This window comes from Centruroides vittatus, unplaced genomic scaffold (assembly GCF_030686945.1).
Source record: "Centruroides vittatus isolate TY-2023 unplaced genomic scaffold, ASM3068694v2 contig_2054, whole genome shotgun sequence".
Classification (NCBI taxonomy): Eukaryota; Metazoa; Arthropoda; class Arachnida; order Scorpiones; family Buthidae; genus Centruroides; species Centruroides vittatus.
Window position 1 is genome coordinate 191,315 of NW_027121272.1, and position 144,179 is coordinate 335,493.

The 144,179-nt window shown below is 26.6% G+C and overlaps 1 protein-coding gene across 2 annotated transcripts; it reads right to left on the reverse strand.

Annotated features, from left to right (window-relative positions):
- Positions 1-22,865: 22,865 nt before the first annotated feature.
- On the reverse strand, positions 22,866-120,136 carry LOC136970597 (uncharacterized). 2 transcript variants are annotated; one of them, XM_067265043.1, is made up of 4 exons: positions 120,043-120,136; positions 30,206-30,456; positions 26,742-26,922; positions 22,866-26,043 (listed from the first exon to the last, which is right to left on the reverse strand). In XM_067265043.1, exons 2-4 carry the CDS (start codon positions 30,384-30,386, stop codon positions 23,544-23,546), a joined length of 2,862 nt encoding a protein of 953 aa, XP_067121144.1. In that variant the 5' UTR covers positions 30,387-30,456; positions 120,043-120,136; the 3' UTR covers positions 22,866-23,543. The 2 variants fall into 2 exon arrangements, with proteins under 2 accessions (XP_067121144.1, XP_067121145.1); XM_067265044.1 differs by lacking the exon at positions 120,043-120,136 and adding an exon at positions 63,971-64,284.
- Between the last annotated feature and the right edge of the window lie 24,043 nt (positions 120,137-144,179).

Genomic DNA, 144,179 nt, shown 5'->3' on the forward strand with positions numbered 1-144,179 from the left:
CTTAGGGATTTTGTTATATTAGGGATTTTAAATGAATTTTTCCCTGGTTAATTCAGGGAAAATTTATTATATTTTTGAGAAAGAAATTTTTTATTTAAAAAAAACTTATGAAAGTTTGTATTAAATTTATGCCAAAATTTAGTTTTGTATATTATATAAAATTTATTTTTTGTGTAAATTATTTCTATCATATTTTACTTTCTTCAGGGAAAAGTATTCTGAAAAAATTTGCCGTGAAATTTACGGAAGAATGGCAAATTTTTCGTTAACTTTAAAAAAATTTAATATCAAAAATAACATGTTAGGGATTTTAGATGATTTTTCCTTAACTTAGGGATAATAACTAAAGGAAATTTAACTTAGGAAATTTTATATAAATTTTGTTATTTCGGAAAATTTATTCGATTTTGCATATGTAGGGAAATTTATATGATTTTTTCCTGTTTAGGAAAAATTAGAATTTTTTTAGGAAAAAATAATTAATGATTCCGTTTCAACATCTATTTGATAAAAATCAAAATATTGAAAAAATCATTAACGTATTTACGAACTAAACTCCCTTTTTAACTGCTTAAATTAATCACAGACTGTGACATAATAAATTAAGAAAATAGCATTTTAAGTTAATAAAACAAAATTTTATAGTTTTCTATCGAGTTAATTTACAATTTTATGATCCAGTTTAACTATAAAAAGAAAGTTTTAATTCATAAAAACCATAAAATTCTTTAAAAATAAAACGTCTGGCTAAAGTATAACTTTGTGTATTTCTCTCAATATATGTATATAAGTACAGTAAAACCTGTCTAAAACGGAAATCTGCCTATACGAAAACAATTTTTCGAATCGGGGAAATTTTCTCTTATTTTATTTTCTTTGTTATTTTTCTATGTTATTAGAAAAATGATAATTTTCCTAAATAGGGAAATTCCCTAGTTTGCGCGATTTTTCCCTAACTGGAAAATTAGATAAATTTCTCTAATTTGAAATGATTTTTCCTAAGTTACGGAAAAATAGCGTATAATCCCATGTTATTTTTTGATATTAAAATTTCCCTTAAAGTTTCCCATTTTCCCTTAATTTTACGCTCATTTGTTTCGTAATACTTCTCCCGAAAAACAGTAAAATATTATCAAAATAATTTTTTAAAAGACAAGTTTAAAAAAATCTCTTTAGAACGGAAACCTGCCAAACCAGGGAATATTGGTTACCGTATGATTCCGGTTTACACAGGTTTGACCGTACAGCAGGTTTATTAATCTCTTCTATCAAAAAGTTCTTTTTAAAATCGATTAGGCCCCATATTTTCTATTTACACGAATATAAAAAGCCCAAAAAACCGCCCCATAGATGCAATAACCGGAATTTTGTTCCTATAGTATCGAATAACTTTATAGTAAATTCAATTTAGACTTAACAACACACAGGCAACACATACGACTAGAGCAAATCCTTCAAAAGATATGAATAAGAAAATCGATAAATCATACCCCCCTTGGAAAAAAGGGAGAAAAAAATACTTTTAAAAGATGCAAACTATAAAGTAGAATCGAACTTTTTCATATCTGAATATATTGCTGCACTACTGCTGTGTGTTGTTGGTGCAGCTGTGCCAATACACATATAATTTATCACTTCCCCACCACATTATAACAGATATATGAAGGTAGAAGCAAGGGATTTTCTCAGTTCTTGATAATCCATGTCTACTGCTTGACAGGTAATTTTGACCAGGGGGGAAGGTAAATGATAAGCAAAGTCTATCTGTATATTTTATGGAATAACACGTTTCTAGTAAAGTTTCTCTAACCTTCTCTTACTTGTTTACTGTGTTCTAATCTACAAAAGCATTAATTAATTTGTTGTGCAAATGATTTTAAATGAAAATTAATTCTCTTTTCCCAACTTTTATTTCGGATTAATCTTGTTCCTCTGTTGATTTTTCACAATTCTAACTCATTTAAATTCGCTTCAATTCTACTTTTATCCATCTAAACTTGTACGTTTTCTTTAAATTATCTTTGTTTGTTTGTTTTTAACACATGTAAACTTAGATTATGTGCAAATTTTATGATGTTTTTCTTATGTAAAATCTTACTTTTTGTTTAAATTTGTAAAGTGTGTATGAAAAAATTGTTTACAGGACTTTAACTTGCCTTATTTCTCCATTAAATTTCGTGCTTAGCCCTATTCCAGCGTAAACTAAATTTCAAATTTTGTATATGCTACCTCCCAACAACGGACACCGCTAAACAGCGGCCACCATTTTAGAAACATTTCTTTTTTGAAACGGATATAAAATAACCTCCGAACGACGTCCATTTTACGTTCCTGTCGGTGTCCGTTGTTCACAGGTTTAATTCTATTTGATTTTTTAGTTATTAAAAATTAATTTTATTAATTATTTATACGCTTACCAATAAGAAAATATATTTAAAAATCAATAATTTCAATTCAAGATGATTAAAAATTTATTAATTAATATACTTTAAAACGAATTTTACCAAACTTCATATTAAATAAAATATGCTGTTAAAGCAAGTAAATAATAATAAATTTACTGCAATTTAATTAATTAACTAAAATTCAACTGAATTATAATTTTATAAGGAATATGCACTGTATATATTATTAGGGGTAGAGTCTATTCAAGGATCTGCGCTGAACAAAGGAAGAGTGAGGGGTGAGGAAAAGGATAAGAAACAGAAAAGAATATCCCAAATAGCACATAGATTATCGAATTACGAACATACTTTCTCCATAAACATGTATTTTTATGGATTTTAATATAAATATTGAGCCCCTACTCAAAGGTCTAGAATGAATAAAGCGAGTGAGAGTGTGAGGTCTCAGTTTGTATATAAGCTAAACAAGCTGCAGGTTAGGACCTCGAATGATAAGTTTACGTTTGAGTTATGTGTGAGGTCCTAAGCTCAGTTTAGGGCCTCACATATTTTACATATATCATTATTTGTTGGAGAGAAAGAGTCTATAGTATGTTATAGCTTAAAGCCTCACAGTTTTACTTGTATCATTATTTGGGAGAAGAGAGGGCCTCTGATATGTTATATCATAGTCTCATATTTTTACGTGTATCATTATTTGGTGAAGGGAGAGGACCTGTTATATGTTATAGCTTAGGTTATAAGTCTGTCCAAGCAGATAGGGTAAAAGAGAAAGTATAAAAAAACGAAGCTTTTTCGGAAACATTTAATAACTTTTACGAAAAAAACAAGTCAAATCCTTTACAATTACAAAGATAACCTCAATTATTTTAAGTTAAAATAAAATAAAATAAAACCTTTACATATTACATAAATTTATACTAAATTCTTTCTAAAATCCTGTACATTCTGAATTAAAAAACTGTGAAAGAACGAATGTACAAAATTCTATTTTATACATTCGATAAAATTAAAAAGAGAAATACTTTTAATATAATTTCAAATTTAATTCAAATAAATATTTTAGAGAAAGAACAAACAAACGAACGTACTCATTTATATTCGAAAGGAAAAAAAATATATCACATCAATAAAGGAAGAAATTATACTGTAATTTACTAGAAAGAATGTAAAAAAGAGCAAATTAATTTACAAAAACTTTGTATCCAAAATAATATAATTTCTTTGATATATCTTAATAGAATATATAAAAGTTTTTATTTATTTTTTTAAAATAATATAAAGTTATACCTTCAATAAATTTTACTGTAATATAAATTGTTTTAAAGAATGCACGTATTTACATTTACAGATCGTTGTAATAAAAAGTGGCTTAAACGTCACTTAATCGTTGTAAATATTAAACCGTTAATTACATTATTATTTTATTGCAAAACCATTGCTAAATTTAATTATTACCTTAATAGTTCTTACTCATTACTTTATTACAGGGGAGTCCTAAAGTCCGTTGTAAAGAATAAATCGATGGTCCTGTTCAAGAGTGCCCCCGAAGCACACGAAACAAAATTCGTTAACGGACGTTTGAGCCATCTTACATGTATAAAACAAAGCCTTTTAAGTAAATTAATTTCATGTATTTATTAATAAATTCCGTTATTAAATTTATTTAATTATATTCTAATAATAAAGTTGTAATTTTAAATTTTAATAATAAAGCGTTTAACCTTTAATAAACTTGTTAATTATATTTATTTCACGATTATATACATATTAACAATACAAATGCTATTTAGAAATTAAATATATTCCATTTATGAATTATAAGAGGTAATAATGTAATTTTGCATTTATTATTAAATAACATTACGCATTTATTATAAACTATAAACGCATTTAGTTATAATAAATGGGCTATAAATAATATTAACTCGTATCAAGATTGCTTTTCTTTATGGTAAATGTTATTGTAAATCTGTGAAATAATATACTTTAAATTTATTATTTACTTTTCTCTTATATCTTTACATCTTTCTATAAGCAGGGCATCTTCATTTTTATTATATTTCTATAAAAATATACATATAAGCCTATATAGTGTACATTTCTATAATACGTCTATAGACTGTACTGTACTGTACATTTCTATTGTACGTTTTTATGATATTTTTATAAAAGTGACTGTAAATTTTTATACTGTACAATACAGTACATTTCAATAATATTTTTATAAAACGCACATTCCTATTGTGTACATTTCTATTCAATATAAAAATGTACATTTCTGATATTTCTGTAAAAACACAATACATTTCTATAAGCAGGATATGTAAAAATGTAAAATAAAAAAGTAAATAAGTCAATCAATTTTAACATCCAAATTTATTTCTTAAATGAAGAAATAAACAGAAATGTAATTACTTACATATTTAAATTTTAATTAATATAACTAATTTCTTGACACTTTATAAAATTTTTATGATTTCATTTCATGTGAATTAAATATATTAATTTAAACAATTACAATTAAATTAGTAATAAGATTAAAATATGAAAATAACCGAAATTTAATTTTATTTTAAAAATATTATTTTTAAAAAATAAAACTTTGAAAGTATTTTAATACTACTTAAAATAAAAATAAATAAAAAAATAGTTTTTTTAAATCAAACTTTTTGGATATATTTTTTTAATATTTTGGTTTTATTTATGCTCGAAGAAACTCGCGGAAATTTTTCTTAAAACTTATTCTAAAACGCATTAAAAGCTCATAATATAAAATTTACAGCCTTCATTATCTTAATTACAGTAAATTATTTTAACAAAAAGGAATAAATGACTTAAAAATATCAGTTTATAAATATTAATAACCTGAAGTTATCAAGTTCATTAGATTATGACAACAACATGTGTCCAGTTAAATCTTGAATCTGTTGGGATGAACTTGAACACTTTTGAAGATAAAATGCACTGAACCGTGTACATTATTGATGCAGACAAACTTTAAGGTGTTTCTGCTTGGTTTGCTTTTCATCCAGTTAGCTTTCCAGCACTCAAGGATGAAGTTATCATGTTTATCAACCCGATGAATTTAGGCATATCTCAGCTATTACGTGCTGTTTATTTATTATTTACATTAATAATGTTTCTAGTATATTTACTAAATTTATAACTATATTAATATTTGTAATATAAAATAAAATAAATGTTTATTTTGTATGTATCAATGTAAACAATAATGTAATTTCTATGTTTGTATATAATGTGAATAACTTAATTAATTTGTATAATATAAATATTAATAATAAATAGTATATATAATACACTAATAATTATATACAAATATAAAACTGATTTTTTAAAATTTTTAAGTATATTTTAATGAGTTAATTAGTGATTTAGTAATGGAATTATGCTGATTAAAGATGCACTCTCTCTCATCTCTAGCGCATCTTTCCAACAATTAAACATAAGTTAAAAAATAATAATTCTATATATATATATAACATTTTAAAGTAAAAAGCATATATAAAATTATAATAAATATTAACGATAGAAACTAAAATTTACATCTCGACTTCTATCGACGTTATGCCTTTGCATCGCTCCCATTCCGCTTGACCTAAATTTGTTATAGTTTATGTTCAAAATATATTTATATATAAATTTTCAACATGAATAAATAAATAATTTTTCAGACGAAAAATATTCGGACAGAATTTATTTTTAAATTTTCAAAAAACGTAAACCATTAGAAAGAAAAATAATAAAAATCAATTGACGAATTAAAATTTCCCAAATTTATTTAAAATATTTTGCCATTTATTCGACAATATATTTTATTATTTATTAGTATATTACGGACTGTAAGTTCGTATTTTTATGATATAAAAGAGTATAATATTTTGGGACTCGTCCAATGTACATAATTATCAAAATAAAAGTGTACATCCAACAGTGGTTTCTGGAAATTTTCCAAAATACCTTGAAAGAAGTTTTGAATACTTCTTCGAAAATGTCAACAATGCCACCAAAATATATTACTATTTTTGTGAAGTGAACAAAACAACTTTCATATTTTTCAACAAAGTTATAACTTTTCTACTAGTTTTTAAAATAAATTTAAAAGTTTTGACAAGTTCAAGGAGCTTCTTTTAAGTCTTCACTATATCTTTACTATATTTTGAATAATTTAATATATATATTATATATATATATATATATTTCTATATTCTAAAAATTTACTAAGTCTATATGCCTTCAAATATGTGATAAAAATATCGATAAAGTTTCATATATATTTTTGTAATTAATTTGCTGAAAATTTATCAATTTGATTATCAGAATTTTATTTTATTTAGACATATTTTGAACATATTTTTCTTGTAAAAACGTTCGAATTTGTTGTCTAATTGAACATAAAAAAATTCTAATTACACCCTTGAAAACACTACAAATTTTAATATTATATTCGAAATTTCAATTTAAAAATTCATATTCATGCAACTGCCAAGAATTTTTCTTGTTATAATGCTTTAGTCAGCAACTAGAACTACTTGTTAACAAGATAAAAGAAAAAAGAAATAAATTGTTAAAATTGAAGTAATCTATTTACTAAATTAAAAACTTTAAGTGCCAGTCTATAAAATAAATTTTTATAAATTTATATCCTTGTTAAATAACCAATTTATTTTACAAAACTTTAATGGCTTTACAGGAAATATAATAAAATGCTAAAACGTAATCAGTGAGGATTTTTTCTTTATTCGGTTTACATCATTGCTAACTTATCATTTAGATGAAAAAGTATATATCGATGGCAATAATTGATATGCTGTCAACGAGTTAATATGGTGGCATTATCGAATTTGTAAAAAAAATGAAAAAAAAATGTCAATGCTTGCCTGTACAGTACATAAAACAAAAATCCATAAACTACTAACAGATGCTGCTCCTGAATAATTTTATTATATAAAAATTCCATTTACGAAGTAACGAAAGTTCTTCATAACATTTGCATCCTTTACCGTATCCATTATCTTCAAATAAGATGATAATTGTCTACTGAATTTAAAATTTTAATCAATTAAATTATGTATAATACTAACGCTATTAAGTTATAAAATTATGATAATGTTTCGATAAGAGAATGCGATAATATCTTAGAAAGTATAATGATATCTCAGGAAATATCATTATCCTCTATCTAAAAATGGCATAAAATATATCATAATTAACGTCTAGAATGATAAATTTTATTCCAAATGAAACGGAAAATTTGTTAAATTTAATTATTAAAAAAAAAGTAAAACGTTATTTAAATATAGGCGGCCCTTCTCGTAATAAGTAAGATACATTTCAAAACTGCTTAATGATGATTGGGCGGAAACGTACAAATAAACGGATACGCCCATTTTTTGCCTATTAATCACGTCTTTTATCGTGTATTTAAAGCATTTTAATGACGATTAACGATTTTTAAGCCTTTTATATTATTTATATATGTGATTGAGAACAGTCTCGATTTATAATTAATTTTTTCATATTGAAATTTGACCCGTTTATGTTAATTCAAGGCTGTTAAATACGCTTAAACGCCCTAAAAATTGTTCTTTTAAATAGTAAATTATAAAATATTAAGTAATATACCTTACTTTTACGTGCGTTCTTAGCAAAAGTATTATTTATATGAAATTATAATGAATTTAACAGCTTGTTATATTATTCAAGTCATTTTTTCCTTGGTAATGTAAGAAGAAATTCTATATATTTAAGGTAGTAAGCTTTTGGGAGGTTTAACAGATACAGAATTAAATGAAAAGTTTGTCGGTTGTATATAAAATAGGAACTCTTAAGCAATTTTCCTGCATATATTGAAGTTTTTTAAAGTGATTGGGAATTGCATAGAAATGCATTTATTCAATAAAACGAAAAATTGTACTCTTACTAGACGAAAAAATACAGTACAAAAAATAAAAGTGTGTGTGTGTGTGTGTGTGAGAGAGAGAGAGAGAGAGAGAGAGAGGGAGAGGGAGAGAGAGACTGAGTTTCATTCTTCTCCCAAAGGCTGTTTAAGAAAGAAAACAATTTTTGAATATAATTCAATAGGAGAGACGTTGAAAATAAAATGTGTGTGATTACTTTAGTTGAAATCTAACCTTTAAAAAAAGCAAGGTTTGAGGAGAACAAGATACAGCACCATCTGTTACCTTGATGGATTATATACTGTTCAATCTGAGTAATGCAAAGAAACTCCATCAACAACTTACTCCAACAGAAAGAGAATCATTCTTGTAAAATGCCTATCTCGAGGGAGATCTGGTTCGATTGCGCACGGGTTGGGGCGCATGACGTAATGATGGATGGTCACGTGTTTTGGATAGCGAATTAAAAAGTTCTAGCTTTAGATGAAGCATAAATGATCTCCGTTGTAATATAATCGAGGGTATATGTTGCTCTCTCTTTATCCATTCCTCAAGTGTTTGAAAAATTCTGATTTTTATCATATCCGCTACGAGTTGTAATCTATCTGAATTACTTTCTCTCTACAAAGCCAATTTTCAAATGGAGTTAAATTCCCTTTTCTAAAAAATTAAGTATGAAAATTTTTAAGTTTCATGCAAAATCTGTATGCAAGATAATATATACATGAATCTAAACAAATGTTAGAATGAAATGGTAAAAAATAATAAATAATTTTGATAGCTGTTTGCCTGTTACAAGTGAAGCGAAATAAGCAAAAAGTTTCTTATATTTTCAAAAACATTTTGTGCATGAAGAAATTGAAGTAAACGATATCTTCAATTAGATTATTTTATGCTATAAACAACCTTATAAATTTTTAACAGTTTGTTTAGTAGTATCACTTATGTACAGTGAGTGGGGAAGAATTTCTGGCATGTTTATACAATAAATAGACATCATTAATAATGAAAACGAAACCAGAATTAATGGATAACAGAGATCGATCTGAGTACAACCGTCCAGAAACAATGATCGATTGTTGATTGAAGTGGGAAAAATAACTTCGCTAACTCAGTCGACGTCTTAATAAATAAATAAAGCTGTTAGAAATGATTTCCTCCAGCGATAAATCGAGAAATTTTATTTTAGTTTTTTCAAATTATGGCGCCTCTTACGACTGTAATTCACAAAAGTTTCCATGTTGTAATAAACAGAGTGAAGGATTGTACAGCAGGGAAACCGTAAAAATTGGGTTTATAAAAATCTTCGCTTGCATATCGTTCAAAAACAGGCTGAAGAAAAAGGGAACAAAAAATAAAAAAAATAAGAAGAAAGGAAGTAGAAAACTGGCGAGTATCCCTAACAGAAAGCAGAGCACCCATGTGGAAAATTGTTCGTATTTTGAACGAACCTTTACTTCGCCACCTGCATCTAACCCGGATTCGCTAAGTACCAAGGACCAAGTTGGAGAAATGCCAGATGAGATATTGGCTTCTTCTCTTCTGTACCTCTTTTGCAGCTGTAAAAGTAAAGGCACTGACCTCACTAAGTTAACATCCCCCCACGTCTTCCTTCCCTTTTTTTTCCTTTCCTACTTCATTATTTCCACCTTCGTGTCAACCCCTAAGGTTTTTGATTATTTATAAGATTTTACCTCGTTTCACTCTGGCTAATCGATTAAATGTCAAAATCCATTAACACGTGACTGGGCTTCACCCGAAATTATTATAACTTCCTGCCTTTAAGCTGACAAGTCCTTTGGCTGAAAGCATTATTGTGGTTATATTCGGTTTGGGTTTAGATTTCGGCAAAATGTAATTGCCTGACTGACTGCTTGGACAATTTTCTTCGATTGCTGGCTAAATCTTGTGCTACTTTCGATCGAAGTTGCTGTTACAGCTATTTTAAAATCGTGAATTGAACATTCTTCTTGCTTAAAACGCGTGTAATACGAAAGAATTTTCCTTATTTTTTTTATAACTTTTTACTCACTTTAACAGTTCTTTCCACTCTGTAACACGTGTTTAAAGCAAAAATTAGTTTTAAAATAGTTTTATTTCATAAAAATCCAAAAGAAAAATTTGTTTTATTATAAATCAAACTTATTTTTTCTCTGTGATTTTTTTCTTTCGGATTCATTTGCAATATTTACAAATAATTTTGATTTAATTAAATAAAAATAAAAAACATTTCCTATGAATTGTATGCATTTTTTTTAAATTAAAATTATTTTTTTGCAAATTGATTGGACTTAACCATAAAAATTAAGTTAATATTCAAATTATTCCCTGAATATTCTGAATATTTATTTACAGTTTTAAAATATAAGATCCAATATATTAATTAGTTTTTTAATTTAATTACAATTTTATCATTAATAAATAATTGCATTTAAACTATTGAATTATCTTATTTTTAACAGTAATGAAATTTTTATTAGCCAAAAACGAATGAAAATTGCCGAAATAATTTTTTAAAAAAATAATAATTTTTTGGCATTTTATCAGTTTTAAAAATAATCTTTCTACAGTTTACTAAATCAAAATTCCATCAGTAAGACACTAAAATATTGATTAAACTTCGAAGTCAACACGTAGCTTAATATATGTTTATATATATATCATGCTCTACACAACATATATTTATATTATATAGGCCCTACATATATATTACATATAGATATAAATATATGTCTGCATTAAGCGAAGATAATCCAGAACATCTTCAAATCTTTGTAGAAAGATACGAACCAGTGAACAACTCCATTTATTAAATAGACGTTAGTTGCTTCTGCCGTACAACTTCATTTATTAAATTGATGTCTGATCCCGAACACGTTGTTAACATCAGATTCAGGTGTTCCATCAGAGCTTAACACTTAACGAGATAAATGCCCAGTTTAGAATTCACTCTTCGCTGTTAAAAGAAGATTACAGTTTACTAACTACCCACAATTCACCCTGTTAATCTTTTAAATTCCCTTTTAGTCTATAAGAAAATATGATAAACGATATTTAATCCATTAAAAAAACACGTGCCTCATTTCTTCTTTTGTTTCGCCTCCTCGTTCCTCACTCGCTTTCTTACCTGCACTTTCTGTTATAGAACGAGTCATTAATCGATCCATTTGATTATTCTAGTACCTTGCAAGTCTCTAGGATCTGGTGTGTAAACTGGGCATGCGTAATGTGGATCGTTACAGGATTCTGTGAAGCGGGAGATGACTTCACGTCATTGCTTTTCCTTCCACTTCCATCCTTCTACTGTGGAAGAGGTGTGATTGACAATCTTCGCAAAACAATAGGTGTAATCGACTGGTTGCACCCATTCGATGCTATTTTGGTAAAATGTATGGAAATGAACAGCTTTTCTCGAATTGCTTTCCCTTTTTTTCAATTTAGTCAGCATCAGTAAAGTGCTCCAACTGGTAGAATGTAGGATTAACTTCATCTTTTAGAATCCAAAGTTCTCCCAGAGAAAATGTCTAAATTTCCTAAAATTTTATCTCTCTTCCTACTAATTTCCTTACTAAATATTCGAAAAGATATTGGAAACAAAACATTATCATAAGTAATAAAAATATTCTACATAATTTAATTATTTAAGAAATATTTTCGGATGGTGATAAGGATAAGTAATTAATAAAAATAATTCTCTCGGTTAGTTTACCGAATTATTAAAATAAACTTTATTATATATACATATATATATTATTCGTGAATATTTACATAATGAAAATAAAACTATTTATTTATCTTATTGAATTGAGGGGAGAACCTATTCAAGAATGCAGGATGAAGAAAATGGAAAAGATTAAAGGGATGAGGAAGAGGATAAGAAACAATAGAAAAGGTCCCAGCAGGATAATGAAAAGATGAGGTAAATTAGAAGAATTTTATACACTTTAACACATTAAAGTCATATAAAATAATTGTTAATATTAAACTTACTTAGCTTTAAATATTAATGAGTTAGTGACAGATGTAAAGTAGCTACAGGCATTAAACATCAGTGAGTGTGCATCACCTTACTTTTTATACGAAATTTATTTTTATGAGCTTAATTCCTTAAAATTTTATATATTTTATAAGCTTCATAGATTATAATTTGTTTATTTTTTTAATAAAAGATTATTAGTTAAATACTAGAAATAAATATAACGTACAGTACATACATCTCGTGAAAAGATTCAAAATGGAATATCATTACGAGTTTTCTAGTTTAAAACAAAAATAATAATAATAATATTTAAATACTGTAATTTATATTAAACTTAAGCTAAAAATGTATTTTAACTATTTAAATTTAATTTAAATAAAATATAATTGGTGAATATTCATTATATTTTAGAGTTACTAAACAATTTTTTAATCTTTTTCTTTGAAAATGCTGTTTAATTGTATTCTCTATTTGTTTGTTAAAGCGTACAGTATATTAGTTTTATATTACCGGTATTATTTTATCATATCCCTTAATTTTATTTTATTATTTATATTGTTTTTACTCTTACATGCGCTCTAATTCTTCATCTATAAGTTTTTAAATTAATGTAAATAGAATAAAACGATAAAGAAGACAAAAACAAATTAAATTTTAATCGATAAGTAAACCGAATAAGAATAAATTAACCTAAACTACAGTTAAATTTCAATTGAGAACAATCTAGAAGGGCAAGAAGATAAGTAAATAACACTTATTTCCGAAAATACTTTACTTAATCTTATAGTGCATACAATAAGTGATGCATATCCCGAGTAATTAGGACATACATTAATGACACTATAGAGACAACTATTGCCAATGATAATTGCCAAATAATAAAATTAGTACGTGATTGTCCGAACTGTTGACAGTTGAAGACTTGTCTTCTCTACCAATTTCCACCAAATGGACATTCGGTCTTCATTATCCTTCTACTTTCATCAATCGCAGTCCAACAGCCACTAATGAAAAGACCTGTAACTGTATACTATTCAATTGCTATCTTTATTTCCTCTAATCGCAGTCCTGTGGTCTTATCTCGATCGATCTCTAATCCACTGTAGTTTGTAAACATTCATTAACTTTATACGACTCTTTATCATCTCTTATATTTCATTTTATATATTTCCAGGTTGGTGTAATGGAGTGCAGATAATGGATTCTCATCTATACTACTCTAACTCGTAATTCTTCTTCGTTGTTTATATTATTATTATATGTTATTCTATTGTTTCTCTTCTAGTCTTTCCTCCATTTCCGTAACCTAAGAATTGAACCTGTTATAAATCTTTCAATTCACCTAAACCGTATGACAACAGAATTAATATGAAACTGTGTATATCTAGATGCTAATTTGAAGGACAATTCAACCTTTACAATAGTAATATGAAAGATATAAAAGTTAATAATTTGAAGGACAATTCAACCATTACAATAGTAATATGAGAGATGTAAAGTCATTAATTTGAAGGACAATTCAGTCTTTGTCGGATATGAAAGTTACTGATTTGAAGGGCAATCCAACCTTTACAGTACTAGTATAATAAACATGAAAGTCACTAATATAAAAGAGTAATTTCAAGGACAATTCAGCCTTTACAGTATAAAATTGAGTGATATAAAGGAGGTAAACACAATCTCATAAATATTGATAAAATACTAGAACACTTCTAGATGCGTGAATTCGATAATAAATAGTGAAAAAAAGGGTTTTGATATGAATTAATGAGGCAATTCTAAAGGAATGGATTTTTTAAAATAATTTTTAATATTTTAGAATCATTCTAAACAAAATTATTCTTTTGATAAATAAAAAATAATATTTTATTCATTAAAATTTTCTTTGCAATGAAGACATTAGAAACAATTTTAACGGAATTCAATTTTACAAATATATTTTTATCTTCCATGATAATTTAACGTAAATTTTTAAATATTTATATCTATTATATAGATCCATATTTAATTAATTATATTCAAATTTCTGGTAAACTTGATGTCGTTTAAAGAATGAATTAAATTCCTTAAGTTTTGCTGTTTTTAATGATATTAGTTGCGTTAATCTCATTTAATATAAGTATTTATATTTGCTTAATTACAATTCATTAATTAAATGTAATAAAATTGTAAAATATTAATTATCGCTATAATTTCAACTGCAGTTATGTGAGTAAATTTATTAAATTTTACATAAATGTTTTGTAATTAAAAAAATAAAAATAATTTATTAATAAAAGTGTCTTAAACTTAACGAGCAAAAATTTTTAATCACATTTTAAATTTTATTTCATTTAAAATATACGCTCCCGATTTTAGTAATGTCTTGCTCCTGTACATCATACTTTTCCTGATAACAATAGAGCCATGCTGGTCATCTACCTAACTCCGTTCAGGTAAAAGTTTTTTGACTTGAAATCACGTGACTTCCAGTCCAAACTGGACGTTCGTATGTAGAAAGCGAAGCATTCCATATCTGGACTCGACTTTCGTCTAGTTTTTTTTAATCGTTAATTTTATATACATTTTCCATGTTACAGATGAAATGATTCATTTTCTGTCATTTTATGATAAATGTATGATATTATTTCATAATTGCACACGAAAAGAATTAAAATTAATCTAATAAAAAATCAATTAATTGAAAATACATAAGATTAGAAAGAGATTTTATCTCATAATACCTCATCATTTCTCTATGCGACTCCCACATTTAAAAAAAAAGATAAAGAAGATGAGCTTAAAAATAACAAAGAGAAAAACAAATATTAAATAATAATTAGGAAGATTATACTATTTCAAATAAAAAAGATGATAAAAATAAAGAAAACTGTACTAATTTTTTTTATTTATTTTATATTTATTTAATGGTTTAAAAATCCTCTTCTGAAATATTTTACATGAAAGACATTTCAGGTGAGGGAAGTTTATATAAAAGTTAATCCAAACAAATATAAATTATGGTACTTACAGTGCCCTGTGAGAATTTTTAATAAAAGAAATAATTTGTTCAATTTTAATTAGTTCAATAAGACAGAAAATATTCTTCAGAAGAATTTTTCAACCTCAATTTATTTTACAATAGGCAACAAAATATATATATGTTATTTATTCAGTTAATTAATTGTATATTCACAATGACTTTACATTATTCACATCAAATTTAGCATAATTATTTCTTCTTCTTATCAATTTTGTTTCTATCTTCGTGACTTTTGAGTGTTTTTTTTCTATTATTTCTTTACACATCCCTATTGTCCTTCTATTCTTACATACAGTATATATATATATATATATATATTCTTTCTCTACCAATATTCTCACATGTTTCTTCTTCTATTCTTCTTCATGTCTTTTATTATCTTCCCTATCTTATTTCTTGGCTAATGTAATATTTTTTCTTTACTTATTTTTCCTTTTACTTATATTACATATTATATTTAATTACAATAAACTATAAATGATAATGGCTGCTTTTATTCAGTATTGTTTACTCAATGTTAGTGATTATTATTTTTATCATACGAAGATTTTGTTTTATTCCAATTTTAAAGGGGGGGGAAGCGCGTGAGGTGTAGAACTTTTTCCATTAAGGTATAAATTTAAATTGCTTAAATATTGTTTTTTAAAGTAAATGGACTGCAATTTGAGAAAAAATGTAGACCTATAAATTTACAGTCGTCTGTCTTTCTGTCAGTCCTTCCTTAATCTCGAGAATCGTGTTAGATAGAGTAATGTCGAGACTAGAGGTAAAACACATAAGAGAAGTAGGCCCCGATTACAATATAGGAACTTTGGATTATGACCGAAAATCACGTGATTTCAGTTCAAAAATTGTCCCCAGAGTTACATAGATGGCCAGCATGACTCTGATGTTGTCAGGAAAAGTATGATTTACAGGGACTCTAGTAAAGTATGTAAAATATATGCTCTCGATCTCAAACTAGTACTGTTTGATATCGAGAGCATATATTTTACATAAATAAATTAAGAATGAGATAAAAATTGCAGCCCGATATTGTGACAATATTATAATAATTTTTTCTAGTTTTCTTCTTATATTTTAAAATAGCTTTACTGTATCGAAAACACTTTGAATTACTTCTTTATTACAGAATAAACCTGTGTAAACCGGAATAGCACGTCAGGTGTTCGTTTTGAACAGGTTTATTTAACACGTAAAGTGTTTCGTTCCGAAGGTTTTTTCTGTTTAGGCAGGTTTCCGCTTAATTCCGGTTCCGTTTTGAACAGGTTTTACTGTAATATATATATATATATATATATATATATACATTACAGTATATATATATATATATATATATGTATGTATATATATATATATTACAGTAAAACCTGTAATATATATACACACTTTCGAAAGTATAAATATTAACAACGTTAAAAAATGAATTTTTAAACAATTTTTAAGTACAGAATCTGAAAAAATAGCGCAGAATACATTCGTTAAGTGACAATGGTGGATAATGAAGAATACAGAATTAATGTCTTATCTGACAGCATTGAAAACACTTGCAGCCCTCAGGGATATGAAATCGTGTTAGAAAGAAATCTTCAGTAATTAAAACTATTCTCTTCCTATTATAGGAAGAGAAATCATCAAACCAGTTAATAGCTTTGAAAACTTCAATAGTTGCAACATCCCCCTTTAATTCATAATTACAATGGAAACTACACAACTGAAACTGTACTTACCGTTTCAGAATTGGTTAAAATAATTAAAAACTCAATAATTTTTAATGAAATACGAATAAAAAGTTTTATTTAATGATAGGAAATTCGTTAAGAAAATATTAATTTTTTTCCTTTGTGATCAGAAAGAGGAGATGCACGGAAAAAAGAACCATTGGCTAAAAACATAACACGAAACGAAGTTTGATTCACTAATTAATTATTTAGTTAATGATAAGAAAAATGCCTGTCGGAATTTTCGTGTATATAAAAAAAATCTGTATGGAGGATCAATATATTTTGTTAACGATGAGTTGTTCTAATCAAAAGATAAGAAGATTTGTTCACTGTTTTCCTTATTGTTATTTGAATAATTAACTCGTTTTAGTTTACTTGGCGACCGTTTTCTTGATATATTTTATGTATATTATCCGTTCTGTGCTTAATTTTCTTTTCTATTAGTGGAAAAGTGGATAAAATCACTGTACACTGATAATTCATCGTGGCCACGTGCAGTTTTCTGGTTTTTTTTTCACGTTAGTAACACCTAAATAGGGGTCAGTTTCCCATAAAAGTGGTCATGGGTTCGCGCCTCACCAACGAGTTTGCCACGTGGAGTTTACCTGGCCTAATACCTAAATATGCTCCAGTTTACCGTATATATAATCTATAAATATGCAGTGCTTTTCAAGTTAACCGAGGTGTAATTCGTTGATTTAGTCGTTCGGTTTTAATCGTTCTTAAAACATATCTCGGTTAACAAACTATTGGGCTACTTTATATTTTGATCACGAATGCTGATACTGATTCTAAACAGAACAATATATAATTAAGTTCGTTAATGAGTTATTAACACGCTATACAATGCTATTGCTGATGCCTGATTCCATGTCAGATGCAGATTGCTGAGTATGAAATCTTAATATATTTTTTTTAATCTATGGGTTCTGTTTGAGTGTTTTTACGGTGTTTCTCTATAATAACTGAGGGATAAATTTGTAATATGAAAGAACCTGTATTATTTGTAAATATTTAATCGTCAAGGAATAATTTGTTCAAAGTGTTTGTCTGTCGTGTAGATTCTTTATATAACTGAAGATCTTCGAGATCTTTCCCTTCTTATAGGGAATATAATATTTCTGCAGTATCATTCTAAATCCTTTATTGATAAATGAAATATTTAGAATTACGCTATTATATTTACCGTACTTCCTACTAGAAATTCTCTAGAACTCTCTGTTTTCATTGTACGCTTTACAAAATAATTAAGAACGAATGATATAAATTCTTAATACTTTAATTTAAAAATTCTTTTTTATTTATATACAGAGACGTCGTTAGCTTGCTATGAGGCCCGGAAGCAGAAAGGGCCTCTTTTCTCTTAACGGGCTCCTCTTGAACATACGAACTATATAAAGAATGTTCTTTTATTAATAAATAGTAGTTTTAAATATTTTATTCTTTGTTAGTGAAAATAACATGAATTTACAGAAATAGGAAGCACTATAGGCCTTAACTATAGTGGTCTATAGGGGTTAATCTCTTTGTAAATGAATAGAACCATCAAGAACCAATATTAAAGGGCCTCAATTGTGTATAAGTGCGTTTGTCACATTTTGTCACATTCAAATCTTTATCTTGTACTTGAACTTTTTAAACTTATTTATATAGAAATGTAAGGGCCTGAGGTCCCTCTAATGCTACTAAAAGCTTGTGAATTTTATATTCATTCGTTAGATGTTTTACAAGTTTTACACGTATAGTGAGGCACATACGTTGTTGCTACCAAACATATGTTACCGAAAATATGTTAATTTATATTATATTTTAATGAAACTTCCTCACGTGATACGATGGCCAAGATAAGGTGGATTGGATGTCTGAATTTTAGTTTGGGGCCTCTAAGCAGGTGCTTAGCGAGTCCCGAATTAGAATACGCAAATCTGAAGGATTAGAGTTAGAAAGTCTTCTATACCTTTCTGCAGGATGCAAATGTGCAGGACGAAGAATAAGGTGCAGCTTAATTTCTAGATAAATAATTAAGTACAATATTTCTTTGACGTTCACTTTTCTACTGGAATCTAGAAAACTTTTGGGGGCAAGAATATAAATTTCATCCCTTTTCCATCGTTTACATTCTTTAATATAATAATTTAATTTAATATAGGGCCCCAAAAAGTATTTTGACCCAAGCCTTTTTCACCCCCGTTCATTAGAAGACTAACCTCACGTTACACCGTTATTGAAACGGTCCTGAATTAAATGTCAGTGTGTACAAACAACGAATATGTTGTACAGTACCGAATTAAGATACGTCATAATATCCTTGCAGGTTGCTGGAATATTTTGGAAGAATATTTTTAGAATAATATATTTTTATTTAGTATCATTATGTTAGAATTACGATAATGTTATATTAGATTTATGTACTGATTCCGAAGGTTTTGTAGTTATTATCTGTTTATTACTCCATATTGTGATGATTAAGATTAGGATCATTGGAAACATCAGATGCTTTCTCAATATAATTTATTATCAGCGCATTATCTGGTACTTGCAGATTGTTCTGTGTTACTTCTTTCTAAATTCCTGTTATGCAGTGAATTATGTACAGTAGAATCTGCGTAAACTGGATTGCTGATTGCTGACGATGGGAGGGAGAACGAATCTTTAATGACGGAAGAGTGAACTCTTCCTCTATATTCTGCCCCAGTCACCACTAAAATTGCCTAAAAGTAATTCCTGTACGTATATTTACGAATGGTTTAAACTTCTGATCTGATAACTTAATTATGCGGAAAGGGTATCTCGATGAATGGAGATGATAAGGACAAGGATCAAATATTACATCAGCAGCAGCAGCAGCATCCCTCATGCAGGGATATGTCTCGGAGATGCAGGGATATACACTAATGCTAAGATATATTCGGGAATAGAGAGATTAAAAAGGGAACTTCACAATCCCATTTGTGATCTCATTGTTTTAATTATTATGTAGATTTGTACTGTAATCATTAACTAATGAACAGTAATTTATTATTATTATTATATATTATAGTTATTACAATGAATTAATAATTATAATTATCGCTATTAATTTTATTTAGCAAGTTTATTATTATTAACAGTAATAATAGTTAACTTTTCCGTAACGTAATTATAGTTTAAAACAATTCAATTTGTAATAACAGTTGAACATCCAATAACGGCCACCTGCCAAGGACGATCACCTCTAAACGGTGGCAATTTTTTCAGGAAATTTTTGAAACATATATACATAAATACATATAAAATAACCTCCAAATAACAGCCAGTTTTTTTTATGTTTCCGTGAAAGGCCGTTATTCAGGAATTTGACTGTATTTTTATTCTGAATAAGCCATTAATTTACTATAATTATTATAAATTCTATACATAAATTTCAGTTTCATTATAGACATTTCTGTAATATTTTAAACGGGATTGATCCGTTAAAGATCCATCGTTAAGTAACCTATTGGCGCTGTACGGGGGTAGCGCTATATCGAGTATCACTGAATATTATTAAGTGAATTTTGAGAAAAAATAAAGAAATTCGCATTATAAAGCACATTTCTATAATATTTTAAACAGAATTGATAGATTCAGAACCGGATTTTGTTGTACTAAATTGAAGTATATAAATATGTAAACTCATGCTAAAACTAATTAAAATTCTTTCATTAGACGGTATTATTAAAGTAATACTTTCTGCAAAATTAAAGGAAAGAAAAGAAAGGGGAAAAAATTCCTTAATTTTCTTTGTTATTCACATAACTTCTTAAACCAAAGTAAAAGCTTTACATAATTTAGTTATCAAGAAAACAAACATCACATAAGAAAAGTCTTTTACTTAAAAAAAAAAAAAAAAAAAAAAAAAGGAAAATTTAAAGTAAAACTTATATTTATTCACTTGTGAAAATCATTTTTAAACAAATTTATTAATTTATTCTTTAACATGAATAATATATTTTATTAGTTTTTTAAAATAAATAATTTTTAATAATAAACGGAATTTGATTTTGTTTCAAACCAGAATGTTTGCTTTATTTTAAGCCAAGTCTTCTTTAATTTTGAGCTAAAATTTTTGTTTTATTTTGAGCCAGAATTTTTTTATTTTTTTATTATTATTTTTATTTTATTTTAATCCAGAATTTTTGTTTTATTTTATTTTATACCAAGCCAGAATTTTTATTTTCTCCGTCGAAAAATATTATTTCTAATGTCTTCGAGACAATTTCCATTTATAATTTAATTTAAACATTTTTCAATTTTTATATTTTATTCCTTCTCACACGAAATTTATTTTATAAAATTTCATAATATGAATAAAATTCCACGAATTTTTTTAAAAGTAATTTAATTATAAATTATACTTTCGTTAAAATTATTATAAAGTTTTTATTATTATTTTAAAAAGTGATTAGAAAATAATGTCAACTTTTTAAGCGTATAATATTTTAAATTAAATTAATTTTAAGAAAAATGTTTTTAAATATTTTTTTAATTAAATTTGCTTTAAAAATAAGCAAATTTAAGTACAGTCGAATCCGTCAACAACTACTGTCCGTTTTTCGCAGGTCGTTACTGAAAATCCGTTCGCCGTTCGCAGGTGTCCGTCGTTAAGAGGTGGCCAGAAAAATTGCTTGAATATCTTCATTTTTAATTCGGCAAATTACACTTTTTACTGTCTTTACGGTTATTTAAATGGCTGAAGAAACAATTTATCTTTCATAAATAACAAATCTCAACCAAAATAAGAAGAGGAAGAGCCGTGTATGGATTTACTATTATCAACATTAAAACCAAAATCAATTACTCTTGTGTAGACAAGTGCTTCAAAAACTTGACAACGATATTTCGATCTGAAGTTAGTTTTTTTCTTTTTATTTTTCTATAGAAAACAGAGGCGATCGTAACTCGAAAACAGACGATATGTAAGCTCTAATGTTCTGACAGAACAAAAAAGGAGAGGGGGGAAATAAAAAAAAATAAAAAAAATGGAAGCCAAAATCGATCTCTCAAGTCAAATATTTTGTGTCGTTGGAATCAATATCCGTTGTCAATACTTCTTACAAATTCACTTCTTTTCGAATGCTCATTCGTCCTCCATTTATATAGATTTTGTTAGGGATAAATTTTAAAAATTTTCTTTCATTTTTCTCTAAATTACTATTGATTTTGTAACTTAATTACATTATAATGAATCCTAACATAATATGGAGACTTCTTGTTAAAGTGTTTGCTGATGATGTTTCTTAAGAAAAAGGGCCTGATTTATACACAATTCTTAAGCTTAAGGCCTCATATTTTTACATTATTTCATGGAAGGAAAGGTTATTTAAAGCCTCACATTTTTACAGGGTGGAGGGAAAGGTTAATTAGAGCCTCACATATTCGGATTATTGGCGGAGGAAAAAGTTACTTAGGGCCTTAAATTTTTACATTATTTGGTGGGGAGGAAGCTTACTTGGAGCCTCACATGTTTACATTATTTGACAGAGGAAAAATTAGTTTAGGGTCTCAATAATTTTCCTTTTAGAACCTTCGAGAAACTATTCTAAATTAGGACACAAAAATTTAACGATTTTATACGCCTCTTACTTTTTGACAATTATTTTTTTTCTTATTTTCTTTAAATTAAATTAATTTTATTAATTTTTGTTAAATTAATTTATATAAAAGCTATATAAAAAATCCCCAAATTATTTTAAAATAATTTTAAAATTATATTCTTTATAATATACGAAGTGTGATACAATTTTCGAGAAATTAAATAAGAAAAAAGTGACCTTCTTAAAACATTTTAAATGATTTATTACCTTTCGAGACATCTGTACAAATATATATAGTATATATTTTTATATATGTATGTATATAGATATACTTTATCCTTGTAAAAATTTACAAAAAAAAAGAACTTTCATAAATTTGTGATGAGACAAAAGATCACATGGAGAAAGAAGAGTTAAGCACTGTACAGATCACGGTAATGATTAAGAACTTATTTGTAATGAGCAAAGATCGTTTATTTTTTTATTTTTTTTCTTTATTTTTTTTCTTTGTATTCTTTGTATTAAAAATCCTCTTCGATTAGCACCTGTCGTGTGTTTTCTGACTATAATGGAAAGAATCGTGGCCAAAATACTTTACACTGCCCTTCTTCCTTAGTGTTTTTCTGTACTGTTACGGTATCGAGTCCCTAGGGCAGTCTACACAACGGTGAGCAAAAACTGACAGTTCTATGGATCAATAGCCAGAGGCACTTAGAGAATTTCTCGTCCTCGAAACTTTTCCCTTCAGGAACCTTAACAGCACCATCATCTGAGCATATATATATTTATAGTATATACAAGCCTATATAATTTGTTTGTTTGTTTGTTTGTTTGTTCTTTGGCACACCTCAATGCTTCGTCGTTTGATTAGTGTTTAATTGTTTTTTTTATATTCAGTATTTTTACTACATTGAGCTTTATCACAGTGGTGGACAATTCAGGAACTTGGACTCTCCAGTTGAAATTCCTCTGTTGGTAGCCGCCTCGTGTGTTTTGACTTGGATCTTCTTCTTAAACAATGAGCAATTGTGATGAAGACGATTACCAAGAGAAAAAGTCCACCACTACCTCCCACTGCTGCGTAAAGTACTGGAAACCTATCACAATGTTCGGGAGTCTCGTCGTAACCTGTTGGGCAATGCATGTTACCATCACACCATAGTTCTGGTGCTATGCACATATTTAGTTCTGGACATTCATATAGGCAATTGACGTTTCTTAAAGTCTGACCCGAATGAGTTCGAAGAGAAGATTTTGTAACCTCTAACCACTTTAGAATTAGGGATCCTACTTTTCTAAAGATGACTTCAACGTAGACGTGATCTCTCTGAGGGTTCATCCCTCCCGCATGAGTTTCATTATACCAAGAAAAGGAAAATGCATCCACGATCTCGTTGGGGTTTTCAGTCAGACAGACGACACCAGTTGGCTCCAATTCTAAACCACTATAAATAATTAAACGGTTGCTATCTGTTCTACATCCATGTGTGCCATCTCTCCCTTGAATCTTCAAGTATAAGTATTTATGGGGTGCCGCTTCTATGAACCATCTACATCTTATAGGTGCGGGATTATCTTCGACTTCTTTAGTTGCTAAAAACTCTAAATTACCTTCGCTACTTTTGTTATTCCTCACCAAACCACGTTGACAAAATGCAGACTTGACAAATTCGTAATAACCTTCGAACGAGTAATCCTCATAATCCTCGAAGGGCGACATCCCCAATATTTTAAACTGTATAGTGACGTTGCTACTTATAGATTCTAGTACAATTGGAGGTTTGGGGGTCCAATCAGAGATGGCACAGATGCAACCGATAACGGACGAAACCCTATCCCATTCTTCAGTTGCAGTTAACGTGGCACCCTGCGGGATACGTCTATCAGACATCTTGCATCTGTGCTTCTGATAAACATCATCGTAATGGTAAACACAGGAATCAGATTTCAATTTCATTTTGGTCAGCGTGATTCTCACCCTTTCACCTTCCACCCCCTTAAACCTGTAGCTGCAAGTTAAGTTGGTGTTGCCACCACGACCGAAAAAGAAGAGGTTAGCAGGTGAAGAAAACTTTCCTCTTGAAGAGGTAGAGCTGTCGAAAAACGATCCGCATCTTGTCCAGTTGTTGGTGTTGCCCTCCTGATATGTGTCCACGAACTCGAATCTGGCTACAAATAGACTCGACATTGTGGACACTTCGGAAGGGCTGTATAACGTATACCTAAGCAGCATTTCAGGTCCATCCGACAAGTAACTCTCTTCAGGTAGGGCGCAAGGACGGAGAGGGATATTGTTCATATAATCTGCAGCTCTTGCACACATGTTAGGAGTGGTCTTTTCGCAAAAACGATAATCCGGTTCTCCGAGTGTTAAACCATTGTGCACGGTCCTCTTTCTCTTTGACAGCACGTTGTAAATTTCTAGCGTGCTTACGTCACACAGTTCGGTACCTGTCCAATGCTGCTTATCCCTGACAAAATAGGATAAAAAGTATAACCATATCCGATCGTAATCAGAAGCACCCATTAAGTGCACTACACAGGTTGTGTTTTTAGGCATGGTGTTGCGTGGACTGTAAATGAGTCCGTGTCTTTGTTTAGATCCATCAACCAGGAAAGTGCAACGCCCATTTTCCAGTCGAAATTCGGTAACTCTCACGAACTTCACTTCCACATCGAGCTCCACTCGCGAATTGTGCATCACTTGATAAGGTGAACTGTGTAATTGCACGAGAACTTCCGGTCCGCTAGTGACGATTTCTGGTAGACTTCCGGTGCCACAGAACTCCATTAGCAAAGACGACGAGGGCGAAGGGCCGTCGTAGACCCTTACCGTGTCACTAAAACAATCCTTTGTAAGTGTTGTGCGTCTCGATGCACCAGAACTCGTGCTGCCTGTGCACAGAGATATCTTGTATTCATTACTTTGCGATAGAGCCAATTGGGCGTGATATCCCGCAGGTATCAAGTCCTGCTTAATTCTATAATTACATGTGAAATTTCTCAGGTAGAAACCTGGAAAATTCGGCGAACGAATTTTACACTTCTTCCTGTCGCAGTCTGAAAAATACACGTCACAATAACTCCCTGGTACTCTGGCACCCAAATAATATGGGCTCTCTCTAGGTCCGTATCTTGTAAAAGATGGAATACTAGGCAGAAATTTGTATGTCATATATAAGCTGAAAGTGAAGGAGTTAATGGAAGCTCTGTTTGGTACAACCACTATTAAGGTAACATTACTTTCTTCGGAATAAAAGGTTGTCCTTTCTGCCATGTTACCGCAGAATAATCCAAAAGATGGAGAAGATGGGTAAAGTTTATTATCTGAGCTGTGCCACGATTCGTGTCTAGTCGACTTGACTGGTCTATTATCAGAATTGGAGAACGTTTCGATGATTTGTAGATGGCCCTTCGGACATATCTGAGTCTGGTTTCTGAAAGAAAAGGAATCGATCAGTTACACTTACTGTAGCATTAAAGTTTTGTATGGTCCTGTATCTACAAAGAATTAAAGTTTTGTATGGTCCTACAAAGAAATAAAGTTTTGTATAGTTCTGTGCCTACAAAGAATTAGTTGTGTGTATGCTTCTGTCTCTATAAAGAATTTAAGTTTCTGTACGCTTGATTTTACTCGAATATATATCTTTGAATCTCTCACAGTTAGCATTTGGGGTATTAAGTTTTGATAACGATCTGTCAAAAACTTTCTTCAAGATTATGTATTTACTTACATGTGTATGTTATAACTGTTATAAACAGTTATAACAAACACATGCAAGTAAATATAACGCACCTTTAATTATAAGAAATAACGGAATCGAAAGTATTTTATAATTAAAATACTTTCTTTTTTTACAAATTTATAGTTAATTTATAAGTTTATTGCCGCAAATATGCTGGAAAACGAAATCGGTAGAGAATAATTGAAGAGGAAAATTTCGTTTTTCAAGTAATTCATCGAACCACTTAGACTTTAACATTGGTTAAAATTTAAATAAAGGTGCGCTAGAAATACTTTTCTTTAAATGCGAATAACATTAAGAGAGAAGAGGATAATTGAAGTTGTATATTGGTATGCAGATTGATGAAGACAGATGACGTTGCACACAATGTGCTCTGCCTCAACACTCACCTCCCGAACTCTAACGTTCCGATGTGAAAAGAAAGGAATGTTAATTCGATGATGTCTCCATATTCTCCTCCTTCCGCCTTAAAGGTAATTTTACATACAAATGGTAAATAACGTTGAAATGGTTCAGTTATCCTCAATGGGTACTTGGTGTTGACGTCACCGTATAACGTCTTGTTGCAACCTAAAAATAAACATAAAAATTACACCGGAATAAAGTAATGACGTAAAAATACATCGCGTTACCTAGAAATTACTGACGTAATCTACTATAAAAACGTAGTTACGCTCCTGGAAAAAAAACTAAGAGCCAGCGATTAAAGATGTTACCATTACAGTTATTAAGAAGGAACTTACAAGAGAGGCATATCGACAATAATAATTATTATTATTACTAAGTTGGCACGGCCATTACCTGGTAATTGTTAACTATTTGTACACATTTTCCTTCGAGTTTTCAAACCGTGTTATTGAAAAAAGAAAAGAATTCTTCTTCGTTTTCTTTCTTTCTTCTGACTCCTTCAGTTTTCTTCTACTTCTAATAGCCCTTCTTCACTACCTTCAATACAAAAAACAGAGGGAAAAAGAAGTAATTTCTGTTTTTTCTCCTCTTCTCTTTCCTTTAAATATCCGGACACAGTGTATAAAAGGAAACTAAATTTTGTTTTTAGTATATCCATCTGCTCCTCTTACTCTCTTGCTTCTCCATCTTTACTCATCGACCCAATGAGATATGTTTCTCAATAAAAGGGGGAAGAAGTTCGGCACATTATTCACCTAGTTGCACAATGTGGATGAATGTGCTTCACCTTAACCCATTGATTTTTTTCTTATTTTTTTGTTTTTTCGCCTCCTTCTTCCCTTTGATTGCTTTTTGTTCTCGCAGAAGCATCGAGGTGATGTCATTAAGTATTATACTCTATTAAGGTACCACCTACTTTTCATCAATTACTTTGGCAGTTTTAAAGTGTTTTACTTAAAAATCCATTGTTGTTTCTTTAGTAGTAAAAGTGCTAATTTTGCATTTCGTACCTTTAAAAGTCGAAGTTACTTTTGTGTAAATAATTTAAGCGCTACTCTTGTTATAACACCAAAATCTGAATACGTCCTTCTCTATAGTAACTGCATTAACAACTTTAAAATGTTACAATGCCACTGATCCTATTCTGACAATAGACCCATCTGTAAACATTTCATATGGAAATTTTAAAGATCCACAAACTTGTAAATGGCAGTTTCTTATTCTGTTCTTATTATTGGGCCTCCGAACGATTTAGAAGGGCTATAAAACAGCAAATGTTGATTCCAAATGGTAGCAATCTCTGCTACTTCTAAGAGGGTTTAAAGATGTTATAAATGCTATTCAGAGGCCTCCTAAATTTGTATATGATAGTCTCGTATAAGGAGCTTATTTCGCTCTTAGAAAAACGATTTAGAAGGCCTATATAATGATAGATATTGAACTTAAACAGTAGCAATCTCTGCCACTTCTGAGAGAGTCTAACGATGCAATAATTGATAATTATAGGCTACCTACAAATTAGAGGTCCCTCCAATTAGAGGAGTTTCATAGGAGGCCTCTTGCATACTTACAATCGAATTAATTACATTGTTAAAATAGTAATTCGCGTTAAAACCCTTCAAAAATGTAGTTACACTATCGAAAGACCGTTTAATTTTTCTTGACTCTTGTAGTATTAAGTAATACTTTACTACTACAGGAGTACTGTAACAACTCAATCAATTATTCTTTGTTGCGCTATCTTCTTTTATTATTAAAGAAGTTGTTATGTGCTACTTTTCAGTAAAGATACTTTCCTAATTGCACGGTGCTTTCATATAGTTTACTTCTTCAGCAACATTACAACCTTAATAATGCTTCCTCCTCTTTTTCTCCTCCTCCTCCTTTTTTTTCTTATTTTACTTCTGGCTTTGGCCCTAATTGCGCTATTTTTTAAAATGTCATAACGCCTTTTCTTGCATCCCTGCTTCTTTAGCAATAAAAATTTTCTTCTTTTATAAATCTCTCCCTTCTCTCAGACTTAGTTGAAGTGCATACTGTGTTTACTTTATCCTCTTCTCCTCCTTTTCTTCTACTTATTGCATCGCATCTAACAACTTTTCCTGCTTTTTTTTCTCTACTTTTTTCTTGAGAAATTGCACTCTTTTTACATTTTACTACCTCTCCTTTATAACAATTTCGCTTGTAAATTGTAATTCTTTGCTTCACCTACTTAAGTAACATAGTAATTGTTATTATACCTAAAGTAGCATCGTTCTTCAGATTTATCTTCGTTATGCTTTTGGCAATAGACATACGAACGTACGCTTCGTGCTTAAAATTTATTTCTATACTAGATAATGAAGAAAAATATTTATTCTTGTAGAGCTAACTCCCACCTCATTCTCTATTGTTTTATTAACAATGTTTCGTTGTTCGAACGTAACAGAATTTAATTTTTGAGTTGTGTTTATAATCAGGTTTTATTACTTTGTTTAAAAGACATAATTCAAACAACATGCCTTTCTCCCGAAATTTATTAAGCTCTAAATTCGTTCTAGACTTTATTTTTTTTTCTATAAAAGGCGCCATATTGTTATCCAGCATCAAAACAAACCTGTCTTTTGCTCCAGACAGCCTCATCTCACGCTCTTTCTGCTGACGTTTTAATATTTTTATCTTAATTTTTTGTATTTTTTTAAACTTAAATATACAAATCTTGATGTTCTTAACTTTAATAACAAGCATTTTAAAATTTTTAAACTGTTTATTCTTTAAAAATTTTGTGTTTTAATGTTCTTTAAGGCTATAGAGAGTTTTATTGTTGTTCTCGTATATAAAAGCAATTTTTAATTACTTGTTTTTGCTGTTGTTAATGATGTTTAAGTCAACATTTATTTTTTTAATATTTATTTTTCTTTGTTTAGAAAATAATTTTAATGTTGTACTTTGTTTATCGAATCTTTTTAATGTTAAAAACTCCGATTTTCTTATATACTTTTAGCACTCCTAAAGTTATAATGCGGGCTTAATATTAAATTTTCTTTGTTTCTCAGCATTAAATAAATTATTTTTTTTCGATTTTTCTAACTTAAAATACTCGAAATTCCTCCATAATGCATTGTAACCTCCCTTATCTTATTACATATTTAACCCAAATACAATTAAATTAACTCACCTAGCATCACCTTTACATCATCATAATGAGTCTTCCGAGGATAGAATGGAATGATTTAAACGTTAATCCTTTACCATTATAAGAATGAGAGCTGTCCTGCCTAAGGACAAGGGTAATCAGTGACTAAATAACTCACCATTTATCCAGAACAAACTATGATTTATCCAACCGCATCCCTAAGTTATCCTGATTTATCCAGCCGCATCCCTAAGTCATCCCGAGTTATCGTAGCCTGGAGAAGCGTGTAAATCTACACTAAAACGTGATTATAAAGTTTACTATACTTACTGGAGCATCCTAGACTTTCATCACTAGCATCAGAACAATCATCCGTTCCGTCACAGTATTTACTAAGGCTGATACATCGTCCATTATCGCAAGCAAATTCGGATAACCTGCATCCAAAGTTGGTATCAAGATAGAATATGAGATGCGTAGAAATAATTAAAGATAGAAGATTCCATCCCATTCTGGATGAAGTTGAACAGTTTTCCACTGACACTAACTAACTTGCGTGTCGATACTTCTCCTTTTCCATGCTAGAGGAGGGGAAAGAGGGGAGAAAAAAGAAGAAGAAGAAGAAGGATGAACAAGTCAATCGCATTATAGCAATTATGCAAATAAGCAGAACGTATATCTTTGGTATTCTAAAGTAGTGATGCCGATGCTGATGTTGGGGATGGGGATGCAGTTCTTATTACTTTAAAATGATTGTTTTTCAAATTTAATTTCGTGTTATCTCTTCGTCTCCTCATTTTTTATGGAGGGGGCTCGTAATAATATTTATTCGTAGTTTATTACCCGAAATTTCGGACCCACGTGACCGGAATTCCATACTTTCGTTTAAATTTTTAACGTAATTTTATTCTATAATCGTCTAAGTTGTGATTTATTAGCTCCTGAGTGATAACTTTATGTATGTATGTATGTAACACCGGATACTGATAAAATAACTAAGTTAATTTATGTTAATACTGCGATAATCAGCATACTAATGTAGTAATAATAACCTAGAGCTGTTAAAGATTTAATCTGATACTATTATAGTAATAAAACTGACGTTAAAATCCCATAATACACACTTATAAATTGTGCCATAGTTTTCTACTTTTATGGTATATCCTAGTGTTATAGTACCTTTAAAATACATTTATTGTAGTTGTAGAAAACGTGAGGATAGTTTTTCACATCACTAAAAATAAACCATCATCAATCAATAATTAATACTTTAACAGTTGGAGATTTATTGACGTCAGTGTAGAGTAAAAGTATTGTTTTCTACTGAAGTAGGCAGTAAAATTGAATTTAATAATTTCTGGTGATAGATACAGTAAATATACAATTATAATTAATTTAAAAATACAGTAATAGTGATGCTACATTAATAAATTCATAACAGTATATAGTGAAACCTGTATAAACCGGACCCACACGGTTTGGAAGGTTTGCGTTTGAAACAGGGGTTGTTTTAACACACAAAATCTCTCCGTTTCAAAGAATTTTTTCGTTTAGACAGGTTTTCGTTTCATTCAGGTTCCGTTTTTGACAGGTTTTCGTTTCATTCAGGTTCCGTTTTTGACAGGTTTTACTGTAATATAATTAATTATCAGCTGTATAAATAATGAAGTTATGTGTTTAACTTATTATTTGAAATGAAAATAATTTTAAAATCCGAATAAAGTAATTACGTTTTACTTTTTCTGCATTAAAATTGTTATTTTATACATATTTTAACACGATTTTTACTAAAAAACAGTCAAAATGAATGTTTTATGCAATAAAACTGTCGAATTGCATTTAAAACATTAATTTTATTACTGTAAAAGCGTATATTAACTTTTTTTAAGGAAAATACTTTTTTTACAAACAGAATTTTCCAATTACTTAAGCAGATATCAGACTTATTCGCTATTATATATAATATTTAACTCGTGTTCACGTAGATGTAGACAGACAGAAGCTTTATTGACATTAACGCTGTAATTGAAAAGTCGTTTTACATGCGAAATCTTTGCAAGAAACACATTTAATCATTCGGAAAATATTTAAAATAAACAAAATCGTTACACTAATGCTGCTAAAGTAAGAATGCAGAGAGAGGAAGAGCAAGAGCAAGAGCAGAGAGAGAGAGAGAGAGAGAGAGCAAGAGCAGAGAGAAAGTTATTGCTAAAAATTTAAATAGAAGAAGAAAGGGAAAAAAGGGAAAAAATGCAAATTAACAAAAAAGTAATTTAGTAAGATTGTAAATTTTTATTATAGACGAGAGAGAAACCACCAAATGGTTTACAGGATGATAACTTTTTACCCTTTGGGAAATCACAAGATTGATGCACGCTCAAGTAATATTTGATTGAGCATTTACACACGGGATTTATAAATAGTCTGCGAATTTTTCCGGTTTGTTTCGAATATTTATATATATAAAATTCACCGGAAATAACATAAAAAGTATAGTAATTTCAAATATAAAACATAAGCCATGTGAAATTTATGACGTCATATATGAGCTGAAGAACATAAACCTCGCTTCTCTCCCCCTAATATACTTTTCCTAATTTAAGAATAAAATGTGTTTAGAATAATAAAACCGATTTAAATTTGTTTTTTATGTAAACAATTTATTTTTAGTTATTTTTTAATTTTTAATATTTTGTCCTTTACTAGATGCACATTTTTCCAAGTTAAAAATTCACTTGTAAATACCCCAATAATCGTATTTAAATATAAAATAAGTTTAATAATTGTTTATTAAATCTATAAATTCCAGTTGTCTTCCATTTGTCTATCTGTCTGTTTTTCCTTAATCTCAATTCAAAAATTTTCTGACCGGCATGACTCTGCTGTTATCAGGAAAAGTCTGATGTACTGGGGCAAGAAACCGATTTGAGATCGAGAGCATATATTTTAAATTAAATAAATTAAAAATATTAGCAAGACTGTAGTTAACAAAAACAATTTTATCAAAATTAAATTCTAAATTTTATACATGATTTTTATCTTTAACAATTCTTAAATTGTAAATTAATTTAATTATGACTTTATGCATTGAAAATCATCCAAGTGATCGTATTAATGATCGATCTTCGCAGTTAATTTTCAAGTTTTGTGATTAATCATTCAAGAGGCAAGCGTGTAACAAGCGAAAGTAATCAATTTTCTACAAATTTACATTTGAACAAGTCTTTTAAATCATTGCAAAAGTACTAAAATACTTGCTTCTTCCGATACCTCTCATAGATAATTAAATATTAATTGTACCCAGAGAAGTTATGGCAAACAATATACCACATTTCAAACAATTACATCTGGACAATTTGGCAGTCGATAATCATCAGGAGGCATTTAACTGATTTCCAACTTTACAGAATTAATTTATTATATTCAACAACGTTTCTAGAATTTATTTATCTAATATTATTGTAGAATTTTATACTATTTTCTGGAGTGAATTCGCAGAGAATATTCCATATCCGGTGCTATCCTATGATTAATTGAAGCGAAAATTAAACATACCTAGAATTTTTGGAGGTTTTTCTTATAAGAAAAAAATGGAAAATTGTAAATAAAGGAGAGGAGAGAGATCGTGATAAATGAAATATATAAAAATCATTGGTTAAATTTTTAAAAAATCGTGGAATATCTGCCAAAGTCTTACGATAATTACACAGTAAAACCTATCTAAAGCGGAAACCTGTTAACCTGGAAAAAAGGAGCCTTGAATTTCCGGTTTACACAGGTTTTACTACATTTTGATTCATACTTTGGATCATTTTTCTAGAATTTTTTGAATCTAGAAAGATGAAGAGTTAATTATAATTTCACATATAAAATTGTTCATTCTTATACTATAATTTACACATTAATTCCATTGTTATTTAGGTAAATATTTGTTAAATGTGATACATAATTCTATGAAAATTACATTATGATTCAGCCATTCATATTTAAAATATTGTAAATTATGCAACAGTGTCATTGTTATATACCCATTAAATAGTGTTATTCGGCGGTTCCACTTTTCAAAAGTGAAAATTTACAGCGATTTTAGAACGTTGCTTAACTCACATAAATATATCTACACAAAATAAAAAGCAAACATTTAACCTTCTACCCATAAATTAAGCTTATTGTTATTCACAACGTGATAAATTGAGTCGAAAATCAATTTTACACCTCAAACCATCTTATACCAAAAACTGGCTAATTTTGCCAGCTAAATTAGCCCCTAATTCCTTCATGACTCTTCCAAAAATCATTCTTCCTGTCTCTTTCAGCGCATCACTCCATAATTAACCCACAATTAAATAACCTGCTTCTATCATCCTCATCTGTTCTCCATCCTCCAGGATAGAGAGCAGAGAGGGAAGAAAAAAAAAGAAAGAAAGCATTGTTTTCAATATGGCTGGCTTCTGGCCACCTCAAGAAAAAACCCTCCATTAAATATTAAGCATTGGGCACAAGTAAGAGAAGCTGGCCCGTGCCAAACTGTTCCATCTGTACGAATCCGGTGTTAATCACCCAGACGACATCCTACCATCTCTGGCACTCTAGTGAATTGAATTTAATGGCTGTACTCCGTTACGTCTGAGAAGGGAAAATAGCAATTACTCCGCAGAAAATGTCTCCCTCCGGTTACCTAGCAACCGTTGCAGGATATCTTATGGCTAATGGATGAGTTTCTCGCTCGGTTAGTTTCTCTGTAGTCTTGGAAGTTGCTCCTTAACCTGAAGTTGTTTTTATATATATAATTACTTAAAACGGGCTTCCTGACTGAGAATGCATGGATAGCCTGCCACTCAGTTGTCTAATCAGTTGATACAAGCGAAAATTTTCGCACCAATTAGCAAAACATGTGTACTACTTTATCGCGCATCTTCCCATAGCATTTAATAATTTACATCCCTCTCAGCTTAAACATCCAGAATCCATTCAACTAATGAGCTAATTTATCTATAAAACTCTTCGTTTCCTGCTATTTTATGGCCATTTCCCCTAAATTTAAGTCTTCTATAACGGTAAATTTATGGAAAACAACTAGGTAAACCCTACCAAAAAAATAATGGAAGGTGTTTTCTCCGGGTTAAATAGAAAGGAAATTGACTTTTCTTCCTTTCCTTATATAGAAGGATTAATTCTACTCTCATGATGCTGCAGCATCGCTAATGCTGCTATGATATTAATGAAGTTTACCGTAATAGATAATAAACAATATAGAGTAAATACTAAATTTATTTATATCGTGTTAGAGTTTAGATTATTTAATTATTGTTAATTATTAATCCCTGCTAAAGGAGTGGAAATAATTTATAATAATTTGTATTTCTCTTTGTTCTGTTTAAAGAAGTGTTAAAATATTTAACGTACAATTACTTTATTTATGTACTTTTCTAACACGATATTGTAATAATTAGAATAGAGAAACCCCTAATAACGGCCACCCTTAAATGCCGGCCATTTTCTCAGGAAAATTTGTTAAATGCAAGCAAAATAACCTTCTAACAACGGCCATTTTATGTTCTTGTCGGTGGACGTTGTTCTCACGTTTGACCGCGTAATATATATATAAATTAAGCTAAAATTTAACTATTACGTTTTAAATAATTATGATAATTAATTAAAGAAGCATTTTATGTATTATATATTTAAAATACTCATATTCTTTCGCTAAACAAGTATATTTAAATAATTTATTGTGTAAAATTTGAATAGCATTGATAAGACTAGACTTGTTTTTGGGCTTGAGTTGTGGTATACAAAAGGCCCTTCCCGTCCACTAAATAATAATACATATAAAAATATAATGCCCCAAGCTATACTCCAGACCCTAAAATAAGGCCTAAAAACAGTCTACCATACATTAAAATTAATTTACAGTAAAACTTGTGTAAACGGAAATCGTACGATTATTTTTTTCAGGAAAAACTCCTGAATGGTGGGAAACTCCGGAGTTTACACAGAAAACCTGTGTAAACCGGAGTTTACACAGGTTTTCTGTAGCATTTCTTTTCATGTGTTTATAAAGAAATTTATTTAAAAAATTATTCTTAAAGGTGCAATACAACCTGTCCAAAACGGAATCTGAATAAAACCTTGCCTAAACGGAAAAAATTTTTTGAAAGAAAAGGATTTTGTATGTTTAAAACGAAAATCTTCCAAACCGAAAAATACAATAAAACCTGTGTAAATCATAATCGCACGGTACCAAATATTTATTCCGGTTTACAGATTTCCGTTTTGAACAGGTTCAGTTTTAAACAGGTTTTACTGCATTCTGCTCTTTATGATTCCGGTTTACACAGATTACTGTATAATCAAAGTTTAAAGTATAACATAAACAAAAGTTGTATTTAAAATTAATAGTTTTTATATTAATATAATTTTAATAAGTTTTTTTGTGTAAATTTTTATAAAATTTGATTTAATTTTATTGACACTAAAGATTTGAATGCTGTTACATTAATAAAATTAATTAAAATAAATTACCGATCCTAAAATAAAATCTCTCACCTTCATTTTCTTTTAATTAATCAATCAAATATCAAATGAAAATTGTTGAAATTTCAATTTTTATAATAAAATTATTCGCCATTTAAATCATTTTAATCATTTATAAATAAGGAATTCATAGAAGAAGTTCATCAACGAGTTGCGTAACTTTCCCAGCAAAAAAACTGAAGATTGTGCGTGGCGCCATCTGTTATGGAGATTTTACTAAAATCGTCTTTTATATTATTAAGTATTATAAAACAGTAAAAAAAATTAATTTTGAAGGTAGAGGTGAGTTTTATAATAAATTATAAATGATAATAAAGAGTAAAACCTTTAAGTCTACCCCACTTCGAGATTGACAAGTGACGGCCTGTATCTACCCACTCCCTCGACCTTTAACCTCCGAAATTTAACTGTATCAATGGCCCTAATACGCGGACCTTTCTACAAAATTTCAGAAAATTTGGATAAAGAACACAGGAGTTATTAAGCTTCAAATTGGGTGAACTAAATTTTATCCCACACACATAGACAATAATGTCGAAAAATTTAGTGGATTTTTTCTGAAAATACCCCAAACTTTTGAATTTTTCCATGCTTTAAAGCCCACTGAGTCCAAAAGTATGAAAAGTTAGGGGTCAGATGCTACACTTCTCCTATTTTACGTATAACAGAGGGGAAAGTAGAAATTTAATATACCTCTATCATATAATCAAATTACCGTTAAGTCACTTAGATTATTTACAAATTGATACCTTGCACTTAGAGGTGCTGTTAAAGTAATGCCCAACACTAAATCCAGTAAAAAACACCGTAAAAAATAATAAAATATAATAATTATATTAAAGGTAGAAGCATTTTATTAAACTGAACACGTTAAAGTACTAAAAATAAATTGTAAGGAGCAATTTTGCTACTATAGCAATAAGCGAATTCCTTCTTTATGTGCTATTTTTCACCAATATAAAATTTACTAACGTCGCCAGCTTTTAATGCCTACCTTAAAGAAAAACTTCTAGTAACTAAAAACAAAATAACACAATCCAACCTGTAATAACGGCCACTCAACCTGTAAAAAACGGCAGCCACTTTTCAGGAGATTTCTTCTCAAAACGCGTGAAAATCAAGCTCAAAATGACTTTCATTTCTTAATGTCACAGTCGGTGTCCGTTGTCGACAGGTTCTACTACGACATTATATTAAATTTTAGAATATTAAAAAAAAAAAAAAAAGCAATTTTCCTACTATAGCAATAAGCGAATTTTCCCTTCATGAGCAATAGAAAATTTACTCACGTCGTTACATTAAAGAAAAACTTGAAGTCCAATTAAAGCAGTTCAACTTCCAATAACCTGTAAACGGCGGCCTCTTATCTTTCAAAATGCGTACAAAATACCTTTAAAATAGGCATCATTTTTAAAATTTTCTATTCGGTGTCCGTTGCTAACAGGTTATACTATAATATTATATTAAATTTTATGATATTTAATGATGTTACTGTGATAGTATCGTTATTAAAACCACCGTTATAGAGAGGTTATTGCTCTTTTCTCTAGCTTAAAAGAAAAGTAAATTTGATTAATTTATTAATTACAAAATCAATTATCGATAAGATTATTTTTTTAGTTATTTAAGTTGTAAACAAAATAAATCTTACTTCTTATAACGGTATTAAAACCAAAGAAGTATTACCAACAAAGTTAAATTTTAGATTAAAACAAACCCATTTAAAGTTGCAGCAAACTTATTTGAATATCAAGAATTTTTTCAAACTTTGAATTAAATTTTAAAGTTTAAGTTAAATTTAAGATGTAAATTTTAAAATTTATAAAATTCTCCTATATAATTGGGTTCCGCCCAATTTAATAAACGTTCACAAAACTTCTTTAATACAATTACTTCGAATTGTTTAATGGTAATTCAGAATTATCTAATGAAGATTAGAGTAAGATACGATATTTTCTAAACTTTCTCTCCAATATTCTCTTTAAGATTAAATGGAGAATTTAGATATTTTAATGATAAAATTTTAACAAGTAAATTTAAATCCCGATTGCAAGTTAATTTCCATTAAAATTCACGTGTTGTAAAGTTACTCTTTATCTATCCTTGATACACTTTGGAGTTACTTAGAATTTTTTATTAAATAATAACATAACCAACTCTAATCATATAAATTATATATCAAAATTAAAACATCTATACATAGATTTTTACTAAAAAAATTTTTTTTAAATATTCGTAAAAAATTATCTAAAAATTTTAAAAATCTAAAATAACTTTAAAAAATTTATAATATTTATTAAATTTTATTAACTTTTTCTTATTTATTTATTTTTATTTTATTAAATTTGTGATGAGTAATGTTATTTTGCTTGAAAAAACATGTTATACCAATCTAAAGCGATTGTAATGTAGCTTAATATTTTTACTATAGTAATTTCCGCTACTATTAATAAAATTATGATAAATAATGAAATAAATATTGAACAATTTTAATATAAAACAAACAAATGAGTACTCTTCGGCTTTCCCGCATGACTTTCAGACTTCAAGGATAAGCACGTTTTACAGGGGCTGGAATCCAGAAAAATTTCTTTTTGTCTTAAAAAAAATAACAAAATAATTATACTTTAATTATTTTTGTGACTTTTATAAGTTGTTTTAGCTTTATCGATATATTTTGTTATCCATCAAGCAGAATGAAGAGTTATAAGGCTGAGTTGATAACGAAAGACAATCATATGAGGGCAAAAAGGATCGTTTCAGATCATCCAAGTAGAAGGGGCGATCAAGCGTATTGATGTAATCGTTGTGTTACAATTAAGTCTTTTCCAAAGACTCGATCTATTGATTTACAGCCAAAATCGATCAGTGAGTTAGTCTAAACTTATCTTAAAATAATTATAGTGTTAAAAATCAAAATATATTTTAAAATTTTTTGACAAAATATTTATTTGTCAAAATATAAAAATGTAAAATGAAATTATTTTGGAGACATTAAAGTTTAATTCCTCAAATTAGTGTAAATTACACGCTAAACCATTAAAATAATTACTTTAATTGTTTTTATGTTCGAATTAATTAATGAGAATTGATGAATGTTTCAGCTCCTTTATCTCTTGTAATTATTTTAGAATTTTCCACACTATATTGTAGCATAATGAATAATTATTATCATTTTAACATAATAATTATAGTATAAAATTCTTTAAAAAAATAAATAATAGATAATTTACGTCTGATGCTATTAAATATAATTATCATCAATTATTACATAAATTTATGTTTAATTATAATAAAAATTTATTAAAATTGTAAATAAATTTATGAATTAATATTTCCTAAGTTTATTTTTATCATAAATTTAAAAAATTATAATTTTTCACAATTATCACTATTAAAAATATATTTTATAAAAAATATAACATAATTATTTTATTAATTTTTATAAATTTCATATGTATTAATTAAAATTAAATATTTATAAATAAATATTCACTTCATCCAGTTTATAAGGATTTATTTTTCTACTTTCCTAAATTAAAAAATATATATAAACGATAAATTATATAACATTTTTAAATAAAATCTGACATCTTAATTTCGTAATATGAATAATTCCTTTCGAAAAAAAAATTATAAAATATATTTTACTAATAAAAAATTTTTAATTTATTCAAAATCTGATTTAGTAAATTCCATTATCTTTGAAATATAAAAGGAACGAAAGACAAAATTACACTATTTTGGAAGAGAAGGAAGGAGCGAGAAAGAGACACACACACACAATTTAATCGATTGGTGATGTTAGTACCAATGTAATTTTCCTAAGAAAATACTAAGATGATACGTGCAGAGAATTTTATACTGTTGCAGATAAATTAGATTTCTCTTCATCCAGAAGAAGAACAAAAAAAAAAAAACCTATTAAAGTCCTATTTTCTGAATAAAAATCTTACTTATCCTTTAATAAAAAAAACTATATATATTTTTACATAAATAAAATAACAAATACGAATTATAATCTTGCTTATTAAAACAATAAATTTATTTATATTTTAAAGATTTAAAAGAGATTTGTTTACCTCTTAATTTACTTCTTTTTATGAACTCTTTATCAGTTACTCATGAATTATATATGATACTAAATAAATGCCCAAATTGAATTAATTTTGTCTCCAACTGTTTAGGTTGGAGGGGCCAAAAAAAATAAGAATTTTTTTTGTGGTTAGCAACATAAAAAGTTGATTGAAGTATAATGTTTTTCTTGTTTTTTATATATGTTTTTTCTTTACTTTCCTTGCTGAGAATTCTCTCCAAAAAGTCTGCTTTCGTTTATTAAAGGTGGAAAATATTGAAGTTTATCTCATAAAATCCAGAAAAAATAATAATTTCGATAAGTTTATTATAAGAAATCTAGGGGAAAAAAAATACACAAGTTTTCTTAATTTAAAATTATATATATTCTGTATTATTTTATATACTAATATAAACTTTAAATATTAAAGTGTGAAATATAAGATTAATATATACTATAACACAAAAATCTATAAATTTTATTACATTTTTAATTAAAAATTATAAGAATAATTTCAAAAATAAAAATTTTCTTCAGAAAATTGTATTAAAAACCAAATACATTTTAATTACTAATTAAATTAACTTCTCTGTTTTATAAAATGAATTAAATATTAATTGGTTTAAGTCTTTTAATTATAATAAACTTTAGTGAACATAATTTTTTTTGTGTGTGTGTGGCTTTGCTTGATTAGTGCAAAATTTATTAGAAGAGTTTGTAAAAGGTTTTAAAAGTTCAAAGATTTGTAGTGCAACACTTAAACATCTTCCTTCTTTTGTAAGTTCCTGATCTTTTGTTACAATTGCAAAATCAATCGAAATAATTAATTTAAATGATTAAAATAAATCCTCATGAATAAGAGGTTCGTTCGTCAGTCAATTAATGAAAAATCAGACAAAAATAATCCTATTTTGGTTCTTTTCATTTCCTTTAATTAATTTTATACGAAATTTATTCCAAGCAATTAACATTTAATTTATTAAATTAATATATATAAATTTTTATATTTATTCGTTATTTTAAAATAGATATTTTTGACAAATTTTATTAAATTATAAAATAAAAAATTTTACGTGTAATAATTTTATATATTATTTACAAGTTCGCGGGATGGCGTGTAGTTGTCAGGATGAGTTGTCCGTTTTGAAACAAATGATTTCTGAGATTTCTCATCACAGAAAACACAGAAAAATAATTTTATATATTATTGTGATGAATGAGCAGTTAAACTAATTAATAATGTTATTTACTAATTAAAATTAATAAATTTTAATTGTCAGGCATTTTTTTGTATAATTCAACATTTTATAGAGAATTTTTAAAGTTTTATTACTAAAACGAGCAATTATTTATGGTGATATCGTCACAATGCCCAGCTGCAATTGTTAATCAGCTTTTAATTTAATAAAATTATGTGACTTCCGATCCAGACCGGAATTTTCTATATAATTAATCGGACTCCCAAACCCCTAAGCTTTTCATATTTGATCTGGATTTTAGGGGCGCCCCTTTACATAATACTTTTCTTGATAATAATCGAGTAAAATGTACAGATCTAAAATTTAAAAATTGCTGTGATTAAGATTTGTTATATAATTTAAATTCTCTAATAATCGATTTAGATACGATATACGTACAAATCATTAATCGTATAATTTATACATATATATAAATATTTAACTAAATTATAGATAAATTATTTACTTAATTGCATTTACAGATCTCTGAACAAGAACACCCTCACTTAATTAGTTATTAAATGAAATTTGATAAAAAATTTACACAAGGAATGGATTTAAAAATCTAAAAAAGAAAATCTAAATACATAAAAATCCTCTCAAATTATTAAATTTACTTATAAAGATTTCATATAAAAATCTAAACAAAGACCTAACAACAATTCTAGATAATATTATAAAATCAAAGTAAATCCAATAAAAGTAATTTATTTTCTATTCTTTAACGAAACGCGTTGAAGGAGGAGAAGGAGGAAGAAGAAGAAGAAGAAGAAGAATAAAGAATAACAAAATCCTTATTTAATGAGCTCTTGTTTTCGTTTCGGTTTTAACCAAGTGAACAGAAAATGCAGAAAGCTTTTACTTATTCCTTTATCTTACTTATTCCTTTTCTATCTTAACTATTCCGGTATTGGATTGTTTAAAATTTATGATATCTTTTAAAATTTAGTCTTCAAAAAGTAATCAGTCAAGCAGCAAAGAAGAAAGAGGGGAGGGGCAGAGCGAAGGGGGAAGAGAAAAAAGAGTTATTGATAAAATGTACAGTCTTTTGGTCGATCTTTTCCTTGTTCTAATCTCGTTTTCCAGCATAACACAAAGTTGTATTATGTGGACGAAGGAAAACCCTGAAACCAATTTCCGAGTTTCCACGGAAATCAATCGTTCCGGATTGGAGAAAGAGTTAGTTCTATACGTTCCGATCTCGTTCTTCTTAACAAGGTAACGAAACGGAGCGTACAACTATTCTGTAAAGAAAATTCGATGATCCATAAGAATGACTTTTCTTTGATTCATAATTTATTCGTCTCTCTGATGTCTTTCGACGTTTAAATTTGCTTTTCGGTAGGAGATTTGCACGTTTATTTAACTTACTCTTAACCCGATTCGCCCGTTTGAATTGCCGATTGACTATTCAAAGAAAGTGGGCGTGGTTCAATGTTGTTTAATAAAGTTATATTAACGAATTTAACTAAAGTTTTTAAAAAAATTTATTTAATAATTGTGAAATAAGTAAAATGTTTATTTTATGCAAAGTTTATTTAAATTTTTGATTAATAAAGACGTTATGGCGAAAATTAAAATGTCTTATTGCGTAAATTTTTCCTATTGGTCCATTTGAATTAAAGAAAGTGGGTGTGGTTTGATGTTTAACAAAGTTATATGAACGAATTTGATCTTTAAGTATTCGTCAAATTTTTTAAAAGAAATATTTAATAGTTATAAAACAAATAAAATATTTATTTAATACGAAGTTTAATTAGGTTCGGATTTTAATGATAATTTGTTTTTAATTTGGACGTTTTAGCAAGAATTAAAATGTTATGCTTCCTATTGGTTATTTTTTAGTATAAAATGACCAATAAAATAAAGGCAAATTTAAAATTATTTAAATAGCGAAAAAAATAAATATTTATATCATAAAATTTAAAATTAATTAATTTATAATTTACTCTAACTTTAAATTTCATTAATTCAACAATTAATATATAATTAAATGATTATTCAGTTTTATAAATCCAACATAAATTATATTTGTTATGAAAATACAAAAAGAAAATGATAAAAATAGTGTTCTACGTAAGAATTTATGTGTTTTAAACATTATTTTTCCAGGCATTTGATATTATTTTCCATTATCGAAAAAATCGTTTTGAGATTCAGTTTAAGGTTTATATCATTGTCCTGCGCTGTTTACTTAGAAGATATTCTTTCATCTTAAAAGATATCCAAGAATGAAGTAGCTTTTACAGCAGAGATGTTTATATATATATTTTTGTTTCTGCTTGTACAGTACATTACAAAATGCCCTGTACCAAGCGAAGTGAATGAAGCATATCCATAACTTAGACTAAAGGAAGGGAAGGAGAAAAATTGGGAAAGTAAAGGAATATGCAAAGGATGTAAAATTTAAATAATTTTATTTAAGTTATTAATATCCATCTAGTAAAAAGAATTTTTTTTTAAATTTAAGCTACTACTGCTACTAGACAGAATTTTGTAAATGTAAGCCATAATTCAGGTTTTTTAATAGTAGTTTTTGCAAAATTTTTCTATTATAGAACTATATTTTACTGAAAATTTATTTTAAGAGTAATTTAAATTTTTGGATTTACTCTCAAAAAATTACTTCTTTATCAATATTTTTGAGTGATTTTTAAAACGATGCCTGCTCTTGAATAACAGTTTCAATAAATAGGATAAAGAGTAAAAAATTTTGATTTTGGAAGGATTATTTTTAAAAATGTTGTGAAGAAGCAGTTATTTACTGTTTACTTTTTCATAAATCATTACTTTAATCGAGCTAAATCTGCTGGAGGAGTGGAGGAAATTTTGTCTTTTATTAAATTAATCTGAAGCAGCGTTTATTAATGTACAGTAAAACCTGTGTAAGCCGAAATTGCGCGACATCGAATATATTTTCCGGTTTTGCAGGTTTCAAATTCTTTTAACACAAAAAGTCACTCCATTCGGAAAAATTTTTTCCATTAAGCAAAAATTCTTCGGAGTGGTTTTGTTAGGCAGGTTTCCGTTTTATCCAGGTTCCGTTTCGGACAGGTTTTACTGTATATATTTTCTGAAGACAACTTTATAATAGAAGATAAAATATTCTATATCTTATGTAAACATGCAAACTTTATGTTATTCGATAAAGATGTTGCGATTCCTTAGAGACAAAAATGAATTTTGGACTCAAATTATGGCCTGTTATGCTAAAGAATGTTTGCTACTATATTGTGAACGCTACCCAAGAGACTGATAACGTCAGCTCTTGTTATTCAGCACCTTACTTCACTTTCTGTGAACTGTCGCTTTTTATTTAGGTGTTGCAGTTGTAGCAAAGAGTTGTCGCCTAGAGACCGAATGGAAAAATTTTCTTCTTTCTCTCTTTCCGAATACGCTATCCAACAAATAAAACTCATCATTTTATTCAATTCTCTGCTAGGTGAATGAGTATCATCAACTCTTTTTTATTTTCATCCAATGTTCACCATACTTTCAATATTCTACTTGGAAACATTTTAAGATGAGAGAATATCCTGGGTGCTACAATGTTTCTTATTTTATCCTATACTTTAATATAAGTAATGTATCCTTCTACACGTAGGAAATTAATTTTACCTTGTATAATTTTATATAATTCGTAGATTTCCAATATTTTTTAATTAGGATTTTAATTTAATTTAAGTATTTTAATCTTAAAATTAATTAAAATACTTTAAAAATATGCAGAATAAACGACGAATCGCTATTATTTTAATGGCGTTTTTATGTAATATCCTTTTAACGAAATTAGATTATTTTAACGGAAATTATAATAAAATGTAATAAAATTTTATTTTATTTTACAAAATAAACTAAATTCTTTTTCAGATTATGTAAATTTTGCGTTTGGAAATGCCCACTTACAGACTGAGTTTAATATTGCAAATTTACAAATTTCTTAAAGATTTTCTTACAGGGCTTATAAATTATTAATCTTTTAAGCAATAAAAACTTTTAAACGTGTATAAAATAGAATGAAAAAAAAATTAATGGACTTTTTAAAAACTCATTAATTGCTCTCTCCTAAATAACACACAGAAGGAATATTTGATTTTAATCCCTAAAAATCTTGTCCACTTTCTATTAATTTTTTTAACTTGTTTACTGTTAAAATACACAAAAATATATTAATCTTTTATCTCATTAAGCCACAAAATTCATTATTTTTAATATACATACATCAAAAATTAATTTTTTTTTCTTCCTCCGGTATCCTATAAATCGTTTTCTACATGACACAACAAATTACTAATGGAGTTTTTACAAGTAAAAATAGATGAAGGAAGAAAAAAAGAACTTAATCTTAGGAAATTAAATTAAATTATTTTCAGTTATATTTAATCTGTTTTTAAATTAAACCTTGAAAATAAAATACTTTTCAAAATGACATTCATTTTCTGTAATTTACTTCAATAAAATTAATTAAACATCCAACTTAGAGATTACCTTAAAAATGAGAACATAGCATTGTAAATGTATACATTAAACTTTAATTATCTAATCCATAACTTTTAAATTTATTTTATTTTCAATTTTTTTTTGTGCCCTTTAAATAAGATTGAATATAATTTGATTGATTTATTTTTCATCTGTAATTAAATAGATCTATATATAAAAAAATAAGGAACACACTCTTTGAAGTTGCAGCTAAAAGTAATCTTTTAAAAAACATTAAATTATATATTAGACATCTTAAAGTATACTAAATTGGATAATTTAGCTGCTAATTTTGTCCGAGATTGTCGTCTTTTCGTTCAGTTCAATGGATTTAACTGCTAGAACGTTTACTTTTCTCTAACGTTAGACGTCATATCATATAGTTGAGTGATTTTTTAACTGTTAGCACATTTACTTTCACTCTTTTTATTTTTTTAAACTTTTACTGTCGATTTATACGGATTTTAACTACAGAATTATTATATTTTTCTAGTATTTTGTATTCTTGTAGATTATAGCGTATAAATTGGAATAACTAATTATTTTGTGATAGCTCTGTCTTCTTTCTAAAGATTCGTGTCGTATATTTTTGATTTATATATATATATATATGTATGTAATTATATTCTTTAATTAATTTTAACCATGTATAGTTAATTTTTCTTGAAGCTTACATTGATAAATTAATGACTTTATATATAATAAAGTTTACTAATAAAATTACGAGATGTAGCACGAACAATAGCGTAATTAGAACCGATGTTAAGGAGAGCCTAATTTAGAATGCATAAACATACATTCAACTCTCTGTACTACTGTGGATCCCCTTCTACTACAATGGATTTCTTTTGTACTATTACAGATCCCCTTGTACTATTGTGGATCCCCTATATTACTATGGATGTAGCCACTAGTGCTGTGGATGAAGAGTACACTCTTAGATATTGTATATATTTATGCGCATAAGTGCTTTCATCACATTCAAATCATTATCCAGTATTTATTTCATTTTTGTTTATTTACTTTTTTACATAAGCAAAGGGCCCCAGGGCCCTTGGCCTCTTCTTGGTTAAGTTACTGAGCATAAATCATTAATGGAAGGAAATATCTTATGAATTTAAATTAGTATCAATAAGTTATTGAGAGATATTTTAATTATAATTAATTATTAAAATAATTATTAACTAAATAATGTAATTTGGTATCAATAACTGTAACTTCTATAAATTTACATGTAGCCAATCAAACGTTACTACGACAAATACATTCAACCAATCGTCGTTAAGAAATCTACATTGTAAATAATAATCATTAAAATGTATTGTTACTGACACTTTATTATAACGAAGAGAACTGCCTACGTTTTAGAAGTTCTAATTACCTTCCTCGCAGTAATTTAAACCTGCGAACAACCGCCAATTCGAAAGATGGCCGTTATTTAAAGGTTATTTTGTATGCATTTCAAAAAAAAATATTCCAGGAAAATTCTGGCCGCCGTTTAAAGGTGTACGTTATTGGAGGTTTTAATGTATTTTTTATAAATATTATTCAAATTTTTAATAAATAGACTACGGGAAAAGTTGTATATAATTTATAATTTGAAAAGTTTTTACGTTTTTTTAACTTTATAACATTCATATAATTCTACTGAAGTAACAAAAATGTGTGCCTGAAAATCTTATTTTTTATATTAATAAAAGAAATTTTATTAAATTATTTTGTATATAATGTAAATACGCTGATATATTTATATTAAAATATATAAATATAATATATATATATATATTATATATATATATACTTATATATAATCATTTTTAATGAAATTTTAATACATTTTTCAAATTTTTTGCAATAAAGTTTGACCTTTGAATCATCAGCTATCTTAGCGAAAAGGTATTTTATTAGTATAAAATGAATTATATTTTATTAATATCAAATCTGCTGATATATTTTTAAATTATTAATAATGTTTTAATGCTTAAAAAAATCTTAAAAACAGTTTTAAAATTTCTGATGACGTGTGTAAAGATTCGTAGCAAAATTTATTTGCATTTTTTTTCATTTTTAGAAAGAATAACTAAAATAAATTACTTTAAAGAGCATTAATTTACTTCCTTTTATCGAATAAAATTATAATTTTAACTGTATTTAAGGTATTAAATAAAGTAATTATCAAATTAGAAATTGTAAGAAATTAATAAAAATTCAATTTCCTTTCTTTTAATTAAGATTTAAAGTAATTAACATATTGAAACTTATTAATTATAATTAACAAAATAAAACAAATGAATTTATATATCAATGAAATTAAATAATTCTCTTATATTTAATTAGTTTTTAATATAAATTTTATTGAATTATTTTTAAATTCTCGTGTTAACAAATTACAAGATGAGTACATCTACGTATAAATCGCCTTTTGACCTTCTAAACAAGGAATTCCAATTTCCATTTCCATTTTTGACAAGGAATTCAGTTAAGCTGCTATAACTTAATCTTTTAGTCAAATTTTTAGCTATAGAATGAAACAAGCCATTAATTAGGCTGCAATTTAAAAAAATCGTACACATAAATTACACTGTCATCCGTCTGTCTGTCTTTCCTTCCTTAATCTCGAGAACGGTGTTAGACAGATGAAAGTCGATACCAAATATGGAAATATTAAGAAAAGAGAGCTCGACTAACTATGTAGGAACTTGCGGTCTCAACTGGGAGTTACGTGATTCCAATTAAATTTTTTTTCCTCACTATAGAGTACGGGTGTACAGGGGCAAGATAATACTAATTTGAGATCGAGAACATATATTTTAAATTAAATTAATTTAGAATATAATTAACAATGGAAGCCCGGCATTGTGACGATGTCACAATACTTCTTGCTCGTTTCTAGTATAAAATCCAATTTTAAAAGTCAAAATGTGAATATTTTGTATATATTTCTATTCATTTCTTAGTGGAAACTTTACTGTAAAGATGCAAAGTACAACAAACCATTGAAATTCTCAACCCAAATGGAATATTTCTAATCCATAAACTCAATTTTTATTTAAAAAAGAAGGAGAAGAAGAATGCATTAAAAAAAATTATTTTGATTCATGGCATTCTTCTGGTAAAGAAAGAAAGAGCAGAACAGACATACTTATTTTGTATACGATTGAAAATTCGATTATTGCCTTATAACGATAGAAAAAAGGGAAGCATAGAAGGCCGACGATCATCCTGCAGACGTTTTAAACCACACTTTTAAGGTGGTAGGAAGCCGCAGTATAGAAATACAATAGAATGCCACCAATCTGGTATCAGTTGGCGAGAATCCAGATGACAGAGATGGATGATGGAAGTAGAGAGTCAATCCTGGCAACTAGGTGACCGATTGCTTGCATGTAGCAACTAGACAACTGTCTAACAACAAAACTGACAGCCTGATGTCCTTTTATACTATTTGTTGTAGCCCTATAGAGTAGAGAGGATTGATCTTCGACTTAAATTCTATCTTTACTTAATTAACATCACAAGTTTGATTAAGAGTTATTCTTTCTTTATTGACTTTTAAAGTTTCTATTGCCATTATACGTTTAAGTCTTGAGAAGTTGTGACCTACTAATGCTTTCAAATGTACTTTTTTATCTCTGAAAAACCTTTTCAAGTGACTTTTTTTACATATATATTTTTGTTTTAGGGATTTTGCAAAATATTTCGAACGAAAAGAATTGAAAATATAAAAATTAATCGATTATAAGAAAAAAACAGATTTAAAAATTAATAATTGATGAGTTTTTTATATAAAAAGTTAATTTTTGTTTATTTTACTTTATTTTAATTTTGTTAATTTAATTTATTTTATTTTATTTTACTTTGCCTAATTCACTTTATTTATTCTATCTTACCTTGTTTAATTTACTTTTATTTTATTGTGTTCACTTTTAAGTTATTTTATTAAAACTTCATAATAAATTTTAACTATTTTAACAAAGTAAAAATTATTAAAATATTTTAAAAAATTAATTAATTTTATAAAAATTTAAGTAAGTTTTAAATGATAAAATGTTATTTTTTTGTACTTCTCTACATAAAAATCGAAATTATTCACGTCAAACATTAAAGAAAATAATAAAAATTTAAATTAATTTCTCGTTTAATTGAATTTATAATAAAAAGAATATAAATTCAAGTATCATACACCAAATTTAATAAATTTACCAAGAAAAATAATTTACATCATTTGCAAATAATTATTAAATTCAATTTTTGTTAACTTTGTAGACTTTCTAACTAACTCAATACAAACTTTTATCGAAAGAAAATAAAATTATAAATTGTTCTTATTATTTTTTATTATATCTAACTTCAAAATTATCTACAAATGCATTTCATTTTATTTTTTCTAAAAAATAATAAAGCATAAATAAAAATATGCTCTCGATTTCAAATTACCAGTGGTTTTCCCCTGTACTGTACATCATGTTTTTCCCGATAACAACAGAATCATGCTTGTCATCTATGTAATTTCGTCCTAGGGAAAGTTTTACATTTAATTTGATTTGATTGAAATTAATCTCAAGAGAATAAAATTTACTCATGAAAAAATAATTAAATAGTTGATTAAATTTAACTAAACAAAATTTCTGCTTACTTTACTGCCTTATTTTACAGTGAAAAAACACGAAAAATACGTAGCGTAAAAAGTGCATATAATGGAATTTTATCGCTTTTATGGGTGATAAAAAGGGAAGTGGATCATTTAAACTCGTACCTAAGTCTATTTAAAATGTCAATGGATGTATCAAATTCAATTTTAATTGATCTTAGCTATCTAAAAAGGCAAAAGTATCAATGGCTAAAGTTTATTTTTTTCTTTTTTGTAAAAGAAAGAAGTGTTTGCCAAAAGCAAAATTTTGTTTTTCAATCACGTTTCAGTGATGTATGCTCGGTGATAAAAGAAGAGTTTCATCAGGAATTCGTTTAAAACTCGACAAAATACCTTTTATCTGTTTGTTTGTCCGGAAAATATTTCTTCGGGATTTCATCGTACACCAAAGTATCAATAAATAGCTTGCAGTCTTGTTAAAAAAAAAGAGGAAAAATAAAATAAAAAAAAATAATATAATGCTTCGATTCAGTTCCGTGGATAAAAATCTATAAACGATCGAAAAATTCCACTAAGTAGGTATATTACGATGTATCAAGAATTGATTCTATTTTTGGAGCTTTATGTTTATTTTTTGAGCGGTAAAAACGACTTTTGAAACTTTTTGTTCGTTAGTTTGGCCCTATACTTGATAAACTAAGCTATTTTTTTCTTAACTATTTTTATTTTAAAAAATAAAATTAGCATTTACGTGTATATATGTATATATATATATATATATATATATATATATAAATTTCTAAGGGTCAAAATTGCATTATTCAAATTTATCAGAAGACAAAATTGTAAATTGTTCGAATGCAAGATGCGAACAAAACTATGAATAATTCAAATTTTTCAAACTATTCGTGATAATAAACTTATAAATTTTCAAAGTCTAACTGCTAACAAAATTATAAAGAATTCTATATACAAATTTTACAAACTTTCTAGTTATAAATAGAATATTTTATCTGATTTTTTCTGTTGTTTCTCTAACTTATCTGGGTAAACATTTTCGTTAATTTTCTCTTATTCTTTAACGCATCTCATTAAAAATAAAAAATAAGCGTATATATTAACAGTTTATTATTAAATATATATAATTTTTAAACAAATCTAACTACAAAAAATCCGTAAATCCAAGTGCGAAAACTTTGTGGTGATTATATGCACAAAACTTTAGGGGAAGGAAAATAATCTTAAATATAAAAAGATGGATAACATTAATCTAAATATTCTGCATCTTCTTTTCTGAAGAGAGCTTCTGGAGAAGAAGAAATTCCATTCCAATATTTCCAAGTTAAGAGGAAGAGTAGTTGATGTTCACAAGTAGCTGATTTGTGTCAGACGGTAACAGGCATTTTGGGTAATGGACTGTGACTACTACTGTTCCTGATGCCTCTTGGCACGCAGTTGTCAACCAAAATGGTTTACACACTTTACTGTTTTTTTCTCTTCTTTTCGGTTCTCTCCTACTCTCCTTCCAAACCTTTTTACTGCATTTATTTTTTCTCTCTACGCCATAATGAAGTAGATAAAAATTACGATGCGTATCCAAAGTGCGATTGAACGTTACTTTGATATCGAATTCGCAATAGCATCCTTTCATTTATAGCTTTATTTTTCACTTAATTTATTATTTATATTTATGTATTTTCGAAGGAAATCTTAGAAAAATATATTTATATATCATAATTTTCTCAACGTATAAATCTTTTATCAATGTTTGTTTACATACGAGAAAAGTTTGCTTCGTGCATAACATTCACGAAACTATTGCAGTTTACTTTTATTTTTCGTATATTTAACTACAATTTTTATTTTAAAATTACAAAAAATTAATTAATTTTGACAAAAAGTTTAATTAAAATTTGATATTTCAAGTTCTGAAAGAACTAATAAGTAATAAACATCATAAGTGCGTGTATGAATAGCGATACTATACTTCAGGAAAGTTTAAACTTTAGAAGCTAAAAACTCAAAAAATATACTAAAAATGATTGTATTTATTACAATAATTTCATTACATTTAGCAAAAACCATAAAAGAATTTAACACTTCATAGAAGAAGTTGGTTAAATTTGTGTTTAATACAATTTTCAGGTAATGTCTTTGATTTTTATCGTTTTCTTTCAACTAGAGTTAATGGAGTTTAGTGATCTTCATTCGTGTATTGTCTTACAGGTATTGCTACATAATTGTGCCATTGGTCGTTTTATATATCCTGTTATTGGTTGAGAGTAGAAAGTAGAAGTAATGGCCCATCATTGGTCCGGTTAAAACACAAAAGTCCATTCTTCAACTGATCTTTTGAAGAGTTCATTTGAACAATAAAACTTTCCTTGTTTATAAAAGGTTTACTTCTCCTTTTTTTCTTTCTTTTCTTTTGCTGTTAAGAAAGAGTTCGTTATCTCAGGACAAAATCATTTTGTTAACCTCTTTTTTCTTCTTCTTCTTTTTCTCTATTTACTATATATTTTCGAAACTACTCAATTATCAATGTATAATGTCAGTTTGGATTTTATACAGGTAAACAGTTCTCTGATAGATTTTTAAAGCTTCTTTAGCATTTGGTAAGTGTATGATGTCAATTATGGGTATACTTCAACGTTTACTAGAAAATTATTGTGAGCAATGTTGGAAAATATAGCTACTCCACTCGATAAACAATATTTTATCATTGTTTGTTTTCTGATCTTTCAGTAATATTATCGGAGTGAATAACAGGGAATAATAGTGATTATACTGTATTAAAGTATATTTTACACACGAAAATATATCTTTTTTAATGAATAAGTGGCTTGTTTATTCAACTAAAACAAACTAAAAATTCAGAAAAAAAAGCAAACAATTTATTGATGTTTGTTTGTTTACATCAAACGAGATCTGAACTCGTATCCCCTTCGAACATATTAAATTGTATATAATGTATGTACTGTACAGTACAGTACAATGTACTCTGCAAGATCCCAAAAATCTTAGTTATTAAGTGAAGAGGATTGAAATGGATGAAACACTCAATTTGACTTTTGTATACGTCGTTTGTTACATTAATTTTAATTAAACTTTATTTTATTTTATTAATTTAATATAAAAATAAACTTGTAAACTTATACCAAAATTATAATCAATATATGTTGATTTAACGTTCTAATAAATATTTAGATACTTAATGTACGAAAATATCAACGATTTTAAATAATAATATGCAATATATACAATCGAACCTCCAATAGCAGCCATCTCTCTATAACGGCTACCTCTAACCAGCGGCCATTTTATGAGGGAATTTTTCTCTTTTAAATAAAGAAGTATGCAAAAATAACCTCCAAACAACGGCCATTTTTTAATGTTTTCGTCAGTGGCCGTTATTCACAGGTCTAACGTGATTTAATATTGTTATATTTCTTTAAAAATTGCATTTCAGTCGCTTAACCATAATATTTTACTGCGTAAACAGCAGTTTTGGAAGGAAACATTAGGCAAAGATCTGTTTAATTTTTTTCTGCTGCTGTAAATGTATTGTAGTGTACAGTACTTATGAATTTATTCCGCCTACAGGAAGAAGAACTGAATTCTGATCTTGTAAGGTTATTTAGATTAAGTGACCTTCACATCTCACAAATTCAGTGAATAAATTATCACCTTCAAAAATAAAATTTCTCATAGTTACACGATTTTATTTGAAATTTTTATTTAAAAAGAACAAAATATTTATATTTTACCTTAAAAAATTAATTTTATTTTAAATAAAATATATATATTTTTTATAATAAAAAAAACAGTTTTTCAGTTTCGACATTCTATAAATAATTCGAAACATTTCAGAAATAACACTTATACAGTAAGCTGATTGATTAATTGGTTGATGATTGGCTGATTGCAAATAAATATTAATAGGCGTGGCAATTACAGATTTCAATCACGTGACTATTTAAAGACGAATGAATGAATTAAAATACGATTTGAATCTTAGACACGCCTATCGTTACGTATTTTTTTTTTCTATCCAATCAACGAACGAACTACGTCAATTTTAAAATATATTAACCAATTGGTGTTCAATAAACTAAAAACTTTTTATCGAGTAAATTTAAATGGTTGTTTTTTAATGACGTTGAATTAAGTCACAGGATAAAAAGTAAAGACAAGAACGCAGCAAATAGCAGATAAATAAAGTAAATAGAGAACATTCAGTTGATTTTAAAACTAAAAAAAAATATTTTTTAATGTATTTTCCTTAAAAAATCAACTAAAATTAATTGACTGAAAAAAAACAAAAACACACAACACATCATTAGCATTTTATATACATATAAATTTTAGTAAATATCCTTGAGGTAATTTAAAAATCCACAATATCTTCACGTTCGAATTTTTGTATAAAACGTTAATTAATATTGATATTTCGAGTGTCAACGGAATAATTTTTAGCTATAAATAGAAGAAAAATAGCTAAAAACATTAAGGTTGATTAGCATCAAACAATATCACAGCAAAGAAGTTTAGAGAGTTGATAGACTTTCATTATTAAGAATGTGTTTGCAAGTAATAAAGGGGATGATGTATTAATGTTTAAAGACAAAAAGAAAAAAAATTAACTCCAGAAAATAGTGAATTTTCAAAAATCTGATTAAATTATGAACAGAATTTTCTACAAAACAATAAAAAAATAAGAAGAAGAAAGAAGGGAGGAGGAAGAAGAGGAGGAGGAAAGAGAAATAACTGGGCGCAATTTAAACATAAAACAAATTAGAAAATAAAAAATTCTGAATGCATATTAACTTCTTAAAAGAATCAGAATATTAACTTCTAAATTTAAATATTTGAAGACAGATAGAAAATTAATAAATTTCATGAATAATTTTCTTAAAAAAAAGAAAGATTTTTAAGACAAGATCTTGAGTAAAGTGTAGAAGAATTGATAATTTAATCTGCTCCTATCAAAGAAAAAATTAAGCATTGTCTTTATTCTAACATAAATAATCTGTAAGATATCCGAATTCCTAATTTCACCAGGGAACAAAGAGAGTTTAAAATTAAGAGAAAAGGAAAAGAGAAAGAGAGAGAGAGTGAGAGAGAGTGTGAGAGAGAGAGAGAGAGAGAGAGAGAGAAAGAGGGAGAGAGAGAAAATAAAATAAAATAAAAACATGTTGTTGAGTAAATTAAAAATTAACCTGGTGTAAGATCTCCATAAAAATCTATTACTTTTCTACTTGAAATGATCGTTTAATTTTTTATTTTTTTAAAAAAAATATATATAAATGACTAAAAATTGTCTTTTATATATATATCTAAAGCAAATTGACTTTTTAGTAGAAATTTTAATCCAAAAATTGAATTTCTTATAAAAAAAATTGAAGAAAAAGAAGAGGAAATTCTATCAATAAGGACTTAACAATTTAAATGCTAATTTGAAAAACAATAAAACGTTATTTAAAAAAAAAAGAAAATTCAATTTTTTTCTAATTAATTTGAAGCATTAGGATAAAAAATAAAATGTTAAATTAACGTTCTAACAGATATAATTAAATTATAATTTGATACAAAGCTTCCAATCGAATATAATTATGATTTTTATCTTTTAAAATAGTATAAACTTTGAGGAAATTTAATTTTCTACCCAAGATAAATGAGGAAATTCAATAAAATTATATCCAATTAAAACTACAGAAAACTTAATTACTGCTAAAGCTCTGATATAAGAATAGTGAGGAAATTGAATAAAGTTGAGTTTAATTTTGAGAAATTCCGTCAGGAAATTCTCTCTTTTAAATGCTAATTTTTTTTTTTTAAATGTTTGATATTTTAAAGATTATTTTAATTAGTGCATTCCCGTCTCGTGCGTCTGTTTGACTGTCCGCCTGTTTGTCTGTTTATCTCTAGAATAGAGTTAGACAGATGAAAGTCGAGATAAATTGTGGAAAGCTTAGTGGACGGAAGACCATATTAACTACATATGTGCTTCCGGCATAAACCGGAAGTCACGTTATTTTTAAAAATAAAAAGGTGATTAAAAATTTCAGCCTGATCCTGCTTTAAGTACTTTTTGCGTTTTTAGACATAGAAATAAAATAAATAAATAGAGATAATACAAGATAAACATCAAAATTATTAAATAAATCGTATAATAAAACATATTAAAATGTTTTTATATATAATTTATTCATTTTATTAATCGAAAATGATAAAAACTTCCATATAAATTCGATAAAATTAAAGCATATAAAAGATAAATTTATGTTTAAAAATGCGAATAAAATGTTAAAAATATTATTATATTTTTTATATTTTTAGAATTAAACTTTGGGTTTTAAGTATTAATTTTTTTTAATCGGCAATTTCATAGATTAATTAATTGGACCATACACTTGTGTGGATTTTCAGTTAAATTAAATTTTGCTTAAAAATTAAAAATAATAATAATTTTTTAATTATTTCTTTTAAAAATATCATAATTTATTAAAAATTCTAACGTATTTTCGACTTTTTGCTTTTATTTTACGGATAATTTACCTTTAAAGTATTAAATTTAGATTCCATTTCTCTCTATTTATCCTCATTTTTAATAAATTATATTTATCAAAATAATAAAACACGTCGCCTAAAAACTGTTATAGGATATAAACAGAGGGTTGATACAATAAAATTTAATTTATTTTAAGGAAAAAAATGAGGAGAAAACATCAAAGAAAAAAAGGGGATGTATGAATTATTAAGTACGTTTGAATTAGAGAAATTTTTAACAAATATCATTCCTTGTAAAAAGGTAGAGAAATAAGTATTGGTTGGCAGATGTTCTCTGCTTGTCTTTCATATTTATTACTGTAGTATGCTGCAAATGGAAAATCAATGTCACAAGAGATGGACCCAAATGCCCAGAAAGTAACAGAGAATATCATCTAGCAAAAGTGTCCTGTCTTAAATCTCAATAATCTTCTGTTTATATTCGTGGAAGAGAGACATATAAAACAAAATAAATTTAATTTCTGTCAATCACTTGTACAGTTTTATTTATCCCACAGCGCCTATGAGTAATGCTGGAAGTTTTTAACACTAACATCTTACATGAGATGCTAGAGATGACGTAGGATGAGAGGAGATATTTATTTGTGTTTCTTTGCTATTTTTTTACTAAAATAACAGAGAATTTAAAGTCGTTTTACAACGATAGCGATCTAAATCCTTATCTACGACATTATTTTTCAGTATTTCTTGACGGGGGAAAAAAACCTCTATAAATCGACTTAATTTATGCAATAAAGGCTTACTTTAATGTCGATTTGTTTATTACGCTGAAAAAATGAGTACTTTTCTTGAAATTTACAGCAATTTCGACTGTTTTTCTTTCTAAAAATAATTAGAAAATTGCATTTTCTTCTTTTAAAACAAACTTTTTGTTTTATTTGACTTTTCTTTTATAAAGTAAAAGAGCTTGCTTCTCTCGTAAACTTTTATATTTTTTCAAATTTTTTAAGCTTAGGTCGCAGGAAAATTGAAACAATTATCCGTTATAAAGTAGATCAGTAAAACTTATATCACTTTTTACTGTTTCCAGCAGTAAAAATCTAAAAAAAATTGTGATTTTTATTGATTTTAACATGTTTTCTAGCAAACAAAACCAATAAAAAAGTATATAGATATATATATATATAATAAATAATTTTATAATAAAAAATCGATTTTTTTCGAATAAATTTAAATACTTTTTTTAGTAATTAATATATTTGTGCACGTTTTTTTGCAAATATTTAATTAATTTTTTTCGAAATAAAAAAAATTGTCCTTAATGAAAATACTGATTCGATTGCTGGTTCGTAATTAAAAATTAATCACTCTAAATTAAATATCTAAGAGGAAATCATTTTATTACTTTGCCCTTTTTTTGCATTATTAATCATTCTAAAAAAATCAATTCTATCCGGAAGTTCTAGAATAGTAAATAGGAAAAAAAAAATATAAATCCGGAATTTAGTGACATTTCTTTAGTCTCAGCATCACTCACATCTTGGGGATGCCGAAGAGATGTAGGGGGAAAAAAATACACTTTTAATATCAAATTTAACCATAATTTGATGGAAAATAAGCTTTCAGACTTGTTTTTTATTTAATTTTTTTTATTTCCTCGCTTAATTTATTATATTTTTTAAGTTCATTTCTTATTTTTTATCTTGAATACTCTCCGGTTTGCTTTAGAATTTTTGCTTTTTAGAAATGAAAATCACAGAAAATATATAAACAAATAAAGAAAATATTACAAAAATATCGAAATTATTAAGTAAATATCATAATGAAGCATGTAAATATTACTTTATTTATATTTCATTCGTTTTATTAAAGCGAAAATAACAAAAAATCGCATGTAAATCCAATAAAATTAAAGTGTATGAAGGATGAGTTTACAATATCAAAAAATATAAATAAAATATTAAAATTTTATTATATTTTCTATATTTTAAGATGAAAATTTGATTTTTAAATATTAATTTTAAAAAAAGACTGGGATTTTATAATTTAAATCTAAAGAAATTCGAGGATATTTTCAGATAAATGTTGATTGGAAAGGAAAGAATTCTGTTAAAATAAAGAAAAAATTTATTAAAATAATAAATAAAAAAGTTAAAATTAAATTATTTTAGAAAATAGAAAGAAGAAAATGTAAATTTTCTTTCAATTTTATTTATTTTTCTCAAAAAAGTAAATTAAATTAAGCTGCTATTTGGATTAAGTTTACATAGAAAAATGGAAATAAATTAAAAATAAAATAAAATATAGAAAAATTACATTTAAAGAAACAAAAATAAAATACAGTTAAACCTGTGAACAACGGCCACTGACAGAAACGTAAAAACTGGCCGTTGTTTCAAAGTTGTTTTGTATTTATTTCAAAAAGAAACGTTCTTGATAAAATGTCCTTCATTTAGAGGTGATCGTTGATTATAGGTTATTTTGTATGCATTACAACACGTAAACATTTGAGAAGAAATAGCCTCCGTTTAAAGGTGATATTTTTTTCAACTTGGCCGTGGTTTAAAGATTATTTTGTATGCGATTAAAAAATAAACGTGCGGGAAGAAAATAACTGACGTTTAGAGAAGGTGGCCGTTGTTATGAGGTTGTTTCGTATGCATTACAACAAAGAAATGTTTGTGTAAAAATGGCCGCCGTTTAGAGGTTGTTATCGTTCCGAAGAAACCGTTGTTTGAAAATTTGAACTCAAATAAAAAACATGCTCGAAAAAATGTCCGCCGTTTACAGGAAGAGTTCGTTATTTGGAGGTTATTTTGCATGTATTACAAAGAAGAAACGTTTGTAAAAAAAATGGACATCGTTTAGAAGTGATAATATTTTGAAAATGGCCGTTGTTTACAGGTTATTTCGTACTCATTACAGAAAGAAACATGCCCCGAATAAAGTGACCGCCGTTTAGAGGCGTCCGTTGCTAGGAGGGTCGAATATAAATTAAATATTTTAACAACCAAAATTCAAATAAAAAGAACCAAATCAAAGAATAAATCTAGAAAAAATCATGCGAATGATCGATGTCATAACACGATGAGAGTAATTATTAAACGAAAAAACACAGGTTAAGCGTAAAAAGGAACCATTGACGAACTTAAATGACGTAGCGGAAGTGGTAAAGGAAGTAAATTCTTCTTTTTTATGACATAAAAAAAGTAATAATAAATTATCTCATAACAAAATTTATAGAGTTTAAGCGCAGATAACTAAACTGCTACTTAACCGAGGAGTCATTTTAGAAGGAGCAGTGTCAAGAAGAAAATTACTTTCCCACTTCACTAATTTCTAAAATGGTTTAAAGAATAAAAAATAAGCTAAAAACTTTTCATTAAATTACTTTACGTGCGTAAAAAAGTATTTAAAATTCTTATCTAACGTCGAGTGTTTGAATAAGTAAAATTCTTTGTGCTTGGAAGAATGAAAAAAAAACAAAAATTTCTCTAGAATTTATTCTTTTTATAAGTTAAAAATGCTTCAGAATAGTAAAAATTAAATGAAATTTATTTATTTTTAATGTGGAAAAAAATACGGGATGAACTTCCGCTGAAAATTAAGTCATTTAAAGTATTTTTTGGCGTTGTAAATACTTAGAAGAAATTTTAAAAATCAAATTTTAAAACATTAAAGGGATTGAAGACGTAAAGAGTTGCCTGGAAGTGAATTTTCAGGCTTTGAAAATGTTTATAAAATATTTAAATTATCAAAATTAAACGATTAAAGTCATAAAGGATGCCTGAAAATCACTTTTCAGATTCTAGAAATGCTTAGAAAAAAATTTAAAAAATTAAAATTAAATGATTAAAAACGTAAAAAATAAATGGAAATTAATTTCCAAGCATTTCTTTACGTCTAAAATCACTTTAATTTTGATTTTCTTCGTTTCCTAACTATAAAAGAAAATAATATTTTCGCAAGTTATTATTTTCATTTCATCCATTTTTTCATTTCATTCTTCTCATTGAAACCGTGTTTAAATAGAAGAAACGAAGGAAAAATAGCAAAAAATTACAAATCTACTCCTCTTCACTCAACAAAAATAAAAAAATATATATATATAAATAATTCTGTTAAACTCAATCGTGTAAGAGACGAGAGTTTAAAACATATAGAGAAAAATTAGAGATAGGGGAAGAGAGATGTACTTTTTTGTGTATTGCGTGTAGAAAATTCCAAAAATGCCACTAGACATGGCATCTATGACGTCAATGATCTCGTTACGTTTCATTGTCAATGAGATGCCAACCTCTGTAGTTGGGTATAAATGCCTGTGTTGTCTGAGACACCCGGCTGGTGTCGCAACTGTAATTGATGTGTTGTCATTGAGTGGCGTTACAGCACCATCTACACAGCCATTATGTCCTTAGCAGGAGTGGTACCCCAGGAAATCCTTTCACAGAATAACACATCACTACAAACCTCTCTTAAAATCTGACAGCCAACCCTGCGAATGCAAGGTAAATAAATAACAAAAGACTGAAGCATTAATAAAACAAACACACCTGCAACTTAAAAATATCGTCTACAGAAAAAAATAAAAGTTAGAAAATAAAAAAAAAAATAAAAAATAGATTGCTCATCAGCCATTAAGAGAGGAAGATGGAGAGAAGAGAAAGAGAGGGGAGGAAGATGTAAGCTTCTCTATGGCAGTGAAATTATCCTACCTTTAAAATCGAATTAAGTATCATCGTTTGATATACTTTATTTAGTTTCTCATCATTTATTCTTTTGGTAATTACGACACGGAGCGAATTATTAAAGTTTTTCTTCATCTACTCGACACTAAATTGTATGCGAATTCTTTATCGTTTCTTGACGTAATTCGAATTAATTCTTCGTCTCCTTCCGGTAAATTATGTACTGTACAGAACTATTTTTCCCTTTCGGAATTTCTCCGTTCTCCGTTTTCCCCCAAGTTTCCAGGCTTTAATATTTAAGGAAATATCGCCAAAAATATTCCCTATTTTTTTCCCTGTATCCATCTCTTCTTTCTCTTCCTGATTTTGACGTCAGCATCCGCGATGAATTCTTTATCTCTTGTAAATTATTAAATGTTAGATTTTTCTAGTAACTCCTCCCTCTTTTTTTTGTATGTTTTTTGAAGGGTAAATCTTTTTCTCCACTACTTATAATCATAGAAGAATCTGTAAATTCTTTATTATCCTCCGTGGTGTATCCGGTTTACTGATCTGTCGTTACGCATCGGTAACCATTAATGCACAGAATATTTCGTTAATTTGATATTCCTTGATAGATTTTTAGGATATTTTTAACTAGAAAATTGTCAAAGGAACCAATCTCTGACCCCGTAACACACCGCACAATGTATCATCTACTGTATGATGCCACGATAAAAATCCAATATCACTCCTTTAGTTTGATTTGTATCATTTAGAGGTTGAAAGATGTAACTTTTTCAAGATCTCCGATATCGATCCTACAACAAATCAAGGACGTATTGTATCCGGGATATTTAACAATTCCATAGATCATGCTGCAAAACAGATAAATCAAGATCAAGCTCGCAAATTACCTACCACATAAGTGCAATGAATGGGAGGAGTGGAGAATGAATACATGCAAAAACTGGCAAAATTTCCCGCTATTATGCAGAAAAATATAGTAAAATACCTGAAAAAATAGTAAATAAACACGTCCTAAATCGAAGAATTCCTCATAAATCCTTAAATAAATCTATAACACTTCCGAATTTACTTTAAAAGTTTAGGAAATTGTTCGTTGATACATTAAAATTTCACTGGCTTTCCTTTAAAAAATCAAAACAAATCCATCAAAAAGATTACAAAAGTATGGTTTTACATTACAATTTCTGTTGAAAGTTACAAATTACATTTAAAAAATTTAAATATCTGCAATTACATATAATTTTCTGTAATTAATTTCATTTAACTTGGGTAATTTGGTGTTTATAATTACAATCACTTCAACAGGTTAAAGTTCGGATTTTTGAACGAAAATTCCAAAAGTCTAAGAAATTTTTAAGTTAAATGGTTAAAATAATGTGTAAAATTTGTAAAAATATTTAAAATAATTAATTTAATACACAATTAAAAACTTATTCGTTAATTTTTAATATATAAGCAACCGAATTACATTATGTTATACCCCTCATATTAAACTATAATTTTGTAATTTTGTAATATTGTTTTTGATAAGATAATTTAATAAAATTATGTGTAAAGTTGTAAATTTACTTTATAATTTGTTTTTTATCCTATAAATTTTAGAACTATTTCCGTAACAAACTAACAGAAAAGTAATAAAGTATAATTCGACAATTCTTCTTATAATTATTAAACACTTCAATAAATTAATAATTTTATTAGATCCTCTTCTAGAAACTCTGTAAAAATACTAGAAAATTTTTTAAAATTCTAGAAAATCTTCAGTTTTAGAAAATTCTACAAAACATATTTGAAATTTTAGGAAACTCTATAATAATTCTACAGAACTATCTTGAAATTCTAGAAAAGTCCTTAAAATTCTTGAAAAAGTTTTTTAAATCTTAGAAAATCGTTTAAAATCCTAGAAAACTAATAAACTGCAACCTGACAATTCTTATTAAAAAGCAGTTGAAAAATAAAGTTTCTTACACGATACACTTTTAAAAACGTCATAAAATTGCCCAAGCAAATAATTTCTCTCTTCTAATTTCGGATCATCAACGTTACACAAGTCTCAAAGCTAAATAATACAAACAATAAAACGCATCGGCACATACCATTATGCAAATTCATACATCAATTATCCAAATGACTCCTCCAAGGAATATATCAGATTATACACGCAAATTCTACTCACACATCAATTAACAGATTGCATTTGTTCTTAAAATTACACATTAAACAAATCGTAATATCGACGAATAACATTATCATATCATTTTCTGGAATACCTTACGCAGATATCAGATTTTATAAACGTACAGTACAACGAGATGCTCTCTGGAGTAATTGGTTAACACATTAATTCGCAAATGACGTATCACAGTAGGCTGCGTGTAGTCGCTGTTATTGTAAAGATGTTACGCTGCTGTATACGTAACACATGTCTGTTACGTTCAGAAGTCGTAGATCTATATAAAATGATGCAAAATAATGCTCTCTGGAGAAAGTCATTAACAAACTAATCCGCAAATGATATATTGAAGTAGAATTGCTGTTATTACAACGATGTTACGTTCCTGTATACGTAAAGTCTATCTGTTTCGTAAGAACTTGTAGATTTTATATCTAAAATGATGGAAAATGAAGCTCTTTGTGGTAATTCATTAATACATTAGTCCACAAGTAAAATTCACAATAGACTCAGTACAATCGCTATTATTGTAACGACATTACGCTCCTGTATACGTAACGCCTGCCAGTTACGTTAAGAAGCCATAAATCTTCCATCTAAAACGATGGGAACAAAAATAAACAGAGCAGAAGTAAATATAATCCCCTAAAGAAATTTACAAGATGACAATACGTCATTAGTAAAATGGATGCTTAAGTATAAAAACACATTAATAAAATTATTAAGTAGTGTTAACAATAAATGGAAATTTGGAAAAAAATATATTTATATTTTCGATTATCTAAATTGCAAAGTGATGAATAAATTATGTTTTCTATCGTTAAAAATTGTACGTTTTCTTCCGTTCATTTATCATCCTCTTCCTGTATCGAGTGTAAATTAAGTAATAAATTTTATATATAAATATATTTTCCTCCCCCTCCCTCCATCCTTGTTTTTTAGATTAATTTGTAAATCGTGTGTTTATTTTAAGGACATTTGAATCCTCGAATTGCATAAAAATAAACGTGAAAAATATTCTTTTGTAAATGGTTTAATATTTTTCTCTATGTATTGCATTTTTTTATAATGAATATTTGATAGATTTACTCTAGAGAAATCGTATTCTAAAAATTATGTTTCCTGTTAATAAAGGATTTTTTTATGTTTTTTCCAGGCATTTCATTGATGTGATATACATTAACACAGTTTATTTGTATATCTTGCATTTCTGTAAGGTAATTTTGCTATTTTTTTAAAGATATGGGTAAATTCTTAAGGATTTATTTAAATATTAAGTTTAAATTCTGCTTAGAGATTTAAAATCGAAGTTAAAAATCTGTTTAAAGAGTAGAAATTAAGCTTAAAATTTTCTTAAGAATTATTAATTAAGTATGAAATCTGCTTAAAGATTGAAAATTGACATTCAAAACCTGCTTAAAAAGTATAAATTAAATTGAAAATTCTGTTTAAAAATTAAAAATTAATCTTAAAATTTTGTTTAATGTTTAGAAATTAAGCTTAAAAATTTTCTTAAACATTATAAATTCAGCTTAAAAATCTGCTTAAAGATATCTTGCATAAATCCTAAGGATTTATAGAAGATATCTTTAAGTAAATATACGAATTGACTTGCCATTTTTAATTTTGATTTAATCTTAATTAAATACATTTACATTTTAAATATATTTTATATTTTTAATTATTCAATTCTTTAAAAAAGAAATCAAGCAATTTTCAATGGAAGATTGCTTTAATACATCATTTTCCCTCCAGAAATATCGTGCATATCTCTCTTTAAATCAACCCTGCATACTTGTTGGAAGGAGGTTTCACGAATCGATGTTAAAAAGTGGCATGTCTAAGGCGGGTTTTTGTCTCCTTTTTCAAATATCTATTCGTCTAAAGAAGGTTCCTGTCAAAAGAGATTTTTCTGATAGGAATTTTTGTTCTTCCTTTAAGGGTTGTTTTTTGTAGACTTTATTTTGTTTTCCTTTAATGCACTCTTTCAATATATATCAAGGAAGCTTCTATGATGTGTTCCTGTCTTATTCTTAAAGATTCTTGTCGTATATTTACTCAAATTTTTGTCTTCCCTTAAGGAAGATTTCGTCATCTTTCGCAGCACTCCTTGAAGAATCTTTCACCTTTAAGCTAAACTCTGTATTGTAACTTTCCTTTTTTCGGAAGATTTTTTGTTTTTTACTATAATATTGAGAGGATTGTAAGCATAAATACACTACAATATTGGAGGATTTTAAATATAAATTTTACTGTATATTGAAGGATTTTTAGGATAGTACTTAAAGGATATTAAGTATACATTTTTCTATATATTCAAGGATTTTTACTATAATTTTGAATAATTTTAAATATAAATTTACTATAGTATTAAAGTGTTTTAGGTATAAATAATTATTATATTTTTCTTAAATTTAAATTATTTTATGTCTTCTAGACATCTCGAAGTATTGGAAGAGAAGAATGTGGCATCCTTAAAGCATGTGTTTCATCGTCTATAAGAAATAATTAAAGATAATAAAAGGGCTAATTAATGTAAACAATTTTCGATAACAATGTGTATAATTATATTAAGAAAAGTATTCATAAAAGTTTATCACGTATCCACTAAAGAATCCAATTACAACAAATGTAAAACAGTCAGAGCTAAAAGTGTTTGGTGCCTTATCTTGGAAAACAAGCAAATCTACAAAATCAATTAATGTTCATGCTTAATTAAACCGATCATATGGCATTACAACAACACCATCTAGCGGAAAGACAGGAAATTAACGAGCATGTGATTGCTAATAACTCCAAAATGATGCAATTTCGGTAGGGGAAAGTTTCAATGCTAATTGAATTTGTTAATGAAAGATGTAATTGATAAAAATATTTACAAATTACAGTAAATGAGGTTTATAACCTTAATTATAAAAGTTACTTTTAACGTCTTCTTGTTGATTTTTTTTTATTTTTATCGCGATTTTTTTATTTGTTGTTATTAAGATGCGGCTTCCCCGCACAACTACCAGCTCGTGCTGAAAAGCATACATTGTTGGGGCAATTAAAGTAGGAAGGGATTAAAATTATCGATTATAATTATAAAATTAGTAAAGAAGTAACGATTTCGAGGTAGAATGCGATTAGAGGAACCATTTTTCCGCTTATTTACTGAAGTAAGTTATTAAATCTTTAGAATTTAGCTTAAAAATTAAATTTTTTAATTCAAAAATCAACTGTTAAACTCCTTAAATTCCATCAAGTTAAATTACAATGGAATAAAATTAAGGTATTAACTAAGTTACATATGTATAAATTACTATACAATAGAATGTTTTAAAATTAATTAAAAGTATTTAAAAGGGTTTACATAATTCTAACCTTTTAAAATAATTAAATGTTAGACAATTTTCACACTAAATTATATTTAACGCGCTAACAATTTTAATTTGTTTAAAAGGATTAAAATAAATTGTATAAATCATAAAATTACGAAAAGGTTGATTTTGTTGAGTGCTTAAAATTTGCATGCTTCTAGAGCATCTTGTCATACATTTATTAAATTTTATTCTATAAGAGAATTAGAAATATTTCGGCTGCAATTTGCAAAAAAGTTATAAACCCTGTCGTCCGTCTGGCTGTCTGTCTGCCCTCCTTAATTTCGAGAACGGCATTACATAAAAGTCAAGACCGAATATGAAAAGGTTGGGGGACGACGCCCCGACTAAGTATGTGCGAACATCCGGTCTAAACTGGAAGTCACGTGATTTAAATTTAACAATTTTTCGCAAAATTGAGTTACCTAGATCATCGCCATTACTCTGCTGTTATCAGAAAAATATAATGTACAGGGGCAAGACACTGCTAATTTAATATCGAGAGCGTATATTACAACTTAAAAAATTGCAGCTTAAAATGTGAGGATAATTTTTGTTCGTAAAATATGAATTATTTGTAAGAGAAAAAATAAAAAGAGGAAGAGAAAGAAAATATTCAATATATACATATAAATTTCTAGAAAAGTTAATAAAATTGTATGAATTCCTTTGGTACACATGTTTACAGTCGTGATTTAGTAAAAAAAAGAAAAAAAGCAGTTATACAAATCACGATAAAAGTTTGTTTTAAGGAGGAATATAACCGAAAATCAACTGTAGATGATCCTTGAAACGTAAAATTTCTCTGGAAATGTCTCTTTCTACTCCAGGAAATTCAATAAAATAAAGATAGAAAATTTAGTTTTTTTTATTTTTTTTATTTTTAGATGATCAAATAAAAATCTATGAGTAAAGGGAAGTTCTATTTATCATTGAGTAAGTTTTTATGCATATTTTAGTATGCATGACAAAATATTTCACGAAGAGAAATTGATAGAGAGAGAGGAAGAAGATTTAGGAAGCTGCACAATTCTCTCCAAATCGAAAACAATTTGGTGTATTTTTATAATGTTTTCGTCAATAGAAAATATGGAAAATAGTAAAATTAGAAACAGTAAATCATATATTTAAAAATATTTAGATGAAAGAATATTCGATAATTTCTGATTTTGCATGCATGAAATTATAATGAGAATATAAGGATGTGGGAATAAAAATACTATTTTATAAATTATTTTTTTATACAAATTTTTGTTAAATTTATTTAAAAATAAATGGAAAATTCAACAAAATTATCTCTTTATTTTACATGTATTTGGAAGTGCGAATATATCAATTTTCTATCCAAATTTTTATTTAACTTTTCATCATTAAAGCTTAGTTTATTATATTTTTCACATTAAATTAAGAATTATAGAAAAATTTCCAATATTTCTAACAAAATTTAGTCGAGAATACAAGCAAGGATGATGTAATTTCCTAAAAAAATCAAACGTACTTAAGTAATTACAAGCAAGAATCACTCAAAACGAACTTAAACACAATGAAATTACGACATTAAAGCTAGTTTCAAGCACGTAAAACGATATAAATTAATAAAAAAAACATTGTAATAAGTTAAAAGCATGACAAAAAATTCCAGATAAATTGAGGGAAAAACACGACTCTGTGTAAATATTTAGGTTAGAAAAAAAAGAAAGAAGAGATATAAAAATAAAGTATGTTTCGATACATTTCCTTACAAGTTTTATAAGCAATACAAAATAGCACTTAGAGATAATGCTACTATTAAAGTAGAAGGACTGGACTGAATAACTTTGTTTGATACTTCTCCATAAGAGATAAAAACTCTTCTACTACCGTCCACTTTCCCCCCATTCTCCAGAGATTCACACGAAAATTAAATAGAATAAAAGATATAGAAAAATAAATTTTCCAGATTCGACTTTGTAATCTTATTATATATATATATACAAGCCAAAATTTACCTTTTTTTTTCCTCCCCCTTCCTTCTTCCTCTTCTTCTTCTTCCTCAAATATAATACTTTTAGAGGTATAAACCATTTCATAAATATTTATTCCTTCTGGCAAATTTCCAGATTGTGACGCCATATTCCATTGAGTAAATGGTTTATAATGGAAACTAAATCTTTGCTTATTCAACTTAGGTCGAAATTTGTTTTTGGTTTTAAGAGAAATTTATTTTTTTCCTCTCCTCCTCCTCCTCCTCCTATTTTTCTGAATTATATTTTAAAACTAGAAGATGCTGACAAAGTCTATCAAAATCTTGTTGGATTTATCTTTCTCTTGAATTTTTATGTTTATGATAATATTATAATGTTATAAGTTATGAATATATTTATATTCTGGTCTATTTTGCAAGCTAATTTTTTAATTTATGTAGATCTTAACTGTTTTATGATTTCTTAGTATAAGGTTCAAGATTGTTGGTTAAATATGTTATTTCGTAAATTATTTTATAAGTTTTTAATTTTAAATATAGCATCTCTAATAGCGTAAAGTGGCAAAAGTTTTACAATTTTTGGATATTTTTTTTTTGTAGAAAACAGCTCCAAAATTAATACATACAATGTAATTTATTCACATCCTCCTTTAATGATGATACTTATAGTCATAAATTGTTGTTTAAGTGTGTTATTTTATACATTATTTTAAAATTTTTCTCAAATATAACATCTCTAATAACATAAAACGGCAAAAACTCTACATTTTGGGGATTATTATTTTTAATAAAAACCTTTCAAAATTGATATATAAATACAATTCATCTACATCTATCTTCCTTTAATGATGATAATTCTCAATAAAATCGAAATTATTTTGTTAAATAATGTCTAAGGAAGATGAAGAAAAGTGTCAAAAGTTTGTTGAAATTGTTTCGTGATACTTTCTTAAAAAGTTGTAGCATCTGCTAGGCCAAAAATACACAAAATCGATTTAAATATGAGAACGTACTTCCCCCTTAAAAATTGCTGTGAAGTAGGTCAGATTATTTTGGTTACAAAATTTCCATATTTTGATTAAGTTCCTTCAAGAAGAAAAAATTTGGTAGCAAGTTTCTTGCGGTTTATAAAAATTCAGGAACTAAATTTATAACTAATATAAACTTTCAAACTTCTAAAAAAACTGTTGATGATCGTTTTTAAACGAAAAATATTGAGTTTTATTGTTTTTATTTAAATAAAGTGTATTATAACATTAAATTACTTTGTGTGTAATGTAAATAATCCAGTAAAATAATTAACAACATCAATTTTAAGCAAAAATCTCCCATTGATCTTAGTTGAAGTTAACCAGTTTTAACTCTAATAAATGTTTGGATCGTTCATTTTTAAACAAAAAATAATAAATTTTATATTATTTTTAATTACTGTAAAGTGTATTATAAAGCTATAACATTAAACATTTGAGGAAAATAATAAATAACACAGTTTTAAGCAAAAATCTCCCATTGATCTTACCAGAAATTGACTTGTTCTAGCTCGAATAAAAGTAAGAAAAGATTATAAATTTCAAATATTTTGATAAAATATGTTATATTTAATAATGTAAACAACATTATGTATTAATTTTTGTAATTACAATCAAAAATCGATGATTAAATCTATCGATAGATTGCTTTCTTTAACCAAGTTCATACGTATCGAACATTTTCATGTGCAATATTTTCGAGAGTTATTATACTTTAAAGTGTTTACCATTGAATTATTGGAAAGAAAAATCTATAACAACCAAAATAAATATAATTTTTTCGACCGTTTGTAGCTCATCACTCAAAATTCTTCCTCTATTGGTTCAATATGGAAGAATTTATTCGATAGAAGATGATTTATTCTTATATAAAAATCATTTCTATGAATATATATATATATATATATATATTCTATATCCTGAACGAAATTTATGAGATTTCTTTATTGTTATTATTATGATTTTGTTGAAAATTTAGAATAAATGCTTATAAATTATATGACATAAATCTTTCCTGGAACCTAAATATAGAAGATGCTTTTCCTTCTTCTTTAATATCCTGTTTCTTTCGAGATTTCTCCGCTGTTTATTTTGTAAAATCCGTAAATTCTTCATTTTAACCGAAATTAAATGCGGAATTTGCAGATTTCTTTGTTTACATCAGCAAAAAATCCCTGAATTTAGAGTTATCCCACTCGTAATTTGTCATGAGATCGTGGATAAATAGTTAAATCTACATTGAAAATTCGTTTGTGAACTCGAACGACCAATCGAAATTAAGAAAAGGACACACGGATAAACACAGGAGAGCCCAATAAATCAATCAGTAGGTCAGCCATTCAACAAGTATTGTTTCCGCTTAAACTGTAGAGAATCGGATTTGGAAAACGTTTTCCTCTTCCCCAAAACGTTCATCACAATTCACAAAGAGTAATCCAAGAAGATGCTTTTCCGGCAATTTCCTGGAAGGAAATATCCCCAGAGGAGAAATAAGTAGAAAAGATGTGGATCATCCATCTTTATATTTACATCAGATGGAAAGTTTCCTATGTTATTAGCAATATGTTGCATATATTTTTTTTTCCTTTCTGCTAGATATAATTTAAACGGCGAAATCCCTATCTTAACATTAGTCAAACTCTTTTCTACTGATATTTCCCTATCTTCCAGTTGTTTCTTCCATAATTTAATCATTGATTTGGGAAATTTCATCCCTTTTTTTTCGTTAGAATTATCATTTTTTCTCCCTCGCCTATAAGATCCATCCGTGCGATTTTATTAAGTTTATTTCTTTAAATAATCATGCAAAATTATATTAAATCAACCTCCAGGCATTAATTTTGTCTTATCAACTTCAAAATGCCACAGAATTCGACCGTCATAATTAAACATTTTAGTCACTTAACTCGAAATTCGCTTTAATTCTCATCTGATCTGTAAATTATCCTTACAACAGGAACAATGTTAAAGAGTTATTTAGTTATTTTTGCCTTATTAACTTCGGGAATACTTACGAAATTTAGATACAATAATTAATTTTGACTTAATTAAATTCTTTGCCCTCTATATTTAATTTAATTCCCATCTAATTTAGATATAATCATTAAAATTACGAGCATTTAACTTGTTTAAAACGTTAAAAAAATACACCGTTTCTACTTAAAATATTAAAAGATGTACGTTGTTTACACTTAAAATACCTTTAAAAGTATAATTGTTTAATTTATTTACAGAAATTTTACTCTATAAATCTTAAAAATTCTGACATTATTCAGGTAATTCTTAGGGAAAAAGTCTTAATTTCCTGCGTGAATTTAAGCAGTTTACTCGATTCCCTCGCTTAATTATGAGATAAAAATTATAAATTTATTAACGATAATACAAAATTTTAATAAAGATAAAATCATGTTTTTTCGCCACTTTAAACATGATTAAAATTTTAGTTTTCATTATCAATTCATACTCGATTTAGTTTTAATTATCTGGAAATGTTGTAATATCGACTAAACTAAACGAAAACTTAAAACATTCATTATCCAAGATAATTACAGTTTGGTCTTAAGAGGTCTAAAATTCATTTACATCAGTTGAAGTTGCAACAATAGACAAAATAAAGTCATAACACCTATAACATTGTCTGCGATTCCAAAGCCAAATTAACTTCATCGATCTGTTGTAAATTATTATTTAATTGGCACGCTTTAAAATTTATACAATGTATACATAGCACTACTGAAAATAACTTCAACTAAATAATTATATTTTAATGTTTGCAAGAATTATAAAAATTTCGTGAAAACAGAGAGTAAAAAAATAATTTTTTTCCAAGGAATTTTGCGTGTTTGTCTTAAGATTTTTCTGTTTTGGTCGAAAATTCTCCGCTCCAAACGTGTGGTAGAAAATTTACTAAAATACGTGATGTTTTAATTATTTAGATTTGAAAGCAAAATTTTGCTGTTTTTGCTGAAAATTTATGAGCAAATTGCAGATTAACGAGCAAAATTCTGCTTGTAAGTATACACTTATGAGCAGAATTTTGCTGTCTTTATTGCACATTAATAAGCAAAAACTTTTTGTTTTTATTGCACATTTACGAGCAAAATTCTGCTGTATGCATTTTTATTTATTGGTTTTTTTAAAATGGATTTAAATTTAAAACTTTCATTAATATTTTAATAACATTTTTTGATTATTTTCAAAATAAAATTAAAAACAGAAGACTTTAACAAATATTAAATGAAAAATCAAAAATAGCACAGAAAAAAGCAGTCGATCCTTAAATAAATTAAATTAAATTAAAAAACAATTTATTTTAGTGAAATTAAATAAACTTTAATCTTTTAATCTAAACAAACTTTGAACACGAATTTTTTTTATAACAAAATGTGATTTAAATTGTAATTTCTATTTATAATCTCTAAAACAATAAATACAAATTTACTAATTATGTAAAATCATTTGCAAAACTAATTTGCAGTTAATATAATAACATTGGAGAATATCAGAGACGACAGAATCCATAATGAAGATAAGTAATCGTCAGCAAAATAGCAAAAGAAATATAGCTTGATGTCAATTGATTAAGATACGGCTACCTTAATGATGATTGGATAATGAAAAAAGTATAAATATAAGTATGTAGGCGTAACTATTATAATATCATCCAATCATCGGTAAGTAAATCATATTTTACGAAACGTCATTAAAGTGTATTCGCTTTAAAATTTTACGTTTCTTGCAAAGAACCGCCTATGTTTTCTGAGATATTTTTGTATTTGTTTATTGAATATTTTTTAAAGTTCTCCATTTATAAGTTTATTTTGAAAATAATCAAAAAGTACCGTTAAAAATATTAATGAGAGTTTTAGTTAAAATTCATTTTTAAAAATAAATAAATATGAAAACAGTAAAAGTTTGTTCATAACTTCTCAATAAAAACTGCAAAATTCTACTCATAAAAATACAATAAAAACTGCAAAATTCTACTCATAAAAATACAATAAAAACAGCAAAATTTCGATAGTAAATTTGCAATAAAAACAGCAAAATTTTATTTATAATTGTGCAATAAAGCCAAAATTGTACGCGTAAATGTGCAATAAAACTAAAATTTTGCATGTAAATATGCAATAAAAACAGCAAAATTTTATTAATATGAACTTATACCGATGATTGAATAATGTAAAAGTATAAATACAGATAAACAGGCGTGACTATTAACCAATCATTGGTAAATAAACCATAACCAACCAATCATCATTAAATTAATATTCTGATTAAAATTTTAAAACTCACACCAGATGATGCTTATATTTTTCTAATATTTCTGTTTTGTTTTATTTAATTTATTTAAAAATTTTTAATGTAATTTCATTTTAAAAATAATAATAATAATAATAATAATAATAATAATCCGAAATAAAATTGATTGTAATTAAAATATTTGTCGTAAATATGCGATAAAAACAAAACAAAAAAAGCATCCTTAATTACAATAAAATAAAATAGTAATTAAATTATAAATTAAAATAATTATCTAAGATAATAACTATAAAATATAATTTTATCAAATAAAAATGTGATTTAATTAACAGAAATTAAGGTTCTAAACTAATAAAAAACAAAAAAATGAAAGTAATTTAAGTCAAAATAAAATAAATATGAAATTTCAATAGTTAATCTTATAAATTTTACTATATATATATATATATATATGTTAAATTTATTGATTTATCTAATATTATTTTCTAAAAATAGACAGAATAATAATAATAATAATAATATCAAAATCGCGTGATATAAATTCATCAAAAACGTATGAATCTCCCCTTATAAAAAATGGATATATATATATACACATAATAAATACGAGAAAATAACCTAATTAATTTAAAAACAAATTTAAAATTTTTTTCAATGTGGAATTTTTTTCAGGGGAGTTTGCAAAAGTTTTCCTTATTAATATATTGTCCCCCCTCCAAAAAATAAAAGGTGGCGGCATTTATCTGAATTCCTCGTTTCTGCTTCACGTAATTCCTGATATACTACAAACAATCAGCAATAAATTAGCATCCTACAAAGACCAAAAATTCTCCCGATAAATCTCTTAAAGATCGTTAAATTTAAGTGATTTAATTTTGATAAAAAGCGATAAAGAATAATTTTCCTAAATTCTCTTTAATTTTTGAAGAGGGATCGATTATGTAAAATTTAAATCACTGAAAAATATATATATTTTTTTAAGAAGAATTTGCTAACATTAAATAAATTTCAAATTCTAAACGTATGAATAAATTTATGTTCTGGTTGTAAGATGTGGAAAGATGTGAGAATTTTCTAAAATGTCTTAGTTTTTATGCGTATAGAAAATGCAATTTTATGTTTATCTATTTAAAAAATACATTAATAAATTTGTTATTTAATTCAGAAATTTATTAAAAATTGAAATTTCTCTTGAATAAATTTATAAAGTTAAAATCAGGCTATAAAGAGATCATTAAAAGCTTTTTATCTGTAATTTTAATATAAAATTGTTTTATTACCGTATTAAAATGGTTTATAATATAAGTAGAATCTGTAAATAGTGGCTACGTTTTCATGAAATTTTCCTACTAAAAACCTTCGAACACCGGACACTTCTCATTTTCTCTTCAGTGACCATTGTTTTCAGGTTTAACTGAATTCGTAATTATTATAATAGTTTATTACAACATAACTAAATAATATTAAAATATTATAGAGTCATAATTTAAATTAATTTTATATATCCCTAATATAGAAATGTTTAAAAAATTCAGCAAAGAGTTGTGTAACTTTTCCGGTTAAAACGTTAAAATTGTATATGGAGCTATCTGTTATGAGATTTATTTTTACAAAGCTTAATATTATCAATTATTAGAAAATGGCAAAAAGTTTATCTTTGAGGGTAGAAAAGTTTTAATTTAAAAAAATGAAAATCAAGTCTGACCCCATTGGAGATATGATATATAACTCCCTCTATCATCCCACCCCCTCGACCTTTAAACACCAAAATTTGACGACATTAATGCTCCTAACACACAAACCTCTCTACAAAATTTCAGAAATTTTCGAGAAAAGGCACAGCAGTTATTAAGCTTCGAATTGGGCAAACAAAATCGTAACCCCACATACACACATTAATACATACAGAAAAGCCCTCTTTTTTTTTGCATTACATTTCAAGATCCTCTGAGTCCAAAATTCAAAAATCATCGTAGTCATTTTCGATCAATCTCTATAATTTTCCTCTTATAACAGCAGTGAAAATAATAGAAGACGAAGACGAATATGATACAAAATAAATCAGTAAACATTATTATTATATGGTATAAGACCCTTGTATCTTAAAAAAATATATATATTATTTAATTATAAAATTTAATTTATAACAAAAATTAAATTAATACACCAAAAATTGTAACACATTTAAGTTTCTTTTCGTTCAGATGACAAGTTTAATAACTTGTTAACGAAATTAAAAATTTTCCTATATCATAAGTACTTCATTATGTCATTATATACAGTCAAAGTGTCATCTTTATATTATAAACGTTAGAAAAATTAAATAAAATAATAATATGAAATAAGTTCCAGAGAAGAATTCATCTCTAGGCGATGATTGAACTTCTAAATGTAAAGACTTTAATTTTCTAATCAGAATTTAATGCTTGAAAATCTTTAACAATGTTCATTAATATGTAAGATATTTAAAAGTCTGGCGAGTGATTAAAATATTGTAATTTAATTATTTTTTTAACGTTTTATTTATTTTTTTAAATTAATTTTAAAATATGAATTTATAAAATTTTGTAAGAAGATGTAATTGATACCTTGTAAAAATTCTAATTAAGTCAGTAAATTAATTAAAAATATTTTTAGTCGTATTACTTATTAAAAACTAAATTAAAATTTAAATTATTTACAAAAATATTAATTTATTCTCTCAAGTTTTTTCTCGTTTTACATCAACAGATTGCTACAAAAAGAAAGAAAAGAAGAAAGAGAAAAAAAAAGAAAAAAATTCATTTATTTTCTGAAAAATTAATTTTTATATTTTAAAATTTTATTACTTTAATCATTCTTTTACTTTATATTAATCCACTTTACATTATATAAATATATTTTAATTCTGAATTGTATTATTTTTACTTTAACTCAATCCGTAAAAACAGCTTTATCTCAGGAATATAATTAATTTTTTCTGCTTAAATCACTAATTTAATTAAGTCTAATTTAACAATTTTTCCTCATTTATCAATTATCTTCATTATCTTTTAACTTTATTTCAACGTTAGATAAAACTTTTTGTTGCTTGATAACTAAATATTAGCTTTTGTTAATTTGGATTAGGAAAAAAAAACTAAACAGAAAGAAAGAAAAATGCTTGGTTATATGTTGAATTTTCTAGCAGATAAAGCTGCTACAATATTATCATTTGTTATACTTAATACCGTTATACAGCTTGCTCAATTATTAAACTGTAATTATAGATTTATACTCTAGGTTGATGCAAATAATTAACTAAAGACATTGATACAATAGGATAATTACTATTGGTAGAGCTGGCACTGGAAATAATTTAGAACGAAACGAATTCTCGCTATCATACATCAAAAATTGCCAAAATTACATACAGTACGTCCCCCCTCCGTTTAATGGACAAAATTGATGGATAATGTTTAAAATTTCTTAATTTTTCGCATTAAATGGTTATCAAAAATTTAATTTGCCATTATTTCTTCCTCTTCTTACTTCTAGTACATTAAAATAAATCGTTTAAACCATTATTTAGCTTTGTATATTCATTAAAATAATTTAACTTTCGACATGTAAATAGTTTAATTCGCAATTTAATCATATCGCTCTCCACCTGCTCATGTATGTTAATGCAATTGTAGCAAGTGGGCTAACTGCTGTTACTAATAAATATACTGCCAACGAAGAAACAAATATTAAAATTAACGTGGTCCCGTTCTTCAGTTAATGCTACTTACATGATATGTTTGTAGGAAATTTTGTGATAAAATATGAAAAATTACATCGTAGAGAATGAATATTTGTTGTTTTTTTAATATTTTTGAACATTTAAAAAGCTAATTAAACAATTAACAATTTACTAATCAAATCGTTTAGAATTTAAAAAAAAAAAAAAATGTTTTTAGTCGGCTTCTATTGGCTTATCATATTTTAAATTATCCAATAGGGTGCTGGTATTTTTAAAAATTGGTTTTACTTATTATATTAATTTTAAAATTAACCAGTAAATAAAAAATATTTAAAAATTTTAAATAATATAAATGAACGAATTTTAAATAATTAGAACAGAAAAAATAGAAAATATTTGTTTATTATATTCGAAAAATAAATGACTATTCATAATCAAATTATCACATTATCAATAAGAATCTTAATTTTTTTTTTTTAAATTAATATTAACGTTGGTTAATTTATTTATATTTAAGTAAATGACAAGCAAACATTATATAAAAATTTTTATTATTGTCTGTCTGTAACGTTGTTTATCATCTATCTTCAAAATAAATTTATTTGCATTTAATAAAACTAAATAAAATAAATCAGTTGTTAAGTTTCAAGTAAACGAAATTATTTTTATCCATTATTAAATAAAATATGAGAGCAGTTCGATCAAAGTTGATATACTGTACTGTATACATTTAATTATATTATTCGTACTTAAAAATTACTATTTTAAGTGCCTTCTATTTTTCCTTCTCAAATAGCATCATTAAAAGTTTAGTTTTCTAGAAAAGTAAAAAAGGTAAAAGTAAGAATATTCGGCTACAACTTTCAAATTGAAGATCGGTACATTCCTACTGTTGTCTGTCTGATGTCTGTACTGTACCGAACATCTGTCCGTAAATATCGAGAACGCAGATGGATGACATGACTCAACTGTTATCAAGAAAAGTATAATTTACAGGGGCAACAATACGAAAATCGAGAGCAGATATGGAAAGCTTAGGGGATGGAAACCCCATTAACTACATGAAAGTTCCGGAAGTCATGCAATTTCTTTTAATTAAAACATGATCAAAAATCACTGCCCGGCACTGATGATGTCGCAATAAGTAATTACTCGTTAAAAATTAAATTTTCTTAAAAATAACACGCATTAATTCAAGTAAACATGATTAAATATCATTGACTTAAACGAAGTTAGAAAATGATTCAATATAAGATTTTAACGGATGTTATAAATAATTAAAGATTTTTACAATCCCTACTTAAATTACCCCAAAGTAAATTTAGTGTTTTAACTTAATAAATTGCCAATGAAATCGGTGATGCAATAAGTAATTTCGTATTGTTACCCCCTTAATGCATTCTAACAATAATTGAAACGTGAATTGTAATTATGTAAATAATTATGTATTGATACAGTAACTAACAAACATTAAGTAGTTTAATCTCTTATGTAGCATAGAAGCTTAGTATATTTAATACATAAACACATTTAACTGTTGGAGTAGGTTATAGCGGAGTAGAAAATAATAATGAAATATCTCTTTATTGCGAAGTGGAGAATTTATTGACGGAGATATTACCCTAGCGAATACTGCAATTTAATTTAAAGTACGTGTGTCATGTGACTAATAAAATTTGTTGTTGATATTGCTTGTTTGAATAAAAATCTTCAGGATTTTAAAATATGTGATGAGATTTCTTCGCTCCGTTTCTTTTTCAAACTGATGCCAGATTTAATATCAAATAATGAAATAATAATAATAATAATAAAGAAAATATATGCTTCTAGTAACAAAGTATGTAGAATTTATATTGAAAGCAATAACAATATGAATCCATTCAATACAATTCCATCCAGTGATGTAGGCAAGACACATAATAACTTAGAATATTGACTTAATAGTAATAATAAAACGGTGCTGCAAGTGATAATAGTTAAAATACTGCCAGAAAAGATGCTGGTAGGTATAATTCAGACGTACTGACTGCAGTTATTGTAGTTTAGGAGGATTGCTGGTGGTCATAACAGTTTAACCAGTCTGCTGGTAGTCGTAATAGTCGAGGGGTGTTAATGTTAAAAACGTAGTAAAAGTACAGATGATTGTGGTGTGTGCTGCAACTGTAAGAGATGTATTTAATATAACAGCGTATTGTTGATAGTAGGGTGTCAGAAATGCAATTCTAATAACGTTAGAAGTGCTGGTTAGTGTCTGGAGTGTCATTGTTTGAAGCACTAGAAACATGTTAGCAATATGATATCAGGTTCGACACCAGACTACTAATGAATAGTGAAAATGGTCGTTAAATCAATTTAGAATAATAAATAATAATATATTTTTTTATTATTTATACTTCTAATCTTGGTGTTTTATATATTTATATCCCTTTTCATTTGCATTGATAAATATAATTTTCACTTATATCCATCTACTTATCTGATAAAGGCAATTTATGTTAGATAAATGATAGTAATTCTGATATAAATGTTACATCAATAATAACAGCAGTTGCCTATTATTGTTGTTATTACTACTATCAGAATAAAATTATTATTATTTATATATATTATCGTCAGATAATGTAAATGCTACTGGTTAATTTTAGTGTAAAATTTCTTACAAAATGCGAATTTATGAAAGAAAATTTAGTAAAAGAACTGTTCAAAGTTGTTTGTATAAGATAAATATAGGGAATATACAGGGGAAAAGGCATATAAATTAGTGTATTTTTTGTTTTTTGTAAAGATAATTTTCCAAATAAATTGGAAAAAAAAGAAAACCCAAAAGGAGAAGCTTTAATTTACATAAATAAAATAGAAAACTTTGTAGATGTACTGTACAGTACATTAAAAAAAAATTATAACAGAAACATGACAAAGTGTTTATTAGCAGAAAAATGCCAAGAGAATATTACTTATTAATATAAAATAATTTTGTTTACCTTATTATACACACATATATAATTTAAATTAAAAATTAAAAATATTTAGATTTTAAGAAATTAGAAAATTTATCAGCTATTAAATTTTCAAACATAATTTTATTCTTACTTATCAATAGTTAAATATTTCAAAAATATAAATGCACTTGCAATGTTTTCATTAATTAATTATTATTATTTTAATATATTATTCTAAATTTTAAATTATTAAATAAGTCTAACGATAATATTCTTTCCAATTAATTAATTGATTTATGGTTTAAACAAGTTATTTTTCTCTTAATTAGTCAATCAAAACGATCTTAAGACTATTTTATATGCTTTAATTATTAATACTTTCTGTTATGAATATAAATTTAAGTAAATTATACTTATTTTTTATTAAAACAATATAAAACACATTTAAAAAAATTAAATTAACTAATCATAAAATTTTTGGTTGCTGTTTATTTAATTATTCGTATAATTTAATTACGTATTTTTTTAATTTGATACGCTATTTTGATACAAATAAAAATATTAACGTTATTATTTAAATTACTTCATTGGCCAAATATTTAAAATGTGTTTTAAATTAACCATTCAGCGTTAATGTTACTAATTAATTAATTGTTTTTATATTTAAATAACTTATTTTTAATTTTATTCAATAGAAATAAATATTTTTGATGTATTAAAGTAATTTATTTAATATTAAAATGGGTAATTAATTAAATAATGTGAAATTCGTAACAGATAATTCTATTGGATAGTTTGATAAAACGTCAAATATGGGAATAATTCTTTAATTTTATTAAAATAAAGTTTGGAAAATATTCAAATTTCATCGAATTATTGAAGATTTAAATGATTTAAGTAGAGAATAGCTTCAAAATTTAAATACAAAATAGCGCTTTCTTATTGGTCATTTAATTTTTTGCCTATTAGTCTTATTGGTCAGAATAAATTTAAGTAATTATTCTGACCAATAACGGCCAAAGTTTAAATTCAAATTTAAATTTTAAAGATATTGGCTATTTAGATCATTTAAATTTTCAATATTTTATGCAATTTGAACATTTTACAACTTTCATTTCAATAAAATTAAAGAACTATTTGCATACTCTTCATCACAAGCGAGTAGCACCGAAAATAATTATCTACACAGCAAAACCCGTATGGAAAATTGGAAAGAAAAGAAAAGTATGTATAAGACTCGTTAAAGTTGCTAAAAAAACATTTTATGGAGTAAGAAAATCTCTTAAATAAAAAAATAAAACAAAAAAAACTTTGAAAGTTATTAGTGAAAAAGAGATTGTCCTCGCCAAATCTTATGTTATGTATATTTTGGTCACGATGTACCCTTGGGCGGAGATGGGTGAAGGTATGAGAGTGTTCCAATCACTACTTTATCTCTCAGACTACTGTTCCCTGTCAGCTAAAACATCTGCTGAATACAGAATTCTCACTTTTCGTTGCTGAATGGCCTCCCTGCTCAAAGCAGTTTTATTCTAGTTTAGCTTTGACAAACTAAATCTAGGAATAAGATAAGTGTATGCTGTCTTTCATACTGTTAAAGATCTCTACTAAGTTACATACAAAGGAAGTTGGTGGCACGTGAAAGATGTTTATCAATCATCTAAAGATCTTTCCAAACTTTTTAAACTGCGATAATTTGGAAAGTATACGGTTTCGGATAAGGAGGCGAGAGGAGATGCAAATGCACTTTTTTCCAGGTTAATATCCTATATTTTTGGCATTTTTGAAGTTAAATTGGTCAAATTTTTAACTCGGACCGAAAGAAAAGTTCACTTTTCTCTATAGAAATCGATCCGTTTTTAAAATTTCTTACGCAGTTTTGGAAGAGAATATGCAAATTTTATGCTAATTTATGTTAAAATATGTCGGATAATTATATTAAAATTATTATTAAATTGATGGATTTTTATTTTTCTCTTTATAATTCTTAGAAATAAATTTTACGCCAATATAAATTTCGAGTTTTCATTATTAATATCGAGCGAAAAATTGATGCTTTGCTAATGAGAATATTATACCAAAATTTAGGACATTTTTTTAATATTTAAATTCTCACATATACGGAATTTAATATGTATAAATTTCATGTAAAATATTTGTAATTTAAGATAAAAATAAATTATTATCTTCATAGTTTATTGTTGTAGAAATATTTTACATGTTTTATGTGTAAAGCTTAACATACTTATTTCCCGAAATGACGGGAGTGTTGGAACACCTTCAGCAGTAAAATTTAAACTAAAAAATTATAAATAAATAATCTTTTTATAAACAAATGGTAATTTACAGTACTGTACGGTTAATTTTCATTTACTGTAGCTGCACTTCTTGCATCCTCCTCCCAGATTATCCTCCACAGCATCTTAGTTACTCCACTGTAAACCTGTCGGAAACGGAACCTGTATAAGACGGAAACCTGTCTCCGGTTTACACAGGTTTTACTGTACACGAATTGACCGCCTCTATGAATAGTTTACGCGATAACACAAAGACACTTTCGTAGTTTCGTTGCTTTGTTGTAAACAACTAATAACTTCTTTAAGCGTGTGACTAACCCATACTACTACAGTATTTACGATAGTAGCACACACCCCAATTTCCGTTAGAGATGTTTACCTATCTTTCCAGCGATAAATCCAACTACTGCCAACAGTATTCAGATCGATAGCTACGATCAATACTCTCATAGTCTTACCTACTACGGAAAAGAGAATTTTGTATATCTGCAGACACTATTTTGATCTTATTTATTGTATTATTTTTTTATTTATTTTGTCATTTGGTGTTTTGTAAAATCCCATTAAAACCGGTTGTTTTTTATACGAAAAACTATAAATTTCTTTACTGTAAAGTCTGTAGAATTGTATACATTCGAAAGTTGGTGTCCGAACTGGGATATTTTGTACGTTTAAGTACTCGAAGAAGATGCTTAATTTAATCTTGTGTTAGTCATATACCAGACTATTTTGTCATAAAATGACTTTATTGGTAGTTTCGGAGCGATGTTTGATGGAATAGAAAGGTATAAGGTTTATTATTATAGTCATTGTCACTACCGTAACAGTAATAATTTTGAGATGGGGCCTGAAGAAGTTTTAAAACTTATTGAAAAATTTTTCGGATGGATTAAAAACGCTTTAAAAGATACATATAAAACTGTTATGTCCCTGTTTTTTCCTTATGTTTACTGCGTTGTGAAGAGGAATAAGATTTTTATTAATTTGCAACAGTTTCGGTTGAGTGATGATTTTTGTTAAATTTTCAGTAGTATTATTTTTATATACATATATATATGTAGCAGATGATCAAAAATGATCCTCACTAGAACTTTTACGTTTCTGGAAAAATTGAAATGCAAAAAAATTTGGAGATTTTTCTGATGTATGGATGCTGGTTTGTGTGAGGGCACCATTTTTCCACCCAATTTGCAGATTAGTAACTCTCGTGCCTTTTGTCGAAAATTTCTAAAATTTTGCACGGTGGTTCGTGTATTAGATAGTTTCAAGCTGTTAAATATTGGTAGTTAAAGGTCGAGGTAAGGGATATAGGGGTACGATACATGTGTCATATATCGAGTGGAGTGAGACTTTAAGATTTTACAATTTTTTATGAAACTCATCTCTACCCCAAAATTAAGCTTTCAACCATTTTAAAATATAAAAATATTTTAAAATGAAATCTCGTAACAGATGGCGCCACACAATTTTAACTTCTTTGCCGGAAAAGTTGTATAACTTTTCCGGCAAAGAAGTTAAAATTTCGCTACTTTATATATATATTTTTCTGTGGATTAAAGTAAAAATCATATAAATAACCTTAAAATTTAGGAATTTTTGCGTAAAAAAACTATTAAATTTCGTGATTTTGTGTATAAAATTGTTTATAAATATATTTTATTTTGTGTATTGTTAACTGGACCTTTTCAGAAATTAAATTAGAAATTGTAAACGAAACAAACCTGTTTAGTTAAATTAAATTCGAAATATAAGTCACAGTGCAGTTTTAACCATTAATTTTTTTAAATATTGATTATTAAGAAAATATTAGGTTTTTAAGCAGTAAGAACTGTAAAAATATTGAGATTTTAAGCTATAAAACTAAAAATATTGAGTTTTTAATCTGTAAAACTGTAAAAATATTGAAATTTAAATCTGTTAAGCCGTAATTTCCAAACTGTATTTGAATTATTTAAGCTGTAAACATGATAAATTAAGTCTCTTTCAGTCAGTTCAAATGTACTTTGTACTGTTCCAAAGTTAAATTTAACATCATTATATATTTAAAAGAAGGTATAAATAAAAAAAATAATAAAAAAATTCTTTCAAAATAATTCAAAGTTACGAACTTTTCCGGGCCTGTTTTTACCAAGACTTAAATTTTAAATGAAAAGAATGAAGACTTCAAAGGGGGAAATATTATTAAATTTAATTCCGAAATGCTGTAAAAAGTATACATAACGTTATTCAAAATTTCGAAACACTCCTTTAAAAAAGGTGAATATAAATTTTAAGAAGCCTTTTCGAGTCTTAGATAAAGAATATTGTTATTATTCGAACGTCCTCACTTATTTTTTATTAAATAAAATATTCTAAAAATGACAAAAAATAAATAAAAGTTTAAAATTTTTATTCGTATCTATTCAAAATAAAAAAATAATAATAAAAAACGGGGAGAGAAGAGCAAGAGGAGCAAGAGGACGAGAGGGGGAAAACCATTTATCCACGTAGGAATATCGTAAGATAGGAAGGATAACATTGACAGAGATGTTGTCAGAATTGGAAAAGAACTATAAAAAACAAAACTTTAATATAGATAATCGATATATAGTATAAAATTTTCGCTTTGTGTTCCTTTGGATTATGATAATCCATTAGGGGATAGCCTATCTGGAAAAATCATTTCCGCAAACTTTACCAAAATATACAGTCGATTTATCATTTTTACTTAATTAAAAATCGATCCCTTCGCCTCTACTATTAATTTTAATATAAAATTCGCAGGGATATTTCTCTATAAAGTGATAAAAATTTTATTTTTCTTGCTCTGTATCGCGTCGAATTTCGTGTAAAAATGTGTAAACTAAATGTGTTTGTTTCGTAACTCGATTCGAAAGTTTTGTTTTATTAATTAAGTTTTAATCAATTTTAAATGGATGAAACATGTTTTAAATTTGAATATTATTAAAGTTTAATCGACTTTCGGTGCTTTGTTGCTTTGCTTCGATGAATTATCTATAATTTTTATTTACGCGAATTAAAGCTTATAAAAATTTTAAATTTTACGAAATTATTCCAAAATTATGAAGGAATTAAATTCAAATTTGTTTAAACATAAGCGGTACTGTGAGATATTTTGTAGTAAAATTTAAAAAATAAATGTCGACGATGATTGGCTGAATTAAACTGCCTTAAAGATCATTGGCTAATCGCACCTATCCGCTTAACTGCTATTGACTAAAGATATTTAAAAAATCTACGAAAGTGGCCGTTTCTTAAGTAGATATGCGTAACTAATCGTTATTTAAATATATTTTGATTGATTTAACAGCCACGTGATGCGAATTTGTATTTTTATGAAGGATTTGGGTTCGAATCTAATCCAAATTTAAATTTTCATAATTTTTTTTTCAATTTGTGACAGCGTTTCCTATTCCTCGTCCAAACTTTCTGATCCACTTATGGATTCTAACAGCAATATTTCGTAGAAATTGAAGTCACAGTTGAAAATCTGCTGGATAAATTCAATCTACTGCAATATATTTTATACAACTCCCTATTTTGATTTAGAAAAGTGCATATATTTTCTAGCTTCTTCTCTTGCCTGGGTATTAATAATAATACCAATAATATAAATTACATATTTATCCAAAATGACAGATAAGATGTAGATACAGACGTCGGGGATCTGAATAGATGTAAGTTTGTAAAATACTTTTAATTTCTGTAATTTATTGTCTCAATTTACGATTTATATTCCACAAATTCTAGATTTTTAAGTAATTTATTTTATTTTTTTTCCTGCAATCCTGTATTTTCTATAGATTCTAGATAAGTAAGGTCTTCTATAGAAATTCTATAGAAAAGATTTTTTTTTATTATTCTACAGAATTTCGTATAAAAATTTCCAATTTTTATATAAAATCGTAGATTTTTTCCCTATAAAAATTCTCAATTTTAACCTGAATATTATGCAATTTATGATATACAAAATTTCACGTCCTGCATACTGAGCCAGTTTATTATTATAATAAAAAAAATAACTTAGGCATATTTTGTATTGAGATGTAAAATTTAGAAAATTTATTAAAATAAATTAAAAAACAAAAGCATCAAGCCCAACTTGATGAAGATAATCGTCCTCTTAAAAAATATCATGTATCAAACGAAATATCAATTTTTTTGGGCGACTGATAAGGGTAAAAGAAGAAAAAATAAATATACTATCCAAAATTTACATTGTGCCATACAAGAATAAATATTTAAAAATCATAAATTTGGATTAATGCTATTGATTTTTGTCGTGAAAAGGAAATTTCCATCTTTTTTAAGAGAGAAATAAAGATGTCTCTAGGAGGAACATTGTCTCAACTTTCTTGCTTATCGACTGAAATATGTTACGATATCTGGAGAAAGTAAAAGAAATAAATAGAATGAATCGTGCTTTCATTCACATGAATTATTCACCAGATATTTCATGTGGTCAATTGAAACCAGAAGCTCTTTTTTTTATTATTATTATTTCTATTTTCTATTCTTAGGAAGGTGAACTGCATCCATGTTAGTCAATTTTTCAACTTTTTTCTCCAATTTTGGTTACAGAATAACTTAAAAAAACAGGGGGTTTACGTTTTATTCTGTTTCTATCCTTCGTACAGCCAGTGTATTAGCATATCTTAGTATAGAAATAAAAGAGGAAAAATTATATATAAGAATATACGTGCTATATTTAAATAATTTATAAACTTTATGTACTATATTAAATCGATTTATTCGTAATTTTATACGTTTTTTCCATATAATAAAAAGAAACACAATTTTTGTAATATTTTTAATTTGTTTAATTTAAAATATATGCTTTTGATTTTAAATTAGTAGTGTCTTACCCCTGTAAATCATACTTTTCCTGGTAACAACAGGATCATGTTGATCATCTATGTAACTCCTTTCGGGAAAGAAAATTTTTGAATTGAAATCATGTGACTTTCGGTTTATTCCGGAAGTTTATATATAGTTAATCGGGACCTGCTGCCCCTATGCTTTCCATATCTGGTCTTTACATTCATATATTTAACACCGTTCTCGAGGTTAAGGAAGAAAGACAATGAGAATTTATAGGTCTACGATATTTTTTTTTAAATTTTAGCTCAAAAATGAAAAAATAGTTGAAATTTTCGGAAAAATTCTGTATAAAAATGTATTTTATTGTGAGAATTTTAAATTTTAATACATTTTTTTTATAGATTTTTAAAGCGAATTTTAGTTGAAATTGTAATCAAAGTGATACCAGGTATACGAATTTCATAAGAATTTTATAATAATTACGGTATTATATCGATGTAAAATACTATAAAATTTAAGATTTAACGTGGTTACAATTCGTTCTGTACCAAAATGACATAAATTAAGTTGATTTTATATAAAATTTATATTGATTATTCAGCAGTAATTGAATTACTTTCACTTTTACAAATATTTGTAATTTAAACTTTTAAGTTATTCCAAAACTGAATGCCTTACAAACTTAAAATATTGCTTAATTAATATGATAATTAATGCTATAGAATAAAGTTAATTACAATAAACTATCACCATTCAGGATTAATTTACTTAATAAAATAATTATTTTTTAGCGCTCTTACCACAAAATAGATTTAATAATTAATTTAATTAATTGAGATGTTTTATTTTTTTATGGAAAAACTGTATTTTGGAAGAGGGAACCGTAATGTTAAACAATGATATCAATTATTTTAGACAGATATCCATAAACAAGATTAAAAAGAAAGTTATCTTCGATCCGAGTAAACTATAAAGTACCGCATAAATCCAAAGGATAACGAAATCACTGGCAGAGGACATCAAAATCAAACCTCAAGATCGCCAAAAGTCATCACAAACACAAAAAGTAAAGTGGCAAACCGCGTTATCGCCAAAATAGAAACGTGTCTATAGTAAATCCTGAAAAATCTAGCTACATCCTCCTCCTCCTCCTCCACCTCTTCCTCCACTTCTAAAATGTATTTATAAAAAAAAAGGATAACAAGAGAGAAAAATGAAAAAAGTCACATAAAGTACCGATAACTTACGTTTTTTTAATGTTAAATTCGCAATTCTTTACAGGAATTCTTTTAAATGATTGTCATTCAAAGGAATCGAAGTAAAAGCAAAGTTGACAAGACAACATACGAGATTAAATTTTCTCTCTTAACACGGCAAGACAGGTCGTTTGTTACATTGTAACCACATAAAATTACCAAGGATTTCTATTTGAATAAGTTTTGCAGCATCAACGACCCGCTACTATCCATTTTCATTTTGTAACATGAACTATTTTCTAACCTCCACGATATGACGTAAACTCGCGTTTAATCGAAGGATAATCAACTTTTCTCTTTACTTTTAATTGCTTTAAGTGTGATACTTTGCCAAAAATTTCACGAATGGTTTCAACTAAGTTTGGCACTCGATGAGGAAAATGTCAACAGAACCGGTTGGCTGATATCTATTTTTAAAGAAATTAATTTGTGGAGGATGGAAGATGCCATCCAGATGATCCCTGAATCAATTATAAACAGGTGCTTAATGGGTGGAATTTTTGGATGAATTTTAATTGTATAACTAAGTATATTGTAGAAAATATTTTATATTAAAATTTACCACTTAGTTATAACTATAAGTGTGAGAAAAAAATGAATTTTTGTGTAGATGTGACTTATATTATTGTTTTCTATAGTGCGAAATATATATCTATTTTTTCTATCTTTTTATCTTTGCAAAAATATGATATCTCGTTGCACATTTCAAAAGTAAATTTTGACATTTTTATATCTCTAAAGAGAAACCAATCATATTTTTATATTGTATTTATCTTATATAAAAAACGTTATATTTTTGTTTTATCTGTGTTTCATTTTTTCCCTCAAACTAAGACATCTTTAATTTGTTGTACTGTATTTTTCTAAAGATGCTATTTTTCCCCATCAGAAAATGATGAAAAGATGCTATTCCCTCCGAATAATGCTGCAAAGATGCTATTTTTTCCATCAAAAAATGCTCCAAATATGCTTATTCCTTTCCAAAAAATGATATTTTTCCCTTACAAAGAATGCTCCAAAATGCTATTTTTCCCCCACCAATAATGCTATTCATTCCCCACAAAAAAGTTCCAAAATGCTTTTTTCTCCACCAAAAACTCTTTTCTCAGTTTTTCTGTGTAAACTCTCACACAATTTTTTCCTAGAACAAAATAACGTGTGCTACTTTTTATTTTCTTTTAAAATAATAAAAAATAATAACAAAATAAATAAAATAAATTGTTTTATCTTTAAAATAAAACGTTTTCAAATTTAATTTTGATATTTCACTTCTGGCTTTGAAGTAAAATATTTATTTTATTTACTTCCCCCCTCCTCTTCGGTTGATCATAAAATTAAAATCGTAGATTTTAGTTTAAAAATAAATAATTAAATTGTACCGTCACGTAATTCCAATTGTTGTATGCCTACGTGAAACAAGTGGCACGTTATGGATTCATAAGGCCCAAGACAATTCGAATTAGAGGCCCCACGTACTAGTGTTGACGTCAGACGTTTTCCTTCGGGAGAAGTATTTCCTTATAATAGATTGGTTTGGGGCCCCTGTTGGTGGGGCCCTCGGGCAATAAACTAATAAAGCATTGATGTACAGTATAATACATAAAGTCTTAGAGGCATACAGTTGCATTATATAGATACAATAAAAACTGTGTAAACCGGAATTTCTAATATTTTAACCTGTTTCCGTTTTAAACAGGGTTTTTTTAATACACAAAATCGCTCCGTTTTAAATAATTTTTTCTATTTAGTCAGGTTACCATTTTATTCAGATTCCGTTTCGGAGCAGGTTTTATGTATATTTGAATATTTCACAATGATACTGCTACGTAGAAAGGGAGTAATATTTAAAATTAATTAAATAATTTCTTCGTTTATATTTTATATAATTCTGTAAAAGTATTAATGATAATAACAGTATAAATGTAACGATTACTGGCAACGATCTATGTTACAAATACAGACAAAGCTGCTTAATCCTACGTCATAAAATCAATACCTTCCAATGTTACTATAGTAGATTAATATAGGCTTGTACCTAATGCTACTATAGTAGCAATTGCCATTTAGATGTATTATATTATACGTAATACTAATACAGTAAAATTAATAGAAGAATTATTTTTCGTGTTTACTAAAGATTTTTCTGTACTCTTCCCTCATTAATGTTAATATAGAAACAGCATAATACAGTAAAACCTGTGTAAACCGGAATTTGACGAAACAGAATATTTTTTTGGTTTCGCAGATTTCCGTTTTAGACAGGAGGTTTTTATCACAAAAAAATCGCTTCGATCCGAAGAATTTTTCCGTTTATAAAGATTTTCGCTTTGCTCAGTTTCCGTTTTGGACAGGTTTTACCATACCACTATAATAACAAGAATAAAAATATATTATTTTAATACACTCTAATCAACTACTAACGTAGTAATATTAAGTACTTTTTTAGTTAATAAAGCAAGCAATTTCGCTTGAAATTACAGTAAAACCCGTCCAAAACGGAACCTGAATAAGACGGAAAGTTTTCTGAACGGGAAAACTCTTCGAAACAAAGCGATTTTATGTGTTAAAAAAACCTGTACAAATACAAACCGGAAAAAGTGTGCTTCCGTTTTATACAAGTTTTACTGAATATAAATACAGTAAAACCTGTGTAAATCGCCTTGTGGAGCATTAAAAAATGAATAAAACGACAGAAAAATGCTACCATAGCGATAAAATAAGCAACGTATGTTAGAAATGTAAACATTAATTAAGGAAATTAATTTCTATCGATCAATAACAGATTTTTATTATTACTTATTTCAAAAATAAGATGATCGTAATTATTTTCTACCGATTTTTTCTATATATTTTTTTTTAATACTTCTCCTTTATGGTAATTTTTATTGATGAAAATTTTTCGGATGCAGCAAGATAATTATAGAGATAACTCGTCTTTAAATCTCTTTATTTTTATTGATTTTATTTTATTTTTATTATTTTTTCCTGTGTTTTATAATAATAAAAATTTTAATTTAGACTCTTCCATTATCATAAAATTGGACAATAAATGCGAAATTATTGAATTATTTTTGCTGGTGTTTCAGGTAGAAGCTATTAAAATCATGTATTCTCGTCCTATATTTTCTAGAAAATTAATTATTCAGGTGTTTGTTATTTGCCTCTTTAAACATATATTGAATAAAATTCTAAATGATTATTAAATATTTCGTTACAAGATTTTAAAATAATAATAATAATAATTCAAAGTTTAATTCTCTTGTGTAAAAATATCATTTGTGACGTTATTCGGGTGTATAAATACAGGAAAAAATTAATTAAAAATTTATTAAAATAATCAATTTTTATTTGGATAAAGTAGATTTTTTCCGGAAGATTCATCTTTCATTTAGGAAAATAAAGAAAAATCTGCGAAAAATCTATCAAATTTGTTTACAAAATGATTCATTTTGTGAGAAATAATCTATCATAAACTACGGGAAATTGGTTTATAAAATGATTCAATTTGAAGGAATAAATCTGCCAGAAACTCGCAAAAATTACCCTATAAAATTATTCATTTTGGAACAATCTGTAAAAAACCTCAATTAATTAGCCAATGAAATTATTCAATTTGAAGTAAACTCTGCCAGATATTTACACACACACACGAAAAAAAAAAAAATATATGTACTTTTTAAAATGATTCATTTTGGGGTAAATAACCTGTTAAACAACCTCGCGTAATTAGCTTATCAATTGATTTAGTTTGAAGGAAAAACTCTGCCAAAAATTCGCAAAAAATTACTCAATAAAATGATTCATTTTGTGAAAAATAATCAGCCAAAAACCACAAGAAATTGGCTTACGACATGATTCAATTTGAAGAAAAATTTGCTGTAAAGTTCACAAAAATTAGCCAATAAAATGATTCATTTCTTGAAATGTAATCTACCAAAATTAGCACGAAATTAGCTTATAAAACGATTCACGATTCAATTTGAAAAACAAAAATTGCCAAAAATTCACAAATATTAATCTAGAAAATGATTCAACTTAAAGAAGTATATCTGACAGAAATTTACAAAAATAACTCGATATTTTTTTACAAAATGAATCATTTTCTGGACTAATTTTCGCAAATTTATTTCTTCAAATTAAGCCATTTCATGAACTAATTTCGTAAGGTTTTTTGACAATTTAAAATGATTCATTTTATGAAAAATAACCTGTCAAAAGCCGTACGAAATTGGCTTACGAAATGATCCATCTCGAGAAAAAAAATTGTCAGAAATCTATGAAATTAGTATAAATGGGAAAGAAAATTTTTCAAAAATATACAAAAATCAATTTATAAAATGATTCATTTTGGACAAGCAGAAATTTAACAAAATCCATCAGAATAAGCGATGCGATGTTTGATTTTGGAAGGAACAAAATCTGATAAAAATCCATCAAAATAATGTAAAAATTGATGTATTTTTGAACAAATAAAAACAATCTATCAGTTTTTAAAATGATTCAATTTTCAACGTTATAAAATTACTTAATTTCATATTTTGTTTTTCATTCTAACTGGAAAAATATGCAATTAAATTTAAAATAAATTGGCTTATTCAAACTTATAAAAAGTAATAATTAAAATATGAAAATTAAGAAAATAAATTAATTAAAGTATGCAAATTTGAAAATTAAATTTTGATAACTATTAAATTATGGATTATTCTAGTTCTATATAATATAAATTTTACACGGTTATTTCATCTAACGAAATGTAATAGACAAAAATAATCTATTACAATTCTAGAAAGTAATCAATTACATTTCTAGAAATTACAGATAATAATCTATTACACATTTCAGAAAATTTAATCAAGAATATATTTTTAAAAAATGTTCATTTACTAAATAATGCTCAAATTTATGTCTATTACAACCACGTGTAACGAAATGTGATATACTAAAGTAATCAATTGCATTTCTAGAAATATAAATACACGATAAATCTACATGAAAAAAGATCAAGTTTATAAGTTTTATTACTGGAAAGAAATTTGAATAAAACAGAATTAAAAATCGATTATTTTAAAAGTAATCTTTACAGGGGACCAACAACCAAACAAGACGTTTGCATAATTGTCCACGCAGTATCTAATCCGGATTTTAGAAAGAAATTAAATGCTATTCGCTAAGAGTACAGCGAAAAAAACATGGAGGAAGACACTCAGCTACTGAAATGCATCAGTGTACCTCGATGATATTTATTCTAGTTTTGTTTAACACGGGTCATCGACCATTATCCCATGTTAAACCAAGAATCAATCGTTACCGAAATGGTTGTAGTGAGCAACCACAGCAACATTTAAAGTTATTATTGACTTGTCAGATATGTTACTCTAACCACGTGATTAGCAGAAACTGTTAAAACCACTTCTATCGATTTTCTTACTTCTGGTTATCTGCTCTTCCACCCAAATCTTTATGACCAGAGAAAATACCATTCATTCAAATGTCTGAACGGTTGGCGAATTGCCATGTTCTGATTAAACCATAAGTTTTCTTCTCTTCACAAAATAACTCTTTACTAAACAACACAACTGTTATTAATCCAAAATGTTGGGAAAGATTGTGATATATCTTTTTTTACTGCTTTTATTTTATCGTTTTCTCGTAACGCACTATCACGCGAGGGCAATAGTTAAGGAAAAAAGTGTATCATTTAAAAAATTCTTCAAAGAAAACTATAAGTTTAAACGTACTTAAATAAATTATAAACAAGTAAATATACAGCGTATTATATGCAACAGATTATTGTTTATTTCATATAATCGATTACACCTCTAGACAGAATAGGAAGTAATCTATTACAATTCTAGAAATTACATATAATAATCTATTTTACATTTCAGGAAATTTAATCAGAAATATAAGAAAAAATATTTATTTACTAAACTCAATACTCAAATTAATGTCTATTACAATACGAAATGTAATAGATAAAAGTAATCAACTATCATTCTAGAAAATAATCAATTACATTTCTAGAAATTACAGATAATAATCTATTACACATTTCAGGAAATTTAATCAGATATATAAGAAAAAATATTTATTTACTAAGTAAACAATGCACAAATTAATGTCTGTTACAATCATGTGTAACGAAATATAATAGACATTTCGTTCTCTACAATGTAATTGATTATTGGCATGTGAAAGCGAAAAACAATTTATATATTATTGAAACAATGGCCATGTGACAGATCAATAATGTTTCTTTTAGGCAAATTACTACAATAGATTTTTTTCCTGCAAATTTAATTTAAGTAAAAACAATAAGAATAGACTTCTTTAGTTAAAGAAAACTTGCAAATTCAGCTAACGTTTCTGAATATTTCAAACAAGTTTAATCATTTAAAACACCAACAGATTTAATTCTATTTTCAGATAAGTCTTATTTCCTAAGTTAAGAAAGGAGGAAAAAAACAAAAGGAAAATCCTGATCGATTATCGTTCGATAATCACTTTTATAAAACAATAGGTAACAATAGATTTTACTTTATTTTTTTTCGAATGTCTGACATAAGCAGTTTTCAAACAATTACTGTGTCTTTGAAGTGCATGCATGCAATAATATAGATAATATTTTTTTTTTAAATAGTGCCATTAAAATTTTGATTTTTCATTTTAATTATAAAGTATTATTTTAAAAACTTATTTTATTTATATTTTAATAAAAATGAGATTTGTTTGAAGTTCTTTCGTTTGTAATTTGAATAATTTAATACATGTCATAGCAAATGTAAATAGTAATATATTACATATTCTAGAAAATACTGATAATAATCAATTACGCTTTTTTACGAAATATAGTTAAAAATCTATTACATGTTTCAGAAGAAAATAATCTATTTTTTATCCGGAAATTTCAGCTTTAAATCTAAAATATAAATTCCTTACATCTAGAAAAAAAAACTTAATAAAAATAAAACTCAAGTAAAAAGAAACTTTATTTAATAAATATACTAGTACAGTCGAACCTGCAATAACAGCAACCTGTAAATGACGATCATTTTTCAGGAATTTTTCCATTCTTAACAAAAAATGCATACAAAATAACCTACACACAACGGACACCTCCGAATTTTTTATGTTTGTATATACCAATGGCCATTATACACAAGTTTAGATGTATTATATAAACCTAAATTGTTGAATAAACGGAGATATATAATTAATTTTATAACATAGAATATACAATTTGATTAAATTCATAAAAATCTAAAACTGTGGCATGAGAAAATAGTAAAGAATCAATTGGTAAGTCAAAAAATATTGGATGACATCTCGAAGGTATTGCCACTACTCGAACAGGCACTCTGTGTAAAGAAGGAGTGTACAAACATCCTCTTAAACAAATTAAAATCCTAAAACGGATGACTCTGTACTAAAAACAAATTAGAATTTTGTACAGTTAATAACGATTTTATGAAGGAAAATTTATTGTTAAAAATGTATTGAGGAGTGGAAGAGACATGCGACATGATTTTTAAAAAAATCGCATGGAGAATAAAGACAACATAAAATTATTATACCTCAAAATATCATTTTATATAATAAATGATCTTTAAAATTGAGTGAATTGATAGAATATATGTTATCTACAAAACATTATAAGAGTGTATATAGATTTCAAAAAGATCTAAATATATATATATATATATATATATATATATATATAGAGAGAGAGAGAGACTCTGTATACACAATATAATCATTGATGACGTAAAGCTATTGTGATATATGAAATTCCGAGATTGAAGTAGTATAGATCTTTTTGAAAAATATAATAAAAAATGTCATGTTGTTCGATTGTTACGTAGCTTTTATCTAAATTTAGATCTTGGGGGTCGGGCCAATGGCAATAAGTTATAAAGATTCTCATTGGTGGAGTGTTTTGAGTGAGTATAAAATTATAAGGTGTAACTACTTTCTACAGTGAACCAGTGGTGTTTTATATCTTCATGGGGCCCATGCAAATTTGAATTAGAAGTCCCACATAGAGTGTTGACTTCGGACATTTTTCTTCGAGGGAAGTATTTTCTTATGAAAGATTTATTTGGGACACCCTGTTGTGGGGAGCCAAGCAATTGCCCTTTTTGCCCATAGGTTAATGCGCCACTGTTTCTTCTTCATGGGAGGGGGTACATTTGCCATTATAAAAGTATTGAGGATTGTTGAATTGGGGGTGTGCTACTAAAGTTAACTTAAGCAAGAAAATTAAAAAGAAATTCTCATTTTTACACGTGTTAAAGTATTTGATTTTACTTTAATTTATATATTTTTTAAATATCTGTATCTTAAAATAGGTCGATATACTTCCCAGAAAAGAGCTTACATTACCTAAGAGCAATGTTTAATAACATTTAATGTATTTTATGGATAAATTCTCTCCACACGGTTTACTTTATATAAAAAACTGATTATTTAGTAAAAACTTTTAAAAAATTTTTAAGGGAAAAAAATATTTCATGAAGTTAACATGATTAAATCTTGTCAACTTTCTTAAAGTACACTCTAAATGATGATCTAGCTGCTTCAAATGTGTTTTTTGCATCTAAAATTTGTTTTTTTTGCATTTATATTTTTGTAAATATTTTAATACTAATTTATGTAATGAAAAACTCCAGATATATTTTTATTTTAAGATATAAAAGCTTACGTATTACGCTTTTATTTTATATAAAAAATAATGTAAAACGTAGAAAGTTTTTTAAACTATTTTTTATGTTGAATTCTAATTTTGGAAGTTTTAATTTATTTAATACTTTACAAAGTTATAAAATATTAAAATAATTGTGATATTATAGCTATAAATTATTTTATTTGAAAGAAAATAATAATAATAATAATATGCATTTAAAATAACCTACATTAAAATCATAATTAAACGTAAGGAAATAATACGTTAAGGTTTAAATTATATTAAATATACAATTTTTTTTTATATTTCTGTATAAAAATATTTATAAACTTAATACATGAATTTTCCATGAAAGTAATATAAAAAATTTTGCTTTAATTCGAGGATTTTTCGATTTATTTTAAGTAAAACTGTGAAAAAAATTTTAAAAATTACTTGTAATATGTGTGTTTACAAACAATTAACGTGTGTGACGTTGATTGAGAAATTATAAAGTACAGTATACAGCGCCCTTTTAACTCCTAGTTAAAAATGTAATCTTTAAATAGAGGAAAATTCAGAATGAGGGCCACATAACGTGAGAAAACATATTTAAAGTTTCTGATTATTTAATTAGTTTTTATTCTGATATAAGTACAGGTACTGTACTGTACAGTACAGTACTATACAGCATTTTTAACGCTAGTGTTTTTATCACTAGATCTGTACAGTACCTACATTATCTATAAACAGATGGCATAGTACTATTTTCGGAGTGGATAAATAAATTAAGAGACTCTTACTTCAATTTTCTGCGATTTCAGTTCTTAAAATACTGGTAACACTAAAGGCATTTGTGATTTAAATTATGAGTGATATATGATATATATAGTAAAACCTATCTAGAAAGGAAACATGCCTAAACGGAAAAACTTTATGAAATGGGGCCATTTTGTGTGTTAAAAATTCCTGTTCAAAACAAAAGCCTACCATACTAGAAAAATTTGGGTACTGTGCGATTCCGGTTTAGACAGGTTTCACTGTATATACACACAAATACGTACTACACAGTACATACAGGCTACGTACTGTCCTATGTAAACCCATTTACTCCTAGTACGAAATCAACAATCAGTTCACAATTGAAAATTTTATCCTTTAAAACAAAAAAAAATGCAATTGACAAAGTATATAAGTAACACTAAAACTGTAATATAATACAGCACTTTACTGTAAACAATCGTAATGAATACTGCAAATTTACTATTACAGTATTATATTTATAAAACGATAACATTCGAATAAATTTTGCACTTCCTTCAACTTCGAATTATTCAACTTCTATTGTACTATACACAAGCTATAACACTACAGCTTGGACGTTTCTAAGTGACAAGCAGCTAAGTAAGCAAAGTAATAGCTTAATCGATTTCATACGAAACCTTGCTTTGCTTACTTAGTTGCTTGCTTACTTAGTTGCTTGTTACTTTAAAGCACCCTATAAATAATTTAACATATATCCTTTTTTTGCTTAGAATTAATGAAGAGTAATAAAGAAAACTATAAATTTATTTCTATAGTGTTTTTTTTTACGTATTTTAGTAATTCAGTATTTAGTTTTCTAGTGCAGTTTACTTATAATAGTTACTTGATTTATTCCCCTGTTGTTTTTTCAATTAATTTCTATGTTTATTTTACTTTTCTTTAACAATTTGTAGCTTTTCTTGTCAATATTACTTTTTTTATTTTCTTTCTGATACAAGAAACAGACACATATTGACTTATCTGACTGATGCTATCTTCTCCTCTTACATGTAAAAAATACAGCGTTAATGCTAATAATTTAAGAAAAATATAATGAAAAAATACAAAAAAATAATTAAATTTTCTCGAATAATTTCATAAAATTCAGTTTTTAAAATGATTTAAATTCGCATCATGTCAGGGAGAAAATAGTTAAGGGAAAAAACGAGTAAGAAAAAAATAGTTAGAGCGGTAAAAAAAAAGTAATCCTAATCAGATATTTGCGTTAAAAATGTTTGAATTAACTAATCTTATTTGAATTTATAAGGAATATTTCTCTTTAAGATGAAAAGATTTCTTACTTAGTTTGTTTCGTAAGATCTTATCTTGTTAAATTAACAGATGATGACGTACAGACTTTCGAGACGTACCGGATCGAATACGTAAATGGGTATAGTTCTACTGAGATTAAAGCCTATTATAAGCTAGAAAAAAATTCGAATTTTCTTGATATACGTAAGATAAGTAGTTGTCACTACTGCCTGATAACGTCTTCCTAGTCATTGTATGCTCATAAGCGTTCTTAAGAAAGGGAAACTTTGTTATCACGGACAAAGCTCGTGTAATGATTGTGGAGGGTGAAGATGGAAATTTCTTTCTTTATAACTTAGTTAAACTATTTTTTTATCCCTTGTATTCTTTAATTTAAAATATGTATACTTCGGGAAGGTAGTTGAAGGAATATAAATGCATATTTACTTAGGAAATAAAGTAGAATTGAGTTTTTAAAAATACAGGATATTCAGAGTTCTGTATAGAAAATCTTTTGGCAAATTTTAATTGAATTTGGCATACATACTGTGTTGTGTATGAGTACCTATGAGGTTTCGGTTTTCAAACAAAATTCTTACTTTAAAATTTAGCCACTAGGGAGAAATTCAGCGCTACTGTTTCTTAAATTATGATCACTCCGCACATAAGGAGGACTTTGCGATACACAAAAGATAAATTTCCCAAATGCATTTAAAAGGATCGGTTTTCTTAACGATGGTTGGTTAGAATAAAGGAGTGGGCGTGTATTTGTCAATTTTTAACGAATCGCCGTAGAGAAAGGACATCTAGAATACTAATTACAGTTAAACTTCAAATTTCTAACCAATCTACTTCACGAAAACATAACTCTAATTAAATATATATATTTGAAATTAGTGTAAATTTAATTTAAATTTGGTAAACTCGCTTTTGTTCCGAAATTTTAAAATTTTACTCGTGTAATATCTCAAAGATATAGTTTAAATGAATAGTTTCGCATTCGTCTTTGAAATTTCCGAGTTCATTCTAATCCCTTTTGATATATTGATTATGTTGTTGTAATGATTAGTCCAATGATCAAACCAAGAAATCATACACACATCAATTCATTCCATGATAATAATGAGTAGCCTTTTATTCGTTTCCATTCACAATATTTATCATTCAGATCATTTCTAAAGCATTATTAATTCGATTAAATTCATGAACACCGCTTAACATTTTAGTAACTTTGATAATATTTTTACCTTTATTCACATAAATACTTCGCATTATTATTATAACTGACACTTTATGTTAAAGTTCTTAAATACACATAAAAAATACTTCAAGGTTACACGGTTTTTACGTTCGCAGCTGTTATATAGGCCTATAACAGTGAAAAAGTATGGCGATCGGTCAAAAAATGATTCATCCTCCTCAAATATTTTTATATTTTTGGACTCGGGGGCTTGATATTTCCGAGAAATGCAAAAATTTCGGGGGGTTCTGTATGTATGGATGTTAGTGTGTGTGGCACGATTATGTTCACCTTAATAACTCCTTTACTTTTTGTGAAAAATTTCTGAAATTTTGCAGGGTATTAGGGGCATTGATACTGTTGAATTTTGGTGATTAAAGGTCAAGCGGGTGGGGAGATAGAGGGGGTTGTGTGTGTGGGGGGTCGAAATTAATGAAGATTTTACTACTTATTATGACTTGCAGTTTTCTTTATAAAACTCGTCTCTACCCTTAAGCTTTGGCCATTCATAATAATTAATAATATAAAAGGCTTTAAATAAAATCGCCTAACAGATGGCGCCACACGCAATTTTAACTTTTATTTTTGCCAAGAAAGTTATGTTGCTGAATTTTTTCCCTTTTAAAATAAGAAGTTTATGATAAATTTTTATCGTCGGTTAGGTCAACTGTACTGTACGTAATATATATATATATATATACAACTTTTTGGTGATTATGCTATTGTGCTACGTGTCCTGATACTCCATAAAAACTCACTGTAGAGTTTTTCGTGACGCTAATACATAAAAATCTTGTGAATGTGATGGTTATTTGATCGCATTAAATGATTGTAATAGTCACGTAAACAGATGTGACAGAAATAAATAGAGTCAAGTGGACATTACTAAAAGGGATTGTCGTGATTCTTACAATTGCATTGACATACGTGATACAGCCGACTTTTGAATATTGCTGAGTATACTGTACTGGCTGTACACAGCCTAGAATACTATAATGCAGTACTTGGGGATGCAAAATTTGTAATTTAATCATGTGATCACCAAAAAAATGAATTTGCGGCCAAAATACCATTATATTCTCTACGGATTAAGAGATTTGTACGACATCACAATCGTGGTAACGTCATTTATTTAGCGGCACAATACTGTAATCTTCTTGAATTTAAGGGACTTACGTGACTATATTGAATTGTTTCGTAGGCATTATAACTATAATCCGTTACTACGTTCCGTGCTTCACCAACGTCACGCAAATACGTCACAGAGTTTTATCATGATTCTATAATGATGGCGTCACGTGACCTACTGTACTTTTCGTTCATTCGTGAAAATGGGTCGAATCGTCACGTTGATTCTTATGGTCGTTTGCCAAAATTGTCCATTGCCGTTTGTCGAATTTCATCGATTTTATTATGAAAGGGGAGGGGGAAAATAGTTTATTTTATCGATCGTGCTACTATAGTAATAAAGCGTAACTCGCTCAATGGTTCTTGCCGTTTGGGATTTTTTGTTGTTGATATAATTTTTGGATGGTGGGTGTTGAGGGAATAAATTAAGTTTGGTTAAATTACTTCTTAAGCGCATTTAAAGAAATCTTTTACTATTCTCATTTTATATGTATATATGCAAGTCTGTTTGTCTGTATTGACTTTATACATAAATTTCAGATGAAATCTTTCAGTTTTACATATTATAATTATTTAAAAAAAGGAAATCTTGTATTTATTTTCAGTAGGGATCTTTCAGATTTTTTAATATAAGCGCGGCAGCAAGAGTTTTAAAATTGGATTTACCTGTGCATGAATAATATGTACAAAAGTATGTAATAATTATTTATATACGTAATTGGTAGTAATTAATTAAAACTTTTTGATAATTTTGAAGGAAATTTCATCATTCTTTAATAATATTTACTTATTCATATTACTTTTTCATAAGGAAAATACTAAAACGACACTATTATAGTCGAACCTCTCTTAACGGCCATCTCTAAACAGCGACCCTTTTTATTTGTTGAACAAAAATGCATAAACGATAACCTCCATACAACGAACACCTCCGATTTTTATTCCGTAATTATTCACAGGTTTGACTGTATAAGAATAAAATATTATAGTAATAAATTTACTTTATTATTGTGGTATAATATACTACACTACTGTGATAATAAAATAATAATTGCAGCTGTAATAAGATATAAATTTTAATAAAATTAATTATGTTCTAAATTTTATTTTAAACTATGTAAAAACCCCAATGGGTGAGGGACTAAAACTACTGAACACTAGTTGGTCGTGGTTTCGCACCAGACTGTTAGGGTAGGTTTTCCGGGATTTTTGACCTGTTTAACACATAAAGTAAGGCCATTTTCCTATAGAAAGTACCAGGAGAATGGTCTGCCAACTCCTTAGTAGATAGGAAAATGACCCCTTTTCTGGGGCTAGACAAGTGAAAAAACCTGGAAAACCTCACTCTTACATCTCGTTGGTTAGGTGCGAACCCACGACCAATCAGCCTCTCGGTAGTTTTAGCGCCTCACCCACTGGTGATGAGTGTTTTACAGTTTAAAATAAAATTTAAACGTCGACGTAACGCGTCAAACCAAAACAAACAGCAAATCAGATTGAATCTTTCAATTTTCTTTGAGTTTAACTTTTTGTTGATAATGACATTAACAAAAGAAGAGAGAAAAATAAAAGGAAGAAAGTGCATTACAACAAGGAAAACAAATTAAAGGATGTGATTGAAACTTGATAAATGCTACAATCGTAAAACGATCAGAGATTTGACAGAAAAAAATTTAATAAAAGAATAATTTTGTGATGATAAAACAATAAAATTATAGAAAAATAATTACGTCACGAACCTCATCCGAACGTATTTAAATTTTACTGACGTATACGTTACCAACAATATTTAATTACGTTAATTAACGCGTAAAATAGAATTTACTTTAAAATTTAAAATGATAATTTAGAAGAGATGAAGCAAAATACAAAGAATAATTTTTTTCTTAAATTAATTATTTTTGAATCTTGCGTTAAAGGAAAATAATAATTAAATATTTTCTTGCGGTGTGAGAGGAAGGGTGAAGCGACGTTTTCTAGGTAGATTAAACCCTCCAAATTAATCCAGAAAAGTCGAAATTAATTGCATTACATAGTATAATAGCATTTAAATAATTTATTAAAGGAATTAACATACAAAATTGCATTTACCTTTTACCTTGGTGTGGCGCAATAGAACAAAATATATAGTACGAGTGATTAGTACAGCATCACTCATTAAATTTCAACGTAACTTTTAAGATTATTATCGAACGTTAATTAAACAAACTTTAAGTGCTTTCGGGTAGATTTGCCAATTTTTATTCGCTTCGTGTTACTTTTGTAATAAATTCGTAACGTAATAATAATAATAATAATATAATTAAATTCCGACTTATGTAATGCGCTGGTGGATTGGTGGATGTATCAGTTTAGAAAATAGAAAAGAGAAAGATAAACGATCCTTAACTAATTTAGTTTAATACTAGTTACACTCGTGGGGGTGTGATTTGTAGAATGGAGTCGAAAATCATGTTGAAGGATAGTACATTAATGGCGTAAGAATTCAACCATGTGTAATGGACTGAGTCATTATTTACCGTATATTTATGCATGGTCGAAAATGTCTTGTTCTGTCATTCTTAACAACTCCTAATCTTCTCGTCTGGCGTGATTTATTTTTGATTCTTTATGGAGGGATGCCACCAAATTTAACTGAGAAAAATCCATTTTGTCACCAGTTACGCTTGTCCTATCTGACGGATTGCTTTCCGTCTCCGAGACGAATTTTCCTTATAACCCCTCGAGTGTTTTTGATGAAAAAGATCGAGTGTTGCTTCGGTAGCAATCTTTGTTGCTATAGTAACATGCGCCCCTCTCGACAATTCAGTAATAATACCAAAATACGCAATTAAGACCATTTAAATTTAATCGTCTCGTGTCGCTTCTATAATAATAATAATAACAATATGTTACTCTAATAACATCTATTCAGGCCAATTTATATTGTTCTTAGTCTATAAACGATAAAGTTTACAATTATTTTCTTATATAATTTACGTCCTGCTTGCTACTATAGCAATAAAATTTCACTTTAATAATGTAAAGCACGTATATCCAGTGTAATATATTTTGTACAATACAAAAATATTTGATACCTTTACAACACAATTTTTGATGCTTCTTATTTTGATTCTTGATGTATTACCACTTATTTGATACCGTTATACAACGCTTGATATCTCCTATTTTAATACTCGATTTATTCCCTGTTATTTGATACCTTTACAACACGATTTTTGATGCCTCTTATTTTGATTCTTTCTTTATTATCTGTTATTTGATGCCTGTATACACCAATACCACTTATTTTGATTCTTTCTTTATTATCTGTTATTTGATGCCTCTTATTTTGATATTTGATGCCTGTATACACCAATACCACTTATTTTGATTCTTGATTTATTCTCTTCCATTTCATATCTTTATAGAATATTTTTTGATACCTCTTATTTTGCTCCTATAGTATAAAAATATAAACTTAAATGTATATTTTAAGCAAATATCTCGGCTTAATTTATATTATTTATAGCCCTTATATACTTTTATCCATATTTTTCTTAACTAACATTGTTATCTTGTCAAAATTCATGCATTTACTCAATATATATATATATATATATATATATATATATTTTTTTTTTTTTCTTTCCTTAAAAATCCTTGTTACTACATCATAATTATTATTATGATAGATTAAAATTTATTGCAGCATTAACAATTTTATTAATATAGTCGATAAATTTTAAGAACTAATCGTATGTCAGACTTATCGTTTTATTATTGAAGGTAGCATTAACAAAGGAGCTTGTGTAAAGGAGTGTATAAAATTTATAAACAGAATAAATTTATTTATTTATATTTATACACTTTAATTTTGTATATTTTCGTTCAGCCAAATAAAATAAAGTTCAATTTTTATATAGCCTAAATAAAAGTAAAAACAAAAAAAAAAAAAGAATTGAAACTTAGTTTTAGTTGAGTGACATTTGTTTTACATAATTTGAAATTCAATACATTTATCAAATTGTTTGAATTTAATTTTCGAATATTTTTTTTATTTTATTTTATTTTTTATTCATCGAATTTTTATCAAATTACATTTTAAATTTTATTTATTTTTTATTTGAAAATTTATACTTTATCTTGAAATTTTTTTAGTATAGAATACAAGCTTATATCCTATTGAGAGTTTATATCCTATACAATTTTCAAATTGTAGCTCTATAGATTCTCGCTGATGTCTGTATGGCTGTGTGTCCGTTCCGCCCTTGCTTGATCGATAGAGTAGTTACATAGATGAAAATCGAGACCAGATATGGAAAGGTCCCAATTAACTATACACGAACTTCAGTCTGGACCGGAAGTCACGTGATTTTTAAAAATTAAAATATGATTAAAAATTCCAGCTCGTCATCGTGACGACGTCACAATAAGTGATCGCTGGTTTTATTTTATTTTTATTATTATAATTTGTTTGTAATATTAGAACAAACAATTATAAAAATCGAGTAAAAATAAATCGCAGTATATAAAAATATTTTTTAAATAAATTTTTGTTTGATTTATTTCTAAATTTCAAATTCAAATTTATATTCATTTCGAAATCCGTATGACGTGTTTTAAATGAAAATAAATGATTGGCAAAACGTTACAACGATGCTTTTCTTCTTCATCCCTCTTCCCATTGGCTCGAATTAATCACGTGGCACGATTTTGTATATTGGCCTATCAGCGGCAATTTTTCAAACTTCCCCTAATCTTTACATGACGTAATATATGATTCTTGATCACTTTAAACTCTTCATATATCAAATTACTTCCATATTTTAAATATTTAAATACGTAAAAAATGTATATAGTTGTCATTTATTTTCGTTTATTTCAATTAAATTAATGAAAGGTATTAAAATGTGGAGCCAAAGACCGAATTTTTATTTTATGAAGTGAAATTTTATATAATTACAATGCATATTTATCATAACTTTGAAAATTATACATTCGGAAGTCACGTGCTCGTTTCATTCTACTTCTGTGACGAATTACACCCGCTCTGATTAATTATTGGATGGATTAATGCCACGTCATGCATATATTACGCCACACTATACCAGACATTTATTAATTGCTTACGTAGTAAAGCTACGTCATAAGGTAATTATTACCTCACATTTAGAATAATTTCAATTACAAAAATGATAAATTTCACTGTTACGTCATATTTTGCGCGAAATAAATCAATTATACTGAAATTTACGATATTTTTTTTGTGTATATTTCGATTTTCGCACGTGAAATATCGATTGTTACGTCACGCGTAAGAAAATCAGCATTGTTATGTCATGTAAAATATTTTATATTACTTTATTGTGTTACATATGCTTGTTTATCGACACGTGTCTTTCATATTGTTACGTAATAATCGAGAGTGTATCGTCTTTCCGTCACTCCTATTTTTTTTCTTTCTTTCTTTCTTTCTTCTGACGTAGGAGTGTGATAAATTGACAGTTACGTCAGAAAAAATAAAATCTGTAATTATTACGTAGTAATGGGAAATGATGTTAACAGACACTATTACGTCATATTATTTTTTAAAAACGATTCTTACCATATTACGTCAAATTCGTTTTCAATTATGTAAATACAATTAAACCTGCGTAAAACGGAATTTCACGGTACCGAATTTGGCAGGTTTCCGTTTTAAGCAGGTTTTTTTAAGCACACAAAATCGCTACGTTTCGAAGAATTTTTTCCATTTTATTCGGGTTCCGTTTGAGCAGGTTTTACTGTAATATTGAAATACTCTTGCAAAATTTATTGTTTTCATTACACTAAAATTTAATTAAGATTTTACCTGTAAATATTTTAAACGAAGATTTCGAATAAAAATAATTAAAATTTCAAAAATAATGTATACTATAACCTGTCCAAAACGGACCTTAATAAAACGTAAACCTGCCTAAACGGGAAAAATTCATAAAAACCTAGCAATTTTCTGTGTTAAAAAACCTGTTCAAAACGGAATAAATATTCGATACTTTACGGGTCCGGCTTACACAGGTTTCACTGTAATTTTTAATCTTATTCGAGTAATACTAACTTTTTCACTTTATTATTTATTTCCTGTATTTGACGGAAATAAACACGTAAATATTTTTCTGTTTATGTATTCAGTTTTAGTATTTCTTGGTGTTATTTTTATTTTAAAGTAAATACTTTTAACGTCAGACGTGTGTACAGTATTAATTATATAGAAGGGAGGAAAAGAAAGTTAAAAACTAACGTGATAAGCATTCATTTGTATTCTTTCTTGCCCTTCTCCTACCCTTAAATATAGTATTCGTATCCGTATTATAATTATAATTGTCAATTATGTTGCTGTAACAATCCAGGAAGTTAACATTCTGTAATTTATGCTAAACCTTAACTTGTTATAGCTGAGAAGCTAAATCATATCACAAATACATATAAATCCTATATTAGATGTTCAATCTCTGTAATGATGATCTATTCATTACTATCCCTTATTATGGTCAGTAAAACCTGTTCAGAAGGAATGTTGTATAAAGCGTAACCTGCCTAAACGGAAAAAAATTCTTCGCGAATGGAGCGGTTTTGTGTGTTAAGAAAGCCCCTGTTAAATACGGAAACTTGCCAGAATATTCGGTGCTGTACGATTACAGTTTAAACAGGTTTTACTGTGTTTTCTTATATAACGTTAATGTTAATGTATATTATTAAAATAATGAAAATAATTTATTCTACAGTAAAACCTGTGTAAAACGGAATCGCATGACAACGAATATTCTTTCCGGTTTGGAAGTTTTCCGCTTTGAACAGGGTTTTTAACATACAAAATCACTCCATTCCGAAAATTTTTTTCTGTTTAGGCAAGTTTCTATTTTATTTAAGTTCCGTTTTGGACAGGTTTTACTGTTTATAAATATTTAAAATTTTTATTTTATAAAAACTTTAGCATTAATCATAACATTTTTATGAGAAGAATTTATATTATAATCATTTTAATTATGCCCGAAATTAGAAAATATATTTTAACATTAATTTAATATAACGTAATTATAATTAACATATTTTAATTATGCCCAAAATATATTAATTTCGGTCGTAATTAAAACGATTATAACACAAATACCCTTTATAAAAAGTTATTATTTATGCTAAAATATTTATAAATAAAACAAATTTTTTCAAGATGAAATTAAGTTTAAAATACAATAAAACCTGTTCAAAACGGAACCTGAATAAAACCGAAAAGTTTTCAAAACAAAGCGATTTTGTGTGGCTTAAAAAACTTGTTCAAAACGGAAATTTCTCATACCGAAAAAAAATTGAGTTCAGTGCAATTCTGGATAACACAGGTTTTAATTTATTTTAATTAATTATGTATAAAAATCAACTCAAATTTATTGATTTAAGGTGAAAGAAACTACCCTACATGAAGAGGGAATGAAGTAGCAGTGTGTAAACGTGTACAAACTTCATCCCACCTTTACGGAATAATTTACAAGAATAAAACGGCTTATTTATCACGAATATAATTAGCATAAAGTAACTTTGTGTTGTATCGGATAAACATAGACTCACATCGATTTTAGATAATAGAGAAAATGAATCGAAATGCATAAAATATGTCACAACACTCATTTCTAATTAGCAAAATTCAACGAAAGTGTCGTTACACTTAAAATAACAGCAAATATTAATTAAAATAAGGAATTAAAACTTGCAAACTAACTTACATGTACAGGAATCTGCCGAAAAAAGAGGGGGAGAGCCGAATGTAAACTAGTTGTTATAATTAATAATTAAGCAAATATATCTTTCTTTAATGATATTTATATTGAGGAAACAGTCAAAAATTTAAAAAATAATATATATATATATATTAATAATAAATAATAAAAATGAATATTAATTTTGTAAATTCAGATTTGTTCGAGCGGATAAACAGGAAACAGCAGCAACAAACTGAATAAATATTTAAGTTATCGTCGACTACAGGTCAATACTAAAATTAATTTATATAATATTTATACTTACGAAAATAGCAGAAAAATTTAAATTTCGTTTTCAGAAGTTCTTGTTAAAATAAAATAATAATAATTTGAATGTGTTCGTTTTATCTCCATCAAAATTTTATAATTATTATTTGAGTATTTAATTAAATTCGCTGTTAATGCAGTTTTTTCCCCAAGTTTATTTGAAATATTTATAACAAAATTATAAAAGATGAGAAGTAAATAAATTAATTTAAATAAAATTATTATCATAATTTATCCAGTTTTTATTATACCGAAAATTACTGGGCTGCAATTCAAATTGCAAATTTATACATTTCCACTGCCGTCTGTTTGTTTGTCTGTCTTTTCTTCGTTAATCTCGAGAACGGAATTAGATACATGAAAATCGAGACCACATATCGAAAGTTTGGGAGCCGGAAGCCTCAATTAATTATATACGAACTTTTGATCTGGACCGGATGTGACGTTATTTTTTAAACTAAAGTTTCAGCCCGGAATTGTGACGAAGTCTTTAAAATATACATTCGACTTTATATTATTAATTTAATATAAAAGTAATAATGTAGTAAAACCTGTCTAAAACGAAACGAACCTGAATAAAACCTGCCTAAACGGAAAAGTTTCTTATAAACGGAGCGATTTTGTGTTTAAAAAAACCTGTTACAAACGGAAAGCTTCCTTCCAAACGTTCCGTTCGATCCGTTATACACAGGTTTTACTGTATTTAAAAAATATAATAATTATTCATTTTAAAAAACAAAAGTTGATGTTATTTGTATTCAAAAAAATTTTATATTTTTTTATATTATCTTTATATTAATAAAATTTATATTCATGAATTCTTTCGTCTACATTAAATTACTTTCATTTTTTAATATAAAATAATTTTTTCGTAAAAAAATATTTTTTACTAAACATTCAAATGTTTCTTTATATATAAAGTAAGCAAAAGTTCTTTATTTCAGAGAAAATACAGTGAATTTCTTTAATTTATTTAACCTTCAAAGCCATATTTTAAGGTTATTCTTTGTATAAATCAATTTATTTTCTTTAAAATAATAATAATAATAATCTCATTTGTGTATAATCTTATTTAAGATTATCTAATGCCATAATTTTTAAATAAATATGTTTTATAGATTTAAAAATGTAATGGCCTTAAATTAATTAGCTTAATATAATATAAAAAATTTAAAATATTTAATAAAAAGAAATAAGTTTTGATAACCTTTTAACCTAGTAAATCAATTTAAAAAAACAACGTCTATTATTGGTTTATTTTAAAATTATATTTTTACACTAATTGGATTTAATTTTATCAGCCTTTCGTTTATTGGTAAGTTTAAAATTTAAAAACAGTTAAATTCGTTAGCTTATTGGTTATTATTTATACCTTTCACTTATTGGTCAGTTTTTAAATTTAAAACGGTTAAATCTGTTAGCTTATTGGTTATTCGTTATACTTTTCATTTATTGGTCGGTTTAAAAAATTTAAAACGGTTAAATTCGTTATTTTTATTGGTTAATTTTTTCCCATCATTTCTTAAAGTAAGATGCATGATTTAAACGATAAATTATCATAAATTATACAATAATAAAAACTTTTAAATAAATTTTGCATAATTCCATGGCATTATTATTCTTTTAAATTATGATATTAGATACTTTATCTTGGAATAATTTAAGATTTTTGAACTTTTAAGTCATATTTTTTTTTAAATAGAAAGAAGGAATAATTTTGTCAAAGAGAAACTTCAGATGACTTAATCAATAATGCATTTGTCAAAAAGAACCCTTTCAAAATAGTATAATATTTTTAAAAAATTCGAACAAAATTTCTTTTCTTTCAACGTAAATAGCTTCTTTACATTATTTTTATCAAATAAATTTCTAATAATAAAAAATTTAATTCAATTAAAGTTTATTGAATGGACGATTTTCCCCTTTTAAGGTTTTATTAAGTTGAATATTTATGAATAATTTGCATAAATTTATGGTCCTATTAAGCAAAAATAGAAGGGAAAAAAACAAGGAAAAGTTTTCTTTTTTGTTTTTAGATAATTTGCTTCTTCAAAAATGTATTTTTAACTAATCTTTAGTGGAAATGTTACAAGAATCCTTGGAACATTGTCTAATTATATTCCAACGAAAATATTACACGAAAAAAAAAATTTTTTGATATAATTTTTGAAAGAATAATTTAAGATTAATATAATTTAAAAAGTTTTGGGCTAAGTTTTTTTCCGTGTTATTTGTGCAAATAACATTTTCCTCCCCTTCCCCCCTTCTTTATTTTTGTAATAAGATTTATTCGAAAATTAATCTCTCGTACGTAAGTAATGCTAAAAAGTAAAATTGTATGAGGATAGTAGAATATGTTAATAAATACTTTTATATAAATTGATTTGTTTTAAATTTATTTTTAATATATAAAATTTATCTCGTTAACTTAGTTGTAATTTGGATAAACAGGAAACATTGTGTCGTACTTGGAGTTTTTGCATATTTTTATATACAGAAAAACAAGTTTTTATTCGAACCTGCACCTGTAAACGGTGGCCAGTTTTTTCAGGAATGTTTATTTTTGAAACGTATACAAAATAACCTGCGAACAACGACCAACTCCATTTTATCACGAAGTGTCAAGGGGATGAAATTTGGGTTGAGTAGTGGATTGATCAGATTTCGTGGTAGCTTAAATTTTCCGCAGGGTCTTACAGAGTACGAAAAATTTGGTGCAGATTGAAGATTGATTAAAGAGGTTGGGAATGAATAAAAGGATGAAATTTGGGAAGAGTAAGGTGTCCAGGTTATATGCCCAGATTGTCCAGGCTTATTAGTCGAATCTCCAACAACGACAACCTCTAAACGGCGGCCAGTTTTTCATAAACGTTTCTTTTTGAAATACGTACAAATAACCTGCAAACAGCGACCAATTCTATTTTATCACGAAGTGTGAAGGGGTGAAATTAGGGGAGGGTTGGAGTATCCAGGTTTTTATGATAGCCTGTATTTTTTGAAAGGTTCTCAAAGTAACTATGAAAAATTCGTTGCATGTAGGTACACAGAGAAAGCTATACTGTATTGTATATGTATATAATAATGAAGTTTTTATCATATTTTCGTTAAAAAATTGATAAAATTATGAAATTTAACGTTAAATTTTACTATTTATCTGCTATTAATATTTTATAACATTAAAACTTTAAAATTTTGATAATTTTACGATAATTAATTGGTTCATAAGTTTTAGTTTTATAAATGTTCTTAAGGTGAGACTATTTATTTTGAACAAAATAAGACTAGAGCATGATTCAAACTAATATATAATAAATTTCAAGACTTCAAAAATTTCTCTCAAGATAATTATTTTTAAAAGAAAACAATTTCTTTCACAATATTTTTTTTCTTCCTTATTTTTTCTGTATGGGAGTTTCTTAAGGCTAACATTCTTTTGAAGTTTAAGGGAAATTGTTTAAATTCCTAATAAAATTAATTCATGAAAGATAACATCACAATTTACTCTAATTTATCTTTGGAACTTTTAAAAAAATGAATAAAGAAATTCTGAAGTTATCACATAAAAAAACAGGAAATACTTAAGGTGTAGGGCCACATCTTATGTTCAAAATCGATGAAAGGAAGTAGCAATTATATTGCAGAAAATATTTAAAACGTCACAAAAGATCGATCATGTTGAATCTGGATTTTTGCATGCCTTAGAAAAACATCTGTCAATCTGACAATCGATGGCGTAGAAAGTTATGGACTACACTTTGAAACTCTATCCTTATCGAATACATGGCGAACATCAGAATCCAATAACACTGCATTCCTCAACGAGATCCAATATCTCCTCAAATTTTGCATTCTGTCGCCGCCATCTTTGGACCATCATCTTTACACTATTTTTGTTCGCCTGAAGATGCGTGATTACATTCAATTGTTCCACTAACGTATCCACTTTAAAATATTTTGAGCTCCTTTTTTTCTTCATACCTGTATTTTACTAAGCAATTCCTCACCAAACTTTCTTTATTTTAGTCTGGTCACTCGATTTAACTATAGTGAAGATAAATTTCTGCTTTAAAATCGCCGTTTAAATATGGTAATTAAACGGCGATTTTACGGCTGATTTTACGTTTGTACTTAGTGGGGATGGTCGTGATTTCTGTTTTCTATTGAGAAATAGGATGGCAATGATAACTTTTTTTTCTGTTTTTACTAGTTATATTGATGATGGAGATATCGTTTTTCGTATAATATATGGTGATGATACTATTATCTTGTTTGCTATTAATCGAATAATGGTCAAAATCTCTTCTTACAAGCTGCAACAATGGTTAAATTTGTATTTATTTACTAAAATAAACATTACTTAACGAATTACTTAATGTTTTATACAACAAAAACAATGTAAATTTTCAAAATTTAGTTTAATATCAGAGTTTTGTTTCTTAATTTCTAAAATTTTAACTGAAACACCAAAGTGTAAACTATATCTAAATTTCGGAAGATCTACAATGATTGAAAATTCATCACTTCTTCAGACAAATTCATCACCATAGAAACTTCGAATTTCGATCGAATTTCGGGTTTACGTTATTATCACAGGATATATTTATAATTATTAATAATTAATAATTATACGCGGACGATGAAGATGATACAGGATTAAGCAAAAACAAATCAGAAAACTTCATTTATCCAACTTACATTATTCTCCATTAAAAAGAATCAGATGACATCTGCTAACAAAATGAAAGAACAAATTCCATTATCTTTAAGTGCCTTCGTAAATTTGAATTTAATTTAGTAGCCAGCGTGTGGGTCTGTCTGTGTGTGTAAGAGGGGGAGAACAAATTACAACTGGTAAGTTTTATCATACTCTAGTACAATCGCACCATTTGCTTAACAAAAACTAGAGGATACATCACTAATAATTTATTCTTCATGATTTATAATACTTTTTGACTAGGGAAAAAATTCATCAGCGTATTTTTTACGAAGAAATTACGATTTTTAAAAATTTTTTTTAATCGATATCCATTATAGTAATTGTAGAATTGGTTCTTTTTAAAATATATAATAAATTAAATATTATTTTTGCATTAAAAAATTAATTTTTGTGATATTTTCCTTCTCTAAATCAGGAAAATTTTGGTGTAGATCAGGATTTAATGTGGAAAAAATGGTCATTTTTTGTCTAGTTTTTTAGGACATATGACGTTGATACAATGAATAAATTTGCATGAAAGTGTTATTTAAGTATTCGAGTCATGGTTTTTTAATTTAATTTATTTCAAAAAATCCAAAATAGCTGTAATATCTTCTCCAAAATTAGCTAATTTATTTGACGTGTAATACCTAACAATATTACGATTTTAAACATGATATTCGGAATTAAAATTTGCATATTTTATGCAGAGGAAATTCTTATTATTTAACGCCAAATGTGTAAATTTTCGCAAGAATTTTACATGCCGACACGCAATGATTTTAATTAGAATTTTCCGTAAAATAATTTCAGCTATTATAAAGTGATAACTACGCAGAATTTAATGCCGTTCGGGTTTATACTTAAATTTTTGATCAATAAAATGATCATTTAGCGGGGAAAAATGACGACATTTACTTTAAAAATAATCTAAATTAACTTTAAAATGCAACGAGCAAAATTTATTGTTACATCGTCACAATGCCAAGCTGAAATTTTTAATAACATTTTAAAATTTATTTCATTTAAAGTATATGCTTATTTGCTCTCGATTTTAATACTATTTTTCTCCTGCACATCATACTTATCCGGACAACAACAAAGTCATGCCAGTCATTTATGTAACTTCTTTCTGGGTAAAAATATTTGAATTGAAATCACGTGACTTTCGGTTTAAACCGAAAGTTCTTATATAGTTAATTGAGACAGATATGAACATTTTAGAGGAAGAGTCTCCAATTAACTATATACGAACTTCCGGTCTGTGCCGGAAGTTACGTTATTTCAATTCAAAAATTTTTTCCTGAAAGGAGTTAGATGACCGGCACGACTCGATTGCTAGTAGGAAAAGTATGATGTACAGGGGCAAACCACAACTAATTTGAGGTGCAAAGCATATATTATTAAGCTAGGCTAAAATTTTTAATCATATTTTTAATTTATTTAATTAAAAATATGATTAAAAATTTCAGCCTAGCTTAATAATTAATTTTTGATAATTTTTATTAATTATTTTCCTATAAAAATTCCTTAAAAATCTACCGAATCTATTCACTTTAACAGCTAAAATCTATAGAAAAAAATACGAAAATTTAGCGGATAAAAATTAAATTAAACTCTATAATAATTAAATTCCTAATTATCTATCAGAAAAGTAGGTTTTTAAGTGAAAAATACCCTTAAATGAGGGATAATCATACTTGTAAATATCCTGGACAAACAGCGTTAATGTTAATCAGGATTAAACATTGATTAAACCAAGATCGATAGATGAAAAAGGAAATTTTTATAGTTTTAAATTAATTCAAAGTGTCATATACATATCTCTATATACATTATATTAAATTTAAGCTTATTATAATTTAATTTTATGTATTTCAAAACTAAAATGATTTTTCATTCATAAATGCACATTTTAAAATTTTTATAGAAGTTTTTAAACCGCATTAACTACACGAAAAAAATATATATATATTTTAAAAATCAATTTTACTTTTCTCATACTTTCCTCCCCCTAATATATATGCTAAATATGTAAAATTTTTGTTTAAAATAAAAAAATAAAATTATTCTAGACTTAATATGGGGGGTGTAATGGAGCGTAAACTTAACATAATGGGTTTTAATCTTCAGATCTGAAAATGGAGAAGACATTAAATGGATATTATCTGATGATTTTAAGTATAAAATCTGGTCAAAATTCTCAGAAAATAATAATATAAAAATAATATATTTTTATTGTGGAATTTCAAGCGTGGTATCCTACATGCTGCCACACAATATTTAAGTTAAATTCAACAGATGTTGGGTTTAATTTACTTGTTATCTATTAATTAATTGTGTAGAGAATTTCCAATATATTAGATAGAATTTTTAAAAAAATATTTAAAGTTTTATTATTATTATCATCATTATCAATACCGTTTTTATTTAAAGCCTTATAAAGTTAAGGTTATCATTTGTAAATAACGGTAATAAACTCCTGATTAAAAGTATCATCATCATCATCATCATCATCATCATCATCATCATCATTTTTATTTATTTATTTGAAAAAGTATATAAGTTAAATCCTAATAAACTTAATGATACTACTCGCATGTGACGATAATAAACTCTATATTAAATATATCATTATTATTATCATCATCACTTTTATTTATTTATTTAAAAAATTAATAGGTTAAAGACTAATAAACTTAAGATTGCTGACCGCAAATAACAATAATAAACTCTAAATCAAGGCTATCATCATCATTATCATCATCATCATGAATGATTATAATTTAGGTCTTCAATTTTCAACTTATATTATCTATACGATAATCAGTTTAATTAATTAGACGAATATTTTGTATGATTTTTTAATTGATAAAATAAGCTTTAAACATTATAAATTATTAAATCAAAATAATTTAATAAAAATTTTAAAAAGCTTTTTTTTATAAATGAATTTATTTATATTAATAATATTTTTATTAATTAGAATTTCCAAATACAATTTATAACTTTATTTATAAAAGAAAACTTAGTTTAAAAAAAAATTGAATTTAAAATCTATAAAATTTAATTTAGTAATTAATAAAATAAATGAATAAATTTTTGATATATAAACCTTAAAAAATAATTTAATTAATTTGTAAAAAAAATTCTTTTTAAAATTTGATTTAATTAAAAATTATTAATTTTTATTTTAAACGTAAATTCACTTTAATTTCACTTTTATTTTTCTTATTAAAAATTCACAAGTTTTTATTATTTTTTTTATAAAAATTTAATAAATAAAACACTTAAAAGACTCTTAAAAATTCAATTTTATATGGAAAATATTCAGCTCAAGCAAGAAATACGTTTAAAAATATATAACAGTATTTAAAACGAGAATATAATTAAAATAATTATAAATTAATTTTTTAAAAATTTCTTCATATGATAATTTCGATTATAATTAAGCTAAATTTAACCCTGTATACGAATTAAATTATTAAAATAATTATAATAATATGGAGATTATCTCTGATGATGTACACGATGCCTTACTTTATAACCGTTTAATGACAGCAGCTATCTATTTATTACAAACCGTGATTATCTCGCTCGTTCCCTCAAAAATTCACCAAACTCTAACTAATTACCTGATAAATTTATCACTAAAATAAGATACGATGATATCAAACCAAAAATAAAATTTAAAAAAAATAAGAGTATCCGCTTTCCTGCCTATCTGGAGAGCCTTGCACAAAAGAGACATTTACAGGCGCATAATAATAGAAAATGCGGATTTTCATTCGCTACTCTTTATGAAATTTGACAGTTTACACCGAACTGGATACTGTATAAACAAGTATCAAACTTAAACAGTGACGTACGGACCCATGTAATTTCGAATTTTATTACATTATCGATCCTGTTTTCTATTTAACGTTAATTAATGTTATGAACTAATAAAGTACTTTATCATTTATTTTATAAACCAAAACATAAATTTCTCTTGAAATATATTAAAAATTCGGAAATTTTTCTAAGTTAAATCTACCGTTTAAATTATTTATAAATTAATTTCACACGCGATAATACAGGTTCTATAACACCTTTCTATTTATAATAATTTAATTTGCATTTAAAAAATATTGCAGATAATCACTTTCAACTTTCGAATTTACCTATTATTTACTGTTAGGAAGAGATTTGATAGGGTAATTTTATATTTTATCGTTTATTATTTTGCTTTACTTACTGAGAAATTGTTAAATTTATACGAAACCAATTGTAAATTTCATCGAAAGAACGGTCTGAAAAATGTAAGGTGACTTTTTTCGGTGTTGTTAGAAGAAGAGCATCACCATTCAGAATACGAATAATAGAAAATTTAATAAATATTTAGCTGAAAATTAGGTAATTACGTCATGACTTACCTTGGCTGCTTATAAACATATTTTTAATCGAAAGAGTCTCGCCTATCCACTCTGATGTCGAAGGACTATCACTATACTTCTAGCACGATTCTAGTCAGAGCACTGACTGAGGAATCGTAGATGCCAACTGCTTTCCTTCAACCTCAAGTGGCGACCTCTGCAAGCGGAGCGAAGAGACCAAAATAAAACATCACTCGCCATCTAGAAAAATCCCCCCTCTATTTTTTTTACTACAAGGTCAATCGCTTCTTCCTTATTTTTTCTCTTAAAGCTAACTTTAAATTCTATCTGGAACTCGTCCCATTTGTTTAATATTGCCATCACGCACGCTAAATATTAATAATTTTGGAATTGTCTCAAAGGAAATTTATCTTTGTAAATTGCCAAAATAAGTTCATAGGTCAACTCCAAACTTTCTTTTTATAGTAGTTAGTGATTATCTTTTTGGGTTTCTAAGCAAAAATCAGAGTTGTGAGCAAAGTAACTTTGTTCTTAAACAAAAACAATCGCTTAATAAATGCTAATGATTTTGGATAAAATAGCTAAAAAATATACTTAAATATTAAATTACATTCAGAATTTATTCTTTTAATTAAAATAATTCAAATTCTAAATTAGAAACACCATTAAAGATTCGATTTTCTATAGAAATAAACTTAATTCGGTTATAAAATTTAAGCACCTTCAAATATTTAAAAAAAAATTGTAGAAATAATTAATTAAAAAAATTTAAAATTTATTAATTAAACAGATTTATTGCTGTTTTTCTGATGATTTAAACGTATAGAAACGTGGGATTTATTTTAAAAAAAATAAATAAATAATTGCCAAAATTAACAGAACAGAATAATGGGATTTAAAATATAATTTGTAATTGTTTATTTTCTAAAATATTCTTTCGATAAACTGATTATACATTCTTGTAGGATAAAGAAATCTTTGTGCTAATTTATACGATTAGTGTCAGTTCAGTGAAGCGTACTTCTGAAAATCTGATGCCAATTTTGTCTGTTTAGGGATTAAGATAAACTTATTTTTACCTTATTGCCTTACAAATAAACAATTTTTAATTAGTTGAATATATTCTAAGCGTAAGGTACACAGTATCTTTCCCTTATATCGATTCTACAAGAGCAAGGCATCACTCGCTCAATCTACTTTAAATAAAATAAAATAAATTAAACATTTTAATATAAAATAATAATAATAACAATAATAATTTTAGAAATGTTAATTCGTTATAAAATAATTTTATCTCGTTTTAATTAAAGATTTTTACTCTTAAATTAGTTTCTGTTAATCGTAGGATAGTAATGAGTTAGATTATTAAATAATCTATAAATTATGAATGGATTTAATTATAATTTTAATTCGTAAATTAATTTTAAAGGTTTTAATTTGTATTTTGTATAAAATTTGCAAAGAATTCCGCGAATAATTGTATAAAATTAGTTAACAAAAGACTCACAACAGCATCAGAAAATATTTATTCTGATGCTGTTAGTGAGATGAATGTAAGAAATCGTTATTTTTTATATTATTTACGACTTTTTAATTAATTTATGTCACTAAATTAAAATAAAATTAATTTGGAATTAAATAAAACGTTAAATAACGTTAAAAAGTTACTTAAAATTGAACTTTTAATCTCATTTAAGTGTAAATTTAATCAATGATTTGCTTCTGTAACTTATCAAAACTCAGTAAATTTTGAGATTTAAAAATAAATAAATAATATATGTTTTTTTATTATATATTTTTTAATATAAAATTTCCGATTCTTGTAGAAAATTTTATTTATTTTTGATTTTCTTTTATAATCTTTTATCACATTTTTCAATCGGATTTTAAAGCATTTTACTTATAAATAATTGAATTAAAACTTTCCAAAATGATATAATAAATTTGAAGATTATTTTATAATATAAACAGCACAAAATTAAATAATAAATTTATTTATTATTTGTTTAAATAAATAAAATTAATTATTTATGAATTAATTGTAAGTTAACACGAAACAAAATTTTCCTATAATTTTCTTAGAAATTTTGTTTTCGTGTTAATTTATTTTATTTAATGAAGGAAATTTGACTTGAAATTTATAAGATAATTAAAGAATATTTTAAGTTTTTAATTTTAAAAACGTTTTAAAATAATATAATTAATGTTTAATTTGGTTTTGAACTTTTGAATCTCTTTTTTTTTTGAGGGGTTTAAAGACGATTTTTGAATCCCAAAATGGGTTTTTCTGGAACAAAATATAGTTTTTAATCGATTTAAACTTAAATATTTCCTCCAAGCTGTAAATTTATTTTGTTCTAGATGTGTTCAGATGATTTATAAAATAATTTTAAACCAATATATATATATATATATATATATATATATTTAATATTAGATTTTGATAGAGGAGAATCTTCTCTAAAGTTCTATTTTTATAATAATTTTGGACACACAAGCTCTTTTTTTAAGTATAAAATTACTGTTGATGCAAAACTGTTGACAGTCGATGGTGACAAATTCAGTTACGAATCATAGACATCTGCAATGGATGTAAAGATCCGTCAATTCGGATACTCGATACCTTTCAAAATATGTCGCCTAGGAAATATATTTTATAAAAACGCCATAAATCATAGTATAATAAAAATAAAACAATATCGAGCATAAAAATTAAAAGAAAAACTAACTATAATTTATAAAATATCCAAAATAATCAATTAAAATTAATCTATTTACGATTTAGTGTAAGTTTTACTAAATTCGAATTTTACGAAAATCTTCGAAAGATAAATTAAAGATTTTGAGTAAATCGATGTAACGTTATATTATTTATACATTTTCTAAATTTTATGTAATTTTGTTCTGTGTAAATTTAGTTAATGAGCCAAATTTAATCCGATACGTTGGTAGATGCGCTTTCTAAACTCATTATAAATGATTATGTTTCATAGTTAGGTTAATAATAGTAAATTGACTTTGAAGAGAAACGAAAATATTATAATATACTTAAAATTTATAAAGTTAAATATTATTTTGGAACCTTTTTTTTTTGTCTGTAGGTACTTCATGTTTGCGTCAGCTGTTTCTTATCTCATGTATTTTTTTAAAATTTGGTAATTTTGTTTTAAAAAATGTACGAAATTCTTTATAACACAATCAAAGTTTAGGAAAATTCTATACGTATTTTGTACACGTTTTAAAAATATATATTTTTTTACTTATTATTAAATTTATTAAAGTTTTTGGGCTTCAATTTGAAAACAATGTAAACCTATAAGTTCTCACTATCGTTCATTTGTCTGTCCTTCATGAATCTCAAGAACGGAGTTAGGTAGATGAAAGTTGAGACCGAATGTTGAAGGTATAGGAGGGAGTGGCCCCGATTAACTATATACGAACTTTTGGTGTAGACCATAAGTCACGTGATTTTAATTCAAATATTTTTCCCAGAACAGATGACCCGGCATGACTATTGTTAACAGGAAAAGTATAATATAATGCAAGGCAGTACTACACTCGAGAGCATATACTTTATTGTTTTCAGGAACAGTATGATGTACCGAACAAAGGCAAGGCACTACTAATTTGAGATTGAAAGCATATATTTTAAATTAAATTAAATAATATGATTAAGAGTTGCAGAATTTAAAATTTTTGTTTATTTTTTCATACTTTTATATAAAATTTATATATACGATAATAAAATGTGTATTTATGGATAAGATGAGTGAAAGATTCTTCCTCTTCTTGCTTCTCCTGTTTTTTTTTATTTTCATTTTTACTTTTTTTATTTAATTGAACGAGAAAAATTGATTTTGTACAATATCCAAAATCGATAAATGTTACTCTTTCCAAAAAGTGGAAAATTTATTTTAATTTTTTTAAATAAAATTTTTATATAAAAATCAATATATTTTGATCGTTATCCAGTTTCGTTAGACTTTCAGATAAAATTTTACAGGAAAAATGTATATATATTTATAATTTAGACGTAAGGTACTTGTAAACAACAAACACTGACGGGGATATTTTAAAATGTCCGTTGTTTAGAGGTTATTTTGTACGCATGTCAGAAAAAAGTGCTTGATAAACATGGTCGTCGTTTATAGGTGGCCGTTATTAGAGATTTGACGTGCTTACTTGTTGAAAGGTTTGTATTAAGCAGAATAGCCCAAAAGTTAAATAACTAATTTGTTCAAACAATCAGTAATTTTGATAGAACTTATAAGTAGTAAAGTATACGAAAAAAACAGTTTTGGGCCACCCTGTTTACAAGCCTGTTTTTCAAGTTAATTGACTTATTAATCATTAATTTAAATTTCGAAAGTCAGAATGGAAACATTACAAGTAGAGTCAAACCTGTAAACAACGGCCACTGACAAAAACATTTAAAAAGATCGTCGTTTGGGGTTTATTTTTATGCAATTTTACGCGCATGACCGCTATTTAGAGATGGCCTTCAGCACAGGTTGGTTCTGTACGCGAATTATACACAAAATTCATTAAAATATTTGAAATTTTATGCGTAAAATTCACTTCAAATTAAATTTATGGAGTCGAAATAAAAATAAAACATATATTTACAGTGGAAAACTAAAAAAAATTGCATTAAAATGTAAAATTATTTATCCAAACTTTACTCTTAACAATTCTTATTTCTTAATTTATTATGAAAACTTATTTAAGTTTAATGTTAAGTTAATTGATAGTGATTTTTTAAGAGGAAAACAGGAAAAAAAAATTTTTGTTAAATCCAGAGTAGAGGAAAACATCGTATGACGTCATTACAGCAGGATTAATTAAACACGTGATGTAGATAAACCAATCTGATCACAATCAGACATCATGGCTTCCTTATCTATTTTGGACAAACTAATTGGTCTGGAAAAGCTTGAAAGAAAATTGTCTGATAATCAACTGAACAAAACACGAAAGAAATAAAATATTTCCTTACTTAATTAATTAACAAAAGAGAAAAAATATATAACGATAATAATAATGATAAAATCTAGGGTAAAATTATATTTTAATCAATATTTTGGTCTGTCAAAAGTTTTTCCTCCTTATATATATTTTAATTTAAAGTTTTAAAACGAGAAATTCCACTATACAAAATTTTATTTGGATTTACTTACCGTAAAACTTGTGTAAACCGGACTAATGTGCCGATTTGGTAGGTTTCTGTTTCGAGTAGGGTTTTTAACACCGAAAATCGCTGCCTTCCGGAGAATTTTATCCGTTTTAGGCAGGTTTCCGTTTTAGACAGTTTTTACTGCAGTTATGTATAAGATATTCATTTCTTTTGGAGATCAGAGAAAAGACTTTCCTGACGAAACTTATCGCTAATTCAATAAATTTCGGATAAAATTTATATTAACTTAGTACGTAATAACAGTAATAATAATAATCATAATAATATAAATAAGCACTTACTCTTATCTTTACATTAAATTATGGCATGCAAACCTGAAAATTTGGATAAAAATTCCGAGCATGGTAGGAAACAAAATAAAGTCAATGCACGCTAAAATTTGTATTCACCGGTCCTATATTTCGACCAAAAAAAATGGTGAAAAATTTGATCAATTTTAAATCAAAATTTACATTGTTTACCATTTAAAAATATTTATATATATCATCCAAAAATATCTAGGGGTTGGTTTTTAGTAACAAAGGGTTTTCTTTAATTTAAAAGAATTTTTTGAAAGTTTAAAAAAAAAATATATATATATATATATTCTTGTATCAAGTATAAGATAAGCAAATATGATATCCTGCTCTTTATGCAGATATCAGACAAAAGAAAAGTTGGGGAAGCAACTCAATTCTGTACGTGACATGAATTCAGCAAAGTTTCGTCAGAGAAAACCCTCCTGAATCTAATTCGGTAAGGACGGAATGTTGGATATTTTTTGATATTCTACCGTTCAATGAATAATCCAAATCTAGACATGTTTACTTAACCGCACAACAAAATTCTTCGCCAACTTTTGTATAGAAAAATATCTCCGATACACATACAATAGTTTTTTCTTGCATATTTTGTCTGCCAGTAATGTCACGCAGTACTAAAAAATTTGATAAGTATATTCCGATTTTATATATATATAGAATTTCGGAAGAGCGTGACGTCGTACTTCGGTATATAACTGTTAACATTTATAAGCGTGTGACGTCAGAATTGAGTGTATAATTGTTAATATTTATAAACTATGACGTCAGAATTGAGTATAAAATTATAGTATTAATAATTATTTAATGTTTTCAAATGAATTTTTGTTATGCATTATAAAAAACACCTGTGCTTAAAAATATCTGAAAGAAATTAAATTGAATAAAAATAAAAATTTCGATTAAACAAAAAAATATTTTAAATAATTATTTCTTGACGTATTTAATTTTTCTTAATTTTATTTTATGTTTTTATATACATATATTATTTTCAAAATTAACAGTACATGCAACGTCAAAAAGAATTAATTTAGCAGTAATTTTTTAAAAAATACCCTAATGAAAATGAAATTATCTAAAACTTTATTTTTTATTTTATATAATTTTAGATTATTTTTATTATTTTAATTTATAGAAAATAATCAAGATAAGAATCTTATAATTCAATGATATTTTCTTGTAAAAAAATAACCTCAAAAATATATAAAAATTTAAATAATTCGCTATTCATTTAATTCAAAAATAAAAACGTTTTTAATTTAGCATAATTTTTTAATTTTATTTTATTTATTTTTTTGTAGACTTAATGTATAAAAATATACATAATTTTAATTTATTATATTTGAGTATAGAAGATTAAAAAAATAAAACTATAATTAAAGTGGATAAAAGTATAATATAATATGGAAAAAAATGTTTTTTTATATAAAATATTAAAATTTACTACATCAAAATAAAGAAAGAATTATTAAAAACATAAATAAATTTATAATTTTTTACAATTTATTACTTTAAAAATTTCTAAAATAAAGAGAATTTAATTAAATAATTAATTTCTTTAAGCTTCTAATTAACTGTAATTTTATAACTGCAAAATTTAAATATATTTAATAATTTATTTATATTAGTTTTAATTATAAATATTTAAGAAAATTTATTATTTAAATGTTTTTCTGTGTATATCAAGGAATATTTTAAATTTTCATATTTATCTCATCATCTTACAAAAGGATCATTTTGTTAATAAACTTCATCATTATGTTTTGATGATAATTGAATTTTCAGTAATTTCTATTCCTTAAACTTCATTAGAATTTTATAAAAAAAATTAAATAAATTTTTTTTTCATTTCAATTCTTAACAACAAATAAACTTAATTTATTCTCACATTCTACTTTCATAAATATGGAGAGTGAAAACAGAAGGAAGAGGAAAGTAGAATGAGAAGAGAAGTATGGAAAAAAAGTAAAATAAAATAATATAAAAAAAAGGAAATCAAATTTATCAAATTTTATTTTGTGGATTATTTTTATTTTTAGAAAATTTAAGCTTTTTCACTAACTTTTCCAATAATTAAGGAAAGAATTGCAAGTTGTAAAGTAAGTACAGTGCAGAAAGAACTTTGTTGTAATCCACTTTACAGAATTTTTCATAATATATCGAAGGAATTTTTTTTTTCATTATTTAATTCCAATATAACATTAAAAAATTTTCTAAATTAGTTACATTAATCCATCCAATACTTAGTTTATAAATATTTATCGTTTGCTGTTATTCTCTTCCTCTCCATCATCTTTTTTTTGAAATAAAAAATTACATGTAAATAAGATGAATAATCTATCTTTATATTTCAAAAATTGTTGATCTTAATTCACTAGTTTCTTTTTTACTTTTACTTTTTTCTTTATTTTTTAAATTATAAATTCTCTATATAATATTCTTTAAACCTTATTATACAATGTTATTTAATATAAAATTTATAGTATTAACTTAAAATATATTAAAATTATTACTAGTTTTATTCCATTTGTTTACTTAAATTTATTATATTTGTGTAAAGTTTTCTATTGAATAATTTATTTCATTAATTTCTAAAATATTCTCATGTTTTTCAATGTAAATTTTAAATTTAAATAACAGATTTTTACCTTGCTTTTGTATTTAATTTTATATTATTATTCTTTTTGTTATTTATATTAATTATTTATATTTATGTTATTTTTTCTATTATTTATATTTACATTGTTTTATTCTAGTATATTGTGATTTATGATAAAAATATTCCAAAATAAATAATTAATTCCGCGAAAAGAATCTCTAAAATTTATTTTTTTTTAAATTTTAAAATACTAAATTAAAATTAAATGTTTAACTTATCTCTTTCTCATCCCTTCATCTTCGTCTTCATCTTATTTATTTCTTCATCTTCGTTTTCATCTTCCTCATCCTCATCTTTTCCTTTCTTCAGTCCTTGAGTTGGCTCTGACCTTTTATAATATATATTTGCAGCAAATTAGTTTAATGTTTTATCCAAAATCATCATTCTTCTTCTTACTCAAACCACTTTTTTCCTGTTTCAATTTTGTTAACGTTGGCCAAATTATGACTGATGGAACATTAATTCCCCTCTGGTGTTCTTAAATGATATTATTTAAGTTTTATTCATTCAAATATTAAAATGATTTGCTTAAATAAGACACTAAACGATGATCTTTCTTCATTTTGGCAACGTACCAAAATAATTAAGATACTAAAAGTGAATTATCTTAAAAATGTATCATTTTAGGACCCAACATTCACATGTAAATGTCTTTTATATAACCGATTTTTCCGTAAAATTATATGAATTATTTAGCGCTGATTAAACCATTTTTTAAAACATTTTTTTTAAATTGCATTTTTTAATGATTTAATTTTGAAAATTTTTGATTAAAATATTATTTTAGTTTCTAACTATTAATAAATTTTATCTCATCTGATAAAGTGCAACCATCAAAGAATTTTTAAGTGTTTTCTTTTGGTGAAATTTAAATTTTTGAACTTTAAATTTAACGAAAATATCTTATATAATTTTAAATGAGACATATTTTCTAATATTTTGTTGAAAATTGTTCTAAAATATTCATTTTTTGAGGTAATTGAAACATGCTCTGAAAATCTTACTGTGTTGTGTCTATGGGAGAAATGAATACCTTTAGCTTATTGTTGCGAATTTAATCGATATTTTCTACAAATTTTTGTTGGGCTGCAAATTTCAAAAATTGTAGATCTATAAATTCTCACACTGTCTGTCTGTCTGTACTTCCTTAATTTCGAAATAAATTAAATTCAAGACCGGATGGGGTAAAAACCCCGATTAACTATGTACAAACGTCCTGTTTAAACCAAAGGTCATGTTATTTCAATTCAAACATTCCCTCTTAAAAAGAGTTAGATAGATGACAAGCACGACTCCATTGTTAACAGGAAAAATATGATGTACAGGGGCAAGACACTACTAAAATTGAGAGCATTGCGGCGAAAAATTGTCACAATAAATATTTGTTGGTTAAAAATTAGATTTAAATACGTTCTAATATGTTTAAAACCATATTAATTTAGATATTCTTTATACCACTTCTAATTTTAGCTTTTATTACTACAGTTTTATCTCATATTTAACCTTTATAGTTTTCTTTTTATGTTTATAACCATTATGAAAGCACGTTATATATTCTATAATTTATATTTAAAACCTACGAAACAATTACTTGCAGCATATTATATAAAATAGCCAAAAATCCTTCTACAAAAATTAGCTGAAATACGTCTAAATATATAATAAAAATTACATTTTCTTAATTATATAAACTCGTTTAATGCTGGAAATTAATAAAAATGAAAAATAAAACACCTTACATAAGGGAGAAAACAAGACTGCGTGTGTCTTTTCCACTTTCGAGTGTACTTAAATACCAAATTATCAGTGAAATTACTAACAAAATTCATATATTAATAACATTAGAAAATTTATCAATGCTATTATGTAGAGAAAATAATACCAGGTATTCAACTATGCATGAATGAAGGAAGTATGCTTCATCAAGGAGAGTATTGTACTTGGTTTTTAGTCATCAATAGAACCTTAATTGGGGAACGTTTCAATCTACAACTTTAAACTTTGATAGATTGATTAAAATGTCAAATGCACAATCTGTATATAATTTGCTTGATTAGCTACCAGTAACATGTTCTTTTAGCATTCCTTACGCTTTAACTTCATCAATACATTTGACAAATGTCCACCCAATTAGTAACTCATCAATTTTATATGAATCAATGTGATATGTATATGTATATATATATATAACATTTAATAAAATGAATGTTTTGTTAATTAAATATCATTTGACATTTTCTAAAATTATAATTTCGACTAAATTTCTGCTACAAAATAGCCGTTAATCATCTTTATTCGTTGTTACTGATGTTTGGAATTGTTTCCAATGATTAAATTCGTATTTGAATTCCCAATTTTATACTCTTTTGCTGTAAAAATATTATTAGGATTGAGAAAATTAATTTATTATTTTATTATGTTATAACCTGTCCAGAACGGAAACCTGGCTAAATGGGAAGAATTCATCGGAACGAAGCGATTTTCTTTGTTAGAAGAAACGTGTTCATAAAGGAAACCTACCAAATAAGAAAACATATTCGATACCGTACGAATCCGATTTAAACAGGTTTTACTGTATATATATTATATTAATTATATTATATAGTGAAATCTGTGTAAACCGTAATCGCGAAATACCGAATATTTTTTTTCGGTTTGGCTAGTTTTTCGTTACGAACAGGTTTCTTTTAACAAAGAAAATCGCTCCGTTTCAATAAATTTCTTCCGTTTAAACAGGTTTCCGCATTATACAGGTTCTGTTTTGGACAGGTTTTACAGTATATATATATGTGTGTGTGTATATATATATATATATAATTTAATTACATTAAATTCCCGAAATATTCAGTATTTTTCCCCTAAAATTTAATAAAAGATATTATTTTATTGACTCATAATTATGAATATTTTTCGTGCAAATTATTTTACAGTTCAGGAGGGGGTTAAGAAATCGCTAGTGAAAATATCATGTACATTATATATATATATAACAAAGTTACATAGTTGGATTGTATTATTTATTTTTTTTTAAATATACGTTCCTATCGATTTTTTCTATCCTTCTGGATAAAAATGTCAAGAAAAACTTGTTCAGACATCCATGTACGGCATGTGTTGTTGCCATCTGCTCTTCACGTTCGTCTTTGTCAAAAATAATTCCTTTGCTAATCTATGATGATACAAAGAAAACACATTTGCCTCACAGATCTATTTCTATGCTAAATTTTGTCGTCTCCAGACAAAATCACATACAAAAAAAACTCATGAAAATCTATTTGAATGCTGTTGTATTTTATTAAAATTTCAAGATTTTTGTTTTTTAATTAAAATTCCGAGTAAAATTTCCAGTTCTTTCAATCAATACATTTAATTTTTCACTCTTACTTTCTAATTTCGCCTGTATTTTCTATTAAAGAAATATTTTTAAAAATAATTTTATCAAGTATTTTTTACAATAATTTAGTGTAAAAATCTTAATCAAAGTTGCAAAAATTAATTAAGAATTAATTTCTGCAATTATAATTATATTTTAATTTATTTATTCTAAAATATATGCTCTCGATTTTAATAACGTCTTGCTCCTGTACATCACACTTTTCCTGAAAACAGGAATCATGCCTGTCATCAATGACTTAACTCTGTTCTGGAAGAAATATTTGCACGGAAATCACGTGACTTCCGGTCTGTACCGGAAGTTCGTATATAGTTAATTCTTCTGCCCTAAGTTTTCCATATCTGATCTCGAGATTAAGAGAGGACAGACCGACACACAGTGAGAATTTATAGGTTTTTACAGTTTTTCAAATTGCAAGAATAGCAAAATAAACTTTTTTCCCTCCTTAAAACTATATTATTTTATTCGGTTTCTATTTCGCAATTTTTTTTAAAAATAAAATTTAAAAATTTACTTACAGAATTGAATTTCTATATTTATTAACATCAAATGGAATGTCTCCCCCCAAAAATTAAAAGCAGGTGAATTAATTTTATCTTTTAATTATTATTTAATTAATTTTTTGTAATTTTCTTCATAAACTTTTCTATAATTATGTATATATATATTCTATAATTAAATAATTATTTTTTCTCCCCGTTTTCTCCATTTTTAATTAGCAAGACAAGAGGAAAAACTTTTTCTGTTGAATTACCTTTAGTGGTTTTTTTAAATAATAATTGTAATTATATATTTTACAGAGTAACTACGTTAATTTTTTTTCCTCTTTGTCTACTTATTTATTTATTTATTTATTATTAATTGGTATATTTAACTCAATTAAATTCATCAAAATAGAATAATTTAACCGCATAATACATATAAATGAAGTTATTTTATTATTGTTTCCTTAAAAGTTTAAATAAGAATAAGGACTGTTTTTTTAAAATTTGTTTAAAATAATGGTGTTTTTATATTAAAGATTAATAATTTAGCGCAATTATGCACTTGAAAAGGCCTTAGTTACAAGTTTGGGCCTCGCTTTGTAAGTATATAGTTTAAGGCCTCATATTTTTACATATATTTGGGAGGGAAAGAGACTGGTGTTATATATTATAGCTTAGGGCCTCATATTTTTACATGTGTTTGCTGAGAGAAATTGCCTATTATATGTATTTGGGAAGGGAAGGGCCTTTGTATATATTATAGCTTACAGCCACAAGAATAAGTCAAGCCCTGATCACAGAATGTTTGATTAAGCAGGTTTGAATGCTGGATTAGTGGAAGAAATATATTTCCATAAAATTTATCCTTAATGTTTCTATAAAAATCCTTATCAAGATGCTTTCAATCTCCAATGTATCCCATAAAAACTCTATCAAGACTCTTTTAGGGATAAAATATTGAAAATTCTAAGTTTCCATCTGAGGTAGCTTTCGAGATATTTCTCGAGATATATACGGAAAGACAGACGGACAGGCAAGAAATCTATAAGATAAAATTTAAAGTCACTTAATAAAATACGCAGTATGAGTTTCTATGTACAAGTAGTGACAGCAGCAGTTATACTAGCTCTGTTCTATCAGTATACGAGTAAGTTAGAACTGTAAAATTCATTTTAAAACCTTTTAAATTATAATTAAAAAGTAAATTTATTTTAATAAAAAGTATAATTATTCTACGATATGGTAATTAGGATTAATCTTATTAAGAGGTATCTATTAATTACGTGTACAATTCAGTAGAGGGTCACGTAAAGTACACAATTCCATACAATGGGAAAGGAGGGGTCAGCATTATTTACCTGGACTTTTACTGGTATTATTGGCATTATTCTTTGTATTATACACTTATAAATATGTATTGTACACTTAATTAAAGGGGGTATTCGCCAAAATTACATTGTACACAACAGGAAGGGCGGTCAAAAGTGGCTCAAAAACTGTAAACGTAATTAATGGGGGCCCTAAAAAGTAGAATATATTCAAGAATTAATAAAATACGTATGATTTTAAACTATAAATCAATTCTTAACGTTTTATATAAATATTATAAGTTTTTAAGAAAAATTTGATAATGAAAATGGAATTTTCTCTCTTAATTAATTGTGAACCTTAGCATAATAAACACTTAAGAAAAGACTAAAATAATATAATTACAGGCGCAAAATTTGTTTATAAAATGCATTTAATGCTTCTTCTTATAATTTAAAGCTTAAAATTTTAAATAAAACCATAAAAAATCTAAATATATATTTAAAACCTTCCGAACTTACCAGAAACGTGATTATTTTTTATAACTCCAAAAACAACTTTATAGCTACATTATTAACTTAGAATTTAACTTAAAATTGAGTTTAAAATATAGTAAGTTTTATATTAAATTAATAGCACAGAATGATTTCAATTAGATAAAATATTTAAAAAAATTATGAGACTTCAAAAGAATATTTTAAATTAATTATTAATACGAGAATAATTTTAAGGAAGATGAAGAAGCATTTTTAGTTATTCATATTTCACTTTTGGATAAAATATAGATCAGCTGAATGAATAAAACACAGGATAAAATATTAGATGAAGAGTATACACTTCACGATACATCATTTATTTAGTTATTACACATGTACTTTCGTGCTTTGTACAAATAACTGAAATTATTATCAAAAGTTTTGTTTTTATCAACGTACATTAATCATAAAAAAATTAGATTTAAACATATAAATGGAGGTAAAAATTCTACATAAATATTAAATTGAATTACGTATAATTTAATCGAATTTAAGTTAATAAATTACGCATCTTATTGCTTCTTTTTTACTCTTTTCTCTTAGTTTCCTTTTTGTTACCCTTTTGTTTCCCTTAATTTCTCCCGTTGTTTCCCCCTTGTTTTCCTTAATTTTCTTTCCTTGTTTCCCTTATTTTCCTTACTTTGTTAACATCTCGTTTCCCTTATTTTCTTTCTTTTGTTACCCTCTTGTTTTCCTTAATTTCCTTTTCTTGTTTGCTCTTAATTTTTTCTTAATTTCCTATACTTGTCACCCTCTTGTTACCCTTAACCTCTTTAACTTCTTTCCCTTGTCACCTTCTTATTTTTCTTAATTTTTCATTAATTTCCTTCCTTTATTTTCTTTAATTTTTCTTATTTTCTTTATAAAATTTATAACTATTTTAATATATTTTCTAAATGATTATTTGTGTTTATATGGGTTATTTATATTTATTTTATAGCCTTGAACCTATATGTAATTACTGAAACGATTATTATTATGTAAATTTAAGAATTTTATCCTAGAATATAAATTGGTTTAATTAATTTTTAATGATAATTTTTAATTAATCGAATATATAAGAGAATTTCTGTCCGGATTAATTAAGCCTATTATACGTGCTTTTACAATTCACCCGTATAAGTATGTGTATAGAATATGCTAAGAAATAAGAGTCTGATTTATTAATGAACCGTAAAATTTTTATTTTTCTAAATTAGACAGTTTCTATATTACATTTTTTTCCCCTTCGATTAAAATAATTGTCGAATTCTACATAAAAATAGCCATTAAATTAATTTTTTTCTGCTATTATTTTCTAATTTACATCATGGCATGATTATAAGTTTTCTGAATTTTGATATTTTAAGCAAGTAAATGGAAGTGTTTCTTTTATTTCTACATTAACGATTCTACATCAGTAACAAAACAGTAGTAGAAGCAGTAGCATTTTGGAGTAAGGTATTGCTCCCTATTGATTTATACTGTCCACCCATATTCTATACTGCCCATACCATACCATACCATATTGTTATATACTATCCATCCATATAGCTACATCCATATTGTTCCATATTGCATGATCCGTATTGCTCTATTCGTCCTTCTGTCTGTGCTTCGTTAATCTCGAGAAACGAATTAAGCTTGGTTCTGAATTTTCAAAGCAATATTTAAGTAAATTTTGAAAATATTTTTCCTTTTTTTGTGTCATGTAACGTTGAAAATATGAATGAAAAGAAGGAATTTATAAGTTTTAAACACTTTCAGGAGAGTGTAAGTTGCCTAAATCAACATTATGATAAAGTATACTTCAGCATAATCTACGATAAAATATATGAATAATGTTACCTTTTGATGATGCTTATAAATGATGCTTGGAAGAAAATCCTAAATTATAATATGAAAATTTAAGTCTAAAACATATAATACGTTTGCATTTTACAAAATAAATATCGGAATAATTATGTGCGGCATAAAGTTGTTTACAAACTTTCTAAAATTTGAAAATTTATTTATTCAAATGTACTTTGTTTAAAGTTTTTTTAACTCTTAGATTTTCACGTTTACGTTCGGACCTTCAAACGACAGCCACCTCTAAAAGACGGCCTTTTCAGGAACGTTCCTTTTGAAATGCGGACTGTATAAAATAATCTGTAAACAACGGTCATCTTTCGTGTTTACCTCCTAACAACGGGAACCTCTAAACGGCGTTCTTTTTAGGATCATTTCTTTTTGAGATTCATACAAAGTAACCTCCGAACAACGGACACTTTTCGTGTTTATCTTCCACAAACAATCACCTCTAATCGGCGGTCTTCTTGGGAACGTTACTTTTTCGAATGCGTACATAATAACCTCCGAACAGCGGCTACATTTTATGTTCCCTGTCAGTGTCCGTTTTTCAGTGGTTCGACTTTTATATATATAAAAGTTAGATCTATATTTACTTAAAATTCATATAAATTTATATTTACAGCACAGCATACGTCTATTGTTAGAATTTAATTGATGAACACACCTACAAAAGCATTAGACGAAAATGCTTTTAGAAAATCCAAAATGGAATTTGGGGAGGGTAAAAATAAAGCTTTTTTCCTCTCTCCAAGTCCAAAGCATGAAAGGCATTTATCTTTCAAAGATTTGTAGCAATTTTTCTCTTAAAAAATCCAGTTAGTGACGTGGATAGATAAGTTTCTTTTCAGGTGGAGCTGTGGGAGAAGAAGGGACGATTAATGTGACCCATGGGAATTCAGTCGAAGAAGATGTTGTTTGTTGTTTGTAAAGCGAATCGACTGGACTAACTAACTGACTGAGTATGAATTAACTGCACGAGCTACCTATTGAACCACGCAATTAAATAGAGAAGTACGTCACACAGATTGGTTAGTAAGACATAACAATAGTAAACTACAATAATAATCTTTGATTACCTATATGATTACTCAACTAACTCTTAATTTAATCGATAAAAGCTATTTTCGTTTTGTGTCCTTAAATTCGATTGGGAGTTTAAACTTGGATTGTGTGACGTCACACTAATTACTACATATTCTTAATTGCTACATACAATTCTTTACTTTCTCTTTGTTATGTCACATTTGATTTGTTTGATTTATATAAATATATGTAATTAGAATTCATTTTTAATGTAATTATTTCTGTTTATTCTAATTAATTTTTGATATTAGTTAAGATTGTGTTAATAATTCAAATGAGAATTGTAAGTTTTAATTATTAACAAGTATTAGTTGTTGTGTTTTTTATATTTTTCATTGCTTTTTTTTGTAGTTAAAAATTTGTCATTTTTAAGTCACGTTTTACATTGTTAATTTGTACTTTCTTGCCTTTGTAACAATTAAAAAAGATTTAATTGTTATGTCAAATTAATGCCGTTGAATATATTTAAATTGTTTTACGCCACGTTTTGAGTTTTTTTAATTTTTGTTTTACATTTTTTTCATTTTTTTTTATTGAAAAAATTTTTGATTGTTACGTCACGTTTTGCGGCACGTACGCCTTCAGATACTTTTGTAAAGGAGTTTTAATTATTACTTCATATTACTATTAAATTTGTCAATTTTTATGTTGTAACATCACGTTTTTCTTTTTTTTTCCTTTGTTTTTTTTATTTATTATAGATAATTTTTTTATTTGTTACGTCATGTTTTCATTGTTAGTTTGCGTGTTTTCGTAAGGTTTTAATTCTTACGTAAAATCAATATTAAATTTGTCAGTTTTGATTCTTACGTCACTTTTTACATTCTTAACTGCATTATTTGTAAAATGTTTTTTAATTGTTACGTCACAGTAAATGTTAAATTTGTCATTTTCGATTGTTGCGTCACGTTTTAAGTCGTTAGCTCGCCTTTTTTGTAAAATGTTTTTAATTATTACGTCATATTAATGTTATATTCGTCATTTTTTTATTGTTTAACGTCACATTTTAAACTTCGTTTTTTCTTTTTTAATTATTATAACTTGCCATTTTTATGCCATTATTAAAAAAACCCAAACAATATTTATTTTAATTATCGTACATTTTAACATTATTACATTCAAAAAACCATTTTTACGATCTTGTTTTCCTTCTTTATTTTACAATCGTCATTTCGTGATACAATCAATTATTTTGATTATACAAACGATCGTTCGTTATGTCCTAGTTGCTATTTATGTATTGTACAGTACATAATTGGATTTACTCATATTTTTCCTAATTTGATTTTTATTATAAACGTTCGTTTATTATTCTACAATAAAGTATAATTTATTCTTCCACTGTAATAGTCTAAATTCTAAACTGATTAATCTTCCATGTTAAATTTCCTTTATTGTCAATAGATTAAATGGAAAAATCCAATTGAAAAAATAAGTATATCATATATATTTTCCTGTTTGCTTATTTTACAAAGAAAGTGAAATAAGCAAAAATAAAAAATAATAATTTTTACACATGACTCTCTTCTATAATGGCATTACATGTATTAACCATTATACTTGTTTACACTTTGTTTTACTTTTTAAGGGAGCAAACTGCATTTTTTTTCTTTTCTTTTATTTTTTACTTGGATAAGTTACTTGTTATAATAATTAATTATACTTTTATTCGAGTGATTTTCACAGGAGTGTATCCTAACCTGGTTATTGTATTCCATATGAACAACAACAAGAATGTAATACGAAACTCCTTTGAATAAGAGATCTTAGTTTCCTCTGGGATCTGTCCAAGTGATACGCAATTAGCAGAAAAGATGTAGAGACAAGGATAAACTAACGACGTTTCTCTGTATAACAGATAACATTTCATACAATTTAAATGAATATTTGGATGAAAAAGAAAAGAAAAAATAAGTATTTCTAAGTTGAAACTATCGATTCCTTTTTTTGTAATATGACTCTTTTGATCTATAAATATATTATATCTTCTGGAAATATTTTAGAATTTTTCTTATATAAAATATTATTTACTTTGTTCTCAATAAAATATTTATTTGATATAAACAAAATAAGAATATTAAACTTGAAATAAATATGTATAATATAATCATTTTATATTTGCCCAATTTTTATTTTATAGCCTACGTGTTATTTTTTATCGTGACGTGTTTAATAATTGTCACGTTTCATATATTAAAAAAAATATGTTGGAAACGTTGTTGCTTGACTTTCTGGTAGTCTTTATTTTGTTTTCATCCCTAATATCGCTTTAAGTCTTACCCTAATATCGCTTTAATACCTTTAAGTCTTCAGATTGGTCCGGGAGATATTAAATAGGTGAGGCCATATCTCCCGAACCAATTGTTCTGTTTTCCTGAAAATTTCAAGAAATATTACACACTAGTAGATAGACCTTTCTGCAAAATTTCAGAAATTTTCGACAAAAGACACAGGAGTTATTAACCTTCAAATTGAGTAAAAAAATCGCGTCCACGCATCCTTATATACATGGGGATAAAAGCTCAAATTTTTTGAATTTCGGACGTTTTAAAATCCCCAAATTCAAAACTGTAAAAATATTGAATGTGGGTCATTTTTACTGATACTTTCCCTATTATATAATAGTGGAGAGAGTAAAATTATAAAATTATCCTTCAGAACCAAAATAGTTCTAAACCTTTACTATTGTAGACTAATACTAAATTATAGCAAAAAATGTATATAAATATATAAATTTAGATCCCGTAAAGCATATAAAAAACATAAAAACTTTCTAACAATTATTTTAATACTCCATCCGCATCAATATAAAACGAAAATTTGAAAATGTTTGATAGTGATTTTTATATAAATTTACAATTTAAATCTACTTTTACATAAATTAATCTAAATTAAACTTGAAGTTTCGTAAAAAATTTGCAAAAAGGGAGGGATAAAGAAGGGAAAAAAATGCAGTAACTTATTTTGTACAAGTAAAACAGTTATTGCATGTCGAACCAACACACAGACTATTGACGTATTTTCTTAACATGAAAAGAAATGCAATTCTCTTTTCATGCCAAAAATATTAGAATTTACTGACAAATAAGAATTTAAAATAAAAAATAAAAAATATATATTGTATCTATCAAGTTAGAAAAAGTATTAGATATTTTTTTTATATTTTTTTTTCGGAGAGTAGAAAGAAGTTATTTTCTCCAATATTTGAACGATTCTAAGAATACTTCAGTGTATAGTAATTTCAAATAAGAGAAGAATTCCTCTAGTAATAAGAAGAAATTTCAATCTGAGTAAAACCAGGCAAAAATCATTGGCGAAAAAAAAACATTAATATATGTATACATATATATTATTCATACTTTAAATAATGACGAATTAAAAATGGAGGTCGTAATAATAATAATAATAATAACAATAATTTTTTAAGTATGGTTTCCAAAGATACACTGAGTGAAATGAAAAATGTATTTTTGTAATACGAGAGGAGTAACGTCGTTGTAAAAGATAGATGAAGGTTTGAAATTTGTTACTGAAAAAGTTGAAAGGAAAAAAAACTTCCTTTTTGCCATTTTTTTTATAGTAAATATTTAAGAAATGTGACACTATAACCATTTATAAAACGTCATTAAAATATAAGAATATATATATGTATATATCAGGTAACTTTGAATATTTTAAATATATTTACAAATGCCCCCTTGAAAATAATAAAAAGAAAGTTGATTTTGTTAAGATGTTTTTAACATAATTTATATTGAATGTTGCTATTTTTACTTCAAATTATTTCGTGATTGATAAGTCGATCGTTTTAGTAAATTGAATTTATTAATTCTTTTAAGAGTTATAATTCCATTAATAAGGAAAATGCAATAGTTAAAATTTCCCCACTAGTCAAACAGAACCTCTATCCATAAAGTAATTAATAAATTCAATTCAAATAAGAGTAATAAAATGTTAGATTATTAAGGGACTTATAGATAGTAAATATATCGCAGAATTGTAAAAAAGTAACATGAAAATATAATCTATTTATATAATTTTGTATAGAAGCAGATTTCGATATATCACCCCTTCTAAATAACGACATTTTCGTAGAGTTTCGGATCTTTATTATAAAGAGTAAAAGACCCTTGAGTAGATGTGAATTATGCTTACTAAATGTATGATTTTGACAATGCACTTCATCGATTTAGTGCAAATTTCTATATCGAAATGACGTTAAATCGAAGTTTATCCACAGTTTTTTTGAGTTCTTATTCATAATCTTAAACAATTTTCTTGAATTATTTAATGGATGAATCGTAAATTGATATTTATTTGTGGTTGCAAATCACTTTAAATTCCTACAAATATTTAAAAATAATTCGATTTAAATATTGTGTTAATTTAATTCATGTTTTTCTCATTAAAAACAATTATTTTAATTATTTTTTTTTCTTTTTCTTTCATTAGATTTGTTTATAAAATGCTTGATTTAAAACAAATATATTAAAGAAAGATAAGATTATCGTCGAAAATACTCATGTAAAACGACTAATTCTTTAAATATTTTTCTTAATTTTAATACCTTTTAATAATTATTTGTCATTAAAATTGAGGGAAAATATAAAAAGGCTTTCAACAAACCCTTTAAACCCTTTAATTTGTTTATTCTTAATTTATAGAACGTTACAGACAGACTCTTTTAGAAAGTATGCACTGCATAAGGGATATTCATCAGTTGAAGCAAACTGGAAGAAAAAACTATTTTTTCAGATAGAGGTAGGATTTCTATAAAATGAAGGAAATAGAGGGATAAAATACCTATATAGGCTCAAATAGAGGTACATGACTTCTACACAGGCTCAAACAGAAGGAGAAGACTTGTATAGAGACTCACATATAAGGAGAAAATGTCTATATAGACTCAAATACAGGGATAAAACCTCTATAGAGGCTCACATAAGAGGTAAGCACATCCATTTGTCTGGAATCTCATACAGAAACATGTCCCAAAATTTAAACTTTTACATAAAAACACGATTTTAAAAGTGATAAAAATCAATTTTTTTTTAAAGTTTACATATATTTATGGCTTACAATGAAATGAAATCACAAATTTGTTACTTCTCTCCAGCATCCTTTCTACTATCCAAGAAGTGGTAATCTTATAAATATATAATTTAACAAATAACTTACATATAATTGAATCTTTATAACGTATCCAATTTATCTTAATTAATGAAAATCAAAATACACCGCATAATTATAGTAATCATAATAAAGATTATATGAAGGTCACAACCACTTTACCGTTTTAAATTTTATAATTACCTCTTTATGTGATAAATAAATTAATATATTAAAGCGAATTAGAGGAATTTCACGTGTGATTACATGTAAATAAAAACAATTTGGAATTTTAAACAAAATGTATTATTGTAGGGTCGATTTGGTAGAAAGGAATCTTTGATATCAACAGTGTGAAACGTGTTGATACCACCGTCTAAATATCTATTAAAGAGTGACTTTAATATAGTTAGAAAGAATGTATACAATTTAAAACAAACGTTATGAAGTAAGGCAGAGTTGAAATGCTGGATATATTGGAAAGTTTCTTTCAAAATGTCTTTCTTTTATTTCCACAGTTACGAGTAGTTCAGAAGTTGTATCGATGTTCTTAGAATATATTCAATACTCCCCAGCAGAATCCCCAGCAGGGATTCAGAAGGGAAATGTATAGGGCCGCATATCACCAAACATTCTTGGTGATGAAAAATGCATCGAATGAAATTTTGAACGTGCACTATACCAACTTTTCTTTTGACTTACTGTATATAACATTTTGAGAGGGGTAGAAAAAGAAACAGTAAGAAAAATAAATAAATATATTTTATTTGTGTATGTCTTATTAAATTTTTCCTCTTTTTTTATTATTTTATCACTTAATATACATAAGAGGTGTTTATACATGTACATAAATATATGATATAATCAATGAATACATACATATATCTTTGTATAACATAACCTGTGCTGGGAATTAATTCTGCTTCTTTTTTGTGGTAGGAAAAAATATATATATATTAATAGTATAAAGGTGCTGTTGCTACTGTTTACAGAGGTCTGGAATTAGTTTTGAGCTGCAATTTTCGGATTTCAGAAATGCATTTTGCCTTCGTTAATCTCGAGAATGGAGTTAAACAGCTTAAAATCGAGACCAGATATAGATAGATTATCGAGGTTTCAAATAACTACATACAAGTTTCTGGAGTTAGAGATGACTGGCATGGCTCTAGTGTTATCAGGAAAAGTATGATTTACAGGGGCAAGACAGTACTAAAATCGAGACCAGATATGGAATGTTTAGGTGATGAAAGCCCCGAATAACTATGCAAAAATTTCTGGTCTGGACTGGAATTCACGTGATTTAAATTCAGAATTTTCCCGAGAGATGACTGGCATGGCTCTATTGTTATCAGGAAAAGTATAATGTACAGTAGCAAGACAGTACTAAAATTGAGACCAGATATGGAAAGCTTAGGGGATGGAGACCTCGATGAAAAAATAATCAGTTACTTCCGGTCCAGACATAAGACACGGTCACATGAATTTTTAAATTGAAAGATGATTAAATGTTACATCCGAGAACTACGATTATGTCACAATACTATACATTCGATTTTATTTTATATGTTTATTATTGTTAGTAGAGAGTAAACAAAACCATTCCAGAAGAAAAGGCTTTGTTTACTTCCTGTGACTGATAAAGATTTGTGGCATCAGTGAATAGATGAAGAGAGGAGTATAGGAAAATGATGAGTGCCTGTACTTTGTCACGAATAAGTCACCGTGACTTATTCCATTTGTGGAAATTGCTATGACATCTGACAGTTTTTATTAAGAGAATTAACTAAGTTATTTTTGTAGGAATGAAGTCCATTTAAGGTTGCTCCAAAATTGATTTTCTCATCATCTTTGCCAAATCTCACTCCTTTATTATTCCTGTATTGTCAGGAAAAAAAACAAACATTTGCTATTACTGGCATTTATTAACATTAAGCTTCTATATCACATGTTATTATGTCTATATTTTTTTAAATTGTCATTAAATTTAATCTAAAAATATAACTGCAATAAAACTGATTTAATCTTTATGCGGAATTTTAATTAGTAATTATTTACATTACTATTAATTTTATATAAATTGAGTGACATTTTATTTAATTAATTATTAATTAAATAACTAATTAAAACGTCACTCTATTTAAAATTAAAAGATCTAATATTGTTTATACTGCTAGAAGATGAGAAATTAGTAATAGTTTTATATAAAAATAAAAATCCTCGCAATTTTTGCGAGTTAAGAGCAAAGTTTATTGAAAACAATACAAATTTATAACAAT

Excerpts from the sequence above, each read along its gene's own strand:
- LOC136970597 (XM_067265043.1), bottom strand. The coding sequence starts at position 30,386 with ATGGGATGGAATCTTCTATCTTTAATTATTTCTACGCATCTCATATTC. Across the intron at positions 26,923-30,205 it reads TGAAAGTCTAGGATGCTCCA|GTTGCAACAAGACGTTATAC; the intron begins GTAAGTATAGTA and ends GTTTATTTTTAG. Across the intron at positions 26,044-26,741 it reads GGAACGTTAGAGTTCGGGAG|AAACCAGACTCAGATATGTC; the intron begins GTGAGTGTTGAG and ends CTTTTCTTTCAG.